This window comes from Carettochelys insculpta, chromosome 6 (assembly GCF_033958435.1).
Source record: "Carettochelys insculpta isolate YL-2023 chromosome 6, ASM3395843v1, whole genome shotgun sequence".
Lineage (NCBI taxonomy): Eukaryota > Metazoa > Chordata > Testudines > Carettochelyidae > Carettochelys > Carettochelys insculpta.
This window is the reverse complement of record NC_134142.1, coordinates 125,028,188-125,150,346: the sequence shown is the minus strand read 5'-3', so window position 1 is coordinate 125,150,346 and position 122,159 is coordinate 125,028,188. Positions and strand designations below refer to the sequence as shown.

Here is a 122,159-nt window from a genome sequence, read left to right as displayed (position 1 = left end):
GCGTACCATAGTTTTATATAGGGGAAGTAAGATATTCTTCGACTTATTTTCTATCCCTTTTTTAATTATTCCTAACATCCTATTTGCTTTACTGACTGTCACTGCACACTGCGTGGATGTTTTCAGAGAACTATCCACTGTAATTCCAAGATCCCTTTCCTGACCTGCTGTAGCTAAATTTGCCCCCATCATATTGTATGTATAATTGGGGTTATTTTTCCCAATGTGCATTACCTTACACTTACCCACATTAAATTTCATTTGCCATTTTGAGGGCTGGAGAGATGAATAGTTAAATCAATACTTTACATGCATCAGTCAGAGCTAGTGAGACAGGCCGGGGTGTTATTTCTTGACTCTTGACTCTCTGAAAGTTCATTTCAAGTCACCTAGATTCAGCCATTGGAGCGCAAAGGCAGTCCAGTCGCACATTAAAGACTAACAAAAGAATTTATTATTTATTTGTGCGACTGGACTGTTTTTTTGTTTTATAAACTGGACTTAGAACACACACATCTAGATCTGGAAGGGACCTCAGGAGGTCATCTAGTCCACACCCCTGCCCTCTTGGCAGGGCCAAACACCATCCCCGACTTCTATTTGCCCCAATCCCTAAATGGCCTCCTCAAGGATTGAGCTCACAACCCTGGGTTTAGCAGGCCAACGCTCAAACAATACAGACTAGCAGGGCTCCCTCTCTCTCACCAGTCATTGGAGGACTGTAGAGCCGGCCGCTGCGGTCCACACGCTGGGACATGGACCCTGGGAGACCACAAGATCCAAGGTGGACATGGCTAAGTCCATAGCATGGCTCTCGCTCCTGTTGCTCCTGGTGTTCCCTCCTGTTCAGGGACTGTGATGGAGTGGGGGATACCTGTGTGTGTGTGAGTGGCTCACAGAGGGTGTGGGGCTCCTGCTGAGGGTAACCCTAACAACCAGGTAACACCTTTGTACTGCAGACAAAGGAGGAGGTGGAGCCTGAGGGGTTTGAATTGAAACTGGGAGTTGGAAGCAGTTAGTCTGGGCTGGGAGAGAGAGAGAGACAAAGGAGGGGGCCAGGCCCCAGCTCTGGGGGCCCCTCGGGGCCTCCTCTCCCTAACATGAATTGGACTGGCTGTCTCTGCCTGCGGTACTGACTCCTCTGTACGATGCTGTGTCCTGTCGGCTAATAAACCCGCTGTTCTCCTGCTGAGTGAGAGACTCTCCTGCCTGTGGACAGGGTGCAGAGCTTTGGGGACCCCAGAACCCCATCACACTGGTGTCCGAAGTGGGATGTTCTGCACCCCGAGGATGGAGCATCCAGCAGTAAGTGACCAGGGCCCTGGAAGAAGTGGGGCCTGCGAGACCCAGGTGTGCTAAAGGGCAGTGAGGTGCAGTTTCCCAAGGCGGAGGGGCCTGCGGCCGAACCCAAGCAACTGCGGTCGTGGTCCTCGAGAGGGGGTGTCACACCCGAGGAGGGGTTACCCCTGGGAATCTGTTGGAGTCGGTCCCAGAAGGTGGAGGGGCCGAGAGCCCAACCCCCAGGAACAAGTGACCCCTGAGGAGGCTGACGCTGAATGAGTCCTTCCCAAGACAGGGTGCTCATGGTCCCTGAGAGCGGGTGTCACACTGAAGAAGGGGTTCCGCTGGGAGTCTGTTGGAGTCGGTCCCAGAGGGCGGAGGGGCCTACGGCCTAACCCTGGGCAGCTTGTGACCCGCAAGGAGCCTGGCACACTGAAGGGATTCTTCCAGGAACTGTGGGGTGCAGAGGGCATCAGCCTGAGAGCCTGCAACCACGCTGAGCAACTCCGCTGTGAAGTGGCAGCACCTGGAAACCGAATCGAGATTAAAGAAGCTGGACAAGGCAGCGTGGATGTGCAGTGGCAGAGCTGAGGGTTAAGGAGAATCCTGCAGAGGTGAGCCCGGATTGGGGCAGGGAACCCTGGACTGCATGGAGCTCTGAACCGAGTGGCCTGCCGCAGCTCAAGGAGGGAAGGAGCGATTCCAACCCATCATCTACTAGTGGCCAAGACAGACCTGCGACGCGTTTTCCAGGCCTGGGCCGAGGAAGGTGCCTGTGTGTCTGTGCAGGAAAGCAGCTGATCCACTGGGAATGGCAAGTTGTCTGTGAGAGAAGCTGCTCCACCTTCTGTGTGTGTGTGGAGACCAGCCGGGAGGCTGGGACAAAGGAGAGAGTGTCTCCCATTGTCTGTCTGTGTTGAACAGCAGCAGCAGCAGCCTGGGGAGAGAGCAGAGCCTGCGTTTGGAAAAGGTGCCAATGAGGAAACTAGCCCATTGTCTGAGGAGGATTCCCCAGCCTGGGGTGGCTGGAGAAGGAACCACCAGGAAAGAGCATTCCAGGTGTGTCTCTGAATCCAGCCATGGGGGCTGGAGCAGAGGGAATGGCTCTGGGATGGGCAGTGGTGTCCCTGCTGAGGACACTGGTCCTTGGTACAAGAAAAGTGCTTCTGCTTCTGGGGAAGCGAATCCTTTGCCTGAGCCTGTGGGGGCTCAAGATGGAGCCAAGATCCCAGAGCTGGATCTGAGGGCAGCTAAAGCCCAGATGGGAAGTGGGCCTACCTCTGTGTCTCTCAGGGGGGATGATGCTTTAACTTGGTCTAATCCAGTTAAGATCATCAGGAAATCCCAGAGACCAGACGATTCTGGTGCTTGTTCTTTGCCTGATGCTGAGGTGTTACTGGGAGGGGGTGAGAGGACTCTGTCCTACCAGAGTCATCCTCTTGCCAGGACACAAGAACAGATGGGCAATGGAGTTATGCTAACTGATGAAGATAAAGGATCTGGTAGCAGAAGGGAGGAAAGGGACCCTAATCTTCTGTCCGGTGGTACTGGCTGTCTGCCTGGAGGGGGATTATGTGGGAATCTGCCTAATGGGCCAGAAGTGATCCTGGGTGTAGGTGAACCCCAGGAGCTGGTTGTGGCTCAAGGGAGCAGTGCCCCTGTGGAGCCAGATGGGTAAGTTGTTGTTTGGGGGAGCTCTTAAGGAAGAGAATTTCCCTGAAACTTTTCCTGACCCATCTGTGGGGACTGCAGAAAATGGGAGTGAGGTGAAGGAGAGTGAACAGGAAAGGTGCATGTCTGTAAGAGCCAGAGCAGCCCTTTGCCTGGGGAGAAGTTTGTTTCAGCTCCTGATGGCCAGGACCTGCTTGAGTGTGAAACCACTGGCTGTGCTCTGGAAGGGTCCAAAGCAGGTAGTGTAAAAGTTTCTCAGGAATTGGAAGCTGGTGCAAGTAAAGTAAAAACTGTCAGGGAACGTGAGCAGCCCTGTGAGAACCAAGTAAAACAGCTGCACAGTCAGTCTCTGTAGGATGCAGGAGAGCGCCAGCAATTCCCCATCTCCAGATGGTGGAAACACTTATATTCTCATACTGGATTCGACTTCTGATTCCATGGGGAGGCAGTAGTTGGAGGTGGAAGGATGAAGGAGCTGTGGGCCTGGTGGGCCAGTAAGGGATAAACAGGGATTCCTCCATGTGGATTCTGCGTCTGGGACTCACAAAACAACTCTCAGAAAGCAGTTTGGTTTGCAAATTTCCAGACTGGCAGGAAGGGGGCCGTCTCCCTGAGATCATCAATGGCCCAGCTCTTGTTAGAAGGGAGGGCACAGCCAGAGAGATCAGATTTCCACCCCAGGGGGCAAGGGAGAAGATTAGAACTTGATGGTGCTAAGAAAGGCCTCAGCCATTTATCCCCAAAATACCAGATTCTCAAGGATGTTGCACAAAGGTTGTGGTCTACCACAGAGCAACGTAAATGTGCAGTTGCAATGGGTTTGTTCTGTTACTCACGCTGACTGCTGTAACCAAGGGGTGCTGCTACCAAAAGCTGTAGAATTGTACCATGCACTGAATGTTTGAAAAGAGCCATGTGACATGATGACATTGATGTAGAAGCATGAGTTGTATGTTGAAGAAGTCTGTAACTCTGAAATGTCACCATTGTTCCCTGTAACTAGTCTTGCAACCTCTGACATAAGAAGGAACATTCCAAACCCATTGTGTGGCATGGAAGGGGAAACTGAGGCACACAACCATTTTGGTGGTCTGGCTAAATGCCAAGGGTGGAAGCATTTGTACCTTCCTTTACTGGACTGTAACTGAATTCCAAACATTGGCTGAAGCAGCTGTATGGACTGGTGGTCAGACAGGGCAGGGCCCAGACCAAAAAAAACCTATTTAATCTGTTGGTGCTGCAGCATCTGTATGGGCTCTGCCTGCCCGACTTGAGAACATGGCTAATGGACCAAAGACAGAAGCAGGAAAACCAACCAACCTAAGAAAACTAAAGGGACTTGCCTGGCTGCATCACATGAAAAGGGCCAATACCAACCTCCTGAGTTAAAGCCTTTCCCAGCAGGATTATAACATAAAGGTGGTGCACATCAAGGGGAGCACTAAGGGTGCAGCCGATGCCCAATCACGAGGGAAGGGCCCCAAACTTCCCCAGGTCACTGGCTAAGTGACCCCGCTCAGTTCGGTCTGGAAGGGGGAAAAGATGTGATGGAGTGGGGGATACCTGTGTGTGTGTGAGTGGCTCACAGAGGGTGTGGGGCTCCTGCTGAGGGTAACCCTAACAACCAGGTAACACCTTTGTACTGCAGACAAAGGAGGAGGTGGAGCCTGAGGGGTTTGAATTGAAACTGGGAGTTGGAAGCAGTTAGTCTGGGCTGGGAGAGAGAGAGAGACAAAGGAGGGGGCCAGGCCCCAGCTCTGGGGGCCCCTCGGGGCCTCCTCTCCCTAACATGAATTGGACTGGCTGTCTCTGCCTGCGGTACTGACTCCTCTGTACGATGCTGTGTCCTGTCGGCTAATAAACCCGCTGTTCTCCTGCTGAGTGAGAGACTCTCCTGCCTGCGGACAGGGTGCAGAGCTTTGGGGACCCCAGAACCCCATCACAGGGACCAAACCCCTTCTTCTTCCCACAGTCCTTTGTAGGTCCACCCCCACCTGACTCGGGGGGCAGTTGCAGCAAACTGCCATTGGCTGGATCCCAGGAGACAGTCTCCCACTTCCGAGGTGGGCTTGTTCCTTTGCCTCAGCCCAGGTCACCTGACCAGGGGGCTCCAGCCCATTGACGCGTCTCAAGCCTCCGGGCTGTGGATTTGGCGTCTGAGCACCTGGTTTCCACCCAGCTGCTCGGCCCAGTGCCCGGCTGGGGCCGAGTTCACACCTCCCGCGGCGAAGCTCAGCTCTGCAACATTTTCTCACTCCGCTGCAGAGCTACAATCGGTAACACACACCCCCCACGTGGCCCTGGTGTAAGTGGCACACACACACAGACTCAGGGCATCAGTTGCGTTCACTAGATTACGCCCCCCCCCACCCCTCCAGCACAATGCTTGGGGCCGGCAGCCACACCCGGCGTTACAACAGCTTCCGGACGCAATATACAAATCCAGCCATGTGCACCTGGGTCCCATCCTGGTGTTCCCTGAGGGGCTGGTGGTGCTGCCGCCCCAGACGCCTGGGTCCCATTCTTCATGCCCCCAGTGGAGCCCCTCCCCCGTCCCTTGTCTGGGGCGGAGACTTGCTCCTCAGGGCAGGACAGGAGAGAGGCAGATGGGCCTGGGCAGAGGTGCTGGAGGGCTCGCAGACAGCTGCCCCTCCTCCCCCTCACAGAACAGATTTTGTCCCACAATGCATTGCAAACCACCCAGAAACTGAGCTGTCTGGATTGGCACCACCACTATCCCACAATGCACTGATGTAGTGGACTCTTGGAGAGTCTGTGCTATGTTTCTCCCACAATGCACTGCAAATTACCCAGCAGCCCTTGCTCCACAGTGCTGCATGAAGGGACCTCACTGGTATCCCATAATGCCTTCCTTCCAGAGTGTCCATGTGCTTGCAGCCCTGAGGGAGATGCCTGGGCTTGGTCCCACAATTTACTGCAAACCACCCAGCATCTCCTGAACCATTGCTACCTTCCTATGATGCACTGCAAACCACCCAGCACCTCGGGGACCATCGCTACCCTCCCATGATGCACTGCAAACCACCCAGCACCTCGGGGACGATCGCTACCCTCCCATGATGCATTGCAAACCACCCAGCACCTCGGGGACCATTGCTACCCTCCCATGATGCACTGCAAACCACCCAGCACCGCGGGGACAATCGCTACCCTCCCATGATGCATTGCAAACCACCCAGCACCTCAGGGACCATCGCTACCCTCCCATGATGCACTGCAAACCACCCAGCACCAAGGGGACCATCGCTACCTTCCCATGATGCATTGCAAACCACCCAGCACCGCGGGGAACCATCGCTGCCCTCCCATGATGCATTGCAAACCACCCAGCACCGCGGGGACCATCGCTGCCCTCCCATGATGCATTGCAAACCACCCAGCATTGCTCGTGCCCTGCTCCTACCCGCTGAGCCCGCCTGCACCCCCAGAGCGGATCCGTCCGCACGTACCGCTCCGGTCCCCCGGCCAGGCCCGGCCCACGCAGCCACCTCGGGCACGGAGTGCGGCGCTACTGGGAAAGGCCGGTGCCGCGTGCGCCGAGGGCCCAGGAGTCCCGGCTCCCCGCCCGCCCAGCTCCAGCCCCCAGACGTGTCTCGACAGCCGCAGGTCCCTGGCCCGCTGCCGTGGGAGCTGGCTGCCGCCCAGGCCCTGCAGCCAAGCCGGGTTTGCAGGGTGAGCTCACTGCACGCGGCCGGAGACAGAGCTCCTCCACCGGCAGCCGCGCCCAGCTTCAGCCCTCACCCCAGCCTGCGGCCCTGCGCTGCGGGTCGGGAGTGGGGGTGCAGGGGGCGGGGCTGCGGGTCGGGAGTGGGGGGGCACCGGGGGGCGGGGCTGCGGGTCTGGAGTGGGGGGGCACCGGGGGGTGGGGCTGCGGGTCCGTAGTGGGGGGTACAGGGGGCGGGGCTGCGGGGCGGGAGTGGGGGGGTACAGGGGGGCGGGAGTGGGGGTACAGGTCGGGAGTGGGGGTACAGGGGGCGGGGCTGCGGGTCGGGAGTGGGGGGTACAGGTCGGGAGTGGGGGTACAGGGGGCGGGACTGCGGGGCGGGAGTGGGGGGTACAGGTCGGGAGTGGGGGTACAGGGGGCGGGGCTGCGTGTCGGAGTGGGGGCCACGGGGGGCGGGGCTGCAGGTCGGGAGTGGGGGGTACAGGGGGCCCGTCTACCCCCTGTCAATCCCAATGAGCTGCGCCGCCTTCTAGCGGCGGCTCCCGGGCACTGTAGCTTCCGCCTCCCCGTTGGCGTCCCGCGCGGCGCCCGGGCAGTTAACCCTTGAGTGCCAGTGCGGGAGGCCGCGGCCGGTGTGTGGGTCCCCGCGGGGCCGGTTCCATCCAGCAGGAGGCAGTGCCCCCCCCCCACACAGAGACAGAGAGAGCGCGAGCGAGCGCTGGTTCCATCCAGCAGGGGGCAGTGCCACACAGAGCCCTGGTTTCCCCCCCGCCCCCCCCCCACAGAGTCTTGGTTCCATCCAGCAGGAGGCAGTGCCCCCCCCCCCCCCCACAGCCCTGGTTCACACACACACAGAGCCCTGGTTTCCCCCCCCCTCCCCCCCCCCCACAGAGTCTTGGTTCCATCCAGCAGGAGGCAGTGCCCCCCCCCCCACAGCCCTGGTTCACACACACACAGAGCCCTGGTTCCCGCCCCCCCCCACACACACACAGTCCTGGTTCCATCCAGCAGGAGGCAGTGCCCCCCCCCCCACAGAGACAGAGAGAGCGCGAGCGAGCGCTGGTTCCATCCAGCAGGGGGCAGTGCCACACAGAGCCCTGGTTTCCCCCCCGCCCCCCCCCCCACAGAGTCTTGGTTCCATCCAGCAGGAGGCAGTGCCCCCCCCCCCACAGCCCTGGTTCACACACACACAGAGCCCTGGTTCCCCCCCCCCCCCCCACAGTCCTGGTTCCATCCAGCAGGGTGCAGTGCCCCCCCGCCCCCCACAGGCTGGGGGAAGCCGGCAGGTGCACAGGCACACAGGGTTTGGACGATGGCCCTTCGGGCAGGATCTCCTACTGGAGAGTCCCAGTGTCCTAGTAGACAGGAGAGGATGAAACATGATAAAACACAGGTAGTACCTGAGGAGGACTTGTCGGGCAGAAGAAAGTCCCTTTCAATCACATCATGTCATGGGGGGCAGCTAAAGTGTGACGAGTTTTTAAAGTGCTTATACACAAATGCTAGAAGTCTAAATAATAAGATGGGTGCACTGGAGTGCCAGGCATTCAGTGAAGCTATTGATACAGTGGGTATCACAGAAACGGTGGAATGAGGATAATCAATGGGACACAGGAATACCAGGGTACAAGTGTATTGGAAGGACAGACCAGGTCGTGCTGGGGGAGTGGGGGTGGCACTATACATTAAAGGAAGTGTAGAATCAAATGAAGGAAAAGTCATACATGAACCAAACTGTACCATAGAATCTCTCTGGGTAGCAATCCCATGCTGGAGTAACAAGAATATAATGATAGGGATATATCAGCGGCCACCTGACCAGGATGGTGATGGTGACTGTGAAATGCTCAGGGAGATTAGAGAGGCTATCAAAATAATAATGGGGGATTTCAACTAGCCGCATATAGACTGGGTACATGTCACCTCAGGACAGGAAGCTGAGATAAAGTGTCTTGACATCTTAAGTGACCGCTTCTTGGTGCGGCTAGTCCTGGAACCCACAAGAGGAGGGGCGATTCTTGATTTAATCCTAAATGGAGCACAGGGTCTGGTCCAGGAGGTGAATGTGTCTGGACCTCTGGGTAATAGTGACCATAATATAATTAAATTTAACACTCCTGTGGCTGGGAAAATACTACAGGTCCCTCACCAAGGGACTACAAGGTCCCTCACCAAAGGCTCTAAAGCAAAGTTAACCTCATGGGATAAGAGGGAAGGTCCTTTCTTGGACTGGTAACTGATTAAAAGATTGGAAACAAAGGGTAGGAATAAACGGTCAGGTTTCAGACTGGAGAGAGATGAATAGTGGTGTCCCCCAGAGGTCTGTGCTGGGACCAGTCGTATTCAACATGTTTAGAAGTGATTTGGAAAAAGGGATAAACAGGGAGGTGGCAAAATTTGCAGATGACACAAAACTACTCCTAATAGTTAAGTCCCAAGCAGACTGGGAAGAGCTACAAAAGGATCTTAACAATTTGGGGGATTGGGCAACAAAATAGCAGATGAAATTCAATGTTGATAAGTGCAAAGTAATGTACATTTGAAAATATAATCCCAACTATATGTATAAAATGATGGGGCCTGACTTAGCTGTTACCACTCAAGAAAGAGATCCTGGAGTCACTGTGGATAGTTCTCTGAAGACATCCACTCAGTGTGCAGCAGAAGTCAAAAAAGCAAACAAAATGTGGGAACCATTAAGAAAGGAATAGATAATAAGACAGAAAATGTCATATTACGTTTATATAAATCCATGGTACGTCCACATCTGGAATACTGTGTACAGATGTGGGGGTCGCCCCATCTCAAAAAAAGATACATTGGAATCGGAAAAGGTTCAGAAAAGGGCAACAAAAATGATTAAGTGTATGGACCATCTGCCGTATGAGGAGAGATTAATAAGACTGGGACTTTTTAACTTGGAAAAAAGATGACCAAGGGGGATATGATAGAGGTCTGTAAAATCATGACTAGTGCGGAGAAAGTAAATAAGGAAATGTTATTTACTCCTTCCCACAACACAAGAGCTCGGGGTCACCAAATGAAATTAACAGGCAGCAGGTTGAAAACAAACAATAGGAAATACTTTTTCACGCGACGCACAGTTAACCTGTGGAACTCCTTGCCGGAGGACGTTGTGAAGGCCAAGACTATAGTAGAGTATAAAAAAGAACTAGATAAATGCATGGGGGACACATCCGTCAATGGCTGTTTGCCAGAGCCTGGAAATGGGCAACAGGAAGTTGATCGTGCAATGATTCCCTGTTCTGTTCACTCCCTCTGGGGCACCTGGCATCGGCCACTGTCGAAGACAGGACCCTGCACTAGATGGACCTACGGTCTGACACAGTGTGTGGCTGTTCTTATGGTCTTACACACAGCCCTGGTTCCATCGAGCAGGGGACAGTGCCACCCACACACACACAGAGATGGCTCCTGGCGAAGGCCCTCCCAGGGGTGGGTGCATCCCCTCCTTGCTGCAAAGCGACGGGCGCCTCACAAGTACAGCACTGCGGGGAGACACAAGCACACCCCACGTTAGCCATCCACATGCCCCTTGCCACAGACCCCACAGCACTCTGCTCAGCTTGATCGCTGTTGCCAGCTCTGTGCTCCGGGGAAACCGAGGCCCGGAGTGAGCAGAGATCCCCCGAAACTCGCCCAAGGAACCAACTGCAGAACAGGGAAAAGAACTTGGGGTCCTGGCTCCCAGCCCCACCCCTGCAATCTCCTAGACACCCCCCATTTCCCTCTTGGGGCAGGGGAGAGAACCCAGATGTCCTGGCTCTGAGCCCCCCGCTCTAACCACCAGACCCCACTCCTCCTCCCTGGGCAGGGGATAGAACCCAGGTGCCCTGTCTGCCAGCTCCAACTGACCAGACCCTGCTGCCCACACCCCCCAGAGCTGAGAAGAGAACCCAGGAGTCCTGGCTGTCAGCTCCCTCCCAGCTCCCCAGACTCCACCCGCTTCCCTGGGCAGGGGAGAGAACCCAGGTGTCCTGGCTCCCAGCCCCTGCTGCTCAGACCCCCCAGGCCCCTGCCATGCCCAAAGCCATGGCCAGAACCCAGGAATCTGCCGTACCTTGGTGGTCAGGGCAGCTCATGGTGCTGTTCCCATCTGGAAAACAGAAAACATTATGAATTTTCCCAGCCCTGCACCCCACCAGTGAGCCAACACCAGGGCCGGGAGCCGGACAGGCGCTGGGGCCCTCCTCAGGGGCAAGGCCCAGGTCCCATTCCTCACCCACCCCTCAGCCCTGAGCTGAGGTGCCGTGTCCCACCGGGGCTCATCAGGCTCTCCCTGGCAGCCTTCCAGCGCGCCCGTCCCCCTCACCTCTCCCCAGGTAGGCGCAGTCGTGGCTGCTGCACACGCCAACTGACGTGGCGTGCGCCGTCGTCTTCCTCGGCGCCCCCTTCACCTGGGTGACCCGGAACATCTCGGAGGGCAGCACTGTGGTGTCCTGCTCGCCCGGGGAGTGGGAGAGATTCCCCACCGGGAACACCTGGCCGGAGACCGGCACGAAGAACATGGCATGGCTGAACTCCTCCGCCACCTGCCTCTGCTGTGAGGTGGAGGTGAAGCGGAACAGCCCCTCGAGGGAGAACGTCACCTTGGTAGACCTTGAACAGCAACGAAGGGTCCTGTGGCACCTTATAGACTAACAGAAAAGTTTTGAGCATGAGCTTTCGTGAGCACAGTCTGTGCTCACGAAAGCTCATGCTCAAAACTTTTCTGTTAGTCTATAAGGTGCCACAGGACCCTTCGTTGCTGTTACAGATCCAGACTAACACGGCTACCCCTCCGATACTTGGTAGACCTTGGTGCAGCTGGACTCCCAGGCACCGAGCTGCCTGGCCGCCGGGCTCAGGAGGAAATGCAAGCACTTAAGGGGAAGTCGGCGTAGGTCAGGGGGCTCTTCCAGGCTGCTCTGGTGGCCGCGTTGAAGGACTTGTACAGTGGTGTCTCCTCCAAGGTGTAGGCCAGGACAGCCACACTGGAGAGGGCCCTCAAGGTCTTTGGGAAGCTCAGCTGGTTCTTCATCTCCATCCACAGCTCCTTGGCCTGGTACCACGCCTGACGTAAGATTGGCGCCTCCTCCAGCTTCTCTCCCAGCAGGGAAGGGAAGCACCTTTTCATGGCCTTCACGCACCATCGGTAGATGTTGTCCAGGGAGTAGGAGGCCAGGTTAAGGGTAGGGTTCCCTGCCGCCCTGTGGGTCTCACTAGGGACGGGCTGGAACAACACTCCAGGGCATGCACAACCCATAACGGACAATGCTTCAGGAATGACCCGCTGCGGGAAAGCCCAGGGACTGACTGACTGCCTGCCTGCCTGCAGGGGCTTGCAGCTTTGGGGAATCTCCAGCTGGGGTGCCTAGTGATTAGAGCTGGAGAGGCAGCTGGGTTTTATCCCCAGCTGCTGAATAGGCTGTAGGGGATTAGACAGGGCTGAGGAGCTGGGAGACAACTCCGGGGTGTGGGGCTGGCAGGTTGGAGCAGGGCGGTCTGGAAGCCAGGACACATTGGCTCTATCCCAGCCTTGGGAGGGGAGTCAGATGGGTCAGCTGAGAAACAGCTGCACACAACACCGCACAGAGCTAGCTCACCCCACTGCAGCTGCCTCTGGGGTGGGGAACAGCCACACGTAACGCCGCATTTGAATGGCTGCCTGGCACCAAGATGCAGCCACCTCTGGGGTGGGGCAGGGAAATTGTGTTGAAGCCACTCATCTGTGAGGTTCCAAGAGGCAGCAGCCACGAGAAGCAGGAGGGTGACCTTTTGGGGAGACAGGCCGGTACCCTGAATAATGGGGAACAAAACTGTGCAGGAAGGGCAGCGCTTACCTTCACTCCGTCCGACTCCTCCCAGTCGCACAGGGCGGGACGGGTTATAAAGCCTGAGGCGGGTGCTGGGGCGGTGGAACCTGTATCTAACATCTCCCCATCAGCCCGGACTGGCAGCCATTACGACTGTCTCCAGCCCCCGGGACAGATTTTATCCGAGCCCCTAGTCATGCACCGCCTGGCCCCCACCTCCTGCAAGCTCCAGTCCTCATGAAGCAGCTTTAGCTCCCGGAGTGAGTTTGGGGTGAAGTAACCCCCTGCCCCAGTCCTGCCACCCCCCTGAGCTCTGCCTCCCAACCCGCTGACAGATCGCAGGGCAGGCCTGTCACTGGCAGAGCCGCTGGGAGCACACGTGCAGCTGCCTCGTTCTTGTACTGGCTCCCCAGCTGCAGACCGAGATACCCGCACAATGAATTGTGTACAGCACCGAGCGCCAGGGGCTCAGAAAAGGGAACGCAGCCCCATCGGACCTGCTGCTTGCTGCTCCCCTGCAAGAAGGGCCCGCGTGCAAAGCCAGGCTGTCCCAAAAAGGATCTAAGGGTCCTTGCAGACAAGCAGCTCTCACCCGTTCCCACAAATCATTTCCAGCCACGTGCCAAATAGATTTTGATATGTGCACCACGGCGTGGGCCCATGTGCACCACCAGGAGACACACAACCGAGCAGTGGGGCAGCGTCAGAATCACCCAAGCAGCCGGATAACCACGCAGCTTCCAGGGAGGAGGCTCCCAGCTCTCGGTCACTGGCCTTCAGTGAACAGGTGCTGGTTGGCTAAAGGTCTGCAGCAGCTCCACCGGGAACAGGTTTCACTGCCTCGACAGAGGTGGGGAAACTGAGGCACTGAGCCTTGTGCAAGGAGCAAGGTATTGAACTTGGGCCTTTCCAGCCTCCCTCTCTCCCAGTGGTGCGTCAATTCACAATCATAACCACATCTCTCATGGCTTCCTGCCCTGCCCGGGTTGCCTCTCCCGCCCTCTGTCTTATGGGGCCTGGGGGCACACATGGCGCAGGGAGAAGAAATAAATCTCTTATCGCCAGGGTCCTTTCCCAGCTGCCAGGGCAAGATAACACACGTTTCCAACCCCCAACGAGCTCCGCTGGCAGAAAGGGCTCGGTCCTCTCTGAACTGGGTTACCAACATGGAGCCACCGGTAAACTGAGGCACCACATATTTGTGTTGGGGGAGGGGCGCAGAGCTCTCAACTTTTCTTTTCAATTCTCGCCTTCCTTCAAAGCCTCTCGTCACTCTCGGTGCTGGCCCCAGCGCGTCCCCCGCTTGTTTTCTGCCTCGCCAGTTTCTTTGCTTCATTTTGCCCGAGATCTCAGTCATCGTTTTCCATTGTTTTCCTTGGAATTAAAAGTTCTCTTCCTTTAACAAAGCCCTTTGTCTGGGCATTTCCTTAGGTCTTCTCCCTCCCCTGGCTACCTGATTTCTGTGCAGCCTCACTCATCTGCTCTCCCACATAGGAAGTTATGTTCAGACTCAGCAAACCTCTTCGCCTGCCCCGCCCCCTGCTGGGCTGGACCCCGCCCCCTCCTGCAGCACAGCGCCCCCTGCTGGGCCCTGCCACCTCCCTTCAGCGCAGCGCCCCCTGCCGGGCTCGGGCCCGCCGCACAGCGCCCCCTGCTGGGCCCTGCCCCGCCCCACACAGCACAGCGCCCCAGCAGGGGGCCTGCGGTCTGTGCCGTTACTCAGCCAGGTGGCCCCGTAGCCACTGGCCGGTCCGAGTATCACCGCGGACTCCTGCCTGAGCCCGGCGCCTGTTCCGGCTGGTCCGTCCCTGACCTCCACCTGCTCGTGGTGGCGGCCGACGTGAGGCCGCTGAGCCCAGCACGCCCGCGCTCTGGGGACCCTGCTGCCGGTCCCGACCGGGTAGCCAGCAAGTCTGCCGACAGCAGCAGGTGGGGCTGGGGGACGGCTGGGGAGCGGGGGCAGAGCTGTAAGGGGTGTGCCCTAATGTCAACGGGCGGGCCGCCAACTCGGAGCAGGGACAGCGAACTTCTCCCTGCGGACCACGCCCCCAGACCCGCCTCCTGATCCCAGAGACCCGCCCCTCCATCCTGACCACGCCCATAGCCCCGCCTCCTGATCCGAGACCCGCCCCTCCATCCTGACCACGCCCATAGCCCCGCCTCCTGATCCGAGACCCGCCCCTCCATCCTGACCACGCCCTCAGTCTCACCCTGGGGCACTCCTGGAGCTGGCCAGGGCGGAGGTCTCGGGGTGCCGGCAGCTGGGCCCTTTTTCCTCCAGCCCAGGCAGCAGCAGGGCGCAGTCCCCCTGGCCTGGACTGGGGCTCACCCCAGTAGTGGTTGGGCCAGGCTGGCAGTAGCTGTGCCCACACAGCAGCCTAAGGGGCCCACCGAGAGCTCCAGGCAGAGGGGCCCGTGCAGCTCAGCTGGGGGTCACTGACTGTGGGTGCTGCCATGGGGCGACTGCTGGGGCTGGGCTCTACCGCAGCCTCTGCCCGCTCCCCCCGGGGTCTTTGGCTCTCCATACTGCTCTGGGGCAGCCCCCGGCCCCACTCAGACTGGGCCTTGCCCCTGGCATTCTGCAGCCAGCCGGGTGGGCAGCACCAGCCAAATCGGGTGGGAGCAGGACTCGTGTGTTCTCTCCCCCCACTCTGGAGGGGAGGGGGATCTATGGTTAGAGCTGGGGGGCAGGACTCCTGGGTTCTCACCCCGCCCTCCGGGAGAGAGAGGGGATCTATGGTTAGAGCTGGGGGGCAGGACTCCTGGGTTCTCACCCCGCCCTCCGGGAGAGAGAGGGGATCTATGGTTAGAGCTGGGGGGCAGGACTCCTGGGTTCTCACCCCGCCCTCTGGGAGGGAGAGGGGATCTATGGTTAGAGCTGGGGGGCAGGACTCCTGGGTTCTCTCCCCCAACTCTGGGGGGAGGTTCCTCTAGTGGGTGCAGCCTGTTGCTGATGCGTCACACCCAGGGCAGCCACTGTGGTGAGTTCATCTCACCCGGGCACCTTTGCGCTTATGTCAGCAAAACAAGTTTGATCATTGCCGCCTAGGTGCCTCTGACTCCACCTCCAGTGCACCAGCGGGGACTCACCAGCCCAGGTGCATGATGGGTTGGGTTCGGCAGGGGGTGCTTTCCCCCGCCCCCAGGACTGCTGGTCCCACTGCCCCAGTGCAGCACTGGTGGGGCACTGTGCCACAGGCAGCAGGGCAGAGCTCAGCAGGGGGCACAGCTTGCAGGTCACTCTTTGGGGCTCTCTGTCTCTGTTGTATGCAAAATGCTGTTTCCCAGTGAGGCTAAGATGCAGCCACCTCTGGGGTGGAGGCCACTAAGTAACAGCTGCATATAACACCGCATGGGAACAGCTCTTCCACTGCTGAACTGCTGTCACTGCTGGGGCACAGCCCACATCAAAGCTGCATGAGCAGGCTCACCGGGCCCTGAGATGCAGCCACCTCTGGGGTGGAGCAAGCTGCAGCTAACAGAAGGCAGCTGTGTCAGAAGCAGGGCTGAACCTAGAGACTTACAAGCCATCTTCAGTTGGTTCCCCTGCCCCTCAGCCAACTTCCATGCCCTCAGGCTAGGGGTCACCCTGCCGCAACTACAGAGCACTGGGGTTCTCCTGCCTCAGTTCGTTGCCCACACCCTTAAAGGAGCCTGCATCAGTCAGCGTTAGCTCCCAGGACTCCTGGGATGGGGGGGGGGGTGTCTCGCAGTTAGTGCAGCAGGGGGCTGGGAGCTAGGACTCCTGGGTTCCATTCCCAGTTCTACCAGACATGCTGTGACCTTACAAGGTCACTTCCCATCCCTGAACTCGTGTTCCCTTTTATCTATAGACTCTGACCTCCCAAGGGCAGGGTCTGCTGCTCAGCTGAGGGGCTCCTAGCTCAGTGGGAGACTTCAGCCATCTACTACCAAAGCACGCCTCACGCTTTCTGATTGCTTTAAACCCTTTATCGAAGCCAAAACGCCAGACGTGTTACAATCGAAGCCGCAGATGCTGGGAGGAAAAACACCCGCACCCACTCACACACCACCCCACCTGCTCCAGCGAACGGGGACCGATTCCCGGCCTATTCCACCTCCGCAGAAACGGCCTTCTGCACTCGTCTCTTCACAGGGCAGCTGGTCGGGAGCTGAGCTGCCAGAAGCCTTTGCCAGGCCTCACCTCCCACCCTGGTAAATGCAGCGTTTTGGCTGTAAACAATTCCCATTCCAGCACTGAGCACTTCAGCTGTCAAAAGCCTCCTAGAAGCCTGTATCCCCCTGCCACAACCCGTTTCAGCTCCCCACCCTCCTCAAACAGCCTTCAGCTCTGCATTGCCCTCAGGAGACAATTCTCCCATGGTCCCTCTTCTCCACCCATGGGTGGAATAAATTTTGTGGTGTGCGCCAAGGTGTGTGCTGTGTGCACCACCCAAGAACACAGGCTGTCGGCTGGGGGCACGCTGCTGTCAGGTGGGCAGCACCTGACTCTCCTGGCGGCCGCCCCACGGCTCAGCTCACAGGGAGGGAACGCTGCTCATGACAGCCTTTCAGTGCCAGAGCCGCCTGTGCCCTGCGGCTCCTCGGCCAGCGTGTGAGGAGCTCACTGCTGGTTTCGTGCTAGGCTCGTCCCCAAGGCAGGCTCCCAGATCTCCCAACAGACAGCTGGGGAAACCTATGGGGCAAGTCAACCGGATTTCCCTGTCCCTCAGCCCTCTCCCCAACACGTCCACGTCCTCCTACAGCCTCTGCCCCCGTGAAACAAAGGGGGGACAGCAGACCGGGCCTAGAGGAAAACTCTCCCTAGACCCTGGGCTCTTGGGGTGTGGCACCAGGACAGCAGAGGGGCAATCAGGCAAGGCACCTGCCACACCTCCGGCTGCCCGAACAAGCTGCTCTGCTCCGTCGCTGCTCCCCAGGCTGAATCTGCGCAGACCGGGGCTCAGATTACAGGGAGTGGTGGGACGGGATGAAACCCTCCCTGGAACGTGCCTCTCACTCAGACTCGCAACACTAGGACTGGCAGGGACCTCGAAGGGTCATCGAGTCCAGCTCCCTGCCCTCACTGCAGGACCAAGCACCGTCTCGCCCGGCCCTGGGGGACCAACCTGCTCTGACCTGTCTCCAGCGATGGAGGTCCCACAACCTCCGCAGGTAATTTATCCCAGTGCTAACAGCCGCGATGGCTGGGAAGCTTTTCCTAATGTCCAACCCAAACCTCCCTTGCTGCAGTTTAAGCCCATTGCTCCTTGTCCTGTCCTCAGAGGCCAAGGGGAACAATTTTTCTCCGTCCTCCTTGTAACTCTGTTTAAGGTACCTGACAACTGCCATCATGTCCCTTCTCAGCTGTCTCTTTTCTGCACTAACCCAGCGCAGTTCTTCCAATTGTCCCTCACCACTCACGTTCTCTGGACCCTTCCTCATTCTCGTGGCTCTTCTCCAGACCCTCTCCAATTTCTCCACCTTTCCTGAAATGTGAGGCCCAGAACTGGACCCCGTACTCCAGCTGAGGCCTGATCCGTGGATTGATCCACTAACCCAGCAATGTGGAGCCAGAAGGCACCAAGCCTAGCCCCCTGATTTGAGGCAGGATCAAACCCCTGACCGGGGATGTCCTTCCTGTCCCTGGAAGCCTCCAGCGATGGGGCACCGGCAGGGTATGGGGGGGACGAGACAGCAGTGTTAAAGGGGGGACAAAGAGGCAGGAGAGGAGACAGCAGGACTGGCTCACTCCTCCGTGGGCAGGGACACCCTAGGCAGCTTGGCTTAGCTAGGGCCAAAGGCAGGTAACCACAGGCACACTCCAGGGCAACTCGTGGGGCTCAGGAAGGAAGTCGACACGCTCCAAGGCGGTGCTAGCAGTTCTCTGTCCCCCAGCACTGACTACCAGGGTACAGCGCCTTCCCCTGAGGCCCCTGCCCCGTGGCACCGTGCCCCCAGAGGGCAGTCAGCTCTGCCACCCAGCCCCCAGCCAATGTGAGGCTGACAGGGCCCAGGCGACCGGGAGACAGACGTGTCTGCTTGTCACTGGACCATCCAGACCCTGGTACGCAGCTGGCCTGACCACAGAGGGAGGAGAAGGGGGGACAGGGCCTGACCCCACCCTCAGTCCCCCGAGGAAGGGAGGCACAGGGGGCCGCGGTCTCAGCCTCAGGCATCCTGGAGGTCGGGAATGTCAGAGAGGATCATGGGAGAGCCCAGCTGCAGCTCCTGCTGGAGGGATTCCATATCTGCGGGGTTCATCCGGTGGACCTCCAGCCAGTCAGCCAGCAGGGAGGCGGAGAGAGGGGCCGAATCGCCCTGGCTGAGGGAGGAAGAAGAGATCAGACAGCGCCAGCTAGTCCCCTTGCACCCTGCCCCAGTGGGCCTCGGGAAGGACCGGACCCTAGAACCCAGGGACGCGGAGCTGCTGCAGAGCTACCTGGGAGTGGTAGTTCCAGAACCTCAGGCTGACTACAACACCCACGATGCCCCAGGCCCTCCCCACTGGTGGAGCAGCCCGGGCACCTGAAAGCGGCAGAGGAGAGATTCCCAGCCACTACAAGGGGAAGACCCAACTCCAGCAACAGAACAGATAACCCAGCTGGTACTCCCATGATGCACTGGAGCAGATCGGCCAGAGGAGATGGCTGGGTGCACCATGGGAGATGTAGTTTGTGCAGGGAGCCCGACTATAGGAAACATGAGGCACCCGAAGACCTCCCACGACTGGATGTAAAGGATTAATGCAATGGAGAGCTGGGGGGCAGGACCCCAGGGCTGCGGGGCAGGACTCCAGGGCTGGCTCCAGGGGGCAATGGAGGGCTGGGGGGCAGGACCCCAGGGCCAGCTCCGGGGAGCAGTGGAGGGCTGGAGAGCAGGACTCCAGGGCCAGCTCCAGGAGGGCAGTGGGGAGGGGTGGACAGGACCCCAGGGCCAGCTCCGGGGGGCAGCAGTGGAGGGCTGGGGGGCAGGACCCCAGGGCCAGCTCAGGGGGGCGGCAGTGGAGGGCTGGGGGGCAGGACCCCAAGGCCGACTCCAGCCTGGGGGGGGCAGTGGAGGGCTGGGGGGCAGGACCCCAGGGCCAGCTCCAGCGGGGCGGGGCAGTGGAGGGCAGGACCCCAGAGCCAGCTCCAGCGGGGGGGGCAGTGGAGGGCTGGGGGGCAGGACCCCAGGGCCAGCTCTGGCGGGGGGGGCAGTGGAGGGTTGGGGGGCAGGACCCCAGGGCCAGCTCCAGCGGGGGGGGGCAGTGGAGGGCTGGGAGGCAGGACCCCAGGGCCAGCTCTGGCGGGAGGGGGGGCAATGGAGGGCTGGGGGGCAGGACCCCAGGGCCGGCTCTGGCAGGGGGGTGCAGTGTAGGGCTGGGGGGCAGGACCCCAGGGCCAGCTCCAGCGGAGGGGGGCAGTGGAGGGCTGGGGGGCAGGACCCCAGGGCCGGCTCTGGCGGGAGGGGGGGCAATGGAGGGCTGGGGGGCAGGACCCCAGGGCCGGCTCTGGCGGGGGGGGGCAGTGTAGGGCTGGGGGGCAGGACCCCAGGGCCGGCTCTGGTGGGGGGTGCAGTGTAGGGCTGGGGGGCAGGACCCCAGGGCCGGCTTCGGGGAGGGGGCAGTGGAGGGCTGGGGGGCAGGACCCCAGGGCCGGCTCCGGTGGGGGGGCAGTGTAGGGCTGGGGGGCAGGACCCCAGGGCCGGCTCCGGCAGGGGGGTGCAGTGGAGGGCTGGGGGGCAGGACCCCAGGGCCAGCTCAGGGGGGCAGGACCCCAGGGCCGGCTCTGGCAGGGGGGTGCAGTGTAGGGCTGGGGGGCAGGACCCCAGGGCCAGCTCCAGCGGGGGGGGGGCAGTGGAGGGCTGGGGGGCAGGACCCCAGGGCCGGCTCCGGTGGGGGGGGCAGTGGGCTTCATTGGGTGGGATCGAGAAGCAGCCCTCACCTGTCTCTGTTCTCCCCCGCCATGTCAAAGGACTGGTTGAGGAACTCCTCCAGGTCGAAGCCCACGCCGTAGCCGGCCCCACTGCCCTTGGGGGTCACCGAGAAGACGGGTGGCAGGAGATCCTCCACCTGCGGCAGCAGTGAGACGCGGTGAGCCTGGCACCCAGGGCCGTCCAGCCCCACTCCCCAACATGCCCCGCCCAGGCCCGCCTCAGCGGAGCGGAGCCGATGGCCCCAGGAAGGCCCAGGCCCCCTTACCTGGGACTTGGACAGCTGCTGCGTAACCATGGTGATGTCAGGCGACTCCGTGGGGACGGCATCCAGCAACGTGGTGGGGGCGATCGGCGGCTGCTGCTGGCTGGGCCCCTGGCTGCCTCCTGCGGCCGGCTCCGGTGCCCTCTTCCCCACCTCCTGCAGGTAGACAGCCGGCTCCAGCCCCACGCCCTCCCTGCCTGGTGGCCCGAAGCTGCCCACAGAGCGGGCTGACGGCCCCTCTTGCGGCTGAGCCCCGCTCGGCGTTGTTGGGGCTTCCCCAGGGGCCAGCCTCCCAGCCACGGCCCAGTTCTCCGGGCCCTGGACACCGGGCCACGCGCTGGCCCCCCCCAAGCCAAAGGGGGCCTGGAAGATCTGACCAGGGGCGTATTTGACGCTCAGGAGGCACTCGGCTCTAGGCAGAGCTTTGTGGCAAGTTGTGGGGGCCACCAGAACCGGAGGGAAGGGGCCAGGCTGGGCCGGGAAGTACTGCACCACGCTGGGCGCCGAGCCGTGGACCGCGTCCACAGCCACTGGCAGCACAGTGAGTGTCGGCCCACGGCCAGCTGCGGCCTTCTCAGGGAAGGCTGAGAAATCTGATGCAGTGGTGACACGGCTGGCCGGCGTGGCTGGGAGGTGGCCAGTACTGATGGCTGGGAGGTGGCCGGCAGTTCCCAGTGGAACGTGGCCGGCAGGCGTGGCTGTGAATTGGCCAGCGGCTCCTGGCTGAACGTGGCCGGCAGGCGTGGCTGGAACATGGCCAGCAATTCCCGGTGGAACGTGGCCGGCAGGCGTGGCTGGGAGGTGGCCGGCAGCTCCTGGTGGAACGTGGCCGGCAGGCGTGGCTGGGAGGTGGCCGGCAGCACCTGGTGGAACATGGCCGGCAGGCGTGGCTGGGAGGTGGCCGGCAGCTCCTGGTGGAACATGGCCGGCAGGCGTGGCTGGGAGGTGGCCGGCAGCTCCTGGTGGAACGTGGCCGATAGGCGTGGCTGGATGGTGACTGGCAGCGGTGGGTGGAATGGGGCCGGCAGGTGTGGCTGGATGGTGACCGGCAGGTGTGGGTGGAACGTGGCCAGCAGGCGTGGCTGGGAGGTGACTGGAGGCCCCTGGTGGAACGTGGCCGGCAGTCGTGGCAGGAACATGGCCAAAAGGTGTGGCTGGAATGGGGCCAGCAGGTGTGGCTGGAACAGGAGCGCCGGGCGTGGCTGGGACGTGGCTGCCAGGCGTGGCTGGGATGTGGTCTGTGGGTCCATTGAAAGCCAGTCTCTGGTGATTCCGGTCAATCATCTTGGTCCACCTCTCCAGCAGGCTGCGGTCATTCTCACTCAGGACCAGGCCGCCCAGCATGTCCCCTCGCCGCAGCTCCTTCCGCTCCTTCTCCTTCTGCTTCTTCTCCCGCTCCTTGGCCCGCTCCTGGCGCCGCTTCCGCTTCTCCTCCCGTTCCCGCTGCCGCTCCTGAGCCGTCACTGGCTTCCGCACGTCTGGGGGCTCAGGGATGGAGCACTGGGCATCTGAGAGCAAAGCACAGGGGCGTCAGTCACCCCGGGCTCCCCTCACTGCCGACCCGCAGCCCCCTGCTACCCTAGACAAGGCAGAGACAGGAAGAAACAAGCAAGACCACACTCAACACTGCCTCAGCCAACCTCTGTCTCCGGTAAGGTGGGTGTACAGCGCTCCCAGAGAGACTGACAAGGGTTTGTGCTACACCCCACGTTCCTCACCAGGAGACGACTGCAACTGGCTAATGGCATCACCACGAGGCACCTGTAGCAGGCGGAGCATGGGAGACGTGGCCAGAACCATCGTGACTTGCAGGAAGTGGGTGGCCGAGTTCTACGCATGTATCGTTTGTAGCTGAAGTCAGGAATATTGACAGTGGGTCTCTAGCTCACAGGGGGGCACACCTGGGCGACACCCAGCAGACAAGCTGCTTCCCATCCACACGTGGCTGCGAAAAGCCCATCCAGGGTACTGGGTACCACTCGGGGCTCATTTTGGGGCCTGTGTTTTCCCCCAAACCGGGCTGGGACCTGCTTTCGGAGCCAAGGCTCCTGCCACGGACAAGACAGGAAGCAGCAACCCCTGTGGTCACCCGAACATAAGGACGGCCAGACTGGGTCAGCACAAAGGTCCATCCAGCCCAGTGTCCTGTCTCCCAACAGTGGCCAATGCCCAGCGCCCCTCAGGGAGTGAACTGAACAGGTAATGATCTCTCTCCTGCCATCCATCTCCAGCCTCTGACAAACAGAGGCCAGGGCCACCATTCCTACCCAGCCAGCTAACAGCCATTAATGGCCCTAACCTCCATGCATGTATCCAGCTCTTTTTTAAGCCCTCTTACAGTCCGAGCCTTCACAGCCTCCCCTGGCCAGGAGTTTCACAGCTCAGCTGTGCGCTGTGTGAAGAAGAACTTCCTTTTATTTGTTTTAACCTGCTGCCTGTTAATGTCATTTGCTGTCCCCTAGTTCTGATCTTATGGGAATAAGTAAATAATTTTGCCTTGTTCACTTGCCCCATGACCCTCATCATTTTACAGAACTCTAACATACCCCCCCCGTGTCTCCTCTTTTCCAAGCTGAAAAGTCCTAGTCTCTTTAACTTCTCTTCGGAGGGGACTCGTTCCAAACCCTCATCGTTTGAGTTGCCCTTTTCTGAACCTTTTCGAATGCCAAAATATATTTTTTGAGCTGAGGAGACGACATCCGTACACAGTATTCAAGACGTGGGCGTATCGTGGTTTTATACAAGGGCACTAAGACATTCTCCATCTTATTATCTATCCCTTTTTATTTTTAATGATTCCTAACATCCCGTTTGCTTTTTGGACTGACGCTGCCCACTGCAGGGATGTCTTCAGAGAACCGTCCACAATGACTCCAAAATCTCATTCTCGATAAGCTGTAGCTAAATTAGCCCCTGTCATGTGGAATGTAGAGTTGGGGTTATTTTTTCCAACGTGCATTACTTTACATTTATCCAGATTAAATTTCAGCTGCCCAATCTCTCAGTTTGATGAGATCTTTTTGAGGTTCTTCACACTCTGCTTTGCTCTGAACTATCTTGAGCAGTTTAGTGTCATCTGCAAACTTTGCCACCTCACAGTTTACCCTTTTCTCCTGGTCATTTATGAACAAGTTGAATAGGATTGGTCCTAGGACAGACCCCTGGAGAATGCCACTAGTGATCCATCTCCAGCCTGAACATTTACCATTTATTCCTACCCTGTTTCTTGCCTTTTAATCAGTTCTCAATCCAGGAAAGGATCTTTCCTCTTATCCCACAACAACTTAATTTAAACAACAGCCTTTGGGGAAGGACATTGTCAAAGACTTTCTGGAAATCTAAGTGTACTATGTCTACTGGATCCCCCTTGTCAACATGTTTGTTGACTCCTTCAGAGAACTCTAACAGATCAGTAAGACATGATTTCTCTTTACAGAAACCACGCTGACTTTGTCCAGCATATTATGTTCTTCTATGTGTCTGACAATTTTATTCTTGACTGTGGTTTCAACTAGTTTGTCCAGTGCTGACATTGGATTTTCTGGTCTATAATTGCCAGGGTCACCTCCACAGCTGTTTTTAAACACGACCATTATATTAACTATCTTCCAGTCATTGGGTACAGAAGCTGATTGAAAGAATAGGTTACAAACCACACTTAACAGTTCCACAATTTCACATCTGAGTGCTTTCAAAACTCTTGGGTAAATGCCATCTGGTCCCAGTGACTTCTCCACACTGACTTGATCGTCTGTGAGTGCCCCCTTTGTATCTCGATCACTGGTCCTTTAGCAGGCTTCCTACCTCTGATGTACTCACAAACTTTATGTTATTGCTTTTTGAGTTTTTGGCTAGATGTTCTTCAAACTCCTTTTTGGCTTGTCCTATCACAGTTTTACACTTAATTTGGCAATGTTTGTGCTCCCTTCTATTCTCCTCACTAGGATCTGACTTCCACTTTTTAAGACATGCCTTTTTATCTCCCACTGCTTCTTTTACATGGTTGTTAAGCCCCAGTGGCTCTTTTTTGGGTCTCTCGCTGTGTTTTTTAATTTGGGATATACATTTCAGTTGGGCCTCTATTATAGTGTATTTGAAAATTTCCATGCAGCTTGCAGGGATTTTACTTCAGTCACTGTACCTTTTAATTTCTGTTTAACAAACCTCTGCTTTGACTGGTTGCCATCACTTCACAGCTAGCTTTTCCAAGCTAATGCACCTCTCTTTGAGCCTGAACCAGCACACGTTTACCTGTGAAAAGGCACCGTGCCCACATCCCTCTCCACATTGAGGGAGGGGAGGACCTACTAACGAGCTTACGCCGTACAGCTCCCTGGGCAGCGCAAGAGGACATCATTTTGGGCGTGTGCCCGGGGGGAAGAAGGGCATGCCTGGGGAGCTGGCTGTTGCTGCTGTTTGTTCTTGAGAGGCCCGGGCAAAGTACTCGCAGGCCAGGTCTACCCTAGGGTGTAAATTCCATTGAGATACACAACTCCAGCAGCAGTTCCTCTCCGCTGAGCACTTGGGCGCCCACCCAGGAGAGAATCAGGTGCCTCCCAGCTGATCAGCAGAGCACCAGCAGCCTGGCGGTGCACATCTGCGCAGGCCTCCATGCGCACAACAAAATGTATTCCACACACGGGTGGGAAAAAAAAACTCCAGCTATGTTTACTGTGCAGCTGCAATCAACGAAACTGGGGTGCATCGACTTCCTTTCTGCCGCCTCGTAAACGCGAGGAGTCCCCATGTTGAAGGGGGCACCCTCAGCGTTCGATTACAGTCTCCCTAGTGGATGTGCTAAATCGAACCCCGGAAGAGCAACCTCCAGAGTGTCGACAAGCGGGGGAGCGTGTAACTGTCCGCAGGCTTCCTCTTCGGTGAGGCAATCCTGAATCCAGTACTGTTCAGTATCGTGATTTGAGCACTGGCCTGCTAAACCCACGGGTTGTGAGTTCAGTCCCTGGGGGGGCCATTTAGGGATCTGGGACAAAAACTGATGGTTCTTGGTCTTCCCAAGAGGGCAGCAGACTGGACTTGATGACCTCCTGAGGTCCCTGCCAGCTCTCCAAGATGTGTATCTTTGTCCAACCCAGCATGGAGAGCACAGTTAGAGAGGTTGCAGATGATGCCCAGCTGGAGGGCCAGATACAAGGGCTCCATGGGCCAGATTCTGGCCCGCAGGCCGCCTGTTGGACACCCCAGTCTAATGTAAAGAGGATGAAATTCAACAAGGCCAAGTGCAAAGCGCTCCCTTTAGGATGGTCCACTGCACACACCCCGTGGGGGAGAGGAAGCAGGAGAGCTCCAGAAAGGAAGCTGGAGGCCATAATGGAGCACAAGCTCAAGACGCACGAACGGTGCAACACTACAAGCGCCCTCCGTTCTGGGCTGCACCCGCAGCAGCGCGGGGAGCACAACGCGGGCAGCGCCGCGCCAGGCCGTACGGCGTCGGTACTGGGGACGCAGGTCAGACAAACTGGAGGAAGTGGGAAGGACGCACGGCCGAGGAGGGCGGAGCGACAAAGCTGGCTCTCGGGAGCCGGGAGGCGCGGCTGTCACGAGGAAGAGGAGGAGCCGCTCTCGTTCACCTCTGCAGCGAGGGGCTATGCCTACAGCAAGGGCAGTTTCGAGGGGACGGCAGGGCTAACTCCCTGCCAGGTTCTGGGCCACTGTGCCGAGGAGGTTCTGGAATTTCCCTCACTGCAGGTTTGTAAGAACAGGGCTGAGAGCTACTGGGCAGGGAGGGTCCGGGGAAGACTCACTCCTGCCACGAGGGCCAGGGATTGGGCCAGAGCAGTGCTTTGCAACCGCTGTGCCGTGGCACACTGGTGCGCCGTGCTGCAGCCCGCATGCCGGTCCGGCGCTCTGCACACACGCCCCGCTGCTCAGCGCGAGAAGTGTGTGGGGACAGTGATGGTGGTGGCAGCGCTGGCGAGTCAGCCTCGAGTTAGAGCAGGAGGTGGGGGGGTGCCTGGTCTGGGGAGGGGAGGGGAGGGGGGCAGGGTCAAAGCAGGAGGCGGGGGGTACCTGGCTCTGGGGAGGGGAGGGGGGCAGGGTTAGAGCAGGAGGCAGGGGAGGGGGTGCCTGGCTCTGGGGAGTGGAGGGGACGGGAGGGGGCAGTGTTAGAGCAGGAGGCAGCGGGGTGCCTGGCTCTGGGGGAGGGGAGGAGGGCAGGGTTAGAGCAGGAGGCAGGGGAGGGGGTGCCTGGCTCTGGGGAGTGGAGGGGAGGGGAGGGGGCAGTGTTAGAGCAGGAGGCGGCGGGGTACCTGGCTCTGGGGGAGGGGAGGAGGGCAGGGTTAGAGCAGGAGGCAGGGGAGGGGGTGCCTGGCTCTGGGGAGTGGAGGGGAGGGGAGGGGGCAGTGTTAGAGCAGGAGGCAGCAGGGTGCCTGGCTCTGGGGGAGGGGAGGAGGGCAGGGTTAGAGCAGGAGGCAGGGGGCTACCTGGCTCTGGGGGCGGGGAGGGGAGGGGGCAGTGTTAGAGCAGGAGGTGGGGGGGTACCTGGCTCTTGGGGGGGAAGGGGAGTAGAGGGAAGGGGGGCAGGGTTAGAGCAGGAGGCGGGAGGGGTGGGGTAGGACAGCAGTTAAAGCAGGGTCAGGGGTGCCTGGCTCTCGGGGACAGGATTGGATTATACATATTGGATGTGTTGTGAAATTCTACCGAGCGCTGAAACGTGCCCTGCGGTGCCAACAGTTGCTGAGCACTGGACTAGAGGATTTACCGAAGTCCCTTCCAGCACTACCTGCCTCTGTTCTATGGAAGTCAGCAACATCCGGATGGTGGTCGGTTTCAAGCAGAGCGCCCCAAGGCCCGGTTCTGGGGCCGGTGTTGTTCAACATCTTTATTAATGACCTGGATGAGGGACTGGATTGCACCCTGAGCAAGTTTGCAGATGACACAAAACTAGGGGGGAGAGGAAGATATGTTGGAGGGTAGAGAGAGAATCCAGAGTGACCTGGATAAATTGGAGGACTGGGCCAAAAGAAATCTGATGCGGTTTAACAAGGAGAAGTGTAGAGTCCTGCACCTGGGGCAGAAGAATCCCAGGATTTGTTACAGGCTGGGGACCAACTGGCTCAGCAGCAGTACGATGGAAAGGGACCTGGGGGTTATGGTGGATGAAAGGCTGGATGTGAGTAAACAGTGTGCCCTTGTAGCCAAGAAGGCTAACGGCATACGAGGGTGCATTAGGAGGAGCATTTCGAGCAGATCTAGAGAAGTTATTATTCCCCTCTATTCAGCACTGGTGAGGCCACAGCTGGAATATTGTGTCCAGTTTTGGCCCCCCAATATAAAAAGGATGTGGATTTGCTGGAGCAGGTTCAGCAGAGGGCAACAAAAATGATTAAGGGTCTGGGGCACAAGACCCATGAGGAGAGGCTGAGGGATTTGGGCTTGTTTAGTTTACAGAAGAGAAGACTGAGGGGTGATTTAATAGCAGCCTTCAACTTCCCGAAGGGGAGCTCTAATGAGGAGGGTGAGAAACTGTTCTCACTGGTGTCAGATGGCAGAACAAGGAGCAATGGGCTGAAGCTGAAGAGGGGGAGGTGTAGGTTGGATATGAGGAAAAACTCCTTCCCCAGGCGGTGGTGAAGCACTGGAATGCGTTGCCTAGAGAGGTGGTGGATTCTCCAACCCTAGAGGTTTTTAAGTCCTGGCTTGACACAGTCCTGCCTGGGATGATTTAGTTGGGGTTGATCCTGCTTTAGGCAGGGGGCTGGACTCGATGACCTCCTGAGGTCCCTGCCAGCCCTGGGGTTCTGTGATTCTAACAGGATCCCAGACTCCTGGCTCCCAACCAACTCCCCTACACACACTCTAACTACTAGATTTCACTCCTTTCCCAGAGAGATGAAGAGAACCCAGGAGTCCTGGCTTCCAGCCCCATCACTCTAACCACTTGCCAGCACTCCCCCCACACCGAGGAGGAGAGAACCCCAACACCCCAGCCCTTCACCTTTGTTCTTATTGCGCAGAGCTGCCTTCAGCAGGGCGGCCTTGAGCGCCGCTTTGGTGTCGTCCGAGATGGCCCCCTCCCTCTTTGGCGGCACGGCCTCTGGCTCAGCCTTCACCTCGGCTGGCACCTCTGCCGGGGGTGGAGCCCCAGGCGAGGTCAGGTCAATGGTCTCCGGAGGGTAAGGGACTTCCACAGGGGCTGGTGACTCCATGGTGTAGTCGCCCCCAGTTGATCCGGCACTGGGCATGTCCACATCTTGGCAGAGCAAGGGGGCAGCGGCAGGCGGGCCCGTGTGGGCCGGCCGGAGCGCAGGCTTGAAGCTGATCTGCCGGCGGATCCCCTCACGGCGCTCGTGGAAGTCCCGGATCTCAGCCACGATGGCCTCCTTGATGCGCTCCTTGGTGAGCACCTGCTTGTCGAAGTCGAAATCGAAGGCGGGCACGCAGTCAGGCTCGTCGTCCGGGTCGTGGTACTTGGCCAGGAAGGGGTGCTTCAGGGCCTCGGCCACGGAGAGCCGCTCGCGGGGGTCGAAGCGCAACATCTTGGCCAGCAGCGCCAAGGCCGAGCGGTCGGCCTGCTGGTAGAGCGTCTCCCAGGGCACCGGCTGGCGCGAGGGCAGGCTCTGGATATAGGCCCGCACCCGGTCGGCCCCGATGGCGTGGATCACCTTGGCCGAGGGTGTGCCCAGCACCGTCATGATCAGCTGCAGCTGGTGGATGTAATTCTTCCCAGGGAAGAGCTGCTTGCGGCCCAGCATCTCGGCAAAGATGCAGCCGACGGACCACATGTCGATGGCCTGCGTGTACTCGTGCAGGGAGAGCATGAGCTCCGGGGCCCGGTACCACCGCGTGGCCACGTACTCGGTCATGAAGTACTTGTACTCGTCCGGCTTGGTGCACAGCCCCCGGGCCATGCCGAAGTCCCCGATCTTCAGCTCACAGTTCTCGTTGACGAGCAGGTTGCTGGGCTTGAGATCCCGGTGGATGACATTGGCCGAGTGGATGTACTTGAGGCCCCGGAGCAGCTGGTAGAGGAAGTAGCGGACGTGCTCCAGCGTGAGGGGCTGGGAGGAGTGGATGATCTGATGAAGGTCGCTTTCCATCAGGTCTAGCACCACGTACCTGTCAGAGGGTGGGGAGGTCAGTGGAAAGAGGACCGAGGAGTCCTGACTGCCGCCCCCACCCCCCCATGCTAAGTCATGGGACCCTGCTCCCTAGAGGGCCCAGGGGTCTAGGCTCCCACCCAAGCTTCCCTGCTCTAACTCAGTCAACTCCACTCTCCTCCCAGCAGCAAGAGGACAACCCAAGAGTCCAGGCTACCAACCCCATCTAGCTCTAAGCACCAGATCCCACTCCCCTCCCCCAGTCAGAGACAGAACCCAGGAGTCCTGGCTCCCAGCCCCCCACCTGCCACTCCCCGCCCAGAGCTGGACTAGGACCCAGGCGTCCACGCGGGCACTCACACGGATTTGAACTCGTCGTAGGGCACTGTGGGTTTGAGGATGTCCTTGATGGCGATGATGTTGTCGTGCTTGAAGTGTTTGAGGATCTTGAGCTCGCGGAGGGTGCGCTTGGCATTCATCACCACGTCAAAAGCATTGGGGATCTTCTTGATGGCCACCTGCTGACCTGGAGGGAAGCAGCACAGGGCAGGTCAGAGCAGAGACGTCAGCCACTGCACAGTCCTGCCCTGTGGAACCCAGGAGTCCTGGCACCCAGCCCCTGGCTCTGAGCCCTCCCAGACCAGGCTCCCTGAAAGCTGAGCGCTGGGGCGGACGTCCAGGAGAGAGTCAGGGGCCATCCGGCTGATAGCAGAGCGCCCCCAGCCATCAGCGTGGTGTTCTACTGGTGGTGCACATCCACGCACACCTCAGTGTGCAAAAAATTTACTCCACACATATGTGGAAAAATAGAGAGAACACTGCCCCAGACCTAACTCCCTCCCAGAACTGCAGCTAGAACCCAGGAGTCCTGGTCCCAGCCCTCCCCCCAACTCTAACCCACTTGACCCCATGCCCCTCCCCGGGGTGGGGATGGGACCCAGGCGTCTGAGCTGACCTGTGGATCTGCGGCGGGCAGAGCTGACCACGCCATAGGCCCCGGTGCCGATGGTCTCAATGACCTCGTACTCGTCCCCCACCTCGAAGGTGACGTCAAGGGAGCGGGCCTTCAGGATGGCCAGGTTCTTGGCCGCTACGGTGGCCTGGTGGGCCGGCTCCCGCTTGCCACCCCCTTCGGCCTCGGCCTCTTCCTCCTCCTCCTTCCGCAGCTCTGCCATGGTGCCCGTGCCCTGCGGAGGAAGGTCAGGAGAGGGGAGATCAGGGAGAGGCTCCTGGGCCCCCCGGGAGAGAGGGGGGAACCCAGAAGTCCAGGGATGGGGGAAGGAGAATCACCTCCTGTGTCCTGGGGGAGAACCCAGGAGTCCGGGGGCAGAGGGGCAAGTCACCTCCTGTGTCCTGGGGGAGAACCCAGGAGTCCGGGGGCGGGGGGGGCAGCAGGGGCTGGAATTGTGGGAGGGGCCTCAACCAGCCCCAGGGGCGGGGGCTGGCAGGGTGGGGCGGGGCGTCTCTGGGGGCGGGGCCAATACGGGGGCGGGGCTCGAAAGGGGGCCATGGGGCGTGGCCGCTCTGAGGAAGGGCCGGTGCCCGAGGGGTGGGGCGGGGCCGGGCGTCGCGGTGCCCCTCACCAGCTCGCGCCCGGGCCGCCCCAGCCCTGGGCTGGTTCCCTCCCGGGTCCGCAACTCCCAGCGCCTTCCCCGAATGCCCGGACGTCGTTGTCCCGTCCCAGCCAATCAGAGTGGAGGAAGGGGCGGGGTTCGCAAAAGCGCGCAGGAAAGTGGCGGGATCAAATCCCGCCCCTCTCTGGCGTACGAGCCACTCGGAGGTATGTTGGCCGAGCTGTCAGCCAATCAGATTGGGGGCGGGGCCTTCCGCGATGGTGGATTTTTCTGCACGCAATTCCCACCCCTACAAATGTTTCGCCAATCACAGGTTAGCTGAGAGATAAATTAGCCAATCAGAGAAAGAGGGTGTGACACCCACGCGGCCCACTCCTTGCGCATGGCAACGGAGTTATTTCCTAAATCCCGTCTTCATTCATAGATTGACCAATCCTAGAGAGGCTGCCCGTGGCATGCAGCCAATCAGAAAAGGGAAGTCTGAGTCTGTTTCATTCCCTAAATTACTCCAGCTCTCACAGTGATTGGCCGACAAAGGACGGACAGACGGACAGATCAGCCAGTCATAAAGAGAAAATCGAGCCTTTGTCCAGCCCATCTGTTACCTTACTCTAACCAATCAGCGATTACTTCCTTATTAAAGCTGTCCAATAGAAGAGCAGCAATGGCCAAGGCGGGTGGGGGGATTTAAAGGGACATGAAACCTTTTGTAGAGGAAAAATTTAAAGAGACAGAGACCATTAGAACAGATATGGCAGGGGAGTGGGACCTAGTGGGTAGAGCGGTGGGGGGGGGGGGTTGAGATCCCGGACTCCTGGGTTCTATCCATGACCCTGGCAGGGGAGTGGGACCTAGTGTTTAGAGCTGGGGGGGCGGGAGATTGGGAGCCTGGACTCCTGGGTTCTATCCAGGACTCTGGCGGGGAGTAGGACCTAGTGGTTAGAGAGGGGAGGGGGGTTGGGATCCCGGACTCCTGAGTTCTATCCATGACCCTGGCAGGGGAGTGGAACCTAGTAGTTAGAGCGGGGGTGAGGTCTGGGCTGCGGGGTGTGTCTGGCTCCAGCGCGCTGCCTGACTCTGAGCATGTGTGCACATGTTGGAGTGTGAGCGCGAGTGTGAGAGAAGACAGACTCTAGCTGTCCATCAAAACAGCCGTGCAGTAGCACTTTAGGGACTAACAAAATAATTTATTCGGTGATGAGCTTTCGTGGGACAGACCCACTTCTCCAGCCCAGAGCCAGACGAGAACAGCCTCAGTATTTAAGGCACAGAGAACCAAACATAGTAATCAAGGTTGACAAATCAGAAAAATATTACCAAGGTGAACAAATCAGAGACCAGAGGGGCAGAAGGAGGAGGGAGTCAAGAATTAGATAAAACCAAGTCATTTCTTTTCTGATAATATTGTTCTGATTTGTCAACCTTGATTACTATTTATGGTTCTCTGTGCCTTAAATACTGAGTCTGTTCTGGTCTGGCTCTGGGCTGAAGAAGTGGGTCTGTCCCACAAACGCTCATCACCTAATAAATTATTTTGTTAGTCTTTAAAGTGCTACTTGACTGCTTTTTTGTTTGATTGTCTAGAGACTAGCAGGGCTCCCTCTCTGTTACTATTCTAGCTGTCCACGTATGTCTGGGGGGGGCTGTAATTCTGGCTGTGTGTGTGTGTGTGTGTATGTGTGATTCTGGCTGTTTTTGTGGGTGGGTAGGTGGGTGGGTGCGTAATTCTGGCTGTTCGTGTGTGTGCAAACACATGTGTGTGTAATTCTGGCTGTTTGCATGTGTGTGTGCCTCTGTGTGTGTAATTCTGGCAGTTTGTGTGAGGTGTGTGTGTAATTCTGGCTGTTAAGAGGTGTGTGTGCACACGTGTGTGCAATTCTGGCTGTTGGGGGGATCTCTGTGTGTGTGTGTGTGTGTGCACGCGCGCACTCTTAGCTAGGACCCTGTCTCTGAGCACTCGCTCCAGCTGGGTGTGTTCGCGGCTGATCCCAGCACACGCCCTGGGAGTGACAAACTCAACATGGGCAGAGCAAACCTAACCTGTAACCCAGCGGCCCCACCTGTTCCAGGGCCGCCCTGCTGGGTGCAACACACAGCAGCTCCTGGGCTCAGGGAGGGCAGTGGGGTCTGGTGGTTAGAGCAGGGGCCTGGGAGCCAGGATCAGTCTGTCATGGCCTCTTGTGCCCCCCAGCTGGGGTCTCTCTCAGAGGAACTCTCCTGCCCCGTGTGCCTGGACTGGCTGCGGGCTCCTGTCACCCTCCCCTGCGGTCATGTCTACTGCCAGGGCTGCATCGAGACCGCATGGGGCTCCATGGATGTCCCCCCTGCCTGCCCCGAATGCCGGGAGCCCTGCCCCGAGAGGAGATACGCACCCTGCAGGCTGCTGGGCAAGCTGATCGACCAGGCCAGGGGGCTGAGCCCCAGTGGGGCTGGGGGGATGTGCCCAGGGGGCAGGGGCCAGGCACACCGCGACCCTTGGAGGGTGGAAGGTAGCAAATCCACCAGTGCGCACTGCAGGGGACCAGCCACGCACGAAAGCCCCCAGTTCCTCCCCACCCACCAGACCACCACACAACAGCAGGTGAGGCTGGGAGCCTGGACTCCTGGGTTCTCTCTCTGGCTCTGGGAGAAGAGGGGGGTTAGCAGGAGGGGGCTGGGAGCCCAGACTCCTGGGTTCTCTGCCTGGCTCTGGGAGAAGGGGGGTAGTGGGAGTGGCTGGCCTGTGAAGCCCTGCCCGCACCTCCAGCCTGTTTGCTGCCCCGTAGGAAGACCTGACCTCAGGGGCTGTAGCCCAGCTGGAGACCAGCCTAGCCCAGCTCCTGCAGCTGAAGAGAGAGGACGAGGAGAGGGTCTGGAACCACCAGGTAGCTGGGGCGGCGGAGGGGCTGTGGGGCACAGGCCGTGTTGGGGCCAGCAAGGCTGAGTCAGCTGTGCAGGGGGGCTGGGCCCAGGGAGGATGCGAGGGACCTTCAGTCTGACTGGAGCTGGGCTCTCTGGGGGGAACCAGATGCACAGAGCAGCTATTCCCGGATTGCCTAGAAGGATTGCTGTAAGGAGATGCTAGTGCCTGAGTCCCTGGGCACTGGGAGGTCCCTGCAGTGCAGCCCCTGGAATATAGGTGGGTACTGGGGGTAACACCCGCTGGGCACTGGGAAGTCCCTGCAGTGCAGCCCCTGGAATACAGGTGGGTACTGGGGGTTACACCCACTGGGCACTGGGAGGTCCCTGCAGTGCAGCCCCTGGAATACAGGTGGGTACTGGGGGTTACACCCACTGGGCACTGGGAGGTCCCTGCAGTACAGCCCAGGGAATACAGGTGGGTACCCGGGGGTAACAGCCGCTCTGCACTGGGAGGTCCCTGTTTTCCAGGCCATGGTGCTCAGCCTGGGGGAGCACATTGCCACAGAGTTCAGGAAGCTGCAGGACTGGCTGGCGGCTCGGGAGGAGGAGTGGCAGGCGAGGCTGCGGCAGGTGGGCACTGGCCAGCTGCAGGCGCTGGAGAGGAACCTGCAGGAGTTGGAGGGGAAGTGCCAGGCTGCCCAGGGGATGCTGGCCGAGAGCCAGGCCCACCTGCCCCAGAGGGAGCCTGCAGAGTTCCTGACGGTGAGTCCAGTGCAACCCTAGTGGGGAAAGGCCCCGTGTCCCATTCCTCACCCCCCAGAGCCGGACCCCCACCATGGGGCTGGAGTGCAGCCAGCGCCGCCAGTGGGGAAAGGCCCTGCCCGTGTCTCTTCCCCACCCGCACCCCATGCCCCACATGAGGTATAATCATCTCTCTGTCTGTCTCCTCACAGGACATAAACTCCTTCCTGGCCTGGTAAGTCTGCCTTCCCACCACTGCACCCCACACGTCCCTCTCTGCTCTGCACTAACACCACAGCCGGGCTCAGGGCGGTTCTCCCCTCTGATGCAGGGCAAAGAAGCACCTGGCTACCTCTCGTAGGCCGAATACAGGGTCCATGGCACAGACCCTGGGCCAATTTAAAGGGCTGGTGCAGTATACTGCCTGGAAGGACATGAAATCCATCCTCAGCGTGGGTAAGAGAATGGGCCAGCAGGGGGCGCTGTGCTGAAGGGGGCGGGGGCCAGCAGGGGGCGCTGTGCTGCGGGGAGGGGAGAGCGGGAGACCAGCAGAGGGTGCTGTGCTGCAGGGGGTGGGGGGCCAGCAGGGGGCACTGTGCTGCAGGGGGCAGGGGGATGGGGGACTTTAACTATCCAGATATATGCCGGGACACTAATACAGCGGGGCACAGGCTATCCAATAAGTTCTTAGCCTGCATTGGAGACAATTTTTTATTCCAAAAGGTTGAAAAAGCCACCAGGGGAGAAACTGGTCTGGATTTGATTTTAACAAATAAGGAGGACTTGGTCGAGAATTTGAAAGTGGGAGGCTGCTTGGGTGAAAGTGATCATGAAATCATAGAGTTCACAATCCTAAGGACTGGTAGGAGGGAAAACAGCAAAATAGAGATGATGGATTTCAGGAAGGCAGATTTTGGGAAACTCAGAGAGCTGGTAGGTAAGATCCCATGGGAGGAAAGACTGAGGGGAAAAACAACTGAGGAGAGTTGGCAGTTTTTCAAAGAGACATTATTAAGGGCCCAAAAACAAGCTATTCCCCTATGTAGGAAAGAGAGTAAATATGGGCAAAGACCGCCTTGGCTTAACAAGGAGATCCTGCATGATCACAAACTAAAAAAGGAATCCTATAAAAAATGGAAACTAGGACAAATTACAAAGGATGAATATAGGCAAATAACACAAGAATGCAGGAGTAAAATTAGAAAGGCTAACGCACAAAATGAGCTCCAACTAGCTACAGGCATAGAGGGTAACAAGAAGGCCTTTTACAAATATATTAGAAACAAGAGGAAGACCAGGGACAGGGTAGGGCCATTGCTCAGTGAGGAGGGAGAAACAGTAATGGGGAACTTGGAAATGGCAGAGATGCTTAATGACTTCTTTGTTTTGGTCTTCACAGAGAAGTCTGAGGGAATGCCTGACATAGTGAATGCTGGTGGAAAAGGGGTAGAGTTAGTTTTTGAAATAAAAAAAGAACAAGTTAAAAACCATTTGGAAAAATTAGATGTCTGCAAGTCACCAGGGCCTGATGAAATGCATCCTAGAATCCTCAAGGAGCTGATAGAAGAGGTAGCTGAGCCGTTAGCTCTCATTTTTGGAAAGTCATGGGAGACAGGAGAGATTCCAGAAGACTGGAAGAAGGCAAATATAGTGCCCATCTACAAAAAGGGGAAAAAGAACAACCCAGGAAATTACAGGCCAGTCAGCTTAACTTCTGTGCCAGGAAAGGTAATGGAGCAGGTAGTTAAGGAAGTCATCTGCAAGCACTTGGAAGGTAGTAAAGTGATAGGGAACAGCCAGCATGGTTTTGTAAAAAACAAATCATGTCAAACCAACCTGATAGCTTTTATTGACACGATAACGAGACTCGTAGATAAGGGAGAAGCAGTGGATGTGGTATACCTAGACTTTAGCAAAGCATTTGATACGGTCTCGCATAATATTCTTATCGACAAACTAGGCAAGTCCAACTTAAATGGGGCTGCAATAAGGTGGGTGCATAACTGGCTGGCTAATCGCACCCAGAGAGTAGTTGTTAATGGTGCTCAATCCTGCTGGAAAAGCATAACAAGTGGGGTTCCACAGGGGTCTGTTTTTGGGACCAGTTCTGTTCAATATCTTCATTAATGATTTGGATATTGGCATAGAAAGTACGCTTACTAAGTTCCCAGATGATACCAAGCTGGGAGGGGTTGCAACTACTTTGGAGGAGAGGGTCATAATTCAGAATGATCTAGATAAATTGGAGAAATGGTCTGAAGTAAACAGGATGAAGTTTAATAAAGATAAATGTAAGGTGCTGCACTTAGGAAGGAATAATCTGTTTCACACATACAAAATGGGAAAAGACTGTCTAGGAAGGAGTACAGCAGAAAGGGATCTAGGGGTTCTAGTAGATCACAAGTTAAATATGAGTCAACAGTGTGATGCTGTTGCAAAAAAAGCAAACATGATTCTGGGATGCATTAGCAAGTGTGTTGTGAACAAGACACGAGAAATCATTCTACTGCTCTACTCTGCACTGGTTAGGCCTCAGCTGGAATATTGTGTCCAGTTCTGGGCACCCCAATTCAAGAAGGATGTAGAGAAATTAGAGAAGGTCCAGAGAAGAGCAACTAGAATGATAAACGGTCTGGAGAACATGACTTATGAAGAAAGGCTGAAAGAATCGGGCTTGTTTAGCTTGGAAAAAAGAAGATTGAAGGGGGACATGATAGCGGTTTTCAGATATCTTAAAGGGTGTCATAAGGAGGAGGGAGAAAACTTGTTCTTCTTGGCCTCTGAGGAGAGAACAAGAGGCAATGGGCTTAAGCTGCAGCAAGGGAAGTTTAGGTTGGACATTAGGAAGAAGTTGCTAACTGTCAGGGTGGTCAAGTACTGGAATAAGTTGCCAAGGGAGGTTGTGGAATCTCCCTCGCTGGAGATATTTAAGAACAGATTAGATAGATGTCTATCAGGGATGGTGTAGATAGTGGTCGGTGCTGCCGTCGGGGCAGGGGACTGGACTCGATGGGCTCTCGAGGCCCTTTCCGGTCCTAGTGTTCTATGATTCTATGATTCTATGACCCAGCAGGGGGCACTGTGCTGTGGGGGGCGGGGGCAGGGGCCCAGCAGGGGGCGCTCTTCCCTGGCAATCAGGGCTGGCCCTTGGAAGCTCTGTGCCATGGGGAGGCTCAATAAACCCCCCACCCGGACCCTCTTTATGTCCCTCTCCAGATCTGCCCCGGGTGACGCTGGACGCCGCCACGGCCCACCCCTGCCTGGTGCTCTCTGAGGATGGCACCCGGGTGCGGGACAGCCACCTGCGCCGGCCCCTCCCCGACACCCCCGCCCGCTTCGACTTCTGCGTGGCTGTGCTGGGGGCGAGGGCCTTCGCCTCCGGGCAGCACTACTGGGAGGTGGAGGTGGGGGAGAAGCCGGCGTGGACGCTGGGCGTGGTCCATGCCTCCATCAGCCGCAAAGGGAAGATCCATGCCTCCCCCAGCAAGGGCTTCTGGGTCATTCGGCTCCGCGGCGGGGCGGAGCTCATGGCCAAGGACACGCCCCCAGTGGTGCTCCACCCCCAGACCCTGCCCCACAGGATAGGGGTGTACCTGGACTATGAAGGGGGCCAGGTTTCCTTCTACAACGCTCGGGGCATGGCCCATCTCTACAGCTTCACTGCCCGGTTTGCAGAGAGAGTGTATCCCTATTTCTGCCCTGGGTTGTACGATTCAGGGGGGAATGCTACCCCCCTGAAAATCTGCCCCCTGCCCTGAGCCAGCCAGGCCCTCTCCTGGGGCTGGAGGGGAGCTGGCACACCCAAGAGGAGAGAGGCCCCATTCTCCACCCCCTAAGCCAGCCAGGCCCTGCCCCAGGGCATGATGGGAGCTTGTGCCCCCTAATGGGGACAGGCCCCTGCCCCATTCCCACCCCGAGCCAGCCAGTAGATCATTGATTGATGGACCCACCCTCGGTGACAAAGGAGGCTGCCAGCCATTTGGTTCCCCAAAGCAGGACAGAACCAGGTACCAGGACCGACTCCACCTGCCAGGCAGGGCCTCGGAAAAGGCTCTTCAGACCCTGGTGCACAAGCAACCCAGCCCGGTTTCCAGCATGCCACCGGGGCCGGAAAGCTCGTGTGATGCTGGGGGGCATAAACCAGGCAATGGCGAGTGGTAGCACAGAAGTAATTCCTCCCCCATTGTTGGCCCTGCTGCGTTCGTTGCTGGGGTCCTGTGTCCCGTCCAGTGGCCCCCACTCAGGGACGTGACTCAGTCGGCGAGGGGCAGAGCCGAGCCGGGAGAACGATGAATGGATTGGCCGGCCGGCCTGAGAGAGAGGGGAGCTCACGCCAGCAAGAGGAACATGGACGGTTCTAGGGTGACTTGAGCGTGGTCTGTAAGTAGGCATCCTTCAGTCTACGTAGACTATGGATCGTGCCCTTCGTAACTCCGTTTAAGATCATCATTTGCAGCCTTGACTGTGACTGTGGAGGCCCACACGAGAGTGACAGTCCTTGCTACATCTGCTGCATATGTAGTGGGTGTCTGGCAGCTCCTTGCTGTCCTTTCTACGGGCTCGCTTCTCCTCTGCCAGCTGTCTGATCTTCATCTCGCCCTTCTGAAGGCCCTTGGGTAGTTCCTGCTTCCAGCTGCTTCCAGTCTGCTAGCTCTTCCCAACTATCTGGGTCGATGTCTACCTCCTTGAGGTCCCTCTTACAGACATCTTCGTAGCGCAACTGGGGGCGTCCAGGAGGTCTTTTGCCAGAGGCTAGCTCGCCGTACAGGATGTCTTTTAGGATCCTTCCAAAAGAACCACCCTGTGAAAAGAACAGTGATCCCCCGGCCCAGCAGTTGGCCAACAAAGCTCTAACAGGGCCCAAGGCCTGAAGGCCAAAACTACACAAATTCTGCTGTCCTGGGTGCCAGACCTGTCCCATGTGAAAGCACAATGCAACAGACACATGCTTGGTCCCCTCAGGATACAGGGAACTGGTGGGCAGGTATTAACCGGTAGAGGCACCCTTGTGTTTAAGGTACCCATGTGGGAGCCAGGACACCTGGGTTCCAGCTAGACCTCGTGAGAACTTTTCCAAAAATGGAACAGGTTTGTGTAGCGGAAGAAAAATGCCGTGGAAGAGCGATGACATTTCAGGGAGAGGGATACAGGCAGCGAAAATCAGGTCAGGGCATTTCGATTTTTTTTTTGCTTGCTTGTTTCATTATGAATTTTTTTAATTTTATGTTTGTCCTAATTCTCAACATGACCCTAGTTAGACTTTGATTTGTATCTGCTAAGGCCCGTAAACATGGGTTTTGCCATCCAGACCCCCAAACTAATGAAAAAAATGTTATCACCTAAATGGATAGAGAACCAAAAAAAATGTGGCATGAGAACATTGATTTTTATCATTAAATAGCTGTCTGGCTCGCCCAGGATTCCCTGCAGCTGTGATAGTTGAAATTCATCAAAATTTAACAGGCTTGAAACACCCACATCAGTCCAAATTAGAAAACGTGACTCTAGTTCTCCCAACTTGAAAAATCATAGAATACAAATGTAAGCCAAAATTAAACAAACTACTATGTGCTGTATTGAATATTTCAGTGACACATGGGTACATATACAAATTGTATTTCCTATATAATATTTTATAGGTTGACTTTTTAAAATGGATTGAAACAATTGTACAGTTGATATAACTGTCTACTGTTCTTAGAACATCACTTTTTAAGAGGTTGAACTCAGAACATAACATGTCAATTGCTGCACAGTGATTTTCCCCCAAATGTTATTTTGCAGGATTTTTTAAATTGTTTAAGAACAAAAATGTTAAATCTTTATCAAAACAAAGAAATTGAAATCCCAAATCAGAGCCATACTTTGTGTTGATGGAGTCCTAATGAAAATGAGTTTGAATTGGAAAAAATCCAGCAATTTCAGTTAGTACAAAAGATTATTTATGTCTGTTTTGATTAGAAAGTAAAAATGTGTCCGTTGTTTGTAAAAAATACAATCATTAAAATTTTCACTTCATTATTATGAGGATTTGTAAAAGTCAAATATTTTGTTTGGTGTAAACAGAGGAGGGAGGATGGGAGAACGAGTTGATTTAATTTAAACAGATCATTAAATATCTCACTTTATCTGGTGGGGACCGAATTCACTCAGACACACAATCTCAGCCCTGACCCAGACTATTCTATTTGCTTCCTAAAGTCCACAAACCTGGAAATCCTGGATGCCCTATCATTTCGGGTATTTGCACCCTTACCACCGGACTATCCAGTTATGTAGACACCGTCCTCAAACCCTGTGCCACCAGCACTCCCAGCTGTCTCTGAGATACCACTGACTTCCTGAGGAAATTAAAAACATCAGAAACCTCCCTGAGAACACCATCCTTGCCACCATGGACGTCTCTATACCAATATTCCACACGAAGATGGACTGCCCTCAATCAGGAATATCACCCCTAATGCCACCACAGCCAGTCCGGTGTCTGACCTCCGTAACTTTGCTCTCACCCACAATTATTTCCAATTTGGGGACAACTTATACCTCCAGATTATTGGCACTTCTATGGACACCTGCATGGCCCCACAGTACGCTAACATTTTTATGGCCAACTTAGAACAACAGTTCCTCAGCTTTCATCCCATGTGCAGCGGCAGTCAGTAAAGCAAACAGGATGTTAGGAATAATTAAAAAAGGGATAGAAAATAAGACGAAGAATATCTTACTTCCCCTATATAAAACTATGGTACACCCACATCTTGAGTACTGCATGTGGATGTGGTCTCCTCACCTCAAAAGAGAGATATTGGTGTTAGAAAAGGTTCAGAAAAGGGCAACTAAAATGATGAAGGGTTTGGAAGGGGTCCCATATGAGGAGAGGCTAGAGAGACTGGGACTTTTCAGTCTAGAAAAGAGCAGACTGAGGGGCGATATGGTAGAGGTATATAAAATCATGAAGGGTGTGGAGAAAGTGAATACAGAAAAGTTATTTACTTGTTCCCAAAACATAAGAACTAGAGGACACCTATTGAGATTAATGTGTAGTAGGTTCAAAACTAATAAAAGAAAATTTTTCTTCACACAGCGCACGGTCAATCTGTGGAACTCCTGACCAGAGGATGCTGTGAAGGCCAGGACTCTAACAGAGTTTTAAAAAGAGCTCGATAGATGTTTGGAGGTTAGGTCCCTAGATGGCTATTAGCAAGGGGTAAGGTACGGTGCCGAGCCTTTTGTGGAAGGCGGGAGATGGATGGCAGGAGACAAATCGCTTGATCGTTGTCTTCAGTTCACCTCCTCTGGGGCACCAGGCATTGGCCACTGTCGGCAGACAGGATACTGGGCTAGATGGACCTTCGGGCTGACCCAGTATGGCCGTTCTTATGTTCTTACCCCTCCTTTACTTATGCTACATCGATGACAGCTTTATCATTCAGACCCACGGTATAAAGAGACTCTGGAAGAATTCCACAGAGATTTTAACAACCTGCACCCCACCATCAGTCTCAGCCTTGGCTATTGCACACGAGAGATCCTTCTCCTGGACACCACAGTACAAATCACTGATGGCCACGTCGACACCACCCTCTACTGGAAACCGACTGACTGCTACACTTACCTACACGCCTCCAGCTTCCACCCAGCACACACCTCACGATCCATCGTTTATCGTCAAACCCTTAGGTACAATCGCGTCTGCTCCGACCCTACTGAGACCGAAAACAACAAGATCTCCACCAAACATTCACTAACCTGAATTACCCACCTGGAGAAGTAAAAACAGATCGACAGGGCCAGACGAACACCCAGAGACCCGCTACTTCAAAATAGGCCCAAAAGAGCCAATAACAGGACACCGCTGATCATCACCTCCAGCCCCCAACTCAAACCACTGCAAGGCATTATTAAAGACCTACAACTTATTCCACTGTGTGGGCAGGGGGCACACAGGGGGTGCAGAGGGTGCTGTGCAGATGGGGGGCACATAGGGAGGTCTGGGGGTGCAGTGCTGGTGGGGCACACAGGCGGCCCAGGGGTGCTGTACAGGCAGGGGTGCATGGGGGGTCTGGGGGCACAGTGCCGGTGGGAGGCCACGGGGGGGTGCACAGGGGGCGCTGTGCGAGCGGGGGGTGCACAGAGGGGACGCGGGGGGGGAGGCGCTGTACAGGCGGGGACGCACGGAGGGGGTCCGGGTGCGCTGTGCAGGCGGGAGGCACGGGGGGGGGCCTGGGGGCGCAGTGCCGGTGGGAGGCCACTGGGGGCGCTGTGCGGGCAGGGGGCGCACAGAGGGAGTGCGGGGGGCGCGGGCACAGAGGGGCGGGGGGCGCACGGGGGGTCGGGGGCGCTGTGCGGGAAAGGGGCGCACAGAGGAGGTGCGGGGGGCACAGAGGGGGCTGGGGGGCGCAGTGGGCGGGGGCACAGAGGGGTGCGGGGGGGCAGCCCCCCGCTGAGGACCCCCCTCCCCGCCCCCCGGCTGCAGCCCGCGGCCGCTCGTTCAAACCCCCGCCTAGGAAGTGCGTAACCGGGCGCCGCTGCCGCGCCGGGACCTTCCTGTTCCCGCACCGCCCACCCCGGCGCTGCGCTCGGCGCCCCTGGGCCCCAGCGGCCGGATCGGGGCCCCCGCGGGGCTGCGCCGCCGGTGAGTCGCTGCCGCCAGGGAGGGAGCCGGGCGCGGGGCGCTGCGGGGCCTGAGCCGGTCCCGGGATCCCAGCCGGGCAGTGCCCTGAGCCCCGGGGCTGCGGGCCTGGCTCGCTCCCCCTCCCCGCCAGGGGTTCAGCCCCCCCGCAAGGGTCCCCTCCCAGCGCCCTGCCCGGCGGGAGAGCGGCAGTGACCCCCCAGCAGAGAATCGGGCCCCGCCTGCATATTCACCCCCCCCCCGTGTAACCCTCCCTCCCTTGGCACCCCCAACTTTTCCCACCCTGGGGTCCCCACCCCTCTCTCGGAGCCGGGGAGGGAACCCAGGAGTTCGGGCTCCCAGCTCCCCCCCCCCGCCCCACTGCTCTGATCCTCCAGCCCCACCCCCTCCCAGAGCCGGGGAGAGAACCCAGGAGTCCGGGCTCCCAGCCCCGCCCCCACTGCTCTGACCCTCCAGCCCCATCCCCTCACAGAGCCGGGGAGGGAACCCAGGAGTCCGAGCTCCCAGCCCCGCCCCCCCACTGCTCTGACCCTCCAGCCCCACCCCCTCCCAGAGCTGGAGAGGGAACCCAGGAGTTCGGGCTCCCCGCCCCGCCCCCCACCCCCTCCCAGAGCCAGGGAAGGAACCCCGGAGTCTGGGCTCCCAGCCCCACCCACTGCTCTGACCCTCCAGCCCCACCCCCTCTCCCAGAGCCAGGGAGAGAACCCAGGAGTCCGGGCTCCCAGTCCTTTGGGTCAGGTCCCTGCATGAATTTCTCTCCTCTCCTGGCAGTCCCAGCCATGAGCGAGGCGGAAGAGCCTAGCCCCTCTTCATGGGCGGAGGCAGAGGTGCAGAGCCCAGCCAGCTCAGGGCGAGAGATCTCGTGTGACATCCAGTGCTGGTCGGATAACGAGGAGTGGGGACCAGACAGCCCAGTCGAGGTCGGAGCAGTGGGAGATAGCCTCTCCCAGCCGGACAGCAGCCCCGCAGCCTTCGGGAGGAGCTACCTGCGTGGCTCACACAGTGATGGTGAACTCGGGCTGCGCACCACCTCGCATGAGGACAGTGAGCTTGGGGTGCATGTTGGCTCAGACGAAGACAGGGAGCTTGAGCTTCATGCCACGTTGCACGAGGACAGTGAGCTTGGGTTGCACGCTGGCTCAGACGAAGACAGCGAGCTCGAGCTGCATGCCACGTTGCACGGGGACAGTGAGCTTGGGTTGCACGCTGGCTCAGACGAAGACGGCGAGCTCGAGCTGCATGCCACGTTGCACGAGGACAGTGAGCTTGCGTTGCACGCTGCCTCAGATGATGATGGTGAGATGAACTTCCATCATGGTTCACATGAGGATGGTGAGCTCAGGCTGCACGGCAGTTCGCACGAGGATGGTGAAGTCGGGCTACATGCCGGCTCTGATGAAGATGGTGAGTTTGGGCTGCACGCTGGCTCAGATGAAGATGGCGAGCTAAACTTCCATCGTGACTCAGACGAAGAGAACGAGCTCAAGTTGCACGCTGACTTGTACAAGGATGACGAGCTAAGCTTCCACCGTGGCTTGCACAAGGATGGCAAGCTCGGGTTGCACGCCAGCTCTCACCAGGACAGTGAGCTCACCTTCCGTCATGGTTCGCATGAGGACAGGAAGCTCGGGTTGCACCCCAGCTCGCACGAGGATGTCGAGCTCAGCTTCCAACGCGGCTCGCATGAGGGCAGAGAACTTGGGTTGCACGCTGGCTTGGAGCAGCCCCCCAACTTCAACCCGGCGGGCAAGCCGGGCCCAGCCTCTGCGGCCTGGCCTCCTCCAGGCCCCACCCCCTTCCACCCCGCCCCGCCCGCGCGGCCGTTCCAGTGCCCCGACTGCAACAAATGCTTTGGCTCCAACTCCACCCTGGCGCAGCACCGGCGCATCCACACGGGCGAGCGGCCCTACAAGTGCGGGGAGTGTGGGCGGGCCTTCAGCCGGGGCTCCACCTTCCTGCAGCACCAGCGCACCCACACGGGCGAGCGGCCCTACAAGTGCCCCGACTGCGGCAAGGCCTTCAGCCGCAGCTCCAACCTGCTGCAGCACCGGCGGGTGCACACGGGCGAGCGCCCCTACCGGTGCCCCGACTGCGGCAAGGCCTTCAGCCTCAGCTCCACGCTGCTGCAGCACCAGATCATCCACACGGGCGAGCGGCCCTACAAGTGCCCCGACTGTGGCAAGAGCTTCAACCGCAACTCCAACCTGCTCAACCACCGGCGCACCCACACCGGCGAGAAGCCCTTCCCCTGCGGCCTGTGCGGCAAGCGCTTCTCGGAGAGCTCCACCCGCACCCAGCACCAGCGCACCCACACCGGCGAGCGCCCCTTCCGCTGCACCCAGTGTGGCAAGGCCTTCGGCCTCAGCTCCACCCTCATCCAGCACCAGGCCACGCACTCCGGCGAGCGGCCCTACCAGTGCCCCGACTGCGGCAAGCGCTTCGGCCTCAGCTCCACGCTGCTGCGGCACCGGCGGGCCCATGCCGGCGAGCGGCCCTTCCGCTGCCCGGACTGCGGCCAGAGCTTCAGCCTCCGCGCCCAGCTGGCGCAGCACCGGCAGGCGCACGCGGGCGAGCGGCCCTACCGGTGCCCCGACTGCGGGCGCGGCTTTGGGCAGAGCGCCCACCTGGCCCAGCACCGCAAGGTGCACCGGGGGGCCGGGGACGCTGCCCGCCCACCTGGCCCCCTCTACATCTGCGGCGAGTGCGGCAAGAGCTTCCGGCAGAGCTCCCACCTGGCCCAGCACCGGCGCACCCACACTGGGGAGCGCCCCTTCCGCTGTGGGGACTGTGGACGCGGCTTCTCCCAGAGCTCCAAGCTGCTGGAGCACCGGCGCACCCACACCGGCGAGCGGCCCTACGCCTGCCCCGACTGCGGCCGGGCCTTTGGCCACAGCTCGGCGCTGGCCCAGCACCGCCGCACTCACACGGGCGAGCGGCCCTATGCCTGTGGGGCCTGCGGCAAGCGCTTCAGCCAGAGCTCGGCACTCGTGCAGCACCAGCGCATCCACACCGGCGAAAAGCCCTACCGCTGTGCCCGCTGCGGCCTCTGCTTCCGCTACCTGCTGCAGTCCACCCGCCACCAGAAGGTGCATGCCCAGGAGGAGGCCAGGGCAGTGCCGGGGCTCTCCTCAGCGCCCCAGTCCCCGGCGCTAGAGATGGTGCCGGGGCTCTCCACAACACTCCAGTCCCCGGCAGTAGAGACAGTGCCGGGGCTCTCCGCAGCTCTCGGGGTGGCAGCCGAGGAGGGGGCCTCGGTGGCGCTGGGGCTATGAGCTTGCTCCCTCCCTCCGCGGAGGTTGTGTGGGACACGGCAAGTTAGGGGGAAGCGGCGAGGGAAGGAAGAGGCGGCAGAGGGGCTGAGGGCAGGAGAGGGAAGTGGGGTGGAGGGGACACGGGGCAGGCGCTAAAAGGGCTATGCATTAGTATGGGCGGCTGAGTCTGTTAATGACATGGGGGCATCTGGGGAAGGGGAGAGCAGCAGGAGCCAGGACTCCTGGGCTGTGTCCCTGGATCTTGCTGGGGAGTGATGTCTAGTGGTTAGAGCCAGGGCAGGGCTGGGAGCCAGGACTCTTGCATTCCTTCCCTCAGCACTGGCAGGGGAGTGAGCACTAGTGGTTAGAGCGGGGTACTAGGAATTAGAACTCTGTGGTTTATCCAGAGCTCTGGGAGGGCAGTGGGGCCTGGTGGTTAGAACGGGGCGGGGCTGGGAGTCAGGACTAGGAACAAGCCCTAGTGGGCTGGAGCGGGTGTGCATGGGGCTGGTGGGGAGAACATTGCTGCCCTGGGGATTGTTAGTGTAGCAGAGGCTGCGCCGTAGGGAAGCCGGGGAGAGGTGCAGAGGGGGGACCTTCCCCCCCCGGGGGTGCCGGCCCCAGTCAGGTGAGCACACGGGGACTAGGTAGCAAGTGAGTCGAGAGTTTTGCACAACCTCAGCCCTCTCGCAGGCACGTGATAGACAGGGCTGCTGGCCCCTGGTCCCAGTCCAAAGCTCCAGCAACACTGGGCAGGTGACCACATCAGAGCGGAGATTAGCTACACCGCCGGTGGGGGGGAGAGTCCAGTGGTTAGAGCTGGGCTGGGCGCAGGGCTCCTGGGTTCTTCAGCAGCCCTCCCTCCCTCTTCACTGCCATCGTGTAACCACGAGGGCATGCCACACTGTGCCTCAGTTTCCCCACTTCAAAACTGGGGATCTGTAATACACGGGGGGCGGGGCTTCTCTAGTTCAGCCCCTGGCCGTCTATGCAGCCCTTGGGATATGCCATTAGTGAACCCGGCGGGGGTTGGGTAGTTATTTTCCACACACACACACACTGCTTTGTTGGGGGGGAGGCAGGCCGGTGTTTGTCACCCCGATTTGGAGGGGGGGCGGCAGAGCTGGCTGCTGGAGGCAGCTGGTGGTGACAGTGCCCTGCTCTCAGCCGCAGCCCTGTGTTCCTCACCCCTCTTCTTGTAATAAAGGCCTGTTGGTATAGCAGCTCTTCTCCTGTCAAACCCCTGGTGTGTGTGTCTCCTCCTCTAGCCTACTAGATCTGAACCCAGGAGTCCGGGCTCTCAGCCCCCCTCCTCTAACCCACCAGCACCCAATCCCCACCCAGAGCTGGGGAAAGAACCCAGGAGTTTGGGCTCTCAGCTCACCTCCTGTAATCCACCAGCGCCCAATCCCCACTCACAGCTGGGGAGAGAAACCAGGAGTCTGGGTTCCCAGCCCCCCTCCTCCAACCCAGCAGCACCCAATCCCCACCCAGACCTGGCAAGAGAACCCAGGCGTCCCAAGGCCCTGCCCTCTCTCCGGTAACCACTGGGCCATTCTTTACTGAATTGCACCATGTACAGTTTCCATCTCTGCTATCCCATGTGCTCGGACAGCAGGCGTGGCTTTTACCGGTTCCGGGGTGTCTCCATCAGCGGGGCCCATCCACTCGCCCTCCTCTGGCTGCCAGTTTCCTGGCACACCGTTTCTGTGCGCGGCAGGCAGGACCCTCTGTACTTATTGCTTCCTGTAGTAGCACCTCTCCCTCGGCTCCGTCCGACAGGGTTACCCCTGGGCAGGCCCGTGAAGGGGACAGAGACGCCTGCTCCCATGTCTCACCTGGCCTGGGGGCTCATTGGGGGCTCACCCAGGAAACACAGAGCCCCACCAAAGCAGAAACCCCAACACGTCACTCTCTCATAAGCCCAACTGGACCGCTGGGATCCCCAGCACGACCAAAGCCAGGGCCCTAAAGCAGCTCCCCTAGAACTCCCCCACCCCCATCCTCCTTTAAAAATGACCAGTGGTAGAGCTGCCCCGCACAGCCCTTGGCCCACCCACGGCTGCATTTAGAGGTGGGCTCCATTTGTTCCTCTGAGGCTGTTTGTTCAAGCCCTCCTCAAAGGTCAGAGCTGGGCCCACCAAATTCGGGACACAGCGTCCCCTTCTCCTGGCGCACAGCCAGGTCAGGGCTGGGTTGCACCAGGACGCTGGGATGTGCCTGGAATGCGACTGTTTTCCATAACCCAGACCGGGAGGGAGGGTGAGAGCGGGGATGGTTATACTCACCCATGCCCACAGGGGGGCACTCAAGTGATCGGTCACTGACGAGAAGCACATCCTTGGCCTGCCTGGAGCCCACCTGCTGGCTCTGCCCTGGGAGAAACCAGGGGCCATCACACTGACGGCCCCCCACCACCACCACCACCCTGGACAGCAACCAGCAAGGGACATGGGCAGCACCCACACGCAATGCCAGGTAAGCCTACTAGTAATAATACACTAGGCAGCAGGTTTAGCCCCAACGACGGGATGTCTTTCTTTGCACAACGCAAAACCAATTGTGGGACTCCCGGCCAGAGGATGCTGTGCCAGCCGGGGCTGTAAGAGGGGCAGAGCTGGCAAAGGCTATTCCGGCAGGGTGGCCCATTATCAGTAATACACATCCAGAGAAAAACAAGTCAGATCAGGTGGGGGGGGGAAATATGGCCCATTGTCAGTCTAATGTGGAGGTGTGAACCCCCAGAGCAGAGAAGCTCCTTTTGCAAGGGGCCAGCCACTCCCAGCCTCTGGTTAATCCTTGGTGAACGGGGTCAAATTTGCAAATAAATTGCAGCTCAGCGATGTCTCCCCAGCTGACTTTTGAAGTTTCTTTGTTTCAGGACTGTCGCCCTTAAATCTGCCACTGAACGTCCAGGGAGATTGAAGTGCCCCCCGCCCCCCCCCAGGCTTCTGTACATTGACGTTCCTGCTGTCTATGGCCATTGATTAGCGACTGTCCAGTTTGGCCAGTGTAAATTGCAGTGGGGCGTTGCTGGCACACGGTGGCCTATGTTATATGAGTAGATGTGCAGGTAAAGGCGCCCCGATGGTGTGGTTGAATTAAGGCCTGTGATGCTCTCGCTTGTGTAGCTGTGAGCAGAGCTGGCAGCGGGGTTTGGTGCAGGGATTGCTTCCAGGCTGAGCAGTACTGTGCTGGGAGCTACAGGGCTCGGGAGGATTTAAGGGTGGGAGGCTGGCTCTGGGGCGGGGCCTCAGGAACCGGTTTATGAAGCTGCCTTTGCAAAGCACCATGGGTAACACGCTGCAGCAGGGCATTGTGGAACTTATAGTTCAGACAGGAGCCAACCCAACCTTCACAGCTCCACCTCACCCCTCCGGGATGGGGCGTTAACCCTGGAACCTAATGATGGAGTGAACCCACCAGGACCGTCGTTTATCCGTCACTGCCAAATCTCCAGCATGGGAGTGTGCCAGATGCAGTGGCAGGAGATGCACCCCGCTGTAGGGACGGCCTGGGAGCCAGGACTCCCGGGTCCCATCCCCCACCTGGAGATTACAACAGTCAATCCTATCACACCCCCACACTGCTTCCAACTCACACCACTGCTCCCAGCTGAGCTTAGAAGTCAGGAGTCCTGGCTCCCAGCACCCACCCCTGCCCCGGTCCTCCCAGTCCCCACTCTCCTTCCAGAGCTGGGCAGAGAACCCAGGAGTCCTGGTGCCAGCTGCCCCCCTCCCCCAAGGGGCTGCTGGGAGACGTGTGCTGGCAGGCCAGGTGTGGCGGGGCCATGCCTCACTCCTGTGCCCCCTGCGTCAATGCCATGCTGGGCTCCTGCCCCCCAAACGCTGTGGGGCTGAGGGTTGTCAGCCAGACTCACCAGCCCCGCTGCAAGGCCTGCCCATGCCCTTGGAGGCAATGACGGGCACCATGGGGCAGGGGACACAAAGGGGCATGAATGGGGGTCTCAGCGTGACCCAGAGCTGCATTCACCCACTTGCTTGCGTGGGACATGCCTGTACCCCAGTGCTGGGCTGGGGAGAGAGAGTATAGGGGGCACGGATGGACAGACAGATGGACGCAGGGACAGAGCCCCAGCCCGGGCACACGGGGCCATGCCCGTTTTGGGGTGCCAGCCCCCAGGGTCTCTGGGGGCTGCTGGAATTGGCTCCATTACCTGGAGGCCTCAGCAGTGGATGGGGGCAAGGTTGGGACACTGAGGGGCTCATCACACGTCACCCCACACCAGGCACCAACTCAGCTGCTGCCCGGCCTAGGAGGAACAGGGCCAGGGTGCTTGTCTGACACCCCCTGTGAGCCCCTCCCAGCCAGACCCTGCACCCCTCCCCCCCTCCTGCACCCCCTGCCCAGGCCCCTCCTGCACCCCAACCCCCACCCTGCTCCTGTCCCCCCAACCCCCACCCCATCCCTCCTCCCACCTGCCCCCCAATCCCTCGACCAGGCCCCTCCTTCCAGCCCCAACCCCTGCCCCACTCCCTCCTCCCTGCCCCAGGCTCAGCCCCGACCTCCACACCGAACCCCTCAGCCCACCCCCACGTCCCTACCCCAGCCTGCTGAAAGTGAGCACTGGGGGGAGCCAGGCAGGGGCACTGGGTTTGTGTAATTAGACAACGGAGGCCTGGCCGCCGCAGTAAGAACAATGAACGCTGATTTTGACAGCGAGGGTTCTAAATCCCCTGGGCTGGTCTCACCACATCACCTGGGCACTTCAGCGTTGGGCATGGGGTAAGGGTGCCCCTGGGGGTGCCTGGCCAGGGCCGAGCCCAAGTCTGGCCCGACTGTCTGTGACACAGAACTCTTCAAATGCCCATGCACCAGAGGGGCAGCGCCGACATCCCCGGGGCCATCCTGGCACATGCTGCATTTCCCAGCAGCATTTTATTCCAACAGCACCGAGACCGGGGCCCCGTCGTACAGCAGCTGGCCAGACCCCGGCCGACATGGGGGCCCCGTTGTACAGGCGCTGGCCAGACCCTGGCCAAGACCAGGGCCCCGGCAGGACGGGCGCTGCCTAAAGAGACGGCCATGCCCGCAGAGCCCACAGGTTACACAGACAGGACAGCAAATGTGAGACCAAGAAGTATTACATGGCAGGCCAAAGGCAGAGCCAGAGCTAGAACCCAGGCGCCCTCCCACTCCAGCCCTGGCCCATATTTCCAAGCAAGGCTCCTAGTTAAGGAGGAGCCGTGCACCACACACGCTGGAGTCTCTTGTTTGGAGTCATTAACTGACAAGCCGGCGTCTCGCTCTCGCTCGCCCACCAGATCCGGGCTGGAGGCAGGAACCACGGCGAGTCTCTGCTCGGAGGATCGCGCTGGTCCCTTCTGTCCTCGACTCGGCCGAGCTTCCGCCAGGGCCAGGCAGGGCTCCGACCGAACTGGCGGCCTATCCGGTCTGAACACCATCTTTGTCCCCCAGAGCTGTGGCCTGTCCCATCAGGGTCCCGTCTGGTGCCAAGAGCCGTGACCCCTCCACACCCAGGGTCCCTGAAGAGCCACAAGTCCCTCCAAGCAGTGGGCTGCCACGGGACCGGGAATGCATGCTGCCCAGCCCCAAGCACCGACTCTGCCCTCCCATTGGCTGGTTCCTGGCCAATGGGAGCAGGGAGGGGGCGGGGCCTACCAGCAAAAGCAGCGCACAGAACAACTCCTACACCTCCGCCTGGGCATGGAACCTGAGCGCTGCCGGGGCGCGGCCGGAGGGAACCCGCAGCCCAACCTCACGCCCCAGCTCGCCCCCCCCGCCCCCGAGCCCTCCCCTGTACGGCAACCCCTCCGCTCCAGCCCATGCCGGAGCCTGCCCTCCCGCCGGACGACAGGGTGCACCCGGCTCTCCGCGGGCCACGGGCTTCCTCCAAAGGGTCGCAAGGAAAAAAGTGTGAAAAGTGCTCTCCCATGGAGCCACGATCCCACCCATGGCCCCCGTGGCCCTGCCAATCCAGGGCCCCCCACCGGCCCCCCTTGGCTCCCGCCGATCCAGGGTCCCCCATGGACCTACTGATTCAGGGCCCCCCCCATTGGTCCCGCCCTGCCGATCCAGGGCTCCCCCCCGGCCCCCTGTGGCCCTGTGATCCAGCAGCACCCCCCACCCTCCCAAGGTCTCCTACTGCGCCAGGATCCCCAAGCGACTGCTAAGTCCGTTAACTCCCGCCCGCTCAGGCGTGCACTTTCAGGTGGGTGCGGAGGTGGGTGCGCGCCCGGAAGCGCTTCCCGCACTGGGCGCAGGGGTAGGGGCGCTCCCCGGTGTGGGTGCGCAGGTGCTGGCGGAGGTTGGAGCTGACGGTGAAGCCTTTGGCGCAGTGGGGGCAGCGGAAGGGCCTCTCCCCGGTGTGGGAGCGCTGGTGGATGAGCAGGTGGGTGCTGACGGCGAAGGCCTTGCCGCACTGCCCGCACCGGTAGGGCTTCTCGCCGCGGTGGGTGCGCTGGTGCTGGGCCAGGTTGGAGCTGCGGCTGAAGGCCTTGCCGCACTGCCCGCACCGGTGGGGCTTCTCACCCGAGTGAGCCCGCTGGTGCCGCGTCAGGTTGGAGCGCAGGCCAAAGCGCCGCCCGCACTGGGGGCACTGGTGGGGCCTCTCCTCCTGGTGGCTGCGCCGGTGCTGAGCCAGCTTGGTGGCTTCGGCGAAGCCGGCCCCGCACTCAGCACAGCGGAAGGGCCGCTCCCCCGTGTGCCCGCGCTGGTGCACCAGCAGGTGGGAGCTGACGGCGTAGGCCTTGCCACAGACGCCACAGCGGTAGGGGCGCTCGTCCGTGTGCCGGCGCTGGTGCTGGGCCAGCTGGGAGCGGGTGGCGAAGCTCTGGCCACACTCGGCGCAGGAGTGGGGCTGGCCCGGCGCGTGACGGGCCTGCCGGTGCTGAGCCAGCCGCCGGACGTGGCGGAAGACCCGCCCGCAATCAGCGCAGCGGTGAGGCTCCTCGCCCCGGTGGGTCTCCTGGTGCCGCCGCAGGTTGGCCTTCTGGCTGAAGCCGCGGCCGCACTGGGAGCACTGGTGGGGCCGCTCGCCCGTGTGGGTCAGCTGGTGCTTCGCCAGGTTTGACCGTTCGCTGAACCCTTTGCCACACTGCAGGCACCGGTGGGGCTTCTCGGCCAGGTGACTCTTGCCGTGCTGGGCCAGTGCCGAGGCAGTCCCGTAGGCCTTGCCGCAGGCTGGGCACTGGTACGGCCGGTCGGCCAGGTGGGCCTGGCGGTGCCGGTTGAGGGTGGAGCTCTGGCCGAAGGACTTGCCGCAGTCTGGGCACCCGTAGGGGCGCTCGCCCGTGTGGGTGCGCTGGTGCTTGAGGCAGGCCGAGCTGCGGGAGAAGGCTTTGCCGCACTCGCCGCAGCGGTATGGGCGCTGGCAAGTGGGGGCAGAGGGAGTTACGGGCTGGGTGGCTTCATCCCTCTCAGCCCTAGGGATGGGCAACGGCACCAGGGTCAAGGGTTCCCCTGGGGCTTTCACATCAGAATCCCCATTAAGCGGCTCCGTCTTGGCCATGGTCTTCCATGATGAGTGGCCCTCTGGGGTCTTCCCATCAACATCCCCTCTGGGTGGCACCACCCCAGGGTGCACACACCCTTCCTCTGCCTTCGGGCCGGCTGATGGCGTTGAGGTCGTGCATTCCACCTCAGTTTTCACGTCAGCTCCCCAGTAGGGAGGCGCCGCCTTGGCCACGATCATCCCTGAGAAATGTCCCTCTTTGGCCTTCAGGTCAATATACCCTTCGGGTGGCTGCACCCCGGTGGCCTCAGCCTCCTCTTTCTCAGCCTTAGGGACAGGCAGCGAATTGGCGGCCAAACATCCCAGCTGGCCCAAACCAGGAACGTCCACGTTTGGAGATCTTGTCTTGGCCGTAGTCGTCCACAGCGAAAGTCCCCCAGATGCTTCCCCGGCAACATCCCCATTGACAGGCTCCACCGCGGCAGCCTTCTTCTCAGCCTTGGCCAACGACGTTGAGCTCCGTGGTCGCTCTTGGGCAGTCACAAGAACTTGCTCATCAGGAGGCACCTCCTTGGTCGCCTCCTCCTGCTCGACCTTGGGGACACTTAGAGAGACCGAGGCCGAACGTCCCCGTTGGGCCTTCCCAGGAACGTCCATCCTGGGAGCCAAAGTGTTGGCCATGGTTATCCTTGCAGCCTGTCCCCTGAGGGCCTCCACAACAACATCCCCATTGAGACAAGCCCTCTCGGTGGCTTCCTCGGCCTCAGCCTCACGGTCGGTCAATGACCCTGAAGTCAGGTGCCCCTCGTGGGCCTTCCCAGGAACATCCCCCCTTGGTGCCGTCATCATCTTGGGAGATGTCTCGTCCTCATCCGGCGGACGTCTGGGCCCATGACCCGCAGAACCAGCAAAGGGACAGCTGACAAACTGAATCACCAGAGACAACCTGCTAGGCACGGACACCTGTCACACGACCCCCTGCTCCTCACCGCGATTTGTGCGTCCATCCATCCCCCCACCTGTCCCTCTCTCCCCGCACACCCCTCTATCCACCCCCACTCCTCGTCCGTCTGTCCCTCTCTCCCCGCACACCCCTCTATCCACCCCCACTCCTCGTCCACCTGTCCCTCTCTCCCCGCACACCCTCTATCCACCCCCACTCCTCGTCCACCTGTCCCTCTCTCCCCGTACACCCTCTATCCACCCCCACTCCTCGTCCACCTGTCCCTCTCTCCCCGCACACCCTCTATCCACCCCCATTCCTCGTCCACCTGTCCCTCTCTCCCTGCACACCCTCTATCCACCCCCACTCCTCATCCGTCTGTCCCTCTCTCCCCGCACACCCCTCTATCCACCCCCACTCCTCATCCGTCTGTCCCTCTCTCCCCGTACACCCTCTATCCACCCCCACTCCTCATCCGTCTGTCCCTCTCCCCGTACACCCTCTATCCACCCCCACTCCTCGTCCACCTGTCCCTCTCTCCCCGTACACCCTCTATCCACCCCCACTCCTCGTCCACCTGTCCCTCTCTCCCCGCACACCCTCTATCCACCCCCATTCCTCGTCCACCTGTCCCTCTCTCCCCGCACACCCTCTATCCACCCCCACTCCTCATCCGTCTGTCCCTCTCTCCCCGCACACCCCTCTATCCACCCCCACTCCTCGTCCGTCTGTCCCTCTCTCCCCGTACACCCCTCTATCCACCCCGACTCCTCGTCCGTCTGTCCCTCTCTCCCCGCACACCCCTCTATCCACCCCCACTCCTCATCCGTCTGTCCCTCTCTCCCCGTACACCCCTCTATCCACCCCCACTCCTCGTCCGTCTGTCCCTATCTCCCCATACACCCCTCTATCCACCCCCACTCCTCGTCCACCTGTCCCTCTCTCCCCGCACACCCTCTATCCACCCCCACTCCTCGTCCACCTGTCCCTCTCTCGCCGCACACCCCTCTATCCACCCCCACTCCTCGTCCACCTGTCCCTCTCTCCCCGCACACCCTTCTATCCACCCCCACTCCTCGTCCACCTGTCCCTCTCTCCCCGCACACCCCTCTATCCACCCCCACTCCTCATCCGTCTGTCCCTCTCTCCCCGTACACCCCTCTATCCACCCCCACTCCTCGTCCGTCTGTCCCTCTCTCCCCGCACACCCCTCTATCCACCCCCACTCCTCATCCGTCTGTCCCTCTCTCCCCGCACACCCCTCTATCCACCCCCACTCCTCATCCGTCTGTCCCTCTCTCCCCGCACACCCCTCTATCCACCCCCACTCCTCATCCGTCTGTCCCTCTCTCCCCGTACACCCCTCTATCCACCCCCACTCCTCGTCCGTCTGTCCCTATCTCCCCATACACCCCTCTATCCACCCCCACTCCTCGTCCACCTGTCCCTCTCTCCCCGCACACCCTCTATCCACCCCCACTCCTCATCCATCTGTCCCTCTCTCCCCGCACACCCCTCTATCCACCCCGACTCCTCATCCGTCTGTCCCTCTCTCCCCGCACACCCCTCTATCCACCCCCACTCCTCATCCGTCTGTCCCTCTCTCCCCGCACACCCCTCTATCCACCCCCACTCCTCATCCGTCTGTCCCTCTCTCCCCGCACACCCCTCTATCCACCCCCACTCCTCATCCGTCTGTCCCTCTCTCCCCGCACACCCCTCTATCCACCCCCACTCCTCGTCCGTCTGTCCCTCTCTCCCCGCACACCCCTCTATCCACCCCCACTCCTCATCCGTCTGTCCCTCTCTCCCCGTACACCCCTCTATCCACCCCCACTCCTCGTCCACCTGTCCCTCTCTCCCCGCACACCCCTCTATCCACCCCCACTCCTCGTCCACCTGTCCCTCTCTCCCCGCACACCCTTCTATCCACCCCCACTCCTCGTCCACCTGTCCCTCTCTCCCCGCACACCCCTCTATCCACCCCGACTCCTCATCCGTCTGTCCCTCTCTCCCCGCACACCCCTCTATCCACCCCCACTCCTCATCCGTCTGTCCCTCTCTCCCCGCACACCCCTCTATCCACCCCCACTCCTCATCCGTCTGTCCCTCTATCCCCGCACACCCTCTATCCACCCCCACTCCTCATCCGTCTGTCCCTCTCTCCCCGCACACCCCTCTATCCACCCCCACTCCTCGTCCACCTGTCCCTCTCTCGCCGCACACCCCTCTATCCACCCCCACTCCTCGTCCACCTGTCCCTCTCTCCCCGCACACCCCTCTATCCACCCCCACTCCTCATCCACCTGTCCCTCTCTCCCCGCACACCCTCTATGCACCCCCACTCCTCGTCCACCTGTCCCTCTCTCCCCGCACACCCCTCTATCCACCCCCACTCCTCGTCCGTCTGTCCCTCTCTCCCCGCATACCCCTCTATCCACCCCCACTCCTCGTCCACCTGTCCCTCTCTCCCCGCACACCCCTCTATCCACCCCCACTCCTCATCCGTCTGTCCCTCTCTCCCCGCACACCCCTCTATCCACCCCCACTCCTCATCCGTCTGTCCCTCTCTCCCCGCACACCCCTCTATCCACCCCCACTCCTCGTCCACCTGTCCCTCTCTCCCCGCACACCCTCTATCCACCCCCACTCCTCGTCCACCTGTCCCTCTCTCCCCGCACACCCCTCTATCCACCCCCACTCCTCATCCGTCTGTCCCTCTCTCCCCGCACACCCCTCTATCCACCCCCACTCCTCGTCCGTCTGTCCCTCTCTCCCCGTACACCCCTCTATTCACCCCCACTCCTCATCCGTCTGTCCCTCTCTCCCCGTACACCCCTCTATCCACCCCCACTCCTCGTCCACCTGTCCCTCTCTCCCCACACACCCCTCTATCCACCCCCACTCCTCATCCGTCTGTCCCTCTCTCCCCGTACACCCCTCTGTCCACCCCCACTCCTCGTCCGTCTGTCCCTCTCTCCCCGCACACCCCTCTATCCACCCCCACTCCTCATCCATCTGTCCCTCTCTCCCCGCACACCCTCTATCCACCCCCACTCCTCGTCCGTCTGTCCCTCTCTCCCCGCACACCCCTCTATCCACCCCCACTCCTCGTCCAACTGTCCCTCTCTCCCCGCACACCCCTCTATCCACCCCCACTCCTCATCCGTCTGTCCCTCTCTCCCCGCACACCCCTCTATCCACCCCCACTCCTCGTCCACCTGTCCCTCTCTCCCCGCACACCCCTCTATCCACCCCCACTCCTCATCCGTCTGTCCCTCTCTCCCCGTACACCCCTCTATCCACCCCCACTCCTCATCCGTCTGTCCCTCTCTCCCCGCACACCCCTCTATCCACCCCCACTCCTCGTCCACCTGTCCCTCTCTCCCCGCACACCCCTCTATCCACCCCCACTCCTCATCCGTCTGTCCCTCTCTCCCCGCACACCCCTCTATGAACCCCCACTCCTCGTCCACCTGTCCCTCTCTCCCCGCACACCCTCTATCCACCCCCACTCCTCGTCCACCTGTCCCTCTCTCCCCGCACACCCCTCTATCCACCCCCACTCCTCGTCCGTCTGTCCCTCTCTCCTCGTACTCCACACCTCTTGCCATCTCCCCATACACACATCTGTCAATGCCCCATCCAGCCCATCCCCACCCACCTTTCTCCCTATGTCCATATATGCCCTGGTATCCATTCCCTCTCCCTGCACACCTTCTGCCCCGTCCCCACACACCTCCATTCCCCTTGTGTCTCCCTCCATCCCCACCTCTAGCCCTGTCACCCCATACACCACCTCTGGCTGTCTGCCTACCAGCCTGGCTGGGCTCTTCCCACCCCCTACCCCCACGGGGAGTGCCCCACTGGCAGCCCCTCTCTGCCTCCCTTGCCCCACGAGGGATGAGATGGACGGACTGACAGAGGTGCAGATTTGGGGACAGGTGCGGGTCTGGGTAAGGCTCTGCAGGGGCTACAGGCCAGGTTAGGAGGGTGGAGGGAGGGCGGGTACGGAGCCAAAGGGGTGCAGGGGGTATGGGGAGGGGCGAAGGGGTGCCGGGTTCCAGGGGTATTTCTAGGAGCTGAGGGGTGCAGGGCTCTAGCGTGCCGGGGGTATGGGCAGGAGCTGAGCAGTGCAGAGTTGCAGGGGTACAGGAAGGGGTGCAGGGTTCTGGGGGTGAGGGGGGATGGGCAGGAGCCATGGGGTGCAGCGTTCTGGGTGCCGGGAGTACACGGAGGGGTGCAGCACTCTGGGGGCTACGGGGAGGAGCCGAGCAGTGCAAAGTTGTGGGGGTACAGGGAGGGGTACAGCGTTCGGGGGGGCTCGGAGAGTGGCACAGCAGGGCAGGGTTGTGGGGTGCTGGGGGCACGCGGCGGGGTGCAGCGTTCCGGGGGGGCTCGGGGAAGGGCGGAGCGGTGCAGGGTGGGGGGTGCCGGGGCCACGCGCCGGGACGCAGCGTTCCGGGGGGGCTCGGTCAGGGGCGGAGCGGTGCAGGGTCGGGGGTGCCGGGGCCACGCGGCAGGACGCAGCGTTCCTGGGGGCTCGGTCAGGGGCGGAGCGGTGCAGGGTGGGGGGTGCCGGGGCCACGCGGCGGGGCGCAGCGTTCCGGGGGGCTCGGTCAGGGGCGGAGCGGTGCAGGGTCGGGGGTGCCGGGGCCACGCGGCGGGGCGCAGCGTTCCGGGGGGCTCGGTCAGGGGCGGAGCGGGGCAGGGTCGGGGGTGCCGGGGCCACGCGGCGGGGCGCAGCGTTCCGGGGGGCTCGGGCAGGGGCGGAGCGGTGCAGGGTTGCGGGGTACGCGTCGGGGCGCAGCAGGCGGCGGGACTCACCCCGGCCGGGCGGGCGGGCGCAGACGCCGGCTCCACGCAGCATCCCCGCTCCGCACCCCGCGGCTCTGGGCCCCAGCCACAAAGCACCATGGGCGGAGGCGGTTCCCAGGCAAGGGTTTGTGGGAGTGGAAGTCCCACCGCTCGTGTCCGTGGGACCCAGGAGTCCCGGCTTCCTCCCCGCTCATGGGGCTGGGGAGAGAACCCAGGCGTCCTGGCTCCCGGCCCCGCCCCCCGGCTGCTACTGCCCTCCTGGGGCTGGGGAGAGAACCCAGGCGTCCTGGCCCCCAGCTCTAATCACGACCCCACTGCCCCTAGAGACAGAGGCAGAACCCCGTGGGCCGGGCCGCTCTGTGGTTTCATCCTTTGCCCCAGCCCCAGACTCTGCTGCTGTGAGCTTCCCCACCACAGTGCCCCAGCTCGGGAATCTCGCCCCTGCACCTGGCTGGGCCATCGAGCCCGTTTCCCGCCCCCTAACTCTGGCTGGAATCAGAGCCCCCCACCCCCATCTCACCCAGCAGTCAGTACAAGCTGCTGCCAAGAAAACTGGCCGCCGGGGGTCAGGAGGTGCAGGAATGACCTCCCCATCTGACCCCCCCGGTTCCAGCCAGGCCCAGGCCTGGTGAGAGGCCTTGGCTGGTGCTCGGCCCGGCCCTTCCAAATGGGGTGTTCTGGCTGCTCGTCCGAAACACCAAACCGGGGCAGGCTGGGGGGCAGGTTGGCCTTTTTCATGCAGTGGGGAGTTCCGCCAGTTAACAACCTGCTGTGCCCACAAGGCCCCTCTTGCTTCCCTCCAGCCGGGGCAGCCCAGCACCAGCTCTGCAACACCCCCACAAGGCAGGACACGCTCCCGCTGCTGCTGCTTCTTGGAAACGTCCTCTCCCTTTCCACCCATAGGAGGAGGGGTGTGCCAAAGATGCAGGTGCCCGCACCTTTGGCCAGCTCTCACTTCCGCCCTGTGCGTGTGCTCTGCAGAGCCTCTGCCTCTCTCTCACACACACAAAAAGGGCACTTTTCATCCCACAGCCAAAATACACAATTTTCATCACTAAGAGGAGTCAAAGTTCCAATCCTCCTCTCTCGCTCTTTCCCTTTTAATTCCAGGTTCACCCCCCACCCCGGCCTTGGGCCTGTTCCGTGTGTGCTGCTGTGTTTTCAGGGAGCGAGTACTTTATTTATAAGCTTTTTTCCCCCCACTTTTATCAACCTAAAGCTGCAGTTGTACACCGTGATACCACACACAGGTGGAACCTCTCCAATCCAGAATTCTCTCGTCCGGCAACCTCCGTAATCTGACATGATTTGAATTAGCCGGACACCCCCTCATCATGGACGTGGCCAAGTTTCCCATGGTCCCAGAAAGTTTATTGCCAGCCACCAGTCCTGGATCTCGGCGTTGTGGGCTGTTATTTAGCCGTAACTTACCCCTAAATGTCACCTACAAGCCCAGTGAGCGGTGGACGTGTTGGTAACGTGCTGGAAAATGTTGACCTCCTGTGGTGTGGCAAATTCTCTCGCCCAGCCCCAGTCTGGTCCCCAGGGTGCCAGACTAGAGAGGTTCACCCTGTTTAAGTTCCCCCCCCCCAGTTTGCACTTTGTTTAAATTTTCCCCCTTGCAGAAAACCCTGGAGGTGGTGGGAAGGACAGACAATCGGTGTTTAATGACAGAAGCAGGGGAGATTCGCAAAGTTAAAGCTTTGTAACCCTAAAAGATACGGACTGCCAGCATCCCAACAACCTCTCCTTCCAGGGAAGGCTGGCTAGTGCTCTGGCCAGGTTCCTTTGCCATTGCCTCACTGCACGGTGGGATTATGGATGGATGCAGGGGCCTGACAGGGTGCCAGTTGACACTTACCCACAAAAATCCAACCCTTGCACATCTAAACAGAGGCAGCCCCCATTTGCCTTCCACGCCCACAGTGGCATTTTTAAACCCACTGTTGTGTGCAGGGTAGAGAGAGAATCCAGAGTGACCTGGATAAATTGGAGGACTGGGCCAAAAGAAATCTGATGCAGTTTAACAAGGAGAAGTGTAGAGTCCTGCACCTGGGCAAAAGAATCCCAGGCATTGTTATGGGCTGGGGACTGACTGGCTCAGCAGCAGTACGATGGAAGGGGACCTAGGGGTTATGGTGGATGAAAGGCTGGATTTGAGTAAACAGTGTGCCCTTGTAGCCAAGAAGGCTAATGGCATACGAGGGTGCATTAGGAGGAGCATTTTGAGCAGATCTAGAGAAGTGGTTGTTCCCCTCTATTCAGCACTGGTGAGGCCACATCTGGAATATTGTGTCCAGTTTTGGGCCCCCCAGTATAAAAAGGATGGGGATTTGCTGGAGCAGGTTCAGGGAAGGGCAACAAAATGATTGAGGAGCTGGACAACAAGACCTATGAGGAGCGGCTGAGGGATTTGGGGTTATTTAGTTTACGGAAGAGAAGACTGAGGGGTGATTTAATAGCAGCCTTCAACTTCCTGAAGGGGAGCTCTAAAGAGGAGGGAGGGAAACTGTTCTCAGTGGTGTCAGATGGCAGAACAAGGAGCAATGGTCTGAAGTTACAGAGGGGGAGGTGTAGGTTGGATATGAGGAAAAACTCCCTCCCCAGCAGCATGGTGAAGCACTGGAATGTGTTGCCTAGAGAGGTGGTGGATTCTCCATCCCCAGAGGTTTTTAAGTCCCAGCTTGACAAGGTCCTGGCTGGGATGACGTAGTTGGGGCTGATCCTGCTTTCAGCAGGGGGCTGGACGTGATGACCTCCTGAGGTCCCTTCCAGCCCTGGGGTTCTGTGCTGCTTTCACCCCCTCCTCCCCTTTCTGAGCTCACATGCAGATGCAAACGCTGTGTTTTTAAGCACAAACTTTCACAGGGCCGCCCTCCCCCGCCACCCTGGCTCTAGCTCTGGGGGGAGAGGTGCCTGGGCCTCTACCATGGCAGCCCCTCACTACTGGAAAATCACCGGGCCAGCACCACCCGGGGAAGATGTCACGCTCTCCGGGGCCACACAGGGCTGTGCTTTCTGCCTGGTTTGGGGCAGGGCTCCCGCTAACGTTTTCCACCCAAGGGTGGAATAAATGTTGTCACATGCACGGAGGCATGTATGGATGTGCACCACCAGTAGAATCACAGGCTGCCAGCTGGGGGCGCTCTGCTAATCAGGATCCCTCCCAGCCACCCCCACAAGGGCTCAGCTGACCGGGAGGGCTGGGTGGGGGGTGGTTTTACTTAGCACCACGCGCTGGGCGAGGGAACGTCTCAGCGGCACAGCTTCGCCTGGCACCCCAGAGCCACGCAGAGGTGCCCAGCGCCTGAAGGGGGTCGGCTTGGGGGTCTTTGGGGGAGAGTTTGAATATGGGGGAGAGCAAGGCCAAGGCCGTTTTCTGTGTGAGAGCCCACGGCCACGGCCCTGCCGCTGCTGGAGGAGAACGGGGGATGTGTGCGTGGGTGGACGCCTGGGGGCATGTGTGGGTGTGTGCCTGGGTGTGCACCTGGGGGCGTGTGTGGGTGTGCGCCTGGGTGCACTCACCCCCAGCCACTTCCAGAGAAGTGCCCCCTGCACTCCCCTCGGGGCCTCGCTCTCCCCACCCACAACAGCCACATTCTCCAGTTTGCTCTTTCCAAAACGTCACCAGCCTTCTGCCCTTCAGCCACCACAGCAAAGGCAGCCGCCTCCGTCACCCCCGGGGGCTACGCTCCTAAAATCACAGGGCAAAAGCCTTCACCCCCGCCCCCGGCTCCCTCCGAGCACCGCAGGGGCCAGGCCACCGCTGCAGGCAGGCCACCCATCCCGCACAGAAGTAAACCAGCCATTTCCCAGGGCTGAACCCCCAGCTTCCCCTGCGGAGAGCAGAGGCCTGTGCTTTCCTGGGCAGAGTCCTTCCCCCTGCGCCTGGGCACACAGGAGCCACGGGACTAGTGAACCAGACAAAGCCAGCGGGCGGTTGTAGGGCACAGAGAGGCTGGCACACCACAGTCTGCTGAGATGACCGACTAGAGAGAGGTGGGGGCGTGGGAAAGGAAGAAAGAAAAAGAAAATAGCCATGTACATCGAATGAGAAAGTCAGAGTACACCGACAGCCAGAGCAGCACCTAATCAGACAGACAGACAGACAGACAGACAGAGACAGACAGACAGACAGACAGACAGACAGACAGTGTATTATTGATAGGACAGATTTCATGCAGCCACTGGCCCGCTGGGCTCCCGCTCAGAGCAGCCGTAAAGAGGTGAAAGCCCAGCTCACAGCCCCTTTGCCCCCCAGCCAGACTGGCAAACGGAGGCCCCACTAGCAGAGGTGGGCAGGGCGCCGTGGCGGGGTGGGGGTTGTGGGCCCCGGCCAAGAAGCTCAGCGGGCTCCTGGCTCTGTTTCTATTCATGCCATTTCCGTAATGAGCAAAACCGCCCTGGCAGCGTTGCCAGGGGCCCGCCCAGTGCTCCGGTGCGGGTGTGCTGGGCCTCCAGGGTGGCCCAGGCGTCAGAGGAACACTGGCCCTTCCAGGCACACCACCCCTCCTGGCCACTAGTCACACAAGAATCCCAACCTGCGGGGCTGCAACGCACGTGGGACACCGCTGGGGCGGATGGTGGCCCTGGCAGAGCCGGGATGTAAGCAGAGAACAGAGCCACCAACACAGGGGATATTCAGCTGAGCCCCACAGAAGTAGAGAACTCAACTGACTTCGACAGTCCAGCTGGCATCCTGGGCCAGGCCACCTCCCATGAGCTTTCAGAGGGGCAAAATGTTTCCTTCCTTTCTGCACTGGCCAGCACCAATTCCTGTGGGCTGGGTTTTTTGGCTGGAGGAAATTGGCTGGTTTAGGTTGCCATGGCGTGATCAGCCCCAGACGCTCATGGACGACAGGGCATCATTCAGCCTGGCCCATCATCTCATGGGAGAGCTAGAGAGAGGGAAACAGAAGCCAGGGGAAATCTTAACTGCATCGTCTTTGATCGAAGGATGCAAATCACATCCAAACGCCGAGGACCATTTCCATCAACATTTGAAATGTCGGCCAACAACTTCTGCAGCTTTTGGAATTTCGAGGCTTTCCATCAAAATGCCAAAGGGGTTGGATGGGAGTGGTCATTCCCCGGCTTCGGAGCCTCAGGACAGCCCAAACTTTCCTTCTGTTCAGCCCCCTTCAAAACGCCAGCCGTTCTCTGGAGAATTTTGAACGTCATTCAATTATTTTCATGAGAATTGTGAATGTCACTGAATTTCTTTCCACTCAGATGAAAAATACTAGTGAATTTTGTCATCGATTTCAAATCTCAAGATTTTTGACATTTCAAATTTTGATATTTATTTTCCATCCAGATTTCATTTTAATATTTTCATCAAAAGCTGAATTAACATTTTTCCCACCAAGCCTGTGCATGTCAGTAAAATGGTAAAAAGGTCCAATTTCAGTAAAAATGTTCAACATTTCTGCAAAAAAAATCCATGTTTTCAATTAATATTTCTCCATCAGAATTTTTAATCTTACTGATTTTTGCCTCAAAAATGTGAATTGCAACATTTCTCTCCCACCCTTCAAATATCAGTGAAAACATTCATCATCAGCATTTCAAATTCATACACAAATCTTTCTCTGACATTACAAATTTCTGTTTTCCTTCAGAATTTCAACTGTTGTTGAAATAGTTTCCTCACAATTTAAAAATTCCAGTGCATTGTTTTCATCAATTTCAAATGTCAAAAAAGCAGTTGGCATTTCAAATTGTGACTTTTTCATCAAAATCTTAAATCTCGCTCAATTTTTTTCCACTGAAATTTGAATTCCAACGTTCTCATTGAACCTATCAATGAAAACTTCCAATCAGAATAGCAAGTTCCAGTGAAAATGTTTCAACTTCATGTCAAATTTTGCTATTTTCCATCCCATACCAACAAAATTAAATTTCCATCTCAAAATATCACAAGCATTTCAACCACAACATTCCAGTTACGTTACTAATTCTGACATTTTCCATCGTATTTTGAATCATTGTATTTTTCCCCCTAAAAAAATTAAAATTCCAATGACATATTTCATCTATTTCAGTTGTCAGCAGAACCTTTTCATTGGCATTTCAACGTTGACATTTCCTAGCCCGGTGGCAAACCTCACTGAAATGTTTCCCAGTTATCTTTTGAATTTCGAGTGATGTTTTGCATCAGTTTCCAATTTCACCAAAATATTTTCACAGATATTTTGAATTTCAATATTTTCCAGCAGAATTCAGAATCTTTCCCAAGTATTTTCTATCCAGATTTCCCATCACGCGTCAATAGCTGTAAAATTTCACATGCCAGTAAAACTCACTGTATTTCAGGGAAAGTTTTTCAACCCCTCCCCCCCGCCCCCCCCCCCAAAAAAAAGTCAATTTCAAATTTCACTGGAGTCCAGGAGCGGAACAAAAATTCTACCCCACAAAAAGTGGGAGATGTGGACACTCCATCCTGTTTCACTAACGGCACTGAAACGGACTCAAATCTTTTCAAGCAGAAATACAACCCTGGTCTCTTTCAAGGGGGATCCGTCTGTTCTGACCTGTGCACCAGCCCGTCACCCCTTTCGCACGCTGAGCGCTAGGCGCTGTACGGACACAGAAGGAAAGAATTTGCGCCCCCCCAATACCTGCGCCATGCAGCTTGTACATGTGTCGGAGGCTGGTTGGGTCAGTCCCAGTGTACGGTAGAGCACGAAATGAAGGGGAAAGACAGGCTGTACACTGCTGGCTTTTAAAGGGGTCAAACCTCGGGGTTAATGTCCAGTTCGCCCCACTGCGGCTGTGCCAGTCCAGAGCAGCAGTGAAATCTCTTGCAGGTTTTCTTCCAAACCCACAGCGCGGAGGACAGGAACACCGGCCAGGGGCCCATCACACATCTGTCAGCCACGGCTTTCCAGAGCCAGAGCCTGGGAACCGGCTGTTCTGTTCACACCCTCTGGGGCACCCAGCCCTGGGCATTGGGGTCAGATAGGATGCCGGGTGAGCCGGGCCCTTGGCCTGACCCAGTATAGCCGTTCTAGCTCCCAGCTCCACCAGAGACAGGCGGATGAACGCCCCACCCTCACTCAGAGGCGGAAGTACAATATTGGGGCCCAACAAAAGGGTGAAAAAAAATCCCACCTGGGCTCCAGGCAAATCTTTGGCTTCCGACCCTCGTTTTTAACACTTCGGAGCGGGGGCTGGGGCTGTCGTAAGCAAGCTGGGGGTGGGGGGAGGCGTTAAACACGCTGGAATCAGACTGGAACCGTTTCATCTCTCGGGGACTGTTCACAGCCCCCCCACCCCAACCATTTGCTGAAACTGATGTCACCCCAAAACGCTTTGCCGCAACGGTGGCGCTCACCTCCCCAAACGGCACCGGCCGCAGGCACCACCTCCTGGGATGGCCGGGGGGCGCTCGCCCCTCGCCAGGCTCCACGCCCTGCCCAGCCCCATCCTCCCCTGCCAGCCTGGAGCCCAAAGGCTGGAATTGGCAGTTTGCAGGGCCCCAGAAAGGCAGGGGAGGGGGCTGGTAAGCAGAGTTGCTGGCACAGGAGGAGGGGTCAAGGGGAAGGGGGGAGCCTGGGGCTGGTGGGGTCTCCACTCTCCCCCCAGCAGCTCCGAAAGCCCCTTTGTCACACCTGCCACTGGCCGCGTTCGCCTGAGCAATGGGATGGTCTCAGGAGGTGCAGGCCATTCCCCGGAGAACATGCCCCCGGATCAGCCTTCCAGCAGCCGTCTGCTCAGCGAGGAGCCTGGTCTCTCTAGCCCCATTTCACAGCTGGGGCAAGTAAAGCCGAGCGCACTGGCGTGATATGTCCTAAGGCTGTCCAATGCCACAACCAAGCAGTCCTGGCTGCTTCCCGGCTTGGACCAGCTGCCCCAGAGAGGAAGAGACCTCGGTGAGCTGGGACAAGGCCGCGATCCCAGGCTCTGAGCACCGACAGGAGGGGGTATGGGAGACCCGTGGGTTCTCGGAGCTCAGACAAAGGCCAAAGGGGAAGCCATGGCCAAGGAGAGGGGAGATACTCCAAGCAGACAGAGGAGGGAGCGTTCTGCCTCTTCAGGAGGGGCAGGGAAGGGCTGGACCAGCACTGAAATGCAGCTGCCTCTGGGGCAGGGCAGCTGGGGGACAGTCACCCAGCACCACCACCCAGGGCAGGCTCACAGACCCCCACAATGAAATCAGATCCCCCAGAGAGAGCCAAACCTGGCCTAAGTCAAGTCCCCCTCATACAGCTCAACCCGGCCCCCCAGATCCCAGCCAACCCCCCCAGTCCAGCTCCCTGGATCCTAGCCCCATGCCTCCAAACCCAGCCCCCAACATCCCACCCCCCCCCGGATCCCAACCCAACCCCCCCCCTAAACCCAGCCCCACGGATCCCAACCCCCCAGATCTCAGCCTGACCCCTCCCAACCCAGCCCCCTGGATCCCAACCCCTCCACAAACCCAGTCCGACGGATCCCAACCCCCCAGATCTCAGCCTGACCCCTCCCAACCCAGCCCCCTGGATCCCAACCCCCCACAAACCCAGCCCCACAGATCCCAGCCCCACAGATCTCAGCCTGACCCCTCCCAACCCAGCCCCCTGGATCCCAATCCCAGCGCCACCACTGCACAAACCCCAGCAGGACCCCCTCAACCCTGCTACCCTAGATCCCAGCCCGACCCCACCCCACAAACCCAGCCTCTCCGGATCTCAGCCCAACCCCTGCAGCCCAGGCCCCCCAGATCCCACTGACACTCTCAAATCGGATCCCAAGCTCCCCCCACCTGCTCCCCATGCTCCAGCAGCCCCCCTCCCCCCGCGGCCTCTCCTGCCCGGGTGTCTCATGCCCTGTCCCCAACGTGGTTCTGGAGGTGCTGCAGCAGCACCGAGCCCCCGGCCCGGCGGGTGGGTGTGGCCAGGCCACGGCCGGAGGACTGGAGGCGGGGCCGAGTCAGGGCGCTGGGAGGAGGGGAGTCGCCTGCCACACGACTCCTCAGGCCCCGCCCGGCCACGTGGTTTCCTTGCCGCAGGAGGACAGCGGCGATCTCGGCACATCTCCTGCGGCTCTTCTCCCCGGGCCCGGCCGGCTCCCCGCTGGCGTGGCCCTCCTGGTGCCGGGCCAGGGCGGCGTCGTCCGAGAAGCCCCGCCCACACTCGGGGCAGCGGCAGGGCTTGGGGTGGGAGGCCAGGTGGCGGGAGAGACCGGCGCCCTCGGCAAAGCTCTGGCCGCAGTCATGGCACTTGTAGGGCTCGGTGGCCGGGCGCCGGATGAGGTTGGCTATTTCCCCTGAGCCCCGGTGGCCACCGTTGGGGGCAGGATCTGCCACGGCCCGGCCTCCTTCCTGCTCACCCACAGCCGCGTGGGACGGCTCTGCCCCGGCGTGGCCACCGTGGACATCGAGAGCTGAGCTGTCAGGGACGGGCTCTGCCTCGGCGCGGCTGCTGGCAGCTGGGCAGAGGTGGACGGGCTTGGCTGGGGGGCGGCCTCTCTGGTGGGCCCCCGGAGCCGAGCTCGCCCCGAGGCCCCGCCCGCAGTCCGGGCACCTGAGCTTCTCCCTGATGTGGTTCCTCTGGTGCTGGGTGAGAGCAGCGATGTCGCCGAAGCTGCGCCCGCAGTCGGGGCACTTGTAAAGCTTCTCCCGCATGTGGGTGATCTGGTGGCGGGTCAGGGCCGCGCTGTCCTTGCAGCTCCGCCCGCATTCGGGGCAGATGCAGGGGGCGTGGGTGTGCCGGTGCTCAGCCAGCGCAGAGCTGTCGCCGAAGCTCAGGCCGCACTCGCCGCAGGCGCAGGCTGCGTGGGCCTCCTGGTGCCTGGCCAGGTCCGAGCCGGCCGCAAAGCTCTGCCCACAGTCGTTGCAGATGCAGGACACGTGGGTCATCTGGTGGGTGGCCAACTCCGAGCTGTCGGGGAAGCTCTGCCCACAGTCGCTGCAGGTGCAGGACGCGTGGGCCTCCTGGTGCTTGGCCAAGGCCGAGCTGTCGGGGAAGCTCTGCCCACAGTCGCTGCAGATGCAGGACGCGTGGGCCTCCTGGTGCTTGGCCAAGGCCGAGCTGTCGGGGAAGCTCTGCCCGCAGTCGCTGCAGATGCAGGACGCGTGGGCCTCCTGGTGGGTGGCCAAGGCCGAGCTGCCCCCAAAGCTCTCCCCGCGCTCCTTGCAAGCCCAGCTCTCCCGGCTCCTTGGCGGCTCCCCGCCCCCCGCCCCGCCACAGCGCCTCTCCCCCTGGTGCCGCCGCAGCTCGGCCTCCTCGGCAAAGCGCTGCCCGCACTGGTGGCAGACGTGGGGCCGCTCCTCCATGTGGATGCGCTCGTGGGTGATGAGGTTGGAGCTCTGGCTGAAGGCCTTGCCGCACTCCCCGCAGCGGTAGGGCTTCTCGCCGGTGTGGGTGCGCCGGTGCTGCACCAGGTGGGAGCTGCGCACGAAGCTCTTGCCGCACTCGCCGCACTGGTAGGGCTTCTCGCCGGTGTGGATGCGCTGGTGGCGGATGAGGGTGGAGCTCATGCCGAAGCTCTTGCCGCACTCGCCGCAGCGGTAGGGCTTCTCGCCCCGGTGGATGCGCAGGTGCAGGGTGAGGTTGGAGCTGAGGCTGAAGCTCTGGCCGCACTCACCGCAGGCGTAGGGCCGCTCCTCGGTGTGGCAGCGCTGGTGGCGGGCCAGGGCCGAGCTGAGCCCGAAGGTCTTGTGGCAGGTGGGGCACTTGTAGGGCTCCACGCCCATGTGCAGCCGCTGGTGCTTGACCAGGGTGGCGCTGTGCCCAAAGCTCTTGCCGCACTGGGGGCACTCGTAGGGCTTCTCGCCGGTGTGGGTGCGCTGGTGCTGGATGAGCTCCGAGCTCTGGATGAAGGTCTTCCCGCACTCGGTGCAGCGGAAGGGCTTCTCGCCCGCGTGGATCTTCTGGTGCTTGACCAGGTTGGCGCTCTGGGTGAAGCCCTTGCCGCACTGGGCGCACTTGAAGGGCCGCTCGCCCGTGTGGGTGACCTGGTGCTGGAGGAGGTCGGAGCTGCGGTAGAAGCTCTTCTTGCAGTCGGTGCACTGGTAGGGCTTCTCGCCGGTGTGGGAGCGCTGGTGCTTGATGAGGTTGGTGCTCTGGCTGAAGGCCTTGCCGCACTCGCCGCAGCGGTAGGGCTTCTCGCCGGTGTGGGTGCGCTGGTGCTGGATGAGGTTGGAGCTCCAGCTGAAGGCCTTGCCGCAGTCGCCGCAGCGGTAGGGCTTCTCGCCGGTGTGGGTGCGCCGGTGCTGCACCAGGTGGGAGCTCTGGGTGAAGCTCTTGCCGCACTCGGAGCAGGTGTTGGGTCGCTCGCCCGTGTGGATGCGCTGGTGACGCACCAGCTTGGACCACTGGCTGAAGCTCTTGCCGCACTCGTTGCAGATGTAGGGGCGCTCACCCTTGCGCGGCGGCGGGGCGGGGGGCCGGGAGGAGGCGGCAGAGGGCGGGGGGCCGCAGGGGGGAGGGCGGCTGGCCTGAGTCCAGGGAAGGGTCCCCCACGGCCACTCGGCACCGGCGAGCTTGGCGTCCCGGGGAGGTTTGTCGTCCGGCGACAGCTGCTCAGCTGGGGAGACAGAGGTAAGACTGCATCAGGACTTGTGGGTTTCACCCTGGCTGTGGGTAGGGAGTGGGGTCTAGTGGTTAGAGTGGGAGGGGCTGGGAGCCAGGATTCCTGGGTTCTCTCCCTGGCCCTGAGACAGACATGGGGCTTAGTGAATTAAGGGGGCTTGGGGCTGGGCTAGGTCTCCTGGGTTCTCTCCCCAGCTGCTGGGGGACAGCAGGGGCTGGTGGTTTAAAGCAGGGTGTACAACAGGATCATATCAGGCTGTGAAGACAACCACATCCTAACCCCACCCACTGTTATACAGATCTCAAGATGGGTAAGGAAAACTTTGTTAACAGCGTTTCATCTGGCAGGCAACGCCTTCCCGACAGCTGAGGCTGCGGAATCTCCATTCTCTGCTGATTGTCTTCACTCTTCTACTGCTTCCTGTATCATCCCTGTCTGGTTTGTCATTGCTCCCGGCTGCTGTGTAATTAACTTTGCTACGTGTAAATCAGCGAAGGTGGTGGGTTGCGACTGGTGAGGTGATTCTGTTACCGTAGGCTATGACTGGTTAGTAAAACTGTACTAAAATAATAGGTCAAGGCTCAGCTAAGCAGGACTCAAGTACTGGGGCCCAAGAAGGAAAGAACATCAAGGGAAGAAAGAAGAACAGGACATGAATCAGGAGGGAAGAAGGAACACCTCAAGGAGGACTCACCCCCCAGGCCCTCCAAGATCCTTGAGGTGCAGCAACCAGCATCCAGAGAGCGACTTTGTCTGTCCCCACAGGGGAAGGCTGTGTGCTGCCTTTTACTGGGACCCCCTCTTTAAACACCCCTCTGGAAAACCCCCCTCCACTCATGCATCTGACGAAGCAGGTCCTGGCCCACAAAACCTCATGCTTCGAAATCTCTGTCAGTCTATAAGGTGCCCCAGGACTTCTTGTTTTCGAAGATACAGACGAACACAGCGACCTCTCCGATACCGATCAGGACCGGTGAGCCTGACACTATGCACGGATTCTGCTTTCTGGGCAATCGTAAACAAATAGAGAATGAGAATATGACTGCGTGAGGCTTTTGCAGCTGCCCTGACCTTGCAGGCCGGCAGGGAGTGACGCCCTGAGCCCTAGGAATTGGGGAAGGCGGGAGTTTAAACTGACAGGGTCACGCCTTGAGCCCTAGGATTGGGTAAAGGGGTGCGTGTCCCTGAGCATGAAAGGGATGAGAAATTTGTGCAGGTAACAAGGGGAGCTGGCAGCCAGGACTCCTGGGTTCTCTCCCTGGCCCTGGGAGAGGAGTGGGAACTGGGGGTCAGAGACATGCAGGTTACCCCTCCCCTCACTACAGGGCCAAGCAGGGCTCTGAGGAGCCCCTGCCTCACCCCACCATACCCCTCTCCTCCCCAAGAAGCCAGGAGCCCAGCCTCTGTTTACTCCTGCACATTCCCTGGGCTCGTCCCGCTCCTTCCTCATCTGCGTGGCTACCTCCTGCGGTCTCCCGTTCAGCCGAGCCCTGGCAATCCGGGGCACTCGACTTGGCGCCTCTCTCCATCCGGGAGGTCACGGCAGGAGAAGAAGCTGGATAACCTGCATGCAGAGAAAAGAAAAACAGACCATGGCAGAGGGAGGACAGAACCCAGGAGTCCTGCAACCAGCTCTAACCACTAGACCCCACTCCCTTCGAGATCCCCACTCCCACCAGGGCCTGCAGGATCACTCCCCGGTTGCCGAGAGGTCACTGAGCATTGGCTGCACCCCGACAGCTTTTTCCAGGGAGAAGCTGCGCACGCCGCCCAACATCGGCCCTCGGGGCTCGCAGCTCTGCCCTCCCGGGCTGGGCTAGTCAGACAAAATTTACAGCCCCGTCGGTTTCCAGGCAGGGCTCGTGTTCATAATCTTCAAAGCAATTAGGGCACATTAGCGAATTAATCCTCCCAACAGCCCTGGGAGGGAGGGATTCTTAGCCCTGCTCAACACACGCCGCCCTGAATCAGACGCTGAACTAATCCCCCAGGGCCATGTGGTGAGTAAGTGTCAGGGCTCAGATGCCGGCACCTCTGCGGCCAGCTCCCCACGCCTCTGTGTTCGGCCCCAGGACGCCGGGTCCCCGGCTGGCAGCAGCCTGGCAGAGGTGGGCGCGCTCCGGCTTTGCACCAGCAGGGCTGTGCTCCAAGGCCGGGCCTGACCCGCGTCCAAAGGCATTTCGCTGGCGCGCTTTCCGTGCCAACGTTGGGAGCAGTCAGGGGTTTGCTTTGCCTTCAGCACCCTGCAACTGCTGGTCTTCAGCCCTCAGCAGCCGCAAAGGCACTAACAGTCTGCGAGCATCCCAGCAGCAGCCTTCTGCCCGGGGCGACGGCAAAGCCTCGCTGAGACCAGGGGGCCTGCTGTGCCAGGCGCTGCATGAGCACAGGGCCTGTTTTAGGGGTACAGCGCCTCATTCTTCTCCCAGGAGTCCTGGGTCCCAAAGTCCTGGCTTTAACCCACAAGACTCCACCTCTCCAAACTACTCGGCCCCACTCCCCTAGAACCCAGGAGCCCCGGTTCCCAGCCCTCCTGCTCTAACCACTACACCCCACTTCCCTCACAGCACCAGGGAGCGAACCCAGGAGCCCCGGCCCTTCCCCTCTTCCCCCACAGCTACAATACACAGACGTGGGTGAGCGCGGACTCTTCCACCCAGCGCTGCCAGTGTCGGGGCGGCTCCTGCTCACACAGCCCTCTCTTATCTGGGGGCGCCAGCGTGGGAACTTGGCGAGGTGATGTCGTTAGGCGCAATGACACCCCACAGCAGCGCTTTTAGCCCTGTTGCCCATGGATCTCGAATCCCTGCCAGACGCAGCGGGCCTGCAGGACTGACCCGGACGTCGACTGCCACTGAAACCTCTCCCCGAGGCCCTCGCTTCTCGGCCCGCCCTTGGTGGAAGGAGAACGACGCAGCCCCCTCCTCTTTCGCCAAGCCTTACCGCTGTGCCCCTGCGGTGTGTCTCCTCCCCACAGCACGCAAACCCGGTGTGTCCTGCCCTGGAAGCAGCCGTTACGAGTCCAAATCATCAGCAGAGTCACTGCTTCCCAGGTTCCCACTCCTGCCAGGGCTGGGGATAGAACCCAGGAGTCCTGACTCCCACCCACCCCAGCTCTACCCACTAGCCCCCACTGCCCTCCCAGAGCCAGGGATAGAACCCAGGAGTCCTGACTCCCACCCACCCCAGCTCTACCCACTAGCCCCCACTGCCCTCCCAGAGCCAGGGATAGAACCCAGGAGTCCTGACTCCCAGGCCCTTGTCACTACAACCACTAGACTTTATGCCCTTCCCAGAGACCCCAGAACTCCCGACTTCAGACAAACCCGTGGGGCCCCTCCACCCACCCCACATCCGGAGACGCGCGCCCAGCGTTCGTGTCTCTGAAGACCCTGGAACACCAAACAATAATATTTCAGGCTGAACACCAATGAAAATATTCTTCAAGAAAAAAAACCTGTCGTTAGACCAAGAAAGCTCCACACGGCATCGCCGGTGTGGCCGAGACCGCTCAGCCCCAGCAGCTGTCCTCCGCATTTCCTCCAGCATGGCCGTGTCAGCCCCAGAGCGTGGGAACTGGACACAGGACTCCGGCCAAGGCCTGCTCGGGGCTGAGCGCGGTGGAAGAATTACTTCCCCGGCCTGGCTTGCAGCACCCCTGCAGAGGCAGTCCCAGCCGACAGCTGCCGGCTTCTCCAGCCACGTCACCTTGCGGACTCGTGTTCAGGCTGCGATCGGCTCTCACCCCCAAGCCCTCTGCTGTCGCCCTCACTCCGACGCAGCCAGGCCTATTCTTGCTGGCGCGTCCTACTGCGCCTGGGTCCTTCCTGAGTTTCAGCCTATTTCACGGCACTGCTAGGAGGTAGCTGACTTGCTGGAAAAGCCAGGCCTGAGGCCGCACTGATTGCCCAGGGCCGGAGCCTGATCATGCTGGGTTGGGCTGGAGCACTTCCCAGGAGGTCAGCCGGCCGGACGCGAGAGAGGGACAGCTCACCCCGGCCCTGAGGAGCTGCTCGCAATGGCTAGGAACACGCTGCCTTCTCCCGCGCTGTGCGGCGCTGCGCTGTTAGCGCCGGGCACGGATGTGCCAGCCGGTTCCCGACCTCGGCGGACGCAGGGCCGACTCCGATCCCCGGCGCCTTCCCATCCTCCTTTGGAGAAGGAGATTGGGCTGGGCCGGGCCGTCTGGCTCTCTCCAGCCCCAGCCTCGTCTTCAGGGGGCCTCGACCACTCACCCGCAGGACTGCGGGCACTGTGGTAGCTCCTGGCACCATCCGACATCCTTGTTAACACAGACAGGGTCCAGGCAGCCCTTCGCGTCCCAGGGAGCACGTGTGGAGCTGTGCGGCCGTTACGAACCCAACCCTTCACTGCTTCCCAGGTTCCCGCTGCCCTGTAAGGGCTGGGGATAGAACCCAGGAGTCCTGGCTCCCACCAACCCCCCCCCCCCCCACAGCTCTAACCACTAGCCCCCACTGCCCTCCCAGAGTCCGGGATAGAACCCAGAGTCCTAGCTCCCAGGCCCTTGTCACTGTAACCACTAGACTTCACGCCTCTCCCAGAGACCCCAGAACTCCTGACTTCAGACAAATCTGCGAGTCAGGACTTCAGTCTGGGGCCCCTCCACCCACCCCGCATCTGGAGACGCGCACACCAGGGTGAGCCCAGGGCAGCCTCGCACAGAGAGGGCAAAGCAGGCCCCAGACCCCGCTCATGTCCCCAACCACCGCCCGAGACGCTGTGCAATTGGCACAAGAGATCGGGGCCTTGCAATGACGCCCCCCCAGCCGAACCCCTGGCCACCTGCGGGGCACCGGAACGGACCGACGAGGGGGCAACGTGCAGGTTTCTGGGAGAACCGCTAAGCTCCAAGCAGGCTGGAGGAACACGGTGGGCTCAGCCACACAGACCCCAACGGCACTGCTCAGAGTGGGGGGGTGGGAGCCCCGGCTCCCGGGTGCTACACCCGGCTGGGAGAGGGGCTGGGAGCCAGACCACCTGGGTTCTCGCCACAACTCTGGGGGCGGGGGTCTAGGGCGATAAAGCGGGTAGGGGGTCAGGAGGGCAGGACTCCTGGGTTCTCTCCTCAACTCTAGGAAGGAGAGAGGCCCCAATGCCTCGATTTTCTTCCAGTTTGGGGAGAGGTGCAGGGTCTAGGGGCCGGAGCAGGAGAGGCTGAGGGTCCGGACTCCTGGGTCCCCTCCCAGCGCCAGGAGGAGTTGTGGGGGAGGGCCGGAGGGTAAGGCCTGGGGATCGGGGCTCCTGGGTTCTCGCAGCGCCGGGAGAGGGAGGGGCCGGACTCCTGGGTTCTCCCAGCCCCAGGAGTGGGGGTGGGGGTTAGGGCTGGGGGCCCGGACGCCTGGGTTCCCCAGCGCCGGGAGGGGAGGGGAGAGGGGGCGCTGGGGGCCCGGACGCCTGGGTTCCCCAGCGCCGGGAAGGGGAGGAGAAGGCTGGTGCACGGGAGCCGCGCCTGCCCCAGTGCCGGTCCCGCCCCCCGTCTCCCGGTCCATTGTGGGCGCTGCCGCGGGGCCCGACTCACCGCGGCGGGCGGGCGGGCGGCGCCGGCGGAGGAAGGTCCCTCTCGTATCCTGTCCCTGTTACGCTACTTCCCGCGCCGCAGCCAGCCGGGAGCGCTCCGGCCGGCCCGCCCCCCGCGGCCGGGAACAGCTGGCGGCCGCGTTCCAGCCACGCCCCCGGGGCAGCGCGCCTGGGGGTTAGCGCGAGCGGGGCGCTGGGAGCCAGGACGCCTGGGTTCTCTCCCCGGCTCGGGCACAGCAGTGGGGTCCAGTGGTCAGGGGTGGGGGTAGCTAGGAGCCAGGACTCCTGGGTTCTCCCCCTAGCTTGGGCACAGCAGTGGGGTCCAGTGGTCGGGGGGCAGCTGGGAGCCTGGACCATCTGGGTTCTCGCCCCAGCTCGGGCACGTCAGGGGAGACAGGTAACTGGGAGCCAGGACGCCGGGGTTCTCTCCCCAGCTTGGGCACAGAGGCAAGGTCTAATGGTCGGGGTAGCTAGGAGCCCAGGCGCCTGCATTCTCTCCCCAGCTCGGGCACGGCCGTGGGGCCTAGTGGTCAGGGGAGGGTAGTTGGGAGGCTGGACGCCTGGGTTCTCTCCCTGGCTTGGGCACAGCAGCAGGGTCTAGTGGTTGGAGGAGGGGATAGCTAGGAGCCAGGAGTCCTGGCTCCTCACCCGAGGAGGGTTTTAGTTGTCCATTCTGGTCAATAATTCCTGCTTCCCCCACTATGGTGTCCATCTCTTTTTGCTCTGGTTCTGACTTTCCCATGGGGTGTGCCTGGGCCAGGGGAGTGGGAGAAGGGAAAGTCCAGGACATTTGTGTTAGGGGCACAGTCAGTCCTGCCTCCTTCAGGCCATTAGAGCAGGCCTCTCTCCTCTGGCAAGTCAGGGACAGAACCCAGGAGTCCTGGCAATCCCCACCCCCACCAGACCTCATTCTCCTTCAAAACCCTGGGGAGAACTCAGGAGTCCTGGGTGCCAGTCCCCACACCCCCCCCCATTTGCTCCCAGAGCTAGGGGAGAACACAGGCATCCTGCCTTAGACAGACCCTGAGATTGTTATTCCACCAAAGATCCTGAGTGTCACCAGACTCCAGCTAAACACGGGTGAATATTGGGAGTGGGCCCACACCCCACCCCCACCTTGGTCTGCACCAGCTGATTCCCTACTCCAGCTGGCCAAGGTCTTCCCTCTGTTTCTGTGATTAGTCTGCTAGACTGGATAACAACCTGCTACCTCTGCCAGCCCCTGGAGCTGCACCCTCAGCTCAGCTGGCCTCTAGTAGCTGCTTCAGTTCATGGTGTTACTCCTTTAGCTCCTCTGCCCCCCAGCTCTGTGGAGCCATCAATGCACAAGAGGACAACAACCTTCCACCAGGGCTGTAGCCCACGTTCACACAGGGATAGATACTGAGCAGCAAGGGAAACAGTAGATGCCAAAGTGGGCAGGCAGAGAGGGACAGGAGCGAGGAAATTCACATACGGAGCAATGGACTCCAACCCTCCGCAGGTCCAGGCAGAGAGCAGCTCCCCCATCTTCAAGCAGTTAGCTCAGGTAGGCACCAAAGTCCCAGCCGGGAACCCTATCTCCCTGCGATTGTCTCCAGCAGAAGGAAAACTGATGCTCCCAAGCCCGTATTTCTCCAGTGCAAGCTGTTCCACTTCCAAAGGGCAGACAAAGTCCTCCAGAGAATTGGCAGAGCCAGAAACCGTCCCTTTGCTCCTGGCAATCCCATGCCTCCTTCCTGGCAGTGCTTTGCCCAAACTCTCCCTCTGCGACAAGCGCTTCTGAGAAACTGAAACATTTTGATCAGTGCAACTGTATTTGCTTTCAGGGAGAATTTGAAATGGGTTCACACATGATGTCTGTCCCCTGCCCAGCCCTAATATGGACACTAGGGGACTGCGCCCTCTGAACGGGGGCTGCAATTCTTTGTGAGGTTGGAGCACTGGCTGAATTCCTCCCAGCGCTGGGTGCAAGCTAAGGCTGAAGTACCCCCCAGACTGCAAGGCTGTATGAATCTGGGCCCTTTGGGAAAAGCCCCTTTCTGCAGTGGCAGCATTGGTGTGCGGTGGGGGGTCTCATCACATTGGTGCGAGAGTGGGATTTCTGAGCTCCACATCTGGTCCACAGCCTGAGTCAGGGAAGAGGTGGGTTCTCCATGCCTTGTGGGCAGCTGCCTGGGAGCTGAGGTATCCCTGGTGCTGGAGCAGCTTGGAGGGATGGAGGAATTCTGGCTGCCATGGGAATATCAATAGGGTTTCCCCATCACTTAGTCCCACGGTCACAGGACATGTGTCAAGACGGCTCCCACGCATGTCCCCTGTTGTGCCGGGGGCTGCCCAGACAGACGGGGTCCCCACTGTGCCAGGCACTGCACAGTCTAACAAGACCTTTTGCTCCTTCGCGTGCATCTCCAAAGGACCCCACCGGAGGGTGGTTTGTGGAGCAGCTGGTGCAGATGGTCAGGCAGAAATCCAAGGCAGGGGCTGGGCCTTTCCCAACATGAAGCAGAAGCAGGGTTACAATCAGCTCTTGCTCTACTCTGCGCTGGTTAGGCCTCAGCTGGAGTATTGTGTCCAGTTCTGGGCACCACAGTTCAGGAAGGATGTGGAGAAATTGGAGAGGGTCCAGAGGAGAGCAGCGAGAATGATCAAAGGTCTAGAGAACATGACCTATGAAGAAAGGCTGAAAGAATTGGGCTTGTTTAGTTTGGAAAAGAGAAGATTGAGGGGGGACATGATAGCAGTTTTCAGGTATCTAAAAGGGTGTCATATGGCAGAGGGACGGAACTTGTTCTTCCTTCCCTCTGAGGATAGGACAAGAGGCAATGGACTTAAATTGCAGCAAGGGAGGTTCAGCTTGGACATTAGGAAAAAGTTCCGAACTGTCAGGGTGATCAAACACTGGAACGAATTGCCAAGGGAGGTGGTAGAATCTCCATCACTGGAGCTATTTAAAAAGAGATTAGATAGATGGCTTTCAGGGATGGTCTAGAAAGTGCTTGGTCCTGCCATGATGGCAGGGGGCTGGACTCGATGGCCTCTCGAGGTCCCTTCCAGTCCTACTCTTCTATGAAGACAGCATGAAGGCAGGTCCTGGGGGGTAGCAGGGTGAATTAGGGCTCTGGGGTTGCATAGCCAGCCCCGAGAGGGGAGCAGCATGGGAGGGCTAGCAGAGGGGGACTGAGAGCCAGGAGTCCTGAGTTCTCGTCCCATCTCAGACACAGACTCCGTTATGTGACTTGGAATAAGCTCCTGACTTTCTGCTGGCCTCAGTTTTCCCGGCTGCAAAATGTGCAGAAATCTTCCTGGGGGAGATGGGAGTGTGATGTCATTGGTGGACCCAGGGGCTCCCTCACTTAGTGCATCTGGGGGACCCCAATGTCAATGGGGGTCAGTGCAGGGGTGGGGGACCCTGATCTTGGGGGACCTGTGCAGGGGTGGGGGACACCCATCTCAATGGGGGGGGTCAGTGCAGGGGTGGGGGACCCCGATCTCGGGGGATGGGGCGGATCTGTGCAACATGGATCCTGGAGCACTGGCTTCCAGACCCCGGCCCTGCCCCGGGGAGCCACACTAGCCGGGACCCGGAGGCCGAGCGCGGTGACACTGGGCGGAAACGGAGGGAGGCGAGCAGCCCGCGGTCTGCCCCAGGACTACATTTCCCAGCATGCCGCGCTCCCCTTAACCCTCGGCGCGCCGCAGCCCTGCGGAGAGGACGGGGAGTGCACGGGGGGCGGTTGTTACCTGCCGTCGCCCTCCACCGCCGAGGAGCCTCCCTACCTGCCGGGAGCGGGAGCGGCTCCAACCCACTAGACCCCACCCTGCTCCCCTCACCAAGCCAGGGAGAGAACCCAGGAGTCCTGGCCCCTGCTCCAACCAATGGATCCCCTTCACCTCCCACATCCAGGCAGAGAAACCAGAGTCCTAACTCCCAATGCCCCCCCGCTCTAACCACTTCACCCGCTCCCCCGAGCCAGGCATGGAACCCAGGTGCCCTGGCTCCTCACTCTCCTGCCAGAGCCACTGCAGAACGGGGACCCCGCCTCCTGCTGTGTCCCAGACTGAGCTGCCACCATCCTTCCAACCTCGGCAAGATGAACGCAGACCCCAGTCGCTCTCCCAGCCGCCCAACAGGAGACCCGTGCCGGACACGCTGCCACCGCGGGGGGCGTCACCCCAGACGGACCAGCCCTAGATGGGGGACACCAGAGCTGCGTCCCTAAGCACGGCCTGAATCATCCCAGCGCACCATGGCTGTGCAGCTGGGTCCTGGCTGTCCTAACGCAGAGCCGGCTGCATTTCAGGGCCAGGTGAGCCAGCTGCAGGCAGTGCCCGTGTGGCTCTTCCCCAGCCGCCCCACCCCAGAGCTGGTTGCATCTCAACGCTGGGGTGCACAGGAGAAGCTAGCTCAGTCTGAGGGCTGAGGCTGGCCTGGGGATGGCAGTTAAATGACTAGCACAAAGCCACCTTGGCAGTTTCTTAGCAAAGTCTATTGTTCAGACCAAAAAAAAATACGTATGTACACAGAGGATGAAAAACTCACCCGTTCCCCTCGACGGTGGGCATCAGGGGCGCTGCTCAGCTTTCCCTACCCACAGCCAATCTCTTCGCACGACCCTCCCAGAGCTGGGAGAGAACCCAGGAGTCCTGGCTCCGAGCCCCCCTGTTCTAACCACTGGAGCCCTACCCCCACCTGTCCCCTATGCTTCCCACGCACCCACCCTCCCACCCCGGAAGTCCAGGTCCAACTCCAATATCCTCCTTAAAGTGTCTTTGGTCCTGTCACATTTGGCAAGCGTGAGCAACCCTCGCCCGGCTCCCGCTCTGCTCCCCTCTGCAGTGCGGCATTGGGGCGGGGGCAGCGATGAGGTGAGGTCTACGGGGAGTGGGATGCACCCACTTCCTGCTCCTTGGGGCAAATGCGCTTCAGCGGAGGTGCCCCCATGGACTCATCATCCTCCTCTTCCAGGACCGGCTGCGGGAAGCTTGTGCCCGTTTCGAAGGGGGGTGCATCGTCCTGCCCCTTGGGGGAAAAGGGGAGGGGTGTTATGTTTGGAGAGAATGCAGCTGGGGGATGGCACCCCAGCAACAGTAGCCCCGATCCCACTCGGAGGTCCCCAGCGACCGCCCTACCATCTCCTGTGCCATGGGTAATCACTCACCCCAACGCGTACAATGAGACCCGCTGGCCAATGGCCGGACCTCCATCCTACCCAACCCTGCCGACAGGCCAACATCCACTTGACCCAACTCAGCCCAATCTTCAACAATGGCCCAACCTCCACTCAACAAAACTCAACCCAACTTTCACAAATGGCCCAACCTGCCAACCCTGCCTATGGCCCTACCTCCACTCATCCAAACACAACCCAACCTTTTCAAAAGGCCTAACCTTCCTGCAAGTCATCCAACCCGTTCAGTGGCTCAACCCAATTCCACCCCATCTTCACCAGTGACCCAAACTAACCTTCCAATGGCTCAGCCTCTAACAACTCAGCTCAATTCTTACCAGTGCTCAACCTCCACCCAGTCAAACTCAATCCATTCTTTGCCACTGACCACCCCCTCTAAGCAACTCAACCCAACGGCCAACCTCCACCCAACCCAACTTTTGCCAACGGCCTAATCTCAAGCCAACTTTTACCAATGGTTCAACCTCCATATAACCCAACTCAACACAACCAGCACCTATTGCCCAAGCATCACCCAGCCAAAACTTTGTCTATGATGACCTAAGGCACCATCACCAATGACACAATCTCCACCTAATCCAAATGAGTTCAAGCTTTGCCAATGACCCAACCTCCATCTCACCCAAGCAACCCAACCTTCGCCAATGGCTCAACATCCACACAATCCAACACATGGATTGCCAACAGCCTGACCTCTACCCAAGGCAATACAACTTTCACCAATGGCCCAACCTCCTTTCAGCTCAAACTTCTGCAGTGGTCGAATTTTCATGCAGTTTAACCCAACTTTCTCTGGTGGCCAAAGTCTGCATTAGTCAACCATTGCCAATGGCCCAGCCTCCAGCCAGCCCAACCCCTGACAACGGCTCAGATTGCCCAGACTTTGCCAATGACACAACCTCAATCCAACTCACACCCCTGTCCCCACCCCACTTAGCCAGTCACCCCCCATGCACCTGACCAAAGAGGTCACCTCCGTACCTCCTCCGTCCCCTTGTTCTACTCCTCCACACACTCTCCCCAATCATGTACGTCCCAGTCTGCACCCCACTCCACCCAACCCACCTCCATCCCCACCGTATGGCTCTCACCCTTCAATTCCCACCCCTTCCCCATGCACCTGTGACTCCAGTCGCCCCGGAACAGGGTCCTCCTTGGTCAGCATGGGGGGCTCATCAGTTCCCTCAAGCAACAGCACACCAGAGTCTGCAGCCAGAAAGAAACACAGAAGAAAGGGGTTAAGGGTTCTTGGTACCAGCTCACCCAATAAGACCGTGCACACACCTTTCCTGTAGCCCTCTGGCAAGCCCAGCCATCCCAGCTACCTGGGTCCCACCCCCTCGCTCCCTGGGAGCCCGAAGCGTTGCCCTCCAGGAGAGCTGGGGTGAAGCTGTCCTGGACTTCTAGGTCCGCTCTCCTTTAGGGCTGGGAATACAGCATGCCTCTCCCCAGCCACGGCACTTACCCCCTTCCTGCCCCAGCATGGGGGGCTGCGAGTCCTCCGCTTTCAGTTCCCCCAGCGGGGTGGGGGTCGCCGTCTGGCTGCGGTCAGGGGTGGGGCTGGAGCTGGTGTCACCCCCCTTGGCCAGGGAGGTCTCAGACAGCGAGCTCTGATTGCTGTTCTCATCTGCAAAGGCGACAAGGTTACGGAGGGAGGGGAGGGTTGTATGGGTCCCATCCATCACTTCTCCAGAGGCGCTGCCACCCCGGATGCCTGGGTCCCACCCCTGCAAGCCAGTGCGCTGGGCACGCTGCCGTCCCGGATGTGGGGGTCCCATCTCCTCATTCCCCAGTGGGGGTAGCTGTCAGAGCCCCGCATGGCCCTCCCTGAAGAGGCCAGGCCTGAGCTTGTAGAACGGAGGACTTTAACTCCCCTGACACATCCCAGCAGCCGACTGCAGCCACACGCAGCACGGCCCTGTGAAGCCTTAGGCTGGAGCGGGGGCAGTTTTCTGACCCAGGAAGTGGAGCAAACAGCCCTGGGGCCGTCCAGCACAGCTCCGGCTTTGGCCAAGAGGGAGGGATTAGCTGCGAACACGAAGGGGGCCAGGAACGGGAGAGGAGGTGCCTGGGACCGGGTAGAAGTCACGACTCTACGGCAAGGAGGCCGTGAGACCAGCCACGCAGGGACCCCTCGCACAGGCAGGCTGCAGCTGACTCCGATGCAGGGGGCATGGTCCCATGGGCAGAGCTCGTAGGGAGCAAAGGAACTGCCGGGCAGCTCCGAAAGACTCAACCCGTCGCGGAGGAGCGAGACGAGTCGCAGGAGGGCGATGTGGCTGCATGAGGCTGTTTTAGGGCTCTCACCCCCCAAAAGGAGCCCCACGGCGGGAGGGTAGGGGAGGCACGTGCCCAGGAAGGGCAGGCGGGCACAGAGCCAGGGGCAGAGTGAGGAAAGCCGAGCCAGGAACCAGCTGCGGCACAGCCGCCAAGCAGGGGGCTTCCAGTACGCGGCAAGGGAAAGATTTAGGGTGCAGGGGTCAGCCGGGGCGAGCAACATGCTTCCCTGGGCCACATGGGGAGGGGTTGGCCATGAGTCCCCGTAAGGGGCGTGGCCTCCGTGGAAGGGGGCGTGGCCAACAGGCAGCCAGCTGTCAGCACTGCCCAGACTGTGCAGTGTGGGGATTTAAAGGGCCTGGAGCCAGCATACTTTTAAGTCCCCAGGCCCAGGGCAACTGCCCCTCTGCCCTCCCTCCCCACCCCCGCAGTGACCCTGGGGGGCTGCTGCCCAATGCAGCCAGTGAGCTGGGAAGCCAGGCCCGCCCCACTTCCGCCCTCTCCCCAGGGCGCCACGGCACTGGCCGGCGAGAGACAGTACCACGAAGGACCCAGCGTTTACCAGCAGCCAGCCTGGATCCACCCAGCACAAATCAGGCCACAGGGCGCGCGAGTGACGGCAGGCGGCCTTCTGCCACCAGGCCGTGCCTCCCTGTGACCAGGCAGCTGGGAGCACCAGGCACGGCAGAGCCACCCTGGGGTGGGTCACACAGCCGCCCAGGACCGGAGGAGGTGGTGGGATGGGAGGGAGGTCTCCGCGGGGAGCTGTAGTCACACCCTGGGGGGCGTTCCGTGTAAGCTGAGCACTTGGGCTGAGTCCCACCCAGCTGCTGGGCAGAACCTGCACCTCAGCCAGGCCTTGGGGGACAGAGTAAAATATCTTCCCCCCAAGGATGGAAAAAGGGGGAGCCCAGGTGCCAGCCATGCGCAGCTCACACGCCCACGCCACAGCCCTGCCTGCACCCAGAAGGAGACAGCGAAAACCCAGGGGGCCCCTTAGAACCAGGAGCTCAAGAAAGAAACAAGAGGTGCTCAGGTTGGGAAGGAAACCCGAATGCACAAGTAGGGATGGGGGAGTCCTGGCGGGGCTGCAGCCCGGCTCAGCAGACCTGCGGCTTGCGGGGGGATGAACACACCACCATCTGAGGTTGGTGCAAAACCAGCCAATGGGATGTTCGGGTGTAGTTACGGAGGCAGAGCCAGCAAGTCACAGGAGGAGCCAGGGCCGCTCTGGTTAGGCCTCAGCTGAGGTTCCGAGCCCGATGGCGGTATGGGGAGGATGTAGCGAAAGTGGGAAGGGGGCCTCCCTGTAAGCCGAGCGCTGGGGCAGCCGCCCAGGAGGGATTCAGGCGCTGCCCAGCTGATAGACGCCCGCAGCTGGCAGCCTGTGTGTGGTGCACATCCTCATGGGACTGGGTGCACAGAACAAAATTTATTCAGAACATGGGTGGGAAAATAGAACCTGCTCCGGGGCGTGTGAGAAAGTTGTCCCAGGGGAGGGAACAGGAACAGGTGTGAAAGAGGAGAAGGGGAGACAGGACCACAGGCCGAAAGGGGGTGGACAGTCGTTCTCTCTTGCCGCTGCAGGCGGGTGAGTGGGACAAGGCAGGCTGCGAGGTGAGCTCAGGGAACGTTTTACTGTAAACCCAGCAGCACAATGGGAGCTGTTGGGGGTGGGGGGAACTGAGGAAGGAAGTTCTGGCCATTGCTCTCTCGGATGCCTGGGTCCCCTCCCAGCCAGCAACCTACCGTCCAGCATGAGGAGGGCGGGGTTGGTGCGGGGGCTGGGCACGCGCCCCCTCCTCTCCCGGCCCTTGTGCCGCTCCCCGCTGCCAGCCAGTCGCCGCTTCTCCTGCAGGGAGGGCAACAGAGGAGAGGTGGGTAGAGGCTGCATCCAAATGAGGGGTGGCAGGGAACAGACAGGAGCTTGGGCCTCCTCTCACCTCATCCCGGGGGTCCACAATGGGCACCCACTTGTAGATCCTCAGAGACGTGTCACCCACGGTCACCCAGCGCTTCTCCCTAGGTAGGGGGAGAGGAGACATTACACCGAGTGGCCTGGAGTTCCACCCAGGGCCCCTCCGCCCCCAAAACCTTCAGCAACTGGCCCCCGTCTAAACCCACCGGCGAGACAACTTGCCGGCAGAAGTAGGAGGTTGTCATCTCCTTAGCAATATAAAAAGGGCTGGTGCCATTAGCTAGGGGCTAGTTAGCCGCTGTACAGCGCTAAAGGGGTCGAGCCATTGGCCAGGAGCCCATCCATCTGTCTGTCTGTCTGTCTGTCCAGCTGCATCCTTCTGCCCGAGTTAAAGCAGAGCCTCCCTTACCCAACAGCAGTGGTAAGTTACCTTCTCTGGACAAGTGGGGGATGGTCATGCATATTATGTGGGAGAAAGTGACACCCATTCCTGTCTCAGGAGCAACTACCACCACCAATGGTAGGTGAGAAAGTGAAGTGATTAAATAATGGGATAATAATTCATTCTTATAATTAAGAGCCTGTTCCTGCAGTGAGCCATAGGAGTTACTTTAAACAGTTGGCTGCTGGTGGCACTCATGTGCAGCCGCCTCTGGGGTGGGGCAGCTGGGAACAGCGGTGCACAACAAGGTTTGAGGCTGGTTCAGCCGGAGCCCAGATGCAGCCACCTCTGGGCCAGGGTAGATGGGGACCCACCAGGCACAGCATGCCATGGGGCTGACTTGCTGATGCTGAGATACAGCCACTGCTGGGGTGGGGCAGAAGGGAACAGCCCCGCACAACACAGCATGGGGCTGGCTTGCCCGGCTCCGATACGCAGCCACCGGGGCCGGGGGACAGGTGGGGAAGAGCTGCTCCCAGCACCCCCTGGGGCAAGCTGCCCGGCGCGGAGATGCAGCCACCTCTGGGGCGGAGCAGGGAACAGAGGCGCACAACACGGGGGCCCCGCCCGCCCCCCGCTCACCATCTGCGCACTCGCTCGATGGCCGCCATCACCTTCTTGATGTCATCTTTGGCCCGGCTGCGGGTTTCGGCCCGCACCGTGCGCCCGGCCATGGGGCCGCCCGGTCCGCCCGTAGCCCTGTCCTGTCCTGCCCGGCCCTGGCGAGCTCGCAGCGCAGCGCAGGCGGAGCGGAAGCGAACTCCCGGCTTCCGCGAGCTGGGCTGGGGCCTGCCGGGGGCGGGGAGCGGCTGGGGGCGGGGAGGCAGGACGCCTGGGTTCTCTGGCACCGGGCCCCACTCCCCGCCCCCCCGCGACTGGGCTAGAACCTGCCTCCCAGCCCCCCCGGGAGAGAACCCAGGCGTCCTGCCGCCCAGCCCCCGTGATACCCCCCCCCCCGCCACCGCCCGGCCAGGAGAGAACCCAGGCGTCCTGTCGCGCCGCCCCGCCCCTACCACTTGTAGCCCCGCCCCCAGGCGTCCTGCCGCTCCGCACCGCCCCCCACTTGTAGCCCCGCCCCCAGGAGAGAACCCCGGCGTCCTGCCGCTCCGCCCTGCCCCCCCTTGTAGCCCCGCCCCTACGAAAGAACGCAGGTGACCTGCCTCCCAGCCCCCCTTATCCCTCCCTGCCCGGCCAGCAGAGAACCCAGGCGTCCTGCCACCACCCCAAGCCACTGGATGGAGAACCCAGGCGTCCCGGCTGCCAGCCCTTCCCCACGCCCGCCCGCCCCCGCGCTAATCCGGGCAGGGTTTACAGCGGGGGGCTGGGGCGGCAGGGACACTGAGCTCATTGTGCGGCGCTGACTCACCCGGAGCTGGGGCTCACCGTGAGCTCAGCCTCACACGGGGCTGGAGGGGGGCTGCCCCCGGCCCGGCACTGAAGGGGTTCACACAGGAGCTGGCAGGCGGGGGCGACCCGCGGTGGTGATACGCAAGCCTGGGACACAAAGAGTTAAATATCCTCCTGCCCGGACCTGGGCCTAATTCAGCAAGGCAGGTTCCCAGTCCCCCCAACCACTGACCCCCATTTCCCTTTCACAGCGAGTGTTACAACTCAGGCGTCCTGGCTCCCAGCCCCCTGCTCTAACCACCGAACCGCACTTCCCTTCCACAGCTGGGGTTAGAACCCGGGCGTCCTGGCTCCCAGCCCCCCACTGTTCGCCCCAGGTTGGATACAGAAGTGGGATGCTGTGTGGGGATGGGGTTGGATTAAGAAGGGGTTTGGCTGGGCTGGGGTTAGCTCCAGAGAGGTGTGGGGGTGAGCGGAGGGTTGACACGGGGGGCGGTTTTGTGGGGAGGGGGTTAGATAAAGGGTCTGGGGAGGGTTGCATGCAGGGGGTGTAGCTGTGGAAGGGGGTTAGACTGAGGGGAGCGGGTTATATACAAGGGTGTGGAGTGGAGTGGGGTGGGGTGGGGTGGGGTGGGAGGGAGGGAGGTTAGATGCAGGGGGTGTGGAGGTGGGTGGCTGTAAACTGGGGCTATATGGAGCTTGGGGGTGGGTGGGGAGGGGGTAGATACAGAGGTGTGATACGGGCGTGGGTGGCCGGGGGAGGGGCTCTATGGGGTGTGGGGGGGTAGGTGGCCGGGGAGGGGTGTTGGATACTGAGGTGTTACGGTGGGGGCAATGGCCGGGGGAGGGGTGATATGGGGGTGGGAGTGGGTGGCGGGGGAGAGGTGTTTTCAGTGCGTGGTGATGGAGTAGCTGGGGAGGGTGTTATAAAGGGGTGGGGCTGGGTGGACGGAAAGGGTGTAGATACAGAGGGGTGTTATGTGGGGGTGGGTGGCCAGAAAGAGGGGCTCTATGGGATGGGGGGTGGCCAGTGAGGGGTGTTGTAGGTGTGGGGGGGTGGCCGGGGGCAGGGTCTCTGACGTGGGGGGTGGCCGTGGAGGGGTGTTATAGGTGTGAGGGGGTGGCCAGTGAGGGGTGTTGTCGGTGGGGGGTGGCGGGGTGAGGGGCTCTATGGGATGGGGGGTGGCCAGTAAGGGGTGTTGTAGGTGTGGGGGGGTGGCCGGGGAGGGGTGTTATAGGTGTGAGGGGGTGGCCAGTGAGGGGTGTTGTCGGTGGGGGGGTGGCGGGATGAGGGTCTCTATGAGGTGGGGGGTGGCCGTGGAGGTGTGTTACAGAACGGTGGGCGGCCGGGGGAGGGGTCTTGGGTGGGGGTTGAGAAGTGGGGGGAGGGAGGACGAGCGCCGAGTCGGACACGCCTCCCCGCCCCCCCCCCAGCCCCGCGGCCCCTTTAAGCGGCTGCAGAATGTGTTTGTGCCGGAGGCGCCCCCGCCCCGCACGTGGGGCCCGGGACTGGCGGCGGGGGGGGGGGAGCGGATCCAATGGCAGTGCCCCTCCCCCCGCCCCCGCCGGGCCGCTGCTGAGCTCAGCCCGCTGGTATCCCCGCGGGGGGCGGGGGCGGAGCGGGGTGGGGGGAGGGGAGGGGATATATACCCCGGCCCCCGCCCCCGGCCCGGTCTCTGCGGGGCAGCAACAAGTGCGCACGGCCGGGCCAGCATGGAAGTGCTGACAGGTAGGGCAGCCGGACGCCTGGGTCCCGCGCCGGGCTCAGGGCGGGGAGCGGGCCGCTGGCAGCCGGACGCCTGGGTTCCGGCTACGGGACCCGGGCTCAGTCCCGAGCAGGACGGGGGGTTCGCTCCTGGGAAGGGGAGGTGCTGGGGGGCTGAGGCCTGGCTAGCCTGAGGAGGGGCTGGGGGTGGGTGGTAAGTGAGGGGAGATGGAGGCAGTGGGGGGCTGGGGACCCCAATGAGCAGAGGCCCCATACCTGTAGCATCCTCAGACCCTTGTCACGCACCCCATCCCCACCCCCGGCCCTGGGCTCCCCTGTCTGGCCATACCTGTGGGGGCACCAGGTGTGCCCCCCCCGGCCTTTGGGCTCCAGCTCCGGCCTGGGGTGGCCGCTGGGTAATTATTGACAGGCAGCAGCTGGGACCTGGGCAGGGACGGAGCATGACGGGTGCTTGGGTCCCGAACCAAGAGCCCGTGACGTGCTCCCTGAGAGGTGGAAATCAGGTCCCACTGACGTGCCTCCTACCCCGGGCTGGGGCAAGGCCCATGGGGCTGTTCTGCATTTCTGCCGCTGGTGGGAGTGGGAAGGCTTGTGTCTGCCCTAACCACTAGTCTATGCTCCCTTCCAGAGAGCTCCAGAGTCCTGTGCAATGTGCCCGCTCTAACCACTACACCTCACTGCCTCCCCAGAGCTGGGGACAGAACCCAGGCGTCCTGGCTCCCAACACCCCCCAGCTCTAACCACTACACCTCACTGCCTTCCCAGAGCTGGGGACAGAACCCAGGCGTCCTGGCTCCCAACACCCCCCTGCTCTAACCACTACACCTCGCTGCCTTCCCAGAGCTGGGGACAGAACCCAGGCGTCCTGACTCCCAACACCCCCTGCTCTAACCACTACACCTCACTCCCCTCCCAGAGTCAGGGATGAACCCATGAAGCGCCGGCAGGGCCGCATAGGAGATTGGCAGTGGCCAGGGTGCGGCTGAGCCCTACTATGGCATTTTCATAGGGGTCCTTTTGGCCAGCTCCTGTGGTAGGGCAGGTGCCCAGCACAGAGCCAGCATGGCCCTCTGGCAGGGTTGGGCAGGGCAAGGTTCCCTGGGTTTCTGGCACCCCTGTAGCTCCTGGTTGGGTGGGGAGCCTGGCAGTGGGGGCGGCTGGCTGGGATTGCCCAGCTGTCTGTGCTGGGGGAGCATGGGCACAAGCTTACGCTCAGAGATCAATAAAGGGGGGTCCTCTGGGAGAGGGGAGGGGGGTGAGTGGTTAGAGCAGAGGGGCGGGACTGGGTGCCAGGACACCTGGGTTCTAACTCACAGCTCTGTTGTGACCGTTCCTCCCCGCTCTAACCGTTGGCCAGACCTCCCAAGGCAGCCTGTGGTCGTTCTGCTCTGCTGGGTCAGGACAATGGGTTCTCTGCTGCTTGGCTGGGAGGTAGTACCTTGAGTATGATGGGTGTGGGGTGCACCTGGCACCTGGAAGAGGAATGGGTCAGCGGGGGGGTGCTCTCCCTGGCAGTCAGGGCTGGCCCCCAGCAGGCACTGTGCTGTGGGCAGGTGGAAGGAACTGTTGTGTGCAGCTGTTCCCTTACGGCTCCAACCCAGAGGTGGCTGCATCTCAACAGTCTTTTTCCAAGGGGTGGCGAGACCTTGTTTTGAGTTTTCTCTCTAGGTGGCTTCTGAGCCCAGGAGCTTGTTCCAAATGCTTGTGGCTCCTGGTGGGAGTCGAATTAACCCTTTGTTAACTCCCTCTCTCCAGTTGATCGGGCCAACCTGCTCTCTTCTGCCTCCAATTCGTCCTCCCAGCAAGAGCTGGCCACCAAGGTCGAGCAGACGCACCGCCTGACCATACTTCTGAAGCACTGCTCGGAACAGCTACTGGCGGAATATGTGAGCATGGGGCAGGAGGGGTCAGAGTCCTCTTTGTGTGTATCGCTGTGCCCTGTAGCGCAGGTGTCTACAGTTTTTTTCTCTTCCCTGTCACCAGTCCTATGGGAGATCCTCTCCTGCTCCTCCCCCCCGGGGACAGGCCCTTTGGGAGCCTGAGGGAAGCCATGACATCTGCCCGAGTCTGCAGAGAGCTCGGCGTGACGGCCCCAGAAAGCTGTTCACTCCTGAGCCTGATGATGGTGATTCAAGAATGAAACCTCTGCAGATTTCACTGCTGCTCTTACAGCTCAGACGCTTCCAACAGCTTCCAGAGACCCCACCGGCCCTGCTCTAACCGCTAGGTCCTGCTCCCCTCCCAGAGCTGGGGGTAGAACCCAGGAGTCCTGACTCGGTGTCTCTCCATTCCAGGTGCGTCACCAGGGGGAGCCATTCAGCAGCCCAGACTTCCAGCCCCCTCCCATGGCAGTGCCTGGGCTGCCCTCTCCCTCTGTCTCCCCAGAGGCCTGGCTGGCACTGGGCGACGGGGAGCAACTCCGGCACCTAGCCATGGCCTATGCCACGCTGCCCAGACTCCTGGCTTCTGTGCAGCAGCAGCAAAACGAGCTCAACCCTTCGGCTTCGGAGCTGCACCAGCAGCTGGAGGCTGCAGTCCGTCAGTGCCGGGGGCTGGCCGGGAACCTGGAGGGTATCATGGGGGCCTTGGGGGTGTCCAGCCCCCCACCTCCATCACCCAGCCCCAGCTCTCTCCCCACCAGCGCCTTCCTGGCTAAACTGAGTGGCTACCACGTGTGCCGGCAGCACCGGGACTGGGCCAGGCGGAGCCATGACACGCTGGTGCTTCTGAGTGCCAAGTACCCGCTGTGAGAGCCCAGCCCTAGCCCCCAGCCATCCCCGTCTGTCCGCCCAACCTTCCATCCCCTCCAGCCTTCACACTCCTGGGGGTCTCCCTTCCCCCAACTCCTACCCTGCTTGGGGGAGGGGTTCCCCCAGACAACCCCCTAAAGGATTAGGGGGGCTACCGCACTGAGCTCTGAGGGTTGGCCCCAGCTCCTCCCATCAATGCTGACCTATGCAGAGGGGCTAGGAGAGGTCCTCTCTGCACCCCCCAGTACTGGGGTGGGGCTTACACCACTAACTCTAGTTCATACTATGGTATGTTCTTAGCCAAAATCAGTGTAATGATTATTAATAAAGTATTTTTAGTAGAAGTTCGAAGTGTGGGCAGTTTGCTGCTGGGGGCATTAGCATGTTGTGGCTACCAGCTCTGATCCCTCCCCCCTTGGAAAAATACTGTCAAGATGCAGCCATCTCTGGGGTGGGGCAGCTGAAGAACGGCTGTACGCAACGGTTCCTTCTGTCTGCCCACAGCACAGCACCTCCTAGTGCTGCGCTGGGGAGAGTGCCCCCTGCTGAGCCATTGTCCCCCAGGTACCCAGACCCACAGACAGATTCCAGGAGTCCTGGTCTGTAGCCCCTTTGCTCTGACTCACCACACCACACTCCCGTCCCAGAGCCAAGGAGAGATCCCAGCACAAGGGTTTTATCTCACAAAAAGTAGAACTGGCTGGCTGTCGAAGAAACCCATTTTTCAGAAATTCCAGTAATGCACTTACAGAGAAAGAGGCTTAGGTGAGCAGTGACAGTTTATAGGAATCCCAATATTGCGCCCTCCTTGGGGGAATTGGGCCCAAGTTTGATTTTTCTCTATGGATTCATGTGAGAGAGAAATATTTCCCTCAACAGGCTAGAATCAAAATTGCTCCCCTGTGTTTCATATGCCCTATACTGCTAATGGAGATTCCCCAGATTTCAGATGGAAGCAGCCCATGCAGGACCTCCTTTCTGTCCATGCTACTACCCACCCACCAATGCAATGACAGCCAGGAGTGGATACAGACCATAGAGAGAGAGAACGTGTTGGATGATAGTAACAGCTTGATGTATTGTAACAATGAAGTCTGCAAATTAATAGAGTACCCAAGGAAAATCCGCTGGGAGCAAGACATTTAACAATGATTTTTAAGGCATCAGGTATTAGGCTTCCCAAGATCTTTATGTGATGTTCCTGGGTGGCTGTTCCCCAGCTGCCCCACTCCAGAGGCATCTGTATTTTAGCACTAGTTTGGATGCCTACATAAAAACAAAAAAGCAGTCAAGTAGCACTTTAAATACTAACAAAAAATTTATTAGGTGACATGAGCTTTCATGGGACAGACCCGCTTCCTCAGCCCAGAGCCAGACCAGAACAGACTCAATATTTAAGGCACAGAGAACCAAAAACAGGAATCAAGGTGGACAAATAAGAAAAAAAAATTACCAAGATGAGCAAATCAGAGAGTAGAGGGGGAGAAGCAGTGGGCAGGGGGGGAATCAAGAAGTCAAGAATTCGACTAGACTAGCACTTTCTCTCTGTTAACGATCCCTACGTAGTATGTCACATCACTTTACAATGTCCATTGGAACGTTTCTCTTGGTTTTCTTTAGTGAACCTACAGTAATTTTATCTTGACAAGGACTCAAGAGGTGTCCAAATATTAAAATCTGAAAATGCAAACCATCGTGCAGGAGTCTGTTAAACAACATACATAATCCAGAAAAATGGGTTCTTTTGAACTTAAATACAATGAGATTTTGAAATATAGATTGATGCTGCTTATGTGCTAGCTGCAATGAAATGGGGGGTGGTAGGAGTTAAAGCTGTAGACCTCAGGACTCCTGGGTTCTGTCCCCGGCTCTGCAAGTCCCCACCTGTGTCTCAGTTTCTGCATCTATAAACTTGGGCTAACAATCTTTTTCTCCCCTGGGAGCTTTTTGAGATCTGTGAATAACCAGAGTTAGATACGAGCTGGGTGTGATTGTTAGAATTATCGGCACAACTGTGTGAAGAGCAGCTTTGCCCAACTTGGTTTCTACCGGCAGTGATGTCAGGAGAATAATCCACTGACCCTGAGCACCCCCCACCCCGCAAAAAAAAAATAAAATAAAGTAAAATAAAAGGCACTTTAGAGTCATTTATCCCTGTTGTAGAGGAGAAAAAACAGGGCTGATAAGCAAAGTAGAGCAGGAAGTGCATTGCCACGTTATTGGACAACAGGAAGTGCACTGGCCGAGCAGAACGGAGGTGCGTTAGCCATCCTCCAGGCCGAGAGGAAATGCGTGACCTAGCCAGTAGGCCAATCATCTTATTTGGGCCCCGTATCCTGATGGATCCCTGAAGCAGATGTCAACAGAAAGTGTGAAATGACGCCAATAGGAAATGTATTGACCATGTTCTGGACCAACAGGAACTCCATTATATCAACAGGAAGTGCACTGGCTAGCCACGAGGCCAACAGGAAGTGCATTGGCTAGCCACGAGGCCAACAGGAAGTGCACAGCCCAGCAGATAAGTCAACAGGAGATGCATGGCTCAGTTTATAGGATCACAGAAAACCCACGGCCCAGCCAACAGGAAGTGCATGGCCCATCTGGCAGGAAGTGTATTGACCATGCGCAAGCCCAACAGGAAGTGCATGGCCCAGTCCACAGGCCAACAGGAAATGCATTGGTTAGCCACAAGGCCAACAAGAAGTATATAGGCCAGCTGATGTCAACAGGAAGTGTATGGCCCAGCATATGGGATCACAGGAAATCCATGGTTCAGCCAACAGGAAGTGTACTGGTCATCCTCAAAACCACCAGGAGGTATAAAGCCCAGCCAACAGGAAGTGCATTGGCCATGCACTAGGCCAACAGGAAGTGCATAGCCCAGTTGATAAAGTCAACAGGAAGTTTGTGGCCCAGTCTACAGGATCACAGGAAGTCCATGGCCCAGCCAAAGGGAAGCCCAGTTTATAAGTCAACAGGAAGTCCATGGCCCTGCCTGCAAGTCGACACGGAGCGCGCCGGCCAGCCGACAGGAAGCCTGCTGGCCACGCTCTAGGGCTGAGTGGAAATGCCTGGCCCAGTCTCTGCCCTGCGTGACGGGCGCACCCTAGGCTGGATACTTGGCCTTGAGCAGGGTGAAGTCACGCACAGTCCGGTCGACCCAGCTGTGGTATTCCCGGCACACCACGTAGCCCCGGCACTTCCTCTCAAATGCCCCCACCCCAGCTGCCTCTGAGGTCAAGGGGTCTGCAGCAGGGGGCGCTGGGACACCCATGGTAGCCATAATGGAGGTCAGGTTGGCCAGGAGGCCCCGGGTCTGGGCCCGGGCTGAGCCCAGCATGGCCAGCAGCTCGGAGCAGTCAGGGCATAGCTCGGCTTGGTCATCCCACACCAGCTGGAGGAAGACGTCAAAGGCGGCGTAGGCCCCGTAGCTGCGGGACAGCCGCTCCGCATCGCCCATGGTGCGCCATGTCAGGAAGGGGAGAGTGGCCACGGGCACCCCCGCCCACCGCAGCCCCAGGGCACTGAAACCAGGGTCGCTGAACGGGGAGCCCTGGGCGCTCAGCTGGGGGGGGACACAATGCAGGGGGTCAGGGCATCTCCCTAGAGCATTCCTCCCGCAGGGCCTGTCCTGCCCCCAGGCTCTGCCCCCACCTCCAGCTCCAACCCAGGAGTGATTCAGATATCCCCACAGAGACCCCACTAGCCCACTTCCCATTCCCCAATCTCCCCACCCGGGACAAGCACGGGCCCGATGCTGGGGCAGGGAGACAGCTGAGCCCTGAGCGGTTGGGTGCCTGGGCTGGGGGATTCCTGGGACCAGCCTCAGACTCTATCCTATCACCTCCCGGCAGTGTGGGGTGGGACAGAGCAGCGCACAGCACCACCACCACCTGGGCTGTGGAACGGCTGGCTGGGATCCCAGCTGCAGAGGGTGTTGGCTGGGCGCTTGGAGGAGCGGGAGCCAGCTGGTGCCAAGGGGCCCCAGGTGGGACGGCTGAAACCTGACACACACACACCCGAGTTGTGGGGGAGAGCCACCGACCTCGGGAGCTGGGCCAGGCCATTTGGAGGATTCACCAAGAGAGAGGAGTTAAATCTGCGTCTCCCCCCTGTCAGCCGGGGACTGTCTGGCCCGGGGGCAGGGAATGGGAGAGGTGACTTCCCCTCTGGGGTGCTGGGTACAGAGGCACAGCCAGGCTTCCTGAGGCCACAGACCCCACCTTGCGCCCTGGGGGCAGCACTCACGTAGGCGTTGAGCAGCTCCGTGGTGCTGGACTGCAGCCGCTGGGCCAGCTTGTAGGTCTGGGTGATGAGCACAGCACCGGGACTGGGATCGGGCTGGACCAGCTGGACTAGGACCAGGGACACAAACAGATTCTGGGCTGAAAGAGCAGCGCAGACAAGAGCTGAGCTGAGGAGTCAGGTGTAGGGCTGCCTTGTCCTGGCACCTTCCCTCAGTGGGAGACTTGCTGCTGCTGCTGCTGTGAGGCTCCACCATCCTGCTCGGGGCTCTGGCAGCTGCTCCGTCCTCTGCTGGGATCCTACTTCTCCCACCATTCCTCTGCTCTGGGCTATGGCACCTGCTGCTTCTTCTTCTGCTGGGATTCCACCTCCTCCACCACTCTTCTGCTCTGGGCTGTGGCACCTGCTTCTTCCTCCTCTGCCAGGATCCCACCACCCCCACCAGCTGTCTGCTCTGAGCTATGGCACCTGCTTCTTCCTCTGGTGGGATCCCACCACATCCACCATTCCTCTGCTCTGGGGTATGGCACCTGCTTTTTCTTCCTCTACTGGGATCCCACTGCCTCCACCATCCCTCTACTCTCGACTATGGCAGGCTCCTCCCCCAGCTGACTGTTGCCTCTTTGGTGGGCTTACCAGCCTTCTGTCCCCTGCGGGGATCTCCATCTGGCCTCGTTGCTGTGTAGTCTGCATTCTGAGTCCCCAGTTGAGTGCTGAGCCAACCTCCACCCCAGGATTTCCCTGCGACTCTCCCAGCTGGGCCTCTGCAGTTATCAATGGCCAGAGGATGTGGAGAATGTAAAGCCAGGACCGGACATCCACACTGGGCCGGATTGGCAATTGTGTGTTGTATGCACCGATGGGAGTGAAGTGGGCTCCAGTGGGTTAGAGCAGGAGTGGGGGCTGGGAGCCAGGACTCCTGGGTTCTGGCCCAGCTGTGGGAAGGCAGTGGGGGCTGGTGGTTAGAGCCCGGGGGGGTGGGGGAATGAAGCTCAGTAACACCCTCCCCAGAGGCCTGATGTAGGGCACTTACCGAGGGTGGGTGGCATATCTCGCACGCTGGGACCCCGGGCGCCAACCAGGCAGTACCTCCTGAGCGCTGTTCCTGTTGCCCCCCAGTGCTCTGACCCAGCACTGCCGCCTGGCTCGCCCTGGGGGCTGATCCCAGCTCTGTCTCCTGTCGCCCCCTAGTGGCCAACCCTGGTATCTCCTTCTCCTGCCCCCAGGGGCTGAATCCAGCCCCAGCTTCTCCTGCTGGCTTCCCGAGCTGCTCCTCCTCGCCCAGGCCTCGGCTGCTACCTGAGCCCCAGGGCCAGGGCTGCTTTATAGGCAGGCCGGGCCCTGTCCCCACCTGCCCCCCCCCCGGCCCCCGGGCACATGCCTCCTGCCGGGTGCGGGGTGGGGGAGGCATCTGACTTTTCTGCAGTCTGCTTCCGGGAAGGGGGGCTGAGGCAGGCGTGACTTGGGGCAGGGCGTGGGGCGGGGGCAGCGATGGCAGGTGTAGGGGTTGCGAAATGGCCTGCTGTGTGCGAGGGAAGGCAGGTACGGGGGTGGGGGGAGGGAACACACCCCAGCCTGAAAGGCCCCAAAGCTGCACGGTGGCTGGGAGGTGGGGGGCAAGTCCTGCCATGTTTTCCTCTTTCTCTGGCCTGCCCCAGCCCTGGGCTGTTGTCTCTGCAGTTGTTTTCCCCAGCCCCGCTCCTCCTAGCACCTGTGCCCCACATCCCCCAGCCTGGTGCAGCCTGCCCCTGGGGGGTGCCACAGGGGGCCCACCCTGCCACAGAGGGGCTCAGGAGGCCAGGGCCCTGCCCGCAAGGAAGAAATGTGGGCCACGAAGGGGCCAGGGCCGGGTGAGGCCCTGGGAGAGGGGGCAGGGTGGGGGCCCTTTGTGATGCACACAATAGGTGCCCAGGCGGTGCCAACGGACGGGGACTGGCGGCTCTGCACGTCCACACCAGATCGGGTTTCCAGCCACAATGCAACCTGGGGGACAGGAAAGAATCCAGTAACCGGGGGTGTGGTCGGGGGCAGGGCTCCTGGGTTCCCTCTCTGACTCTGGGAGTGGGGAAGTGGGGGCTGGCGGGTTAGAGCAGAGGGGGCTGGGAGTCAGGGACTCCTGGGTTCCATCTCTGGCTCTGGGAGGGGAGTGGGAGCTGGTGGGTCAGAGCCATGAGCCAGGACTCCTGGGTTCTTTGCCTGGCTCTGCAGGGGACTGGAGACTAGTGGTTAGAGCAGAAGGGCTGGGAGGTGCTACTCCTGGGCTCCGTCCCCAGCTCCAGCTGGTTAGTAGGGCAGATCCAGGGGCAGGGAACCAGGACTCCTGGGTTCCATTCCCCAAATCACCCTCCACTCCAAGCTTTGTCCGTGGCAATGTCTGGCATGGGGTGCGGCTCCTGGGGGCAGAGCACCTCCTACCCCAGGTGGCTTTAAGAGTATCTAGCTGGATATCATCATGTGTTTTGTGATGGGGAAAAACCAAACAAGATGCACATCCCCCACCCCGCCCAGCCCCAGCTGGCCCCTTTCCTCTCTGCCTGGAACTTGGCACCTTGCAAGAGCCCCCGTCCACTCCCCGCCTCGATTTATCCCAACGCATTTCCTTTCCGGCCGCCTGCCGGCTTGGGGAACAGACGTGCCAGGCAGCACAGAGGAGGCCGGCACCTCGGGAAGAGTATCTGGTGGAGAACGGGACATGGGCCCGAAGTGGCCCCAGGGCAGGGCCTGCTTGGCCCAGGCGGGAGGGAATGGGATATGGGGACTTTCCCCAGTAGGGGGCATCTGGGCAGGGGGCTGGGGGCAGCGCCATCCCCCGCAGGGGGCGCTCCGGGATGGGGGAGATGCCGGTGGAGCCGGTCGAACGGGAATTGGCTTCCAGGAATTCAGGCCCAGGTGGCCAATGCAGCCAGCTGCTGAGATGCCAGCTGGGCAGCGCATGGGGAAGCACCTGGCATCCAGACCAGCAGGCCAAGCCTCTGCCGCTGTCACTCCCATTTCCTCCTGAGCTGAGCCGGCCCACTGGGGAGCTGCACGAGCCCACCCCAACTTTCCCTTCCGTGTGACATAACGACCGAGACAGCTGGGAGCCAGGACTCCTGGGTTCTCTCCCTGCTGCAGGGTGGGGGCTGGGAGCCAGGACTCCTGGGTTCTCTCCCTGCTGTGGGGTGGGGGCTGGGAGCCAGGACTCCTGGGTTCTCTCCCTGCTGCAGGGTGGGGGCTGGGAGCCAGGACTCCTGGGTTCTCCCCCTGGCTGTGGGTACAGACCTGGGAGCCAGGACTTCTGGGTTCTCTCCCTGTTGTGAGGTGGGGGGCTGGGAGCCAGGGCTCCTGGGTTCTCTCCCTGCTGCGCGGTGGGGGCTGGGAGCCAGGGCTCCTGGGTTCTCTCCCTGCTGTGGGGTGGGGGCTGGGAGCCAGGACTCCTGGGTTCTCCCCCTGGCTGTGGGTACGGACCTGGGAGCCAGGACTTCTGGGTTCTCTCCCTGTTGTGAGGTGGGGGGCTGGGAGCCAGGGCTCCTGGGTTCCTCCCCGGCTGTGGCTATGGAGCTGGGAGCCTGGGCTCCTGAGTTCTCTCCCTGTTGCAGGGTGGGGGGCTGGGAGCCAGGACTCCTGGGTTCTCCCCCTGCTGTGGGGTTGGGGTTGGGAGCCAGGACTCCTGGGTTCTCCCCCTGGCTGTGAGGTACAGAGCTGGGACTCTGGACTCCTGGGTTCTCCCCCTGCTGTGGGGTTGGGGTTGGGAGCCTGGACTCCTGGGTTCTCTCCCTGCTGTGGGGTGAGGGCCTGGGAGTCAGGACTCTTGGTTTCGCTCCCTGCTGTGCGGTGGGCGCTGGGAGCCAGGACTCCTGGGTTCTCCCCCTGGCTGTGAGGTACGGAGCTGGGACTCTGGACTCCTGGGTTCTCTCCTTGCTGTGTGGCGGGGGCTGGGAGCCAGGACTCCTGGGTTCTCCCCCTGGCTGTGAGGTACAGAGCTGGGAGCCAGGACTCCTGGTTTCACTCCCTGCTGTGGGGTGAGGGGCTGGGAGTCAGGACTCTTGGTTTCACTCCCTGCTGTGAGGTACGGAGCTGGGACTCTGGACTCCTGGGTTCTCTCCTTGCTGTGGGGTGGGAAATTGGGAGCCAGGACTCCTGGGTTCTCCCCCTGCTGTGGGGTTGGGGTTGGGAGCCAGGACTCCTGGGTTCTCCCCCTGGCTGTGAGGTACAGAGCTGGGAGCCTGGACTCCTGGGTTCTCTCTCTGCTGTGGGGTGGGGGCTGGGAGCCAGGACTCCTGGGTTCTCTCCCTGCTGTGGGGTGAGGGGCTGGGAGCCAGGACTCCTGGTTTCACTCCCTGCTGTGGGGTGAGGGGCTGGGAGTCAGGACTCTTGGTTTCACTCCCTGCTGTGGGGTGAGGGGCTGGGAGTCAGGACTCTTGGTTTCACTCCCTACTGTGGGGTGAGGGGGCTGGGATCCAAGACTCCTGGGTTCTTTCCCTGCTGCGCGGTGGGGGCTGGGAGCCAGGACTCCTGGGTTCTCCCCCTGGCTGTGAGGTACAGAGCTGGGAGCCTGGACTCCTGGGTTCTCTCCCTGCTGTGGGGTGGGAAATTGGGAGCCAGGACTCCTGGTTTCATTCCCTGCTATGGGGTGAGGGGCTGGGAGTCAGGACTCTTGGTTTCACTCCCCGCTGTGGGGTAGGGGGGCTGGGAGTCAGGACTCCTGGGTTCTTTTCCTGCTGCGGGGTGGGGGCTGGGAGCCAGGACTCCTGGGTTCTCCTCCTGGCTGTAAGGTATGGAGCTGGGACCCTGGACTCCTGGGTTCTCTCTCTGCTGTGGGGTGGGAAATTGGGAGCCAGGACTCTTGGTTTCACTCCCTGCTGTGGGGTGGGGGGGCTGGGAGTCAGGACTCCTGGGTTCTCCCCCTGGCTGTGAGGTACAGAGCTGGGAGCCTGGACTCCTGGGTTCTCTCTCTGCTGTGGGGTGGGGGCTGGGAGCCAGGACTCCTGGGTTCTCTCCCTGCTGTGGGGTGAGGGGCTGGGAGCCAGGACTCCTGGTTTCACTCCCTGCTGTGGGGTGAGGGGCTGGGAGTCAGGACTCTTGGTTTCACTCCCTGCTGTGGGGTGAGGGGCTGGGAGTCAGGACTCTTGGTTTCACTCCCTACTGTGGGGTGAGGGGGCTGGGATCCAAGACTCCTGGGTTCTTTCCCTGCTGCGCGGTGGGGGCTGGGAGCCAGGACTCCTGGGTTCTCCCCCTGGCTGTGAGGTACAGAGCTGGGAGCCTGGACTCCTGGGTTCTCTCCCTGCTGTGGGGTGGGAAATTGGGAGCCAGGACTCCTGGTTTCATTCCCTGCTATGGGGTGAGGGGCTGGGAGTCAGGACTCTTGGTTTCACTCCCCGCTGTGGGGTAGGGGGGCTGGGAGTCAGGACTCCTGGGTTCTTTTCCTGCTGCGGGGTGGGGGCTGGGAGCCAGGACTCCTGGGTTCTCCTCCTGGCTGTAAGGTATGGAGCTGGGACCCTGGACTCCTGGGTTCTCTCTCTGCTGTGGGGTGGGAAATTGGGAGCCAGGACTCTTGGTTTCACTCCCTGCTGTGGGGTGGGGGGGCTGGGAGTCAGGACTCCTGGGTTCTCCCCCTGGCTGTGAGGTACAGAGCTGGGAGCCTGGACTCCTGGGTTCTCTCCCTGCTGTGGGGTGAGGGGCTGGGAGTCAGGACTCTTGGTTTCGCTCCCTGCTGTGCGGTGGGGGCTGGGAGCCAGGACTCCTGGGTTCTCCCCCTGGCTGTGAGGTACGGAGCTGGGACTCTGGACTCCTGGGTTCTCTCCTTGCTGTGTGGTGGGGGCTGGGAGCCAGGACTCCTGGGTTCTCCCCCTGGCTGTGAGGTACAGAGCTGGGAGCCAGGACTCCTGGTTTCACTCCCTGCTGTGGGGTGAGGGGCTGGGAGTCAGGACTCTTGGTTTCACTCCCTGCTGTGAGGTACGGAGCTGGGACTCTGGACTCCTGGGTTCTCTCCTTGCTGTGGGGTGGGAAATTGGGAGCCAGGACTCCTGGGTTCTCCCCCTGCTGTGGGGTTGGGGTTGGGAGCCAGGACTCCTGGGTTCTCCCCCTGGCTGTGAGGTACAGAGCTGGGAGCCAGGACTCCTGGTTTCACTCCCTGCTGTGGGGTGAGGGGCTGGGAGTCAGGACTCTTGGTTTCACTCCCTGCTGTGAGGTACGGAGCTGGGACTCTGGACTCCTGGGTTCTCTCCTTGCTGTGGGGTGGGAAATTGGGAGCCAGGACTCCTGGGTTCTCCCCCTGCTGTGGGGTTGGGGTTGGGAGCCAGGACTCCTGGGTTCTCCCCCTGGCTGTGAGGTACAGAGCTGGGAGCCTGGACTCCTGGGTTCTCTCTCTGCTGTGGGGTGGGGGCTGGGAGCCAGGACTCCTGGGTTCTCTCCCTGCTGTGGGGTGAGGGGCTGGGAGCCAGGACTCCTGGTTTCACTCCCTGCTGTGGGGTGAGGGGCTGGGAGTCAGGACTCTTGGTTTCACTCCCTGCTGTGGGGTGAGGGGCTGGGAGTCAGGACTCTTGGTTTCACTCCCTACTGTGGGGTGAGGGGGCTGGGATCCAAGACTCCTGGGTTCTTTCCCTGCTGCGCGGTGGGGGCTGGGAGCCAGGACTCCTGGGTTCTCCCCCTGGCTGTGAGGTACAGAGCTGGGAGCCTGGACTCCTGGGTTCTCTCTCTGCTGTGGGGTGGGGGCTGGGAGCCAGGACTCCTGGGTTCTCCCCCTGCTGTGGGGTGAGGGGCTGGGAGTCAGGACTCTTGGTTTCACTCCCTGCTGTGGGGTAGGGGGGCTGGGAGTCAGGACTCCTGGGTTCTTTTCCTGCTGCGGGGTGGGGGCTGGGAGCCAGGACTCCTGGGTTCTCCCCCTGGCTGTGAGGTACGGAGCTGGGACCCTGGACTCCTGGGTTCTCTCTCTGCTGTGGGTCGGGGCTGGGAGCCAGGACTCCTGGGTTCTCCCCCTGGCTGTGAGGTACGGAGCTGGGACCCTGGACTCCTGGGTTTTCTCCCTGCTGTGGGGTGGGGGCTGGGAGCCAGGACTCCCGGGTTCTCCCCCTGACTCTAAGCAGGGAGTGCCGGTTTTGTGAGTGCCTGGACTCCTGCCGCAGTTTCTCCTGTTGCAGTAATGGATTAGGCTGCTGTAGACACACCCTGAGAGCAATCCCCCTGCCCTCCCTGCGCTGGGCTAGAACCCGTTGAGACCTGCCTCCCTACTTGTCTGGCGTAACCTCCCCGGGCAGAGGGGACCGCTCAGCCCGAGGGTACAGGTGAGTCTGCACTGCCCCCTCCTGGCCATGCTCTGCTACGCCAACCCCCTCCCACCCCGGCCCGCCGCGCCCTCTCTGGTGAAGGCAGCAAGGGCTCTGGTTACAGCACCCAGCCAGCGTGGGGAACCGGACCCGGGGCCTTTCCCTGAGGGGGCAGGGGGGCTGGCTCCCACTCTGGCCCAGGGTGAGTGATGTCTGGGAGGGGAATGGGGGGGTCCCCCTCTCAGGGCACTAGCCCCGGCTGGCTGGAGGGCCGGGGTGCATGGAGGAGGAGAGGTCACGTCCGTCTGCAGTGAGGGGCCTGCCACTGAGAGACAGGTCTGAGCCCACAGCTCAAGGACCGAAGCCTCAGACTTCCCTGTCAGCAGGTGCAGGCCGGGATCACACCCACCGGGGCACAGGGAGAACTCACCGACCCAGACTCCCTGCCCTCCCCGACTGGGCACCAGTCACCAGGGTAACCAACCTGCCAAACTGCTGCCATAGTGACCCATCCCCCGGGTAACCAACCAACCAAATTGCTGCCATAGTGACCAGTCACTACGGTAACCAGCCCACCAATCGTCTCCATAAGTAGGGAGACCAGACATCTCATTGTCGAAGGGACAATCCCGTTTCTCACTACCTGCAGCTGTCCCTACCCGTTCTTGGAAATGGGCAGATTGTCCCCTATTTTCTGCCTCCTCCCTCCTATCAGTACTTGGTCCTACTGCCAGCTGGGTCCGTGCTCGCTGGCCAGCCAGCCATCCACCAGCCGTGAGTGTGCGACAGGAGGGGGTCCAATGGATGATGCTGGGCTGTAAGGTGTCAGGCTGGAGGCTGAGCAAAGCTGCAGTGTGCAGGACCAGCTGCTGCCCTGCCCTGCCCCACAAGCTTCCCTCCAACTCCACCCCATTTCCAGCCAGTACTGGCTTCTTGCAGTGGTGGCTGGGGGATGAGGGCAAACAGTGGCTGGTTATATGTCACCTTTGCTGACCACCCACCAGCCTCCTCCATGGCTCCACTCTCACCGTCCCCTCCTAGGGCGACCTATTTCCCTTTGCCAAACACAGAGCACCGGGTCCAATTACTGCTATGCAAGGGGCCTGTGACCCTGTGTCCCCTCTGTGTTGTCTCGAGAAGATGCTGTAGCAGGTACCAGAGAAGCAGTTCCATCCCAGGGACCATCCAGGCACGGAGGGTGGAAACAGCTGGGTTAGGTTGGTCAGTCACTGCCATTCCCAGAGAGTGTGAGTGTGTCTGCGTGCGTGTGACTTCTCCCCCTGCAAACCTTGCAGATAGGACAGTAAATAAACAGACTCTCTACACAGTAGTTCCTTCCAAGAGGACTCACTCAATTTGAGGCTAATTTCAGTATTTCTGCTGCATCGTTCTGACGGCTGTTGAACGCACTTGAATACAAGTAATTTTACCAGGTGTCCTGGATTCAGAATAGGGATGCACGGTCAGCCTGCTCTGAAGTCACAAGGGTGACCAACCCACCAAGTCCCTCCTGTAGGCACTAGTCACGGAACCACAGAACAGTGGAACTGGAAGGGACCTCAAGAGGTCATCGAGTCCAGCCCCCTGCCCTCACGGCAGGACCAAGCACCATCTAGATCATCCCGTCAGACATTTATCCAACCTGCTCTTAAATATCTCCAGGGAGGGAGATTCTACAACCACTCTCCCAGGTAATTTATTCCAGGGTTTGACCACCCTGACAGGTTGGAAGTTTTTCCTAATGTCCAACCTAAACCTCCATTGCTGAAATTTAAGCCCATTGCTCCTTGCCCTGTCCTCAGTGGCTAAGAAGAGAAATTCTTCTCCCTCCTCCTTGTAACACCCTTTTAGGTGCTTGAAAGCCGCTCTCATGTCCTCTCTCAGCCTTCTCTTTTCCAAAGTAAATAAACCCAGTTCTCGTAATCTCCCCTCCTACGTCATATTTCCAGACCTTTCGTCGTTTTAGTGGCTCTTCTCTGGACGCTCTCCAATTTCTCCACATCTTCCCTGCTATGCGGGACCCAGGACTGGACACAACGCTCCTAATCAGCGGTGAGTGGAGTGGACAAACGACTTTTCATGTCCTGCTCTTCACACCCCAGTTACACCTCCCAGAACCGAGGTCCTGTCCTGCAATACTCCATCCTAGACCGTCCCTTTTCATTTTGCATGTGTGAAACGGATTGGTCCTCCCTATGTGGGGCACTTGGCATTTGTCCCTATTGAACCTCATCCTATTTGCCTCAGACCGTTTCTCCAGATCATTTTGAATTCTGACCCTGTCCTCCAAAGCAGGTGCACCCCTCCCAGCTTGGGGTCATCTGCAGACTTAAGAAGAGAATTCTCTGTCGTTATTAAATATCACGCATACTTGTGTGTATATCAAGCACATTTGAGGCCCAACAAGGATGAAACTCACAACCCTGAGTTTACAGCCCAAAGCACGAACCACTGACATATTCCCTGCCTCCCCGTCACCAGGGCGACCAACCCACCAACCCTCTCCATACTGACCAGTCACCAAGGTGACCATCCCCCTCAATCTCTGCATTCGTGACCAGTCGCCAGGGTACCCCACCCACCAACCCTCTCTGCAGTGCCCAGTCACCAGGGTAACCACAGACTGTATAGAAGCACCAGACACCATAGAACCCAGCTCCTCCAAAGGCCTGAGAGCCCCTCTACGTGCCGCCTCTGCTGCCAGGGTGAGTGAGGCCTGTGGGCTCGGGTGTAACTCGGTGCTCCGAGGAGACGTGTCGTTAGGCGTTTATTATTATTAACCATTTCTGCAGCCCTGTGGCTTTGCCCAGAGCTCACACAGAGGTCTAGAAAAAGAGGTCCCTGCCCCAGTAGGCTTACAATCTACGTCAGACGGACCTACGACGCGCTGCGGGGCGGGGAAGGGAACCGTAAATAAATAGAAAGGTCAGTCATGTTATAGTGTCATAAGAGCTGAGAACTTCCACGTACCCAGCCAGCTGCCGTCAGCTAGCCCTGCACTGTGGGCGCTGCAGAGCGATGGCCCATTAGCACCTCTACGCGACCTGCCCAGTGATGCCCATGGAGCTAGGGCTGAGGGACCCCAGCTGGGGGCTGGCCTCAGTGACCCCAATGGGGCGATGGCCAAGTGACCCCCGGCAGAAGATACTTGTTTGCCTCCAGCTCCCGCTGTGCCGTGGAGCCCATGGGGCCTCCGCTCCGCGGCAGCGTCACCAGGTAGCCGGCAGCCCACCCCTGAGCAGCTGGCTCTGGTTCTTCCCTGGTGGCTGGCTCCGATGTGGGCTGAGGCGGGCGATGCTGCCCCCAAGGAGGGAGTGTCAGTCTGTTCTGCCTCACGCCTCCCCGTCCCGAGGCTGTCAATCCATGGCCTGCCCCACTGGCCGAGCAGGAGCCCGGAGACCTGGCGGGGGGTGACGGAGGAATGGGGAGCCCATAGTGGGGGCTGTTCTGGGGTATTAGCCCCCTGCGCACCTTCCTTAAATGCTACAATGGTTTGGGGAGTACCAGGCACCCCAACGTAATCCTCTCGACCCTGCACACCTGCTGCTCTGAACAACGTGTCACACCTAGGAAACAGACCATCAGTCTGCTGGCTCCCGAGTGACCAGTTGCCCCTAGCAACTGAAGCACCAATTGATTCCTTACCAACAATCACCCTGATAATCAAAACACCCCTCCCGTCCCTCTCTCAATAGCAACCCATCATCCATAATAACCAAATCAGCAACTCTCCTTCTAGCAACTAACACCATGGTAACCAATGCACCAATCCCTGTCAGTGGTCAGTCAGCATGGGTACTGAAGTACCAACTCCAACCCTAGTGACTAATCACTGTGGTAACCAACCCACCAATCTTCTCCACAGTGACCAATCACCAAGGAAACCAACCCACCAACCCTCTGCACAGTGACCAGTCACAAGGGTAACCAGCCCACCAGTCCTCTCCATAGTGACCAGTCACCAAGGAAACCAACCCACCAATCCTCGCCCTAGTGACCAGTCACCAAGGAAACCAACCCACCAATTCTCTCCCTAGTGACCAGTCACCAAGGAAACCAACCCGCCAATCCTCTCCACAGTGACCAGTCACCAGGGTAACCAACCCGTCAATCCTCTCCATAAGCCACCAGTTACCAGGGTAACCAACCCACCAAGCCCCTCCATTGTCGCCATGGTCATCAACCCCCTAGCAGCGACCAATCGCCCTCAGCCCCCCGCCTCTCCCCACCCACCCCGCCCCCTTCACTCCATCCCGCCCCACTGCCACCCCACTATCCGGAGGTGGCGGGCGCTGGGCCGAGGGGGCAGGGGAGTCCCGGGCAGGGCGGGCTGGCCCTCGGGGGGAGTCCCGTCGCTGGCGTGGACGCGCTGGTGGCGGATGAGGGTGGAGCTGCGCCCGAAGCTCTTGCCGCAGAGGGGGCAGCGGTAGGGGCGGGCGCCGGTGTGCGCGCGCTGGTGCACGGCCAGGTAGGAGCTGTCGCCGTAGCTCTTGCCGCAGACGTTGCACTTGAAGGGCTTCTCGCCGGAGTGGATGATCTGGTGGCGGATGAGGTGGGAGCTCTCGCTGAAGCTCTTCTGGCACTGGGTGCAGTGGTAGAGCTTCTCGCCCGTGTGGGTGCGCTGGTGGCGGCCCAGGTCCGAGCGCTGAGAGAAGCTCTTCCCGCACACCCCGCAGGCGAAGGGCCTCTCGCCCGTGTGCACCCGCTGGTGCCGGATGAGGTGGGAGCTGAGCGTGAAGCGCTTCCCGCAGTCAGGGCAGTCGAAGAAGCGGGGCTCGGCCCGCGGGGCGGTGCTGACCCGCCGGCGCCGGGCGTACGGGCCCCACCGGCGGCCTCGCTGCGGGGGCCGGCACAGGCGCTCACAGGCCTCGGCCCAGTCGGGGCGGGTGGGGGCCTCTGCCTCGGGAGGCTCTTCCTCCGGCCGGGCAGGCTCGGGCCCCTCCTCTTCCTCCTTATCGCTCGCTAGCCTGTCCCCTGCTGGGAGAGAGAGATGGGCAGAGCGCAGGCGGAGCTGCGCCCAGGCCACGGCGCGGCCACGGGGAGAGGGCTCCAGCCACCCCATGGCATGTCCATGCACACCAGGCACTCGGCCAATGCCAAAACATGCCTGTGTCCACTGGGCACAGGGACAGGGCCCTGCCCATGCCACAGCAGGTCTGCGCACACTCCATACTCCATGCATGTCCCAACACATCCCCATGCACAGGGCAGGGCAGAGGGCTCTGTGGACACGCCGTGGCAGGGGCGGGCGCTGGGCAGGGCAGAGGGCTCTGTGGACACGCCGTGGCAGGGGCAGGCGCTGGGCAGGGCAGAGGGCTCTGTGGACACGCCGTGGCGGGGGCAGGCGCTGGGCAGGGCAGAGGGCTCTGTGGACACGCCGTGGCAGGGGCAGGCGCTGGGCAGGGCAGAGGGCTCTGCGGACATGCCGTGGCGGGGGCAGGCGCTGGGCAGGGCAGAGGGCTCTGTGGACACGCCGTGGCGGGGGCAGGCGCTGGGCAGGGCAGAGGGCTCTGTGGACACGCCGTGGCGGGGGCAGGCGCTGGGCAGGGCAGAGGGCTCTGTGGACACACCGTGGCAGGGGCAGGGGCAGGCGCTGGGCGGGGCAGAGGGCTCTGTGGACACGCCGTGGCAGGGGCAGGGGCAGGGGCAGGCGCTGGGCAGGGCAGAGGGCTCTGTGGACACGCCGTGGCAGGGGCAGGCGCTAGGTGGGGCAGAGGGCTCTGTGGACACGCCGTGGCAGGGGCGGGGGCAGGCACTGGGCGGGGCAGAGGGCTCTGTGGACACGCCGTGGCAGGGGCGGGGGCAGGCACTGGGCGGGGCAGAGGGCTCTGTGGACACGCCGTGGCAGGGGCGGGGGCAGGCACTGGGCGGGGCAGAGGGCTCTGTGGACACGCCGTGGCGGGGGCAGGCGCTGGGCAGGGCAGAGGGCTCTGTGGACACGCCGTGGCAGGGGCAGGCGCTGGGCAGGGCAGAGGGCTCTGTGGACACGCCGTGGCAGGGGCAGGCGCTGGGCAGGGCAGAGGGCTCTGTGGACACGCCGTGGCGGGGGCAGGCGCTGGGCAGGGCAGAGGGCTCTGTGGACACGCCGTGATGGGGGCAGGCGCTGGGGGTGGGGAAAGGGCTCTGTGGACACGCCGTGGCGGGGGCAGGCGCTGGGCAGGGCAGAGGGCTCTGTGGACACGCCGTGGCAGGGGCAGGCGCTGGGCAGGGCAGAGGGCTCTGTGGACACGCCGTGGCAGGGGCGGGCGCTGGGCAGGGCAGAGGGCTCTGTGGACACGCCGTGGCAGGGGCGGGCGCTGGGCAGGGCAGAGGGCTCTGTGGACACGCCGTGGCGGGGGCGGGCGCTGGGCGGGGCAGAGGGCTCTGTGGACACGCCGTGGCGGGGGCGGGCGCTGGGCGGGGCAGAGGGCTCTGTGGACACGCCGTGGCGGGGGCGGGCGCTGGGCGGGGCAGAGGGCTCTGTGGACACGCCGTGGCGGGGGCGGGCGCTGGGCGGGGCAGAGGGCTCTGTGGACACGCCGTGGCGGGGGCGGGCGCTGGGCGGGGCAGAGGGCTCTGTGGACACGCCGTGGCGGGGGCAGGCGCTGGGCGGGGCAGAGGGCTCTGTGGACACGCCGTGGCGGGGGCAGGCGCTGGGCGGGGCAGAGGGCTCTGTGGACACACCGTGGCAGGGGCGGGGGCAGGCACTGGGCGGGGCAGAGGGCTCTGTGGACACGCCGTGGCGGGGGCAGGCGCTGGGCGGGGCAGAGGGCTCTGTGGACACGCCGTGGCGGGGGCGGGCGCTGGGCGGGGCAGAGGGCTCTGTGGACACGCCGTGGCGGGGGCAGGCGCTGGGCAGGGCAGAGGGCTCTGTGGACACGCCGTGGCGGGGGCAGGCGCTGGGGGTGGGGAAAGGGCTCTGTGGACACGCCGTGGCGGGGGCAGGCGCTGGGCAGGGCAGAGGGCTCTGTGGACACGCCGTGGCGGGGGCAGGCGCTGGGCAGGGCAGAGGGCTCTGTGGACATGCCGTGGCGGGGGCAGGCGCTGGGCAGGGCAGAGGGCTCCAGCCACGGGACAAAACTCCCCACAAGCAACTCTGTATCCCCATATATGTTCACATCAACCACCACCCAGTCACCTCCCCCTCCCCCTGTAAACATACAGTGGTCTGTCCCATAAATGCCCTGCCCATCTACCACTGCCCCCATACACATGTAAGGTTCCCTCCCCATAACTCCCCACCTGCCTCTCCCTCCCCATCAACCTGCAACAGCCCATCCACACAAACCTCCCCCTTCTCCCACCCATCCATGCCCATAGCCCCCCACCCAGTCTTCCTTCCTGCCCCACACTGCACCTCTCTGCCCTCCAGCCAGCACCATACCTCCAAACCTGGGGATCTCCCCCATGGGGGGGGTTTGGTTCTGTCCCCCTGGCCCAGGGAGCCACAGAGATGCAGGGGAGCCGGTGCACCGGCAAAAGCTGCAAGTGAGGAGCGCAGCGTCTGCAGAGGAGACAACTGAGGGGGGCCTGGCAGATGTCCCTCACCCCTCACCTGGGGTCTCCTGTTCCTCAGAGCCCTGGTGATCCAGCCCACATGCCTCTTCCCCTCGCTCCATCCAGGAGATGGCCGCTGGCTTGGGGACGGGAAATCCTGCCAGGGTGCAGGGAGCAGGTTAACAGGGTCTCAGCAGGGCCCACTACGAACGGCCACGGAGCTCCTATGAGCCTCCCCATGCACCAGTGCTCTTGGCACGGATGCCCACAAGCTCCTGCCCGCATCCCAGGGCCTAACGGAACCAATCTGTGCCAAAGGCGCTTGCTCCGTTACAGACCAGCCAGCGCGTTTCCTAGGCGGGCGCCTCACCCAGCCACGGAAGGAGCTGACCCTGCCTAAGGCGCAGGCAAGGCTGTTCTCCTGGTGGAAGGCACTGGAACGCGGTTCTGGCACCGGTTTTCTGTTTGAACACCAGAAACATTCTCACTGGCAGTCCCCCAGCAGCGCAGGGACAGGGCAGGAGCCCCCCGCCACCCCACAGCAGTGCAGGGACAGGGCAGGAGCCCCCCGCCACACCGCAGTGACAGGGCAGGAGCCCCCCGCCACCCCACAGCAGCACAGGGACAGGGCAGGAGCCCCCCGCCACCCCACAGCAGCACAGGGACAGGGCAGGAGCCCCCCGCCACCCCACAGCAGTGCAGGGACAGGGCAGGAGCCCCCCGCCACCCCACAGGGACAGGGCAGGAGCCCCCCGCCACCCCACAGCAGCACAGGGACAGGGCAGGAGCCCCCCGCCACCCCGCAGGGACAGGGCAAGAGCCCCCCGCCACCCCACAGCAGCGCAGGGACAGGGCAAGAGCCCCCCGCCACCCCACAGCAGCACAGGGACAGGGCAGGAGCCCCCCGCCACCCCACAGCAGCACAGGGACAGGGCAGGAGCCCCCCGCCAGTCCTGCAGCACTGCTGGGACCAGGGCATTGAAACTGAACACACTGACCCCTGTGAGGAATCATCAGCCTTGAGTTCCGGCACCTTTTTTTCTAGAAAAAGCCCTGGGAAAGGGGAAGAATGAATGAACCATATAGTGCAAAGGAGCAACCTGTTCTCACTCCTGGATAATTTCCAGAACACCTGTGAATGGGTTATATTACAGTCAGATCGCTAGAAGAGCCACTGACCCTGACGAGGGAAGCACCAAGACAGACAGTACTATCTGCTAAACCCAAATTGCCAGTGGCACATATGTCCAAAGGAAATGCTGCCCAGTTCCAAACTCAGCCTCATTGGGTTCAGTCACTTTGCCAGTCTTTAACTGTTGATTATTATCAACACAACTGCTTGTTGGCCAGGGTAGTGGGGGGTAGTGAGAAATATTTCATGTTAAAATAGCAACGAAGGGTCCTGTGGCACCTTATAGACTAACAGAGAAGTTTTGAGCATGAGCTTCCGTGAGTTAACTCACTTCTTCAGATGCTCACGAGAGCTCATGCTCCAAACTTTTCTGTTAAGTCTATAAGGTGCCACAGGACCCTTCGTTGCTGTTACAGATCCAGATTAACACGGCCACCCCTCCGATACTTGACATCATGTTAAAATGGGATCCTTCCAGGTCGCCGTTAGCTAATGTCGCCGTGGTCTGTTAGATATCGTCCAGGTCACTGTTAGCTAACGTCGCCGTGGTCTGTTAGATATCGTCCAGGTCGCCGTTGGCCAACGTTGCTGTGGTCTGTTAGATATCGACCAGGTTGCCGTTAGCTAACGTCGCCGTGGTCTGTTAGATATTGTCTTGGTCGCCATTAGCTAACATTGCTGTGGTCTGTTAGATACCGTCCAGGTCGCCATTAGCTAACGTCGCCGTGGTCTGTTAGATACTGTCCAGGTCGCCGTTGGCCAACGTTGCCGTGGTCTGTTAGATACCGTCCAGGTCGCCGTTAGCTAACGTCGCCGTGGTCTGTTAGATACCGTCCAGGTCGCCGTTGGCCAACGTTGCTGTGGTCTGTTAGATATCGACCAGGTTGCCGTTAGCTAACGTCGCCATGGTCTGTTAGATATTGTCTTGGTCGCCATTAGCTAACATTGCTGTGGTCTGTTAGATATCGTCCAGGTCGCTGTTAGCTAACGTTGCTGTGGTCTGTTAGATACCGTCCAGGTCGCCATTAGCTAACGTTGCTGTGGTCTGTTAGATACCGTCCAGGTCGCCGTTAGCTAACGTTGCTGTGGTCTGTTAGATACCGTCCAGGTCGCCATTAGCTAACTTTGCTGTGGTCTGTTAGATACCATCCAGGTCGCCGTTAGCTAACGTTGCTTTGGTCTGTTAGATATCGTCCAGGTCGCCATTAGCTAACGTTGCTGTGGTCTGTTAGATACCATCCAGGTCGCCGTTAGCTAACATTGCTTTGGTCTGTTAGATACCATCCAGGTCGCCATTAGCTAACGTTGCTGTGGTCTGTTAGATACCATCCAGGTCGCTGTTAGCTAACGTTGCTTTGGTCTGTTAGCTAATGGCGACCTAGACAATATCTAACATTGCTGTGGTCTGTTAGATATCGTCCAGGTCGCTGTCACCTAATGTCGCTGTGGTCTTTTAGGGGTGTCCAGGGATGGGTAGCACCTCTGGTGTAGGGACTTGTGTCTCTTCGGGGCAGTTCATGCACCTTTGGTCCCCACCTGGCTCCCAGCTCTCACCTGTGGCTCCAAGAAGCTGTAGCATGCAGCAGCCACACCCTGATAAACCTCTTTGACAGGTGGGCTAAACCATGTGAGGGCAGCTGGCAGCTCTGTAACCTGCGGTGAGATAGGGAATTGCCTATCCCAGCATGCAAAGTTGCCCCCAGCGGATTGGACGGATGAGATCAACAGCAAGATCCAATGACCAGGAAGGTGGTTCTGCAACGGTCTGTGGAGAGCAAAGGGCATGACAAGGCGCCAGAGATGGCCTGGCCATCCCCTGCAGCCTAGGAAGTCCCAGCTGTGACAACTTTTCGTACCACTGGAACCAGGCTTCTGAGGTCGAGAGAGTGGAACTGCCCCTGTGCAACGGCTTTTCCACTTTAAACATTCTCCCGCACAGGTGCTTTGCACACTCGCATCACTTCTGTGTACCTCAAAGTCCTACGGCGATGGCGAAGCGACAGGTGGAGGTGACCACGGGGAGTCGTAGCTCCAAACCTGCATGTAGGCAGCCTGTGGACTTTGGTCACTCAGCTCTGATCCCAGGATGACAGAGGAGTTCAGCAGCATCCCAGGAGACTGAGCAGGCCTTGTTAGGGACAGCACTGCTCACCCTCCAAATGACGGAGGGGACTAGAAAAGGTGTCCCAAAAATTGCTTGTCCCAACCAAAATGGCCAGCATGCCACAGCTGGCGGTTTTACCCTCACAGCGGTCGAAAACCAGTGAAAAGAAAGATGATATTTGCAGCATGGAACGTTCGCACCCTCTTGGACAGGGAGAATGCTGTGAGGCCTGAGAGAAGAACGGCCCTCATAGCAAGAGAACTGGCATGTTATAACATTGACAGAGCAACCCTGAGCGAGACCAGACTGGCAGAAGAAGGATCCATCTGCGAACCAAAAGGTTACACCTTCTTCTGGAAAGGCAGGCCAGAAAATGAAGACAGAATCCATGGAGTGGGACTTGCCATCAAGACCTCACTTCTGCACCAGCTTCCTGACCTACCAACTTGCATCAGTGAGCATCTGATCAAGCTCCGCTTCCCCCTCAACACCTCTCACCATGTTACGGTCATCAGCACTGACGCCCCAACGCTGACTAGCAGTGACCAAGCAAGAGAAAATTTCTATGAGGACCTTGACCACCTTGTGAAAGCAACTTCTCCTTCTCCTTCTTATATGGACCTTCAAAGCCAAGTACTACACCTCTCCTGTCTACAGATGGCATGACCCTTCTGAGAGAGAAGAACAGCATCAACAATAGGTGGAGAGAGCACTTCAGCAACCTTCTCAACAGACCGTCCATTGTCGACACTGTGGTCCTAGACTAGATCCCTCAGAAACCCACAATAGACAGTCTTGACTTGCCCCCTACAACAATGGACGAGGTCAAAAAGGCAATCAGCCAGACCAGCTCTGGCAGAGCCCCTGGGGTGGACGGTATCCTGCTGAAATTTTCAAAGCAGCAGGACCAGTGTCACTTAAAGCCTTTCACAACATCTTGATCAGCATCTGGGAAGAAGACGACAAGCCCGAAGACTTTAAGGATGCCACAATCATCTCACTCTTCAAGAACATGGGTTACAAAGCTGACTGTGGAAATTACCGGGGTATCTGCCTTCTCTGTACTGCTGGGAACATCTTGGCTCGAGTAATCCTCAACCGTCTGATCACCAGCATCTCAGAGGAGAACCTACCAGAGGCACAGTGTGGTTTTCGCTCAGGCCACAGCACCATTGACATGATCTCTGCTGTTCATCAGGTTCAGGAAAAGAGCATAGAGCAGAACTTGGATCTGTACGCTGTCTTTATAGACCTGACCAAGGCATTTGACACCGTCAACAGAGAAGCCCTGTGGATTATCCTGTCAAAACTTGGCTGCTCGAGAAGATTCATTAGCCTCATACATCTGTTTCACAATGACATGACTGGCTTAATTCTTTCGAATGGCGAGTCCTCAGATCCATTTGAGATATCCAATGGTGTGAAGCAAAGGTGCATGCTGGCCCCAGTGTTATTCAACTTGTTTTTGACTTGCGTTCTCAACCACGCAGTTAGGGACCTGGATCATGGAGTCTACATAAAATACAGATTTGATGGGTCACTTTTCGACCTTCATCACCTGAATGCTAAAACTAAGATGCTTGCGAGGCTCATCCTTGAAGCCCTTTTTGCTGACGACTTTGCACGTGTGGCACACAAGGAAGCTGATCTCCAGCCCATCATCAACAAGTTTGCTGATGCCACTCGCCTCTCTGGTTTGCCCATCAGCCTAGGAAAGACCCAGACACTGTTTCAACCTGCTCCAGGATCTGCTGCTCTCCCCACTTCAATCCTTATTGAAGGAACAGAGTTAAAAACAGCAGAGGAGTTCAAGTACCTCAGCAGTGTGATAGCCAATGACGGCTCCCTTAACAAAGCAATCAATGCCAGAATCTGCCAGGCCAGCCGGGCACTAGGATGCCAGAGACCGCGAGTGTTGAATCAGCACAATATCCAACAATCCACTAAACTGAAAGTGTACCAGGCTGTAGTCCTGACCAGTCTCGTGTATGGCTGTGAAACCTGGACCTTGTACAGAAAACATATAAAACTGCTGGAGCACATCCACACACGCAGCCCGAGGACAATACTGCTCATTCAATGGCAGGACAGAATTACAAACCTGGAAGTCCTGGACAGAGCAGGAACCACGAGCATCGAAGCCATGATTCTGAAAGCCCAGCTTCGCTGGACAGGGCACGTCACACGAATGGAGGAGTCAAGAATCCCTAAGCAAGTGAACTCTCCCAGGGCAAAAGGAATCAAGGCAGGCCTCACAAGAGATATAAAGACTGCGTGAAGGCCAACATTGCTCATGCTGGTTTAAAAGCACGTCAGCTAGAGCAGCATGCAAAGACCGAACAGGCTGCCGTGTTCTTGTACAGCACACGTACGACAACTTTGAAGAGCAGCGACACGTACGCCTCATTGATGCTCACGAGAGGAAGAAAGCAACAGCAGCAGCCGCACCAACAGAGCCAGGACAATTCCCTTGACCCCACTGTGAACGCCGAGGCTGTTCAAAGCTTGGACTCCTCAGCCACATGCGAATCCACAACCGATGAGCCTGTGCAAGCTCAAGACGTCATCGTCGGACACGAAGGACTGCTTAGGACAGGTCACCGTTAGCCAACGTCGCAGTGGTCTGTTAGATATCGTCCAGGTCGCCGTTAGCTAACGTCGCTGTGGTCTGTTACATATCGTACAAGTCGCCGTTAGCTAACGTCGCTGTGGTCTGTTACATATTGTACAAGTCGCCGTTAGCTAACGTCGCTGTGGTCGATTAGATATTGCACCAAGCAAACCAGTTAAGAGAAAATTAATTTGTGACTTTCACCTCACACAAATTATAAACAGAACTGAACAGGTGAGGAGGAAATAGATCCAGGAAGGGCTTGTGGGGTGACAGTCTCTCTGCCTGCACCCTGAGGTGCCGATGCTCTCCTGCACCCCGCCTCGGCCCCTCACCCAGTGAGATGGCGTCCCCATAGTTCTCCTGCATGACGTCCCTGTAGAGCTCTCTCTGCCTCTCGTCCAGCAGCGCCCACTCCTCCATCGCCGCCCGCACCTGCAAGGGCAGAGGCGCCAGGTCAGGGCAGCAGCAGACCGCTGGAGGGCTGGGAGCCAGGGCAGGGGGCTCCCCCAAACTGCCCCTGCACACAGAGAGGGGTGGTAAGTGGCTGAAAAGAAAGCGGGGGAGGAAGCGGTGCCTGGAGGGTGGGGGTCGTGCCCTGAGAACTGGGCTGGCACAGGATGCTACTGCGGTGACTGGGGCAGAAAAGCCCATCACCTCCAGCACATACAGAGCAGGGTGAGACCTGGAACATCCCAGCAGTGCCCGACTGAGCTGGGGCAACTCTGCTGGGGTCACTGCACCCCCCGCGCGCCCCCGCAGCGGCCGGTCACTGCACCCCGTGCGCCCCCGGAGCGGCCGGTCACTGCACCCCCCGCGCGCCCCCGCAGCGGCCGGCCACTGCACCCCCCGTGCGCCCCCGCAGCGGCCGGCCACTGCACCCCCCGTGCGCCCCCGGAGCGGCCGGTCACTGCACCCCCCGCAGCGGCCGGTCACTGCACCCCCCGTGCGCCCCCGGAGCTGCCCGGTCACTGCACCCCCCGCAGCGGCCGGTCACTGCACCCCCCGCGCGCCCCCGGAGCGGCCGGTCACTGCACCCCCCGCGCGCCCCCGGAGCGGCCGGTCACTGCACCCCCCGCAGCGGCCGGTCACTGCACCCCGTGCGCCCCCGGAGCAGCCCGGTCACTGCACCCCCCGCGCGCCCCCCGAGCGGCCGGTCACTGCACCCCCCGCCGACCCCCTCTGGCCGCCCGGCCCCGCTTACCGGCTCCCCGCGCCCGCCAGGGCCCTTGGCTGGGCCCGGCCCCGCCGCCCGGCGCTGCGCAGCCCGCAGCCGTGACAGGAAGTTCCCTTTGTTATTGGGCTCCCCGGCGCCGGCAGCGCCGCCTGCGCAATGGCCACTGGCTCCCGCCTCCCCCGTCCCCCGGCCACTGGCCCCCGCCTGTCCCAGCCGCCCGCCGCCCACCTCTGACCCCCCACTGGTCCCTCCCACCTCCCCTTTTGCCCCTTGGCCCCCGGCCCCCTACCTCTCCCCTTCCACCCCCTGGCCATTGGCACCTGCCTCCCCCTGCTCACCCACTGCCCCCCACCTCTCCCCACTCCCCCGCTTGGCCCCTGGCTGCGCGGGGAGGGATGGCTCAGTGGGTGGAGCACCGGCCTGCGAAGCCCAGGGTTGTGAGCTGAGCCCTGGAGGGGGCCACGCAGCGGGGTCTGCTGCAAATGAATTTAGAGAAAAGAAACGGTCAGGGACGGCGCCTAGTCCTGCCAAGAGGAGAGGGGACTGGTCTCAATGACCTCCTGGGGTCCCTGCCAGCTCTACCGGATGCGTATCTCCCCCTGCTAGTCTGGGTTTGCTGGGTCGGTTATGAACATACCAAACCAAACAGCTTCATCCCAGCTCCTGGTTCCTTGGGCCCTGATGTGTCTTTCCTTACAAACTAAGCATTGCATCCACCCCCCCTTCTGTCCATCACCGCCATATCCGTCTATCCATCCTCACCTGCAAACCCAGCTACCCCCATCCATTCAACTGCATCCATCCTTCCATCCCCAGCACCCAGTCTGGACATCAGTCAACCTGTGCCCATCCACACCCCCCTCCACTGAGGCAGGATCAAACCACTAGTGGGATAGTAAGAGAGAGGAAGCCGGGCTAGTCTATACGCTATCAAAACAAAAAGCAGTCAAGTGGCACTTTAAAGACTAGCAAAATAGTTTATTAGGTGAGCTTCCGTGGGACAGACCCACTTCTTCAGACCAGAACAGACTGAGTCTGTTCTGGTCTGACTATGGTCTCAAGAAGTGGGTCTGTCCCACGGAAGCTCACCTAATAAACTATTTTGCTAGTCTTTAAAGTGCTACTTGACTGCTTTTTGTCTCACTAGTGGGATGTGCAAGGACCAAGCCAACACCATCCTTTTATTAGCTTGCACTCAAAGTTGTGCGTGTCAGAGCCCCAAGGCCCTCAGGGAGGAGAAAGTGGCTGGAGTCTTATCTCCTTGACCTTCAACTAAATCCGGATTCCTACTCCACCTGGCTCTAGGCTGTAGTCACAGCTTCCCCCTCTTTTATACTGCCAGTCTGGACCTGGGAGATACCATTCTCATGAGCAGAGGAGATGGGAAATAATCCTCAGTCTCAAGGGATTTAACTCCCCACCCAGATTAACAAGCGGCCAGGAGAGGGAGAGATTTTTTATTTTGAATGTCCTGGCAATGAAAAAAATAAATCCAATCTGGCTTCATCAGACTTTAACTGCCCTCCTCCATGAGTGTAATGGTTCCTTCCAGGTGAGAAAGAGGCTCCCTGCTAATGGCATGAACCATTTCACTGAGGACTGATGGGGGGGAGTAAAATAACAAAGGTTCACAGAATCACAGGGCGGGAAGGGACCTCAAGAGGTCATCGAGTCCAGCCCCCTGCCTAAAGCAGGATCAGCCCCAACTAAATTATCCCAGGCAGGACCTTGTCAAGCCTGGACTTAAAAACCTCCAGGGATGGAGCTTCCACCACCTTTCTAGGCAACGCATTCCAGTGCTTCACCACCCTCCTGGGGAGGGAGTTTTTCCTAATATCCAACCTACTCCTCTCCCTCCCCAACTTCAGACCATTGCTCCTTGTTCTGCCATCTGACACCACTGGGAGCAGTTTCTCACCCTCCTCGTTAGAGCTCCCCTGCAGGAAGTTGAAGGCTGCTATTAAATCACCCCTCAGTCTTCTCTTCTGTCAACTAAACAAGCCCAAATCCCTCAGCCTCTCCTCATAGGTCTTGTGCTCCAGACCCTGAATCATTTTTGTTGCCCTTCGCTGAACCTGCTCCAGCAAATCCACATTCTTTTTACACTGGGGGGCCCAAAACTGGACACAATATTCCAGATGGGGCCTCATCAGTGCCGAATAGAGGGGAACAACCACTTCTCTAGATCTGCTCAAAATGCTCCTCCTAATGCACCCTCGTATGCCATTAGCCTTCTTGGCTACAAGGGCACACTGTTTACTCAAAACCAGCCTTTCATCCACCATAACCCCCAGGTCCCTTTCCATCGTACTGCTGCTGAGCCAGTTGGTCCCCAGCCTATAACAATGCTTGGGATTCTTCTGCCCCAGGTGCAGGACTCTAAACTTCTCCTTCTGGAACCGCATCAAATTTCTTTTGGCCCAGTCCTCCAATTTATCCAGATCCCTCTGGATTCTCTCTCCGCCCTCCGACTTATCTACCTCTCCCCCTAGTTTTGTGTCATCCACAAACTTGCTGAGGGTGCAACCCAGTCCCTCATCCAGGTCATTAATAAAGATGTTGAATAACACCAACCCCATAACCGAACTTGCAGCACTCCACTTGAAACCGACCGCCATCCAGATATTGAGCCATTGACTGCTACCTGTTGGGACTGACCGTCAAGCCAGCTTTCCATCCATCTTATAGTCCAGGGATCCAATCCATATTTCCTTAACTTATGGACAAGAATGTTGTGGGAGACCGTATCAAAAGCTTTGCTGAAGTCAAGGTATATCACATCCACTGACTTCCCCACGTCCACAGAGCCTGTTAGCTCGTCATAGAAGCTAATCAGATTGGTCAGACACGACTTGCCCTTGGTGAATCCATGTCAACTACTTTTGATCTCTTTCCCCTCTTCCAAGTGCTCCAAAAAGGATTCCTTGAGGATTCCCTCCATTATTTTCCCAGGGATCGAGGTAAGGCTGACTGGTCTATTGTTCCCTGGATTGTCTTTCTTTCCTTGTTTAAAGATGGGCACTATGTTTGCATTTTTCCAGTCATCTGGGATCTCCCCCGATCTCCAAGAGTCTTCAAAGATAACGGCCAAAGGTTCAAATCTGACCTTTTCGTTCCCCCATCTGTGAGAAATCAAAGCTTTTCAGCTTTTTAAGTAGAAGGGGGATTGCTTTTACCAAAGCACCAATATTGGGGAATTTGCCTGAGGACACCAGTCTCTCCCCTACCCACGGGAAAATGGAACCTTCCAAAGCAGCAGTTAGGACAGTTGGTCACTTCTTTCTCCCACTGACAATGGAACCTGCCAAAGTGGCAGTTGCTCTGTTCCTCCCCCCACAGTGAGCTTGGAACCTTCCAAGGTGTCCGTTGTGGCAGTTGGGCAGGCTCCGCCCCTAGGCCTTGGCCACGCCCCTGGCAGGTGTTGGATGGGCTCAGATCCCCCACACTGGGCCCTAAGTGGGTTCATAAACCATGGCAGCAAAGCGCCTGCCGAGAATCCCTCTTCACCCAGCCCAGCAGGGTCACTTATGGGGCTACTGGCTCCTAGGACAGGCCCCACCCAACAACAGACACTGCCTGGCTGCCCTGAAGAAAGGGCCA

At 60.0% G+C, this 122,159-nt stretch overlaps 8 protein-coding genes and 1 pseudogene across 10 annotated transcripts; 3 read left to right on the top strand and 6 right to left on the bottom strand.

Annotated features, from left to right (window-relative positions):
- Positions 1–9,425: 9,425 nt before the first annotated feature.
- On the bottom strand, positions 9,426–12,233 carry LOC142015016 (erythroblast NAD(P)(+)--arginine ADP-ribosyltransferase-like; annotated as a pseudogene).
- Positions 12,234–16,395: 4,162 nt separating this feature from the next.
- MAPK7 (mitogen-activated protein kinase 7) lies at positions 16,396–31,295 on the bottom strand. 3 transcript variants are annotated; one of them, XM_074998314.1, is made up of 7 exons: positions 31,233–31,295; positions 30,605–30,836; positions 30,010–30,175; positions 28,548–29,668; positions 20,597–22,101; positions 20,340–20,467; positions 16,396–18,739 (listed from the first exon to the last, which is right to left on the bottom strand). In XM_074998314.1, exons 2-7 carry the CDS (start codon positions 30,822–30,824, stop codon positions 18,586–18,588), a joined length of 3,294 nt encoding a protein of 1,097 aa, XP_074854415.1. In that variant the 5' UTR covers positions 30,825–30,836; positions 31,233–31,295; the 3' UTR covers positions 16,396–18,585. The 3 variants fall into 3 exon arrangements, with proteins under 3 accessions (XP_074854415.1, XP_074854413.1, XP_074854414.1); XM_074998312.1 differs by lacking the exon at positions 31,233–31,295 and adding an exon at positions 30,940–31,151; XM_074998313.1 differs by lacking the exon at positions 31,233–31,295 and adding an exon at positions 30,993–31,134.
- A 136-nt stretch (positions 31,296–31,431) lies between these two features.
- LOC142015207 (E3 ubiquitin-protein ligase TRIM69-like) lies at positions 31,432–38,563 on the top strand. The gene is made up of 7 exons (XM_074998624.1): positions 31,432–31,536; positions 33,415–33,627; positions 33,989–34,087; positions 34,593–34,826; positions 35,018–35,040; positions 35,137–35,261; positions 38,022–38,563. The coding sequence occupies exons 1-7, from the start codon at positions 31,432–31,434 to the stop codon at positions 38,561–38,563; spliced, it is 1,341 nt and encodes a 446-aa protein (XP_074854725.1).
- A 4,700-nt stretch (positions 38,564–43,263) lies between these two features.
- Positions 43,264–47,905, top strand: LOC142014980 (uncharacterized). The gene is made up of 2 exons (XM_074998315.1): positions 43,264–43,440; positions 44,209–47,905. The coding sequence occupies exon 2, from the start codon at positions 44,217–44,219 to the stop codon at positions 46,707–46,709; it is 2,493 nt and encodes an 830-aa protein (XP_074854416.1). The 5' UTR covers positions 43,264–43,440; positions 44,209–44,216; the 3' UTR covers positions 46,710–47,905.
- Positions 47,906–52,779: 4,874 nt separating this feature from the next.
- LOC142015206 (uncharacterized) lies at positions 52,780–75,819 on the bottom strand. The gene is made up of 5 exons (XM_074998623.1): positions 75,393–75,819; positions 72,864–72,965; positions 68,694–71,395; positions 59,894–60,082; positions 52,780–55,050 (listed from the first exon to the last, which is right to left on the bottom strand). Exons 2-5 carry the CDS (start codon positions 72,928–72,930, stop codon positions 52,864–52,866), a joined length of 5,145 nt encoding a protein of 1,714 aa, XP_074854724.1. The 5' UTR covers positions 72,931–72,965; positions 75,393–75,819; the 3' UTR covers positions 52,780–52,863.
- Positions 75,820–81,616: 5,797 nt separating this feature from the next.
- Positions 81,617–90,274, bottom strand: BCL7C (BAF chromatin remodeling complex subunit BCL7C). The gene is made up of 7 exons (XM_074998345.1): positions 90,146–90,274; positions 87,327–87,553; positions 86,328–86,406; positions 86,134–86,236; positions 83,573–83,734; positions 83,228–83,313; positions 81,617–81,938 (listed from the first exon to the last, which is right to left on the bottom strand). The coding sequence occupies exons 1-7, from the start codon at positions 90,257–90,259 to the stop codon at positions 81,792–81,794; spliced, it is 918 nt and encodes a 305-aa protein (XP_074854446.1). The 5' UTR covers positions 90,260–90,274; the 3' UTR covers positions 81,617–81,791.
- Positions 89,660–92,911, top strand: CTF1 (cardiotrophin 1). The gene is made up of 3 exons (XM_074998338.1): positions 89,660–89,820; positions 91,573–91,703; positions 92,112–92,911. Exons 1-3 carry the CDS (start codon positions 89,805–89,807, stop codon positions 92,565–92,567), a joined length of 603 nt encoding a protein of 200 aa, XP_074854439.1. The 5' UTR covers positions 89,660–89,804; the 3' UTR covers positions 92,568–92,911.
- A 2,655-nt stretch (positions 92,912–95,566) lies between these two features.
- Positions 95,567–97,864, bottom strand: LOC142015205 (cardiotrophin-2-like). Its single transcript, XM_074998621.1, has 3 exons — positions 97,849–97,864; positions 96,819–96,955; positions 95,567–96,135 (listed from the first exon to the last, which is right to left on the bottom strand). Exons 1-3 carry the CDS (start codon positions 97,862–97,864, stop codon positions 95,677–95,679), a joined length of 612 nt encoding a protein of 203 aa, XP_074854722.1. The 3' UTR covers positions 95,567–95,676.
- Positions 97,865–106,813: 8,949 nt separating this feature from the next.
- LOC142015204 (uncharacterized) lies at positions 106,814–119,361 on the bottom strand. The gene is made up of 5 exons (XM_074998620.1): positions 119,322–119,361; positions 118,587–118,708; positions 117,718–117,817; positions 111,594–111,692; positions 106,814–109,036 (listed from the first exon to the last, which is right to left on the bottom strand). The coding sequence occupies exons 1-5, from the start codon at positions 119,359–119,361 to the stop codon at positions 108,303–108,305; spliced, it is 1,095 nt and encodes a 364-aa protein (XP_074854721.1). The 3' UTR covers positions 106,814–108,302.
- Between the last annotated feature and the right edge of the window lie 2,798 nt (positions 119,362–122,159).

What these genes read in the sequence shown, in the direction of transcription:
- MAPK7 (XM_074998314.1), bottom strand. Translation starts at nt 30,824, where the DNA reads ATGGCAGAGCTGCGGAAGGAGGAGGAGGAAGAGGCCGAGGCCGAAGGG. An exon ending in TACGACGAGTTCAAATCCGT is followed by an intron (nt 29,669 to 30,009) that starts GTGAGTGCCCGC and finishes ACCCTCTGACAG; the next exon opens with GTACGTGGTGCTAGACCTGA. An exon ending in TCTGCGCAATAAGAACAAAG is followed by an intron (nt 22,102 to 28,547) that starts GTGAAGGGCTGG and finishes CTTTGCTCTCAG; the next exon opens with ATGCCCAGTGCTCCATCCCT.
- LOC142015207 (XM_074998624.1), top strand. Translation starts at nt 31,432, where the DNA reads ATGTTGGCCGAGCTGTCAGCCAATCAGATTGGGGGCGGGGCCTTCCGC. An exon ending in AGCCTGCAGAGTTCCTGACG is followed by an intron (nt 34,827 to 35,017) that starts GTGAGTCCAGTG and finishes GTCTCCTCACAG; the next exon opens with GACATAAACTCCTTCCTGGC. An exon ending in ATAAACTCCTTCCTGGCCTG is followed by an intron (nt 35,041 to 35,136) that starts GTAAGTCTGCCT and finishes CCTCTGATGCAG; the next exon opens with GGCAAAGAAGCACCTGGCTA.
- LOC142014980 (XM_074998315.1), top strand. Translation starts at nt 44,217, where the DNA reads ATGAGCGAGGCGGAAGAGCCTAGCCCCTCTTCATGGGCGGAGGCAGAG.
- LOC142015206 (XM_074998623.1), bottom strand. Translation starts at nt 72,930, where the DNA reads ATGGAGAGAGGCGCCAAGTCGAGTGCCCCGGATTGCCAGGGCTCGGCT. An exon ending in AGAACCACGTTGGGGACAGG is followed by an intron (nt 60,083 to 68,693) that starts GCATGAGACACC and finishes TTCTCTCCCCAG; the next exon opens with CCCCATGAGCGGGGAGGAAG. An exon ending in CGCCCGCCCGCCCGGCCGGG is followed by an intron (nt 55,051 to 59,893) that starts GTGAGTCCCGCC and finishes CTGGTGATTCAG; the next exon opens with TTTGTCAGCTGTCCCTTTGC.
- CTF1 (XM_074998338.1), top strand. An exon ending in AACAGCTACTGGCGGAATAT is followed by an intron (nt 91,704 to 92,111) that starts GTGAGCATGGGG and finishes TCTCCATTCCAG; the next exon opens with GTGCGTCACCAGGGGGAGCC.
- BCL7C (XM_074998345.1), bottom strand. Translation starts at nt 90,259, where the DNA reads ATGCTCCGTCCCTGCCCAGGTCCCAGCTGCTGCCTGTCAATAATTACC. An exon ending in CACACCTGGTGCCCCCACAG is followed by an intron (nt 87,554 to 90,145) that starts GTATGGCCAGAC and finishes CCCCGCCCCCAG; the next exon opens with CCGCTCCCCGCCCCCGGCAG. An exon ending in CGGGGCGACTGGAGTCACAG is followed by an intron (nt 81,939 to 83,227) that starts GTGCATGGGGAA and finishes TTTTCCCCCAAG; the next exon opens with GGGCAGGACGATGCACCCCC.
- LOC142015205 (XM_074998621.1), bottom strand. An exon ending in CGGAGCTGCTCAACGCCTAC is followed by an intron (nt 96,136 to 96,818) that starts GTGAGTGCTGCC and finishes GTCCCCCCCCAG; the next exon opens with CTGAGCGCCCAGGGCTCCCC.
- LOC142015204 (XM_074998620.1), bottom strand. Translation starts at nt 119,361, where the DNA reads ATGGATGCAGTTGAATGGATGGGGGTAGCTGGGTTTGCAG. An exon ending in GGGGGTAGCTGGGTTTGCAG is followed by an intron (nt 118,709 to 119,321) that starts GTGAGGATGGAT and finishes GCCATTGCGCAG; the next exon opens with GCGGCGCTGCCGGCGCCGGG. An exon ending in CTGGCGGGCGCGGGGAGCCG is followed by an intron (nt 117,818 to 118,586) that starts GTAAGCGGGGCC and finishes CTGCCCTTGCAG; the next exon opens with GTGCGGGCGGCGATGGAGGA.